The sequence below is a fragment of the Chenopodium album genome, chromosome 25, assembly GCF_948465745.1.
Source record: "Chenopodium album chromosome 25, dcCheAlbu1.1, whole genome shotgun sequence".
Classification (NCBI taxonomy): Eukaryota; Viridiplantae; Streptophyta; class Magnoliopsida; order Caryophyllales; family Amaranthaceae; genus Chenopodium; species Chenopodium album.
Window position 1 is genome coordinate 11,343,672 of NC_137858.1, and position 144,179 is coordinate 11,487,850.

Below are 144,179 nucleotides of genomic sequence, written 5' to 3' on the forward strand. Positions count from 1 at the left end.
TTTAATACTAAAAATATAATCTTTATACTAAAATCAAAACCCAAAACAATTAAAATAACATTAAGCAAAATAATGAAACAAAGGAGGATGAAAATAAGACTAACCTTTTTGTGTGGGAAATTTTGGGGATGTATGGGGTATTTATAGGAGAGAGAGTGGTGTAGGGTTAGTTTTAAGATTGGGCCTCATAAAATTAATGGGCCAATTAAGAAAAGAAAGTGGGTTTGGTTTGTTTGCTGGATATAAATTAGTGAAGAAAGGTTCATAAAAAGTTCTTTGTAATAAAATCGTTCATCAAACCCAAAAATAATTTGAAACTTTTGAAATTAAATCCGAAAAAAATACAAATAAATATTATGAATAAAATATAATTTCATTACTAATATATTTAAAAATACGGGGGATTACAATTTTACTCGAGGTTCTGTCCTTAAGCCAACGCGTGAAAGGTAGAATCGCTTGAGGGTTTGGCCCCAAAATCAACCTTATCGTATTTAATTTAATTTAGTTATTGTTTTATTATTTCCTTGAAGTTACTAACTCGTTTATTATTTTGTAGTTGCAAACAAACAGATTCAAAGTAAGGATCGTGCTCTTTTTATTATTATTATTATTTTTCTAACGATTTTTTATGTCGTTGGAATTATGATTAAAATTGGTTTTTATATTAATATCGATTCTATTATTTATTTTGATCACCATATTGCATGTTTAAAGGGAATATGTAATTGAAAATCACGCCTAATAAGATAATTTGGACAACCGGCTTAGGATCCTTTTAATCTTATTATAAATTGAAGTGATCACCAAATTTTTAGAATTATGTGTGCATTAATATTAAACCAATTTAGTTAAATAATAGTTTGGAGCGAATTGAATTATTGTTTGTATGCCTTTGAGATCGCAGGAATGCTTTTCATTATAAGAATCGAGTAGAGGCCAATACGGGCGAATGTGACTCCATGACTCACTTCGTACCATCATCCCCGATCCTCCTTTCGTGGTTCCGAACCATATGAAGTTAGTAATCTCATGGATTATGAATGGGGTGTAACCTTCACGGGTCAATCGTTGTTGCCTTCGTTGTCCCTTATTCGTGGTTGCCTTTTATGATCCGTGAACGGTTTACAAGTTCCACAAAAACTTGTTGGCGGCTCCCTACTTTTTTTGTCCCTAATCGTTGTCCCTAATCTTAATGTCAATTCCCACTTCCTATGAGTGCCGAGCATATTCACAACATGCTTTTAATGTAGGTGCACTTCGAGCGACGCCTACAGATAGTATTTTGCCCTCACACACTTTCATATCCTCCCTCCGCCTCTCGCTATCCATGTAAAGTGCCATCAATCATAGATTTCTTCGCAACATTCTCCACCTCCATCAAGCCATCATTACCTTCTCTATTTCTTTTTCCAAGTAAAATTTCACCCTCATAATCCATCTTACTCACCTCCCCACTCTCCTTCTCTTGTACCCCCTTTTAAAATTTTCTCAAACCCTTTCCCCCTAACTTTCCTGCCTTCTCTCCCTCCCCTGCCGCAAAAATCATACCCAAGCTCCCCTCCTCCTTCGAAAAAGAGGAAGCAGCCCCCACCCCTGCTAACATTTTCTCACCCTTTTCCCCCTCCACACTCACCGTCCCCACCTCCTTATCCCCCTTTTGACACCCCTTACCTCCACTCTCAAGACACAAAATTAAAGAATCAGCCCCAATCTCACCCTCTTCCCTCATACTTCCCCGCTGCACACTTCCTTCTGTCCCCTTCTTCTTCATAGCAGTAGGTTTGTTAGTGAACACAAGCTCCCTCCTGGCAGCAGGAAGAATAGTAGACCCTTCCTCAACCAGGTTTGTACGGCCTTTGCGAGGAGAAGCTCTAAGCCATAGGCCCCATTGCTTCTCCTCAGGTTCATCATCTTCTTCGACAGTGGGGCAATCACGCTCACTATGCCCAATAACCCCACACATGAAGCAAAAGGTAGATAGTCTTTCATATTTGAGTTGAATCATTGTCACATTCCCCTGTTTATTTCGAATTTTTTGCACCCTTCTCAGAGCTAGGTTTGGACGTATCCAACATAATTCGCACTCTACGAGACTTGTCCCACCCTAATTCATCCTTCTCTACCTCCATAACAACCCCCAGCTTCTCCGCAATGACACGAACATCATCATTCGACCTACTGTCCAAGGGTAAATTATAAAGTCTTACCCAAAAAGGGAAAATTTTCAATTCAATCGTCTCCGGTTGTTCGTTACCATTAATTTCTTTAAGTAATAATAATTTATTATCAAAATTCCACGGAGCCCCATCAAGGACTTTCTCCTTGTCACGCCAATGGAAGAATTGAATAATAAATAGGTTATTTTCTATCTTGCGAAATACTACATCACGTTTCAATGCCCAGATTTGTTTCAAAGTTCGTTGCATAGCATCAAATTTATACGACTTACCGTCAGAAGCTTCCCGACCACCGACAAGACGATTTTGCTTTCCTGAGAGTTCGAGTTCGAACCCCCCAAATCTGCAATATCATCCTCCTCTGCAGTGATTTTCATATTCGACCACTTCTCAACAATGTCCTCTGCCATCACACCAACGATCAGACCCTCAAATAAGGGTAGTCAAGCTTGAACGCGCAAGAGAAAACCCCCTCTGACCTCCGCAAGAAAGGAAACCCTATTCTCCAGAGCGAGACTCTTCACAATATCGGCCGTATTTCAAACACTAGTATTGTTAATATATAATTATCCCTTTTCTTCAAAAAAAAAAAAATCTAACTTGTAATTACCGCCTTTTATTACACAACAAAATCAACTTTATATTGTTCCAGCGCTCAAATATAAATACATTAAAAAAACTGCAGCTGACCTTAAACTTTCATCACTCTCTTAAGCTAGTACAAAAATTACAAGCATTCAACTCCGTAAACATGGAATTCGCCGATGAAATTCCGTTGCCGGCAGTCGGAATCGATCTCGGGACGACGTATTCACGTGTTGCAGTTTGGAAACAGGGAAGAGTCGAGATTGTTCCAAATGATCATGGGTCTCGAACGACGCCGTCTTGTGTTGCCTTTACACCTACTGGACGCCTTATTGGAGATGCTGCCAAGTATCAAGCGGATGTTAATCCTTCAAATTCTATTTTTGGTAACTTTTTTGCTCTTTTATTTCAAGATTATATTCACTAGATTATTGTTGAGTTTTGGGTTTGTTGTTCATCCAAAGATTCTAGCTATTAAATTATTTAATCTTATTATTGGATACCAGTTTTGATAATTTTATCGAATTTTGGGTTTGATTTTTTTATTTTTTATTTTTACAAAAATATGGAATTTCTTGATGTTTATTACGAGTACTTTATTGTTCATTCAATGATTATATCTGCATTTATTTAATTATCTAATCTTCTATCTTGATTATTGTTTAGTAATTTTGTCAAAATTTGGGTTTTGATGATTCCAGTTATTAACTCTGCTATCTTGAATCCCATTTTTTGTTTTTGATAATTTTGTTGAATTTGGGTTTTGATTTAATAATTTTGGGATTTATTGATAATTAGTGCTTTGTAACATGTTCTTGATTCTTGAAGACAAACTAATTATGGGTTTTAATTATGCAAAAAAAAGTGACAAAATCAATTTTCTTGATGTAACACACAAAGATTGTGAAATTGGGTGGAAATGCATTCCAAAATCATTAAGGAATTTACGAAATCACTAGGATAAGTTATGTTTGCAAAAATTAACATTTACTATCAATTTTACTATAATGAGTAGCAAATTCAGCTAAAAAAGTTATTTTACACTATAGTCAGACTCGTTTATATAGTCAGACCCGTTTATGATTGTCATGAGTTAGCCCCTTCAAGTTAAGTCAGGAGTCAGGACATGTTGAGCTATATGTTCTTAATAATCAAATTTCGTCGCACTAGCATACATTTATTGGATATGTTCAGTTATGTTCCTGATCTCTTCTGTTGTTGACATATGGTCGTTTGGACAATAATGTTACAGAACTTATGCAATAGAAAAGAAGCTAAATTGGATGGTTTGTGAGTAATCTCTCTTAATTTTCTTATGTTGTGTGAGTGATTTGAAGATTTTGTATACTATAGAAACCTTAATATGTGACCATGTATTACTATAAATTGTTTACTTGTATACTTTTGTTCAATTTGCTGTATGTTGTCGAAGTTCATTGATGTTCATATATGTAATGATCTGGACCAGAGTTTATTTTGCTGCATTATTTACTTTATTCTTTCCGCGATACAATAATTGATTGAAACTACTACATAGAATGTAAAGTCCATAAGTATTTATTGAACAGAATTTTTTAGGATGGATTCAAGGCTTTATTAATTATCATCATCATATATGGTCTTTTGGACAATAATGTTACAGAACTTATGCAATAGAATAGAAGTTAAATTGGTTAGTTTGTGAGTAATCTCTTAATTTTCTTATGTATTGTGTTTGATATGAAGATTTTGTATACTATTGAAACCTTAATATGTGACAATATAATGTATTACGTTTACTTGTATACTTTTGTTCAATTTGCTGTATGCTGTCGAAGTTCATTGATATGATGTTCATATATGTCTTGATCTGGACCCGAGTTTATTTTGCTGCATTATTTACCTTTTTATTTCCGCGATACAAGAATTGATTGAAACTACTACGTGGAATGTAAAGTCCATAAGTATTTATTGAATAGAATTTTTTAGGATGGATTCAAGGCTTTATGGTTGTCATGAGTTAGCCCCTTCAAGCTAAGTAAGGACATGTTGCCTCACTAGTTTTCATTTATTGGATTGGTTCGGTTATGTTCTCTATATATTCTGTTGTGGACGTTTGGACAATAATGTTTCAGAATTTGTACAATAGAACAGAAGCTAAATTGGTTTTTGAGTAATCTCATAACTGTAAGGAGTTTACTTGTATACTGTCCATGGAAGTAATTAACTGTTACATTTTGGTGTTGGCAGATGTAAAAAGGCTTATAGGCAGGAGCTTTGATGATGAAGCTCTACTGAACGACAAGAAGTTTTGGCCATTTAAAATCATAGGCAAAGAGAAAAAACCCAAGATTGTGGTGACATACAAGGGTGAAGAAAGGCCATTTGCACCTGAAGAGATTACTGCTATGATCCTCTGTAAAATGGTGGAATTTGCCGAGGACTATCTTGGCACTATTGTGAGGGATGTTGTTGTTACTGTTCCAGCTTGCTTCAATAATATACAGCGTCAGGCCACTAAGGATGCTGGAACAATTGCTGGAGTGAATGTGATGCACATCATCAACGAGCCAACGGCTGCTGCCATTGCTCATTGCCTTCACAGGGAGAGTAAAGGAAGAAAAAATGTGTTAGTGTTTGATCTTGGCGGAGGTACTTTTGATGCCTCTTTGATTGTTACCGTGGAAAAGACTTTACAAGTAAAATCAGTAAGTGGAAATGCCCACCTGGGAGGAAGAGACTTTGACAACAGAATGATCAAGATGTTGGTGACTGAGTTTCAGAGGAAGCAGGGAAAGAACATTAGAGAGAACTCTAGGGCTATTGAGATGCTAAGAGCTGCTTGTGAAAGGGCAAAGAGAACCCTCTCTTCAGAAATGTCTGTTGATATTGAGATTGATCACCTCCTTGAAGGCATTGATTTTTCTTCAACTATCACTCGTGCTCAGTTTGAAAAAATGAACATGGATCTGTTCGAGGAGTGTATTAACCTCACTGATAAGTGTTTAAAGGATGCAGAAATGGATAGAAATGATATCAATGAGATTGTTCTAGTTGGTGGGTCAAGCAGGATTCCTATGGTTCAGCAGCTGTTACAAGCTTTTTTCTGTGGGAAGGAGCTTTGCAATAGCATTAATCCTGATGAGGCTGTTGCCTATGGTGCTGCCACACAGGCTGCAGTCCTGAGGGATACATATTACCCCAGGAATTTGCTGGTTAAAGATATCAGCACATACTCTCTTTGGGTTAACTCTGATACATACACGAGTGCTGTAATTCCAAGACACACTCCAATCCCGGGAACCCTTTCTGCTATACCATATGAACAGCTTAACCCAAACTTATTGGCATTTCAGGTATTTGAAGGTGAAAGGCCAAAAGTTGGGAGACAACGTTAATTTAGGTGTTTTTACACTCCATGGTATTCCTCCTGAAGACGTCCTCAAACGAAATTTCTGTTTTGATATCGATGCTGATGGAATTTTAAAATGTTCTTCTTATGATTTGGAAACTGGGTATAAGAATGAAATTCCTGTTGAACATCCCAGTGGCCATTGGCAATTGTCAAGGGAAGAAGTTTGTAAGCTCATTATGGCTACTGAAATTTTCAAGCGCGAGGATGAGTGGCAAAGACAAAGTGCTAAAGCCAGGATAAGTTTGGAGAATTACCTCCAAACTATCTCTGGCATGGTTAAATACCATGGTAACAAGATACAGCATGAAGACAGGAAGGAATTGACTGATGCTATTCTCCAGTGTCAGAAGTTTATACAATCATATGGGTTATTTGCGAAGGCACGGAGGTACCAAGAGAAGCTAGATGATTTGAAGAAAGTATGTGACCCTTTCTTCACATTCAGCAACGGTGATGGTGCTGATTGAGCAAGTGCTGAGGCAGAAAAAGTTAGGAAGGTGTCAAGTTCATATTAAGGTTTGCAATCTGTGTGTTAGAAAAATTGGCTTAGAGATTTTTTGTGATCATGTTAGAATTGACTACGAATATTGAATGAACTATGTAGTTTTATGGGCGAAACAATGTAATGTTTGGATTAATGGTAAGCTTGTTTTGTATTTTATTTCTCATCTCAAAGTTTTCTCAAAACTACTTTTCAGGGTACAAAAGTATTTTATATCATAAGCCAGGTACTGAAACTAAAGGAAACAAAGCATATGTTTGAAAGTGTAGATTAAGATTATATAAGAAATTGATAGGATAGCAATCAGAAGGAGGTCCGGCGAAAGCACGTTGAGCAAGTATAGCATTCGCAGCTTCTGTGGTGTGATACTACCGAAAACCCTGCATTTACGTATTGAAATTTGGGTATTAGACTAACTGGTTAACATAAGCAATTGTATTTGGATAAAGTCAAGCAATCAACTACTACTTATCTTGTTTGTGAGAAGATATAAGTTTATCTTTTAGATAAACAAGATAGGCCTCCACAGTTTCTTTCATCTTTGCAAAGATCATAGATGAAATCTCCTCTGCAGCAAAATTTTTTTTCTTCACTTTTGTATGTCACTGCAATCAATGGCTTTTGACCTTCATTACAATTAGGACCAGCAACGACTTGAAAGGGCCATAACTTCATGTCATTCTGAACACTTTCATCATTATATCTCCTACCAAGAAGCCTCTTTGCATCTGTAATTTATTTAGAATGCACCAATACAATGTAAGAACGGCCAATTAGAACTTAGAAGTAAAAGATAAAATATTTTTGAAGTCTTTCAAAACCCAATTAGATACAAAACTGAAAGCACAGTATACAGTAGGCCTCCTCTTAACACTCGATAGTAGTACCAATGTACCAAACGAGCAAGGTATATGTTTAAAATGAATGTCCAGATCAAAACTCGACAGTGTTCAACATAAGACAACAATATAATCACCATTATGATTAAAACACCTAGCAAATATACTCCATAATTCAGGTTCAAAATGAATGTCCCAATAGCAAATAATTTGTAACAATAAACAAAAACTTTAAAAATCAGCCTACACTTGTAGTCTTGTAATGCCAAATTAGTAAATTACCAAGTACATAATTTACCAAGAGAGACTTATCAAACATTTTCCCTACGCCCCTTAATGTTTGTCTCATTTTTTTTACACGATATCTAGGTAACACATGTCGTAAGCATCTTAGGCTACATGTAATTAAGTAAAATATGCAAAGTATAAAAAAGTTTGAAATTATAAGGATGGTATGACGCATCTAGCAAGATACATTAATTTATTTTTCCATACATATTAATTGTATTATGTGGCCAAAACAAATTCAGTAAACCCTGTTAATTGTCAACTAGATTAGTCCCGTGCGATGCACGGAAATATAGAGTATATATTTTATGTATTATTACGTATCAGAAACTTATTCAGACATAACCATTTGTTGTAAATGCTAATTTTATAAAATTAATTTTGAGGAAGAACAAACCGAATATGAAAATTTAAGCATATACATAAAAGTTAGATTTTTCATATACAAATTTAATTAAACAAATAAAAAATGATTTTAAACTTGTAATATATACAGGAAAATAGAAAAAATGTATTCATCAAAGTATTTTGTTCGATGAAGCATAAGGGAAAGATGTATTAGATACCAATAGTTGGTGATAGAAGAAAAATAAATAAATTAAAGTGTATAGATGAATTGAGAGGAGGAGATATTAAATTTGAAATTTGAAACCAAAGAAAATATAATGACGTCAGATTTTTATTTAGGCGGGAAAATTTTTCTTATGGAGCTGCCACGTGGATAATATGATGTCAGCGGTTGTTCCTTTAGTTTATTTATAGAATAGAATTTGGTTAAGTCCCGTGCCATGCACGGTAATTTTTAAAACTTAATACTTATCATTAGTTTAGCATTATTATTTAATTATAAAAAATTAAACCTAATTGCAAAATAGGATAAAAGAAACTGTAATTACAAAAAAAAAATTTAAAAATTTATCACACTAAAGAAAATAGAGAGAATGCGAGTGAGGGATAGCTCAAGTGGTTAGAGCTCCCTCCCGGTTCCAGGAGATCTTGGGATCGATTCTTACTCCCGCCCTTGTGGCTCTCTTAACACACACACACACACACACCAAAAAAAAAAAAAAAAAAAAAAAAAGAGAAAGAATAATATATACATAACTAATAAAAATAACTATGAATTACATCATAAAAATATAGATAGAAAACAATTATTGCATAATATTGTATAAAAAAACATAATATCTTTGTTTGATTGTGTACAAATGGAATATACTTATTAAATAGGAAGTTAAATATTATTGAATAGTTTGTATTAAAAACTTCTCTAAGAAGCTTTGGCCAAAAAAAATAAAAAAATAAAAAATAAAACTTTTGGAGGGAAAATTTTTAACCAGGAGATGACATGTGTCATTCCTAGTTTCGCTTTTAGTATAAAGTTATAGATAGATATTTAGTAGTCAATATTCAACTTAAAAAAAATGTGAAAGAGAAAAAAAAAGTGTGTAAGCGGGAAAATTTTGAAGGAGAAGTTGACATGTGTACAATTTAGATAAATGAATGATGTCAGCGGTTGTTCATTTAGTATTAGTTATAGATTAATCAACTGAGCAAAGGTAGAATAATGAACAAATTAAGTCATGCTAATTCTTGAATACAAAAAAAATTAGAATTTTAACAAATTCAAGACCGGCAAATAAGGCAAGATAGCACAATAGATCTAATCATTCATAAGCAAAACTCAAATTGTTGCGATTATAATTAAACAACAAGGAAAAAAAAGAAGAACAAAACCAAAGATAGTGCTAGTAGGGTTTCTTGACACTTGATTTTTAGCAGCATCGCCAATAAGACATTCAGTATCGGCGAAGGCAACCCAAGACGACGTCGTTCTGTTGCCTTAATCATTGGTGATGATTTCGACACGGTTGTGATTCCAAACTCCTATCGCCGGCCATTCTACCTCAAAATATGAAGAGAGATTAAGTTCTAGATAGTTAGGTTACAGTCACTCCCAATTGTTGTTGCGAATACAGGTCCTCCCTACCAAGTGTAATCACCACTACACCAACATCCAATTGGTATATGATTAGAGATTATTGTGTAATGTGTAATCCACTAAAGAGTTATTTGGTTTATCAGATATGATTGAATTGGTTTGGAATCTCATACTAAAAGATATGGATTTTTAAATCTCATACTAGTTTAAAGCTGTTTGGTTTTTTGTTTGAAATAATTATATTTTGTATATTTCATGAATCAAATAGAATGGATTATCATCGAAGAACAAAAAGTAAAAGCAACTATAGCTCAAACAAGCAACATCCTTAATTGAAAATATATATACAAATAAACTCTACTCATATTGTAACATCATAACATGTGCACAATTATTTTTTTAAAAAAACAAATATTGTTTACAAACTGCAAGATGTTAGTTGTAGTTTACCATTGTAACACATTGTTACTAGAAAGTGTTTAGCTTAAGAAGTTGTTATGACAAAGCAAGCTACAAAGCATGTAGCTTGCCATTTAGAAACCAGATGATTCTAATGTAGTCATATTACTTAATTTGACTACCACAATTTTCTAAAATGGAAGGCTGAAATTATTTGATTTTATTTATTTTTAATTAGTAATTTTAATTCAAATATTTTTTAATTATTTTAACTATATTTATCTTCTAGAAATTATTTTTTTTAATATTTTCTGAATCAGGGAAATAAAAAATATATTTAAAAAAAAAATTAAAAATGAGTTTGTAATTAAAATCACTAATTAAGGGCTCTTCTGATTCACTAAACTAAGCTGAACTAGACTAGGGATGTCAACGGGGCGGGGTGGGGCGGATGTTGGCCTTCCCATTAGGGATGTCAGTGGGGTGGTCAAGTAGGAGACCGGCCACATCCCCGCCCCATGGGTCTCGGTTTGGCGGGTGGTAGGGCGGGGATGGGAATAAAAACCATACTCGCCATGGGTGATGGGGCGGGGGGTGGATTTTAAGTTGTACCCGCCCCATCCCCACCCCACCCCACCCGCCCCATCCCTATCTCATACCCACATCTATATATTTTTAAAATATATTATTGTAAAAAAAAAAAAAAAAAAAAAAAAAAAAAACTTTACCTTATAAATTTGTTTTTTACATCTTACAACATAAATCATGGAGATTGTCAACATCAAATTAAGAAAAGGTTTCAGGTGGTGGTGTGGTGGTAGGACCGGTGGACCTCATTTCCTTTGTTTTTAAAACAAGCAGCATAGAAAATTTAAGGTACTTTCATTCCTTCATCTTCTTTTCTTTTTTCATTCCATCATGATTACCCTGTGCGAACCAATTGGCCTCTTAAGGCATGTTGACATTTACTTAACTGAACTAAACTGAACTGATTGGAACTGAACTGATTGGAGCTTAACAGAACTGTATAGAACTGAACTGAATTGAATAATTTATGAGAGAAGGAAATTAGGAGCTGAACTGAACTGAATTGAATATTTTATGAGAGAAGGAAATTAGGAGCTGAACTGAACTGAATTGAATATTTTATGAGAGAAGGAAATTAGGAGCTGAACTGAACTGAACTGATTGGAACTGAACTGAATTGAATATTTTATGAGAGAATGAAATTAGGAGTTGAACTGAACTGATTGGAGCTGAACTGAATTAAACAGATTGGAGCTAAACTGAACTGAAATTAAGTAAATGTAAATATGCCCTTAGTCTTTCACAACTATAGACGATAAATGTATATTATGTTTAAACCCAAGGTGTCCCTTAAAAAAAAAATGAAATCCCTTTAGCTTCCAATCAATTCAATTAGACCATCTCCAATGGTTTATTAAAAGGACTTGCTTGCAAATTTAGAAAGTATAAAAACAAAAAGTTGACCATTGGAACAACATTGGCAACCCTGCTTGGATGAGCAACACTGCTTGAAAGTTTAAAGCAAATACATTTTTTTTTATTTAAAATTTAATGCAAATCAATTTTTTTTTTTTTTTTTTTTTTTTGAAACCGATTTAATGCAAATCAATTCAATTTCCACCAATTGAAATACTACTATGTGTGAATAGTTTAGCATGCAAAACGTTGTATAGATAAAAAAAAAAATTACAGTAGTACTTTTCTTTTTTTTTTTTTTTTGATTTGAAATACACCGTACTTGATATCAGGATATGTATGATGTATTTCTGTTTTTTTTAGAGGTTTATCTTTATCATGATCTTTATAGACATTTTAATTTTTCCGACTCATAAATTGTTTTTTTAGGTGGTATTATTTGTAGACTAAAATGTAAACATATTATATGTAAATTAAAAAATTAAACATATAAAAAAAATTAACAAATATTTGATGAGGCAAGCTACAAAGTATTGTAGCCAACCAATGTGGAACTTTGTAGCTTAAACCTTTGTAGTTTTAAAATCTGACGTGGCAAAACATGCTACAATGTATTGTAGCTTGCCGTTGGAGATACTCTTAAAATATTCCAATAAACGAAACAACCCTCCAAAAAAAACCTACTAAGCCTTTTCACCTGAAAAAAATAATATTAAGTAAAAATTATTTTAGTTCAGTAAAAAAAAGTTCAGTTCAGTTAAATTCAGTTTTCTTAAAGAAGAATTATATCAGTAAAAATAATTTCAGTTCAATAAAAATAATTTAATTTCAGTAAAAATAAGTTCAGTTCAGTAAAATTAAGTTCAGTTGAGTAAAAATAAGTTCATTTCAGCAAAATTAAGGTGAATCAAAAGCCTTCAATTAATTTTTGCCTCAAAAAAAAAAAAAAAAAAGCCTTCAATTAATTTGAGCATCACCTTATCAAATTTGGATTAGATTCGATAGACCTAACATTCCCTTCTTTTTTTTTTTTTTTAGGTCTAGTTAGGTCTGTTATCAAAATAGACCTAACACTCCTTATTTAAAGAGAAATTGACTAATTTCAATTTATCCAAAACAATAGAAATTTGATTTTATCCCGCTATAAAAATAAACATTGAAATGTCATTTAAATTTCCCAAACAACCTAATAATCACTCTACTACCCTGCCCATCCATCTTCCCCCTTTTCACTTTTTCTCTCCAAAAATGGAGAATTCAACAGAGGAAAATAACGAAAAATGGCCGGCAATAGGAATCGATCTCGGGACAACCTACTCTTGCGTCGGAGTTTGGCAGCACGACCGTGTTGAAATCATCACTAATGATCAAGGTAACAGAACGACGCCGTCTTGGGTCGCTTTCACTCCTACTCAACGACTTATCGGAGAAGCTGCCAAAAATCAAGTTACTGCCAACCCTTCTAATACTATCTTTGGTATCATCTTCTTTCCCTTGTTAATCTGACCAATTTGTTGATTTTTACAAATGTATTATTCTTTAATCTGTCTAATTTATTAATTTTTACAAATTTAATATTCTTTTCGAGTATTATTAAGTAGTTTGTTAATCTGACCCATTTTTTAATGTTTACAAATTTATTATTCTTTTCGAGTATATCCTATTTTAGTATTTTGTCAGGATTACAATTTGGCACTATTTAAATTGTGGGGTTTGTTTAACATTGAAAATGAAGTTGAAATAGATTAATGTGGGACTTAAGTTGGTTATTTAAGCATAAATTGAAAGAAATTGGCAAAATGTGACTATTTGTGGGATTTATAAAACTATTTACCCTTTTAAAGGATATGAAATCATATTCAGTATAATGGAGATTTTACTTTTCCTAGTTTGTGTAGATGAAGAGAAATCAAAACAATATCTTTGTTTTCAAGGTCGGGTTGTGTTGAGATCGAGTGATGATGTGAACAATTGGTATTTAGAATGGTGGGAATAGCATTTGTTGAAAAACAAATTGGTGTAATACTGGCCAAGGTAGCAGACTTACATGAGTGGTCTTTTGTGCATAAAGGGCTCAGGTATTGCTTCAAGAGCTATTCTTCGTGTGAACCTTTCTTATAAAAAGCTAACGGATAAGAGGTCTCAAGGGGTTATGTTGTAGTTATATTGAGATATAGAGAGATGTAATTATGACACTAGAAATTAGTGTAAAGCTCTACTTGTAACGAGAATAGGATTATAATGGAAAGTGCTTTCTAGCCTTAATCTGCTGAGTAAGCTGTACATACTGTGACATACAGAGTAATGTTTAAGAAGATTAATTGCTTGATAACTACTAACAGGGCAAAAATTAAAGATGATATTGTGATGGTACAAATTTAAAAATAGTTTGGAATTGTAAATTATGTGGTTTCTGTAAGACAAAGTTGCTGTGATGTATGTGAGAGTTTCAGTCCAGACATCATCAGCTCTTTTTTTTGGTCTAGTCGTGAAGTTTTTATCCTCTCCGGATGTAGTGGCTTGTACTTTGTGATGGGTAGCTGTGCAATGTGTTGAGCTTGTAATAGAAAAAAGATCATGGAAAAGGAAATCATCTTAACACAAATTCTGATTGAGTCTGCTGAGTAGCTTGAGGATCAACCAGCATGATAGCTAAAGAACTCGAAAGATCTCTAGCTAGAATATCATATTAAAAATACGTGTCTGTAAAGAACTATGTAGATGTTTTGCAGTCCTGAATCATTCATCTCATCTGTAAATGCTTCCAGTTTACACATTAATCCTTTCATATAGTTTCATCAAATTGTCCTTTGTCAGAAGTCGCTTGCTATATAGCACTAGCAATTCTGACCTTCCATTTGCCAAACTCAAATTTCTACTTCGTAAGGATCATTACTTTGCAGACCTCTAAGAGTTAATTAACCTTCACAATTATTGGCATGTACTTCACCATGGGTTACTTATTTTTCTGTGAGGAAGCCCCAGTTTCTCACCGTGAGAAACGAATTCGTTTCTCATGGGGGCATTTTTGTGAAAAAATCAAAAACTTTTTCAACTTTATTCAACTGTGGAGTGGAGCCCACAATATTGAAAAAGTTGTTGATTTATTCACGAAAATGCCATCATGAGAAACAAATTTTGTTCCTGTACTGCTGGACTTTTACTGTAGAATTCAACTTAGATATTTGGATTGTTAATCTGTTTTTAATATAAGCTAATTTTTCACTTTAAAGTCACCTGGCCTGTGGCTATTTGGAAACTTCGCAGAAATTATAACCATGTGAACTTGCTTGAAGACCAATCAAAGAGATCCTAGTAATGAGACTTGGTTAGATTGTTCAATTTTTTGTGGAATTCTTCCGGTTTGTTCTGTATCAATTATTTTCTATATTTAAAATTTTAATGCTCTGCATATTGTTAATATTCAGATGCCAAGAGACTTATTGGGAGGAGATTCAGTGATGAAACAGTGCAAAATGACATTAAGCTTTGGCCATTTAAAGTCATTGCCCCGCCTGGTTCATGTGAAGAGACCGAAGACAAGGAGCCACTTATAGTGGTGACCTACAAGGGCGAAGAGAAGCAATTTACTCCTGAAGAGATATCATCGATGGTCCTTGTAAAAATGAAAGAGATAGCAGAGGCCTATCTTGGCTCAACGGTGAAAAATGCAGTGGTCACTGTACCAGCCTACTTCAATGATGCTCAGCGTCAGGCTACAAAGGATGCTGGAGTCATTGCTGGACTTAATGTTATGCGCATAATCAATGAGCCAACTGTAGCTGCTATTGCATATGGTCTCGACAAGAAGCTTAATGAGAGTGACACATGCAAAAAACATATACTGGTTTTCGATCTTGGTGGTGGGACATTTGATGTATCTTTAGTAAGTTTGGAAAAGGGAGTATTTGAAGTTAAAGCAGTATGTGGTGACACACATCTTGGCGGTGGAGACTTCGACAATAACATGGTGAGTTTCTTTGTAGATGACTTCAAAAGGCAACACAATGTAGACATTGGTAACAACTCAAGGGCTTTGGGTAGATTGAGAGCAGCTGCTGAGAGAGCCAAAAGAACCCTTTCTTCTGCTCATGAAACTACTGTTGAGATTGATTGCCTTTATGAGGGCATTGATTTTACATCAACTATCACTCGTGCTCGATTTGAGAAGTTGAATATTGATTTGTTTAGGAAGTGTATTGATCCAGTTGATCAGTGCTTGAAAGATGCTAAGATGGAGAAGAGTGATGTTCATGATGTAGTCCTTGTCGGAGGATCAACCCGAATTCCTAAGATCCAGCAGCTTTTGCAAGAGTTTCTGAATGGGAAGGAGCTTTGTAGAAGCATTAACCCAGACGAGGCAGTTGCCTATGGAGCCGCTGTCCATGCTGCTACTTTGAGCGGTACAGGTAATAAGGATATTGTGCTTCTCGATGTTTGTCCGTTATCTCTTGGCATTGAACTTCGCAGTGGTAACTTGCTTCTTGTTGTTCCTCGTAATACTAGTATCCCAGTTAAGAAAGTTAGCAGGGTTACTACTGCTGATGAAAATCAGAGTGTTGTGTCATTCCCGGTGTATGAAGGTGAGAGACAAATTGCTAAGGCCAACAATTTTCTAGGTGAATTTAACCTCTCAGACATTCCTGCAGCACCTGCTGGTGTCCCGAACTTTGATGTATGGTTTGAGATTGACGGTGATGGGATTCTTACTGTATCTGCAGAGGATATAGGCACTGGAAACAAAAACCAAATCACCCTTACTAATCAGAGTAAGTTATCGAAGGAAGATGTTGATAGATTGTTAGAAGAGGCGGAAAAGTACAGGGCTGAGGATGAAAAATGTTTGAAGAAGGTGAAGGCTAAGAATGATTTGGAGAATTATCCTAACAAAATGTGGGAGATGTTGAGAGATTATGCAGAGAAGATTGAAATTGATGATAAGGCGAGGATGGAGAATGCCATTGAGAAGACGATGCAGTGGCTAGATTGGAATTTTCAGCTACCTGAAGCTTCCAAGTTTGAAGAAAAGATGCATGAGCTTCAAGTCATCTGTGAGCCCATTATTGCTGAAGCATCTAAACCTGAAGATGACACTGCTTGTTCCGATAAACCCGAGAGGACTGTTGCCAGAAAGAAATTTGATAGATGGACCGGAGTCTCAAGGGTTCTGAAGTTTTTTGGTTTGGGATAGATTAGATGGGAGGTGCTTGAGTATGTTTTGAAGGCTTTTCTTAGCAGAAGTTTTATTTTTAAAAAAATTGGTGGTAATTGCTGCAATGGTCTAGTTGCAATCAGCAGTATAGCTCTATTAGAATTTTGAACACTTATTTTTAGTGGTAATTATTGCAATGAAGAGGTGCTTTTGAGATATCTTCAAAATGCAAAGAATTGCTCGATAAATGGCTAATCTTTTTGTGACTCCCTTTTCTTTATATTCAAGGGTTGATGAATCAACAAGTTCCTAATCCCCATTAAATTCCTCACCACAAATACTATGCTCAAACGATATCTATTGTTGCCAATTTGCCATGTTATTATTAGATTTGTTACCTTACAAGAATTTATGTTTATGAGGTTTAAAGAATTCTACTCATTGTTTTTGATGGGGAAGAAGCGTATTTCAATATTATTTTTTATTTTTTCCTAAAGCGATCCAATTTTGATTTGACTAAATCCACCAAGTTTTTTTGGTACTTTGTTCTTTTTGGCTCATAATATACTTGATAATTTGAGTTTATTAGTACCAATTCATGAGAATAGTATTGAGTCATTTTGCAACAAATTGTACAGCTCATGTAAAAGAGGTTTTTTAAAAAATAAATTATAGAGAAAATGTATTAGGTAATTTAGGTTAATTGATATTTACACTTGTGTTTGTTTTAAAAATTATTTTCCCAATCTTTGCAATTGAAAGGAAAAAAATACAGAGCAGTAATGAAAAAAAATTACTCTGTATATGTCATAAGCAATTTTGACAAAATAAGTTTTTCATAAAAAATGACACATACATATAAAAAGATAATGTTTAGACTCTATTTTGGATGATGTGTTTTTTTCTTTGTAAAGACCTCGAATTTGTCTCGTGGTCTCATGTTAGAAGGCATGGGAACTCCGTCGTTCATCACCTTGCTAGATTAGTGTCATTTGGTGTGGAACAAGTGTGGGAAAACAGCCCGTCTTGTATGTGGCTAGTCATACTATGTGGCTACTTATATAAGTACAAAGTAATCCATGTAAAACTGATCAAGTAACCCCTGTAATACTATCTGAGTAACCCTTATAACACTAATCGAGTAACCCAATAACACTGACGAAGTAACCCCTTTAACACCGATCAAGCAACTCCTATTACACTACAAAATAACCCCTGCCACACGGTGTGGCCAGCCACATATAATACTTTGTGGTGGGCAGCAATTTTGTGGTGCAGCAGGTCACACCGTGTGGCAGGGATTACCTAAATTATTTTGTTAAGGATTAACCGAGTTACTAGTCAGGGGTTACTCAAATTGCTTAGTCAGGGTTTACTTGAGGGGTTCGAACATGAGTTACTCAAGGGGTTCACTCAGTCAAGGGTACTTGAGAGGTTACTAGAGTTACTCGGTCATGGATTACTCGAATTACTCGATCAGGGGTTTTTTTTTAAGGAGTTCGGTAAAGAGTTACTCAAGTAGTTCAGTCAAGGGTTACTTAAGGAGTTCAATTAGGGCTTACTCGAGGGTTCAGTTAGGGGTTACTTAGTCAGGGGTCAGTGGGTTACAAACCTCTAAAGGGTTACTCGGTCAGGGATTACTCGAGGGGTTCAGTCATGGATTATTCGAGGGTTTACTTGGTTTGGATTTACTTGAGGGATTACTTGGTCAGGGGTTTTTTAAGTTACTCGGTCAAGGGTTACTTATTGACCGAGTAACTCCTACCGCATGGTACAACATGTCGCATGTGTGAAAAATACATGTATGTATACAACTACAACAAAGTCTTAATTATTCCAAAATAATTTTGGATTGACTAACATAAATAATCATACTGAACCATATTATGTTAAAAAAATAATAATAATAATAATAAACAATTAATACGCCTATATTGTCAATTTGTAAATCAATACTCCGTGCTGTTGTAAATATGAAACAACATGATTATAAACCAAACTAAGGGTATATATGTTCTCTTCAGCTTAATTTCAGTTCAGCTCCAATCAATTCAATTCAGCTCTTAATTTTCTTCTCTCATGAACAATTCATTTCAACTCAATTAAGTTCATTTCAGCTCAACTCAGTTCAATTAATCAAAACAAGCCCTAAGGGCCTGTTCACTTCAGCTTAATTTAGTTTAGTTTAGTTCAGCTCTAATTAGCTCAGTGTAGTTTAGTTCAACTCCAATCAATTCAGTTTAGCTCCTAATTTCCTTCTCTCGTAAAATATTCATTTCAGCTCTATTTAGGTTCAGTTTTCTCCCTCCGCGCTTTAATAAGTGTTACACTTAGCAAATCCGATCGTGTTTTAATAAGTGTTATACTTTTTTATGGCAAAAGACTATATTAAAGTAGCATATCTTTCTCTTTTCATGATCCTCATCCAACCCCCCTAATACTTTTTTTTAATTATATTTTTTACTCACATTCATTACTTTTCAATAAACTATCAACCATACTGTTTTTCATTCTTTTACAAATTTTTAATACTCCAATTACTCTACTTACCTCTTATTTTATTTAAGTCAATTAATTGTCTAAAACTATATGCGGGTCAAACTATAAAACTTAAAAAACACAAAGGGAGTGGTTTAGTTTATTTCCAATCAGTTTACTCCCTTCGTGTTTTTTAAGTGATACACTTTCCATTTCCAGCCGTGTTTTTTTAAGTGATACACTTCTTTTTTTTGGAAAAAAAATACATTAAAATATTATATCTCTCTCCTCTCATGGTCCCCACCCAAACCCACTACTACTTTTTTATTATATTTTTCCTCTCACATTTATTACTTTTCAATAAACTATTGACCCCACTATTTTTCTTTAACAATTTTTTAATACTCACTACTTCACTTAGCTCTTATTTTATTTAAGTCAATTAAATTGTCTAAAACTATGTGCCGGTTAAAGTGTATTACTTAAAAAAATACGGAGGCAGTAATTATATTCAGTTCAATTTCAACTCATTTAAGTAAACGTGAACACAGAACTAAAAAACAGCCCATGGATTTGAATGATCATCAACAAAGCATTGGTGACGTGTAGAGAAATGAAGAGACAAGCACACAACTTAAAAAATAAAGATTTTTAAAATCAAATCAGGAAGCGTAAGAACAGAGGCATAAATATAAAAGCCAAAACCTTTTCAAATTCTGGATTCAACAACTTTGCAGAATTGCAGCTTTGCTCATCTTCACTCTTCAGGTAAATTTTTTTATCATTTCTTGTAAATTATTCATAAGTCTAAATTCTTAGCGTTTATTTCCTAGACTAGACTAATCAATTGATTATTTGCTCTTCTTTAGGTGTTGTACTTTTGATTAAACTTGAAATAAATTTCTATTTAGGGAAACATAAGCTCGAAATTTTGTATCTTTATAAATGTTCAAGTAAGATTTAGGTAAGGGAACTCAAATTACAATTCACAACTTAAATACTTCAAATTTAGGGCTAATTAGTTCATAAAATGACTAAGGATCTGTTTGTTTTTACGAAAACTTTTTACATTTTCCCGTTTTTAATAGTTTAATCAATTTGGCGTATGAAAATGAAAATCAATTTTCCCCAAAAATGGAAAAATGATTTTGCAACCCCAGCTTCTCCTAGACTTGTTTTGTTCATTTTCTTGAGATGCAATGTAGTTCGAGTCTATATTAATTAAAATAGAAAATCAGTAAAAATAATTCATGTTCAGCAAAACTCATTTCAGTTCACTATAATTAATTCCAGTTCAGTAAAACTAATTTCAATTCAGCAAAAATAAGGTGAGGTGAACGAGGCCTAAGTGTGACGGTTTTCAAATAAAAACCATAGTGACTTCAAATCAGTGTGTTGAATACTTGAATCGAATGAAGTTGAATAGATACACCCTTAATATAGTAATGGATATATCATATCATTCACATGATTTAAATTTATCCATTTTCAGCCATTTAAACCATGTTTTCTTATTAGTGTTAGTAGAGTTTTTCAAAATTTACTACTCCTTATGACACTTTGAACAAGTCTCTCTGACGTCGTCTGTCTATATCATTTAAACTTCTATGGATATTCTGTTTATCTTCAGATTAAGTTGTTAGGAGACCTATTTGAAAAAAAATGGTCAAAAATTGGGGCTGGCCAGCTATTGGAATTGATCTGGGGGCTAGATTCTCACGCGTTGCAATATGGAAGCATGGTGAAGTTGAGATTATAGTCAACAAAAAGGGCAACCGGAAAACACCATCTTTTGTTGCTTTTACTGATAAACATCAACTTATTGGTGATGCTGCCAAGAAACAAAGTACTCAAAACCCTGCAAATACTGTATTTGGTTAGTGTTCCTTTTTCTACCTCAATGTTATGGTCTTATATATTTACACTGATCGATGTTTGCTTGGTGGGAATAGTTTTTTTTTTTTTCTTGGTTTGTGTTCTATTGCCCTTCCATTACTTTCTCTTGTGCTTTTTTGAAGAACTATGTCCATTCCCATCATGCCTTTTTCTTCGTCGAATTTAAATCATTTGCAAACCTTTTGAGTGACAATAAGAATCAATGAAGCTGTACACCTTATACATATTTGGGGTTGGAAATGCATTACCATGGAGATTCATATGAATCAAAATCACTTTGTCTAAAGGGACACCACAAATTCGTTATTCCCTCAATTTCTAATCTCATATTGGCTGTAAATTACAACTTCAGTTTTGCCATAAATTGTTTGTTTATTCATTGTCTCTAAATTAAGCCCTTGGTTTATATGGTGGAATAAGACTCTCCTCCCCCCACCCCCTTCTCTGTTTTTTTTATTAAAAAAAAATAATAATTTTGAAGCTCATATGAGTAAGTCTATATCAATTTGTTCTCTCATACTTGGTGTTTGCAGATGTAAATAAGCTTATAGGAAGGACATTTAGTGATGTAACAGCTCAATATGACATCAAGAGTTGGCCATTTAAGGTCATTGCTGGTGCAAATGATAAGCCTAAAATTGTGGTTTCGTTCAAGGGCGAGGAGCAGCAGTTTGCTGCTGAGGAGATATGCTCTATGGTACTAATGAAGTTGAAGGAGACTGCTGAGGCTTATCTTGGTGTGAAAGTGAAGTATGCAGTTATTACTGTACCAGCTTACTTCAATGATTCCCAGCGGCAGGCAACAAAGGATGCTGGAATTATGGCCGGACTCAAATCTGTTCATATCATTCACAAGCCAACAGCACTCACCTTAGCTTATGATTTAAACAAGAAAATTGCTACCAGCTGTTTGGGTAACAATGTTCTAGTTTTCAACATGGGAAGTAGGACCCTAGACGTCTCTTTGCTAACTATTAATAAGAATATAGTCGAGTTTAGAGCAGTTAATTGGAACTCCCAACTTGGGGGAGATTGTTTTGATAGAAATATGGCAAACTACCTTATCAAAGTGTTTGAATATGACATCAGTGTAAATGCTGAGCAGTATGGAAGGCTGGTAGCTTATTGTGAGTGGGCAAAGAGGACACTTTCTACTCGTGCTAAGGCTGCTATTGATCTGCATTGTGATGATCAGTATCATCATTTCTCTTCAACTCTCACTCGTGCAAGATTTGAACGGCTCAATGAAGGTTTATTCAAAGAGTGTATGTGCCTTATTGAGAAGTGTTTGGGAGACGCCAAAATGGAAAGGAGAGACGTTCATTATGTTGTCCTAGTTGGCGGGTCAACCAGGATCCCAAAGGTGCAGCAGATGTTGCAAGAGTTTTTCCATGGAAAGGTTGTCTGCAATAGCATCAACACTGAAGAAGTTGTTGCTTATGGGGCTGCCATCCATGCTGCCATGTTAAGTCGTGTTATTGATAACTCTCCTATTTGTCCTCGTACTGAAAAGGAGCTTCATCTTGGTAAGATTACTAAGATAGTAAGATATATATGTATGTGCTTCATTATTATTCGTGGCTAGTTTAATTGACCAGTAGTGCCTCTTTGTTAGCTGTTCTCAAATTTGCATTGGTGAAACCATTTTGATTGCTAGCGACTTTTGCTCCCCCTCATTAGCACTAGAAAAACTTACCATGTTAGTTTTGACCATCTCTTTTAATGCTTGGTTTAGCATTTGAACAATGGTTGGAGATTTATTTAGGTTGCTCAGTATCAACCTCCTTATTGTCACTACTATTATTCTGTTAGTTTGTTATGATGATTGGTCCAATTTACTCCAGATAAAAGAGGTCGAAAACTTATTATATCAGGAATTGGAAGTTTTCTATTTGGTCAAAATATGAGGTCTCTTACATAATTTACTAATAGCTTAAAAATTGAATTGTGTAGGTGCAGCTGTTGAAGAAAGATTTTTGATTCCTTGTAAAAGAAGAAGAAGTGCATTGCAATCCAGGGGTTGACACCTTTTCTTTTATACTTCGTACATCTTTTTTTTTTTTTTTTTTTTTTTTTTATACTTCGTACATACTCTATATATATAACCCTACCCTAAAATTTCTGTTAAATTTGTTTTATATTTACTTATGTTTTCAATAATTCCTGTTTTCAGTTCAGGAATCTTCTTCGGCTGCATTCTTACAGGACATTGATTCACTGCTGGAGGACCTGTCCAAGGTATCCAAGAAAAAAACCGTATCTTTGTCCTCTGCGAAAGCTGGATTCTTTAAGCTTTTGGAGGAAATTAGGTGCAACCCAAATGACCTTCAATTAACGAAGAAAATGTCTCAATCACTCAAGGACTTTCACCCCTCCCTGCCTATGAATTCGCTGACTGTTATCAAGTCTCTTGAAGAGGATCTTTTGGCTTCACAGCATCAATTCACGGAATGGAGTAAAAAGGAAGTTGCCGCTCCTCTGAAACTTGAAGAAGCTGGCACAATTCAATCCCAACTTACTAGGATTAAGACTAAATTATCACAGAAGACATCTTTTCGAGATCAGCTCAGATTAAAAATAGCTGAAACAGATAAGGAAATAGTCAAGTTAAAGTGTCGCAAATCTCAATTTCAAAGAGATCTCAGCTTGGCAGATCAAGACCTTGATAGGCTGACTCGCTCCATAAGCCCTCAAGTCGATGTTGCTAGGCAGAAGTCTGCCCAGTTGGTTCAACTTCGAGAGGTCAGCAACTTTAAGGCTAAGGCTTGGATTTCATTAGAGGCTGCACTCGATAGCATTGCCAATTATTTAAAGAATTTGTAAGTGCTGCCTTTATTTTTAGTGTAAAAGTGATAATTCCTAGTAGTAAATTAATGAAACTAGTAAGGAAGGGAAGCAAGGAAAGGGAATGATTTTTTGTACAAGCCGAATGTTTTTAACTCCCCTCCCCTGGTTTGTTGTAGTATTATTTTGGAAGAGATACTCAAAACTCGTTCTTTTGTCTATAATGATGGTCTGAAATGCTAGAAACTCTGATGTAACTTATTTGAACCTCCCTTAATATAATCGTTCCCTTTCTACCAGAAAATTTAATGAAACTAGTACAAAACTCCCTTAATGTATGCTCTTTCTTTCTAAGTGATTTACTATTTACGGAGTACTAATACGTAACATACTAATTAACATGTTTGGTGTTACCGTGTTTACTTTTGTTCATGCCCGATGTTATGCAGGTTGGACAAATATGCACTAGTACTAAAAGTTTCAAAACCCAATTCCTTCCATCAGAAGAAACTACTAGTCGAGGGGAAATTTTTTTTTTTACTAATGAGCATAATATAGATTAGTTTACGTATGTTGACTAGATTAACATTGACTTGGAAATGGAAAAGTGTGCTACAAAACAAGGCAGCAAAGGAAAGACTAGTAACAGGGAAAGAAACTAAGAAACCAGAGCAGGTAAAAATTAGGTAGACAAAACTAGTGTTTTCTCTTATTTGTTTAGTGTTAAAAGATGACAATGAATGGCAAAAAAGTTAACAGCTCGGCAATCGAAATCGATCTTAAAATGACTTACTAGTGTGTCGGAGCTTGGCAGCACGACCGTGTTGAGATCATCACCGACGATCAAGGTAACAGAAAGACATTGTCTTAGGCTGTCTTTACTCATAATGAGCGTAGTGTTTAACAGCACGAACATTAACTTTTAACAAAGTGTGCACAATAGCATGAACTTTGACTAGTAGCTATAACAACACAGATTTCTACATCAGGTGCACAAAATAACATAAATGAAACTCAATAGTAGAGATTTTGTCGAAAACAAGGTATCTTTAATATTTTTTATTATAAAAAATCATCTTCGATTACGTGTCTCAATTTTCATGTGTGAATAATGATCAGACAAGATTTCAGGGGTTATTTTAGTTTGTAGGGGTTAATTTAGAGATCAAATTTAGTAATTTTTTTTTATTTTATTTTTTTTTTTACCAAAAACGTATCCATGGTGTTATGAAATGCTCCAGTTAAGGTCTTGGATCAATTAGGACCTTAAAGAGTAAATATGATGTCAAATTTGCAAAAAAAGTTGATAAAAATTTTAAGATTTTACGTCTTCAAAAAAATCTCCAGTGTTGGATTTCATTTATGATAATTTGTGCACCCAATGAAAAAGTTGGTGCTTTTATGGCTATTGGTCAAAGTTCATGCTGCTACACACACCTTGCTAAAAGTTCATGTTGTTGAGGCCAATTTTGCCTTTTTAAAATGTTGATATAGAAATTAAACTATGTTCTAATAAAGCAAACAGTCTCTAACATGACATGAGAAAACAACTGAAATTGACATAACACGAACATGAAATTAACACAACACTAAACCAACCTTAATACGATTTGTTGTGATAAATTATCCTGCATTTTGCATCTATACTATATATTAAAAGGCGTCCTAAAAATGTCAATGTGTCACGTAGGCTCTTTTTAGTTACACCACGTCAGCTTCCCAACATCTCATGACATCACATCACCTTTAACAATATAAAAAGACAAGGTTAAGGAGATTTGAACACCCAACCTCTTATAACAAGGATGACTATTTTACTGTCTAAGCTAATTACCAACCATGTTATCAATATGGAGTTAGCCATCTCCGTGATTGTGAATGAGGTGTAACCTTCACACCCGTGATCGGTTTACAAGTTCTTTAAACTTGTTGGCGACTCTTTTATCTGTAGCTTCCTTCTCTTTGGACACGACTATGCTTAAATATATGATCACAGTTGGGAAAAATTCTCTACAATTACACTAAGACTATTTTGTTTATCGGAACCTACCTAATTTTTTTTTTTATTTTACAACCTATCAAATTCGAAAAGTATAGTTTTTGGTACACTTAACGGATTTCGAATTTGCGTGTTAAATTTTTAAGCCGTGAAAAGTGTTCGAGAAAGATTCTGAGGGTCAATTTAGTTCTTTCGGATCTAAGGGCCTGTCCACATTTACTAAACTGAGCTGAACTGAACTGAACTAATTAGAACTGAACTGAACTGATTGGAGCTGAACTGAACTGAACTAAGCTGAAATGAATATTTTATGAGAGAAGGAAATTAGGAGCTGAACTGAACTGAACTGATTAGAGCTGAACTGAACTGAACTAAACTGAAATTAAGTAAATGTAAACAGGCCCTAAACTAACATAATTGTCGCGTCTTGCGTGTCCAAATTTACATTATTGGACACACAAATTAAAACGAGACTCGCATAAAAAAAAATAAATTGACAAGACTCAACTCTAAAATTTGACCCGACATTCGATACAAACACCGAAATTGATACCTCGTAGAATATTGTTGAGTACCTTTTCTCTTAACATGTACCTGTATTGACAACAGATGACTATTAAATAAAGTCGGCTGATAATCAACTAATTCAATAATAATATTGCAATGTATAAAGTTAGCTGTTATAAATAGTACTCCGTATAAGTAATGCCTAAAATGATTACAAATTACAATTAAAAATTACGTTTTAACAAATTACATTTCCAATTAACCAACTTACAATCCAAGATTTCCAACGGTAATAAATTGAAGTTTGGCGAAAGTTAGTTCGATCGAATTGAATTTCAAGAACATAGCATAGATTTGCCTCAATATGTTCAACGAAGAAATAAATTCTCTAATTAAATCAAGAAAGATGCAGAAGGTAATTTCATTTAAGAACATAGCATAGATTTGCCTCAATATGTTCAACGAAGAAATAAATTCTCTAATTAAATCAAGAAAGATGCAGAAGGTAATTTCATTTATTGCACATTCTTTTTAAATTCTATGAATCTAATAATGAATATTAATTGAGCCCTTAATAATTTGGTTTAGCTAGGTTTTGATACCGCAAGAATGGGTTGACGAAGAATGATTAAATAATCTTCAATGCATTATTTTTCAAGCCCTGTATAACATAAAAGTTGATATGCTCATTTGTGCATTGAAAGGTATTGTGAAAACCACTAGTTGTGAATATGCAACATGTCGTAATTTCATGCATGATGAATCTAGGAATGTTTTATATCTGACGTTCAAATATGAGATAACTCAAGAAAGGTCCATTTACTGGCAAAAAAAGTCTAGTCCAATTGGACTTATGTTCAAAAATTGGGTGAGAATATTGATTTGGGGTTTGCAACATCGGGTCAAAATATGATAATTATTACTCCGGAATTTCAAGATTTAAAAAAACTGTTAAAGACAGTTAATCTGGTGATTATCGATGATTTGCATCATATAGAGATGAAGGCGGATTACTTTTTAAGTCTGTAATACAAATCATGATTAATTTCAAAGTCAAACTTGTTTTCCGAGTAGTTGATACTTTATTATATATTGACAATTCTGATGAGGATTCTAGGTGGTTAAACGTATGTAAATAAGGTTTTTGAATTGATTTCGCGACGTGCGGCCATATTTAGTAAACCGCATTTCAAATTATAAAAAAGCTATATAGAAAATCATTGATAGTCTAATATCTCCTAATCCTGGACTTGTGTTCGTTTGATAGAATTCGGGCCCACGTGGAAGTTTATATGTATCCAAATTTCATGTAAAACTATTTAATGATTTCATAAATTTCATCACAATTTGTACAAACATGTTTGTGAGAGCTGTGAGAGCTCATGTCTCTCACTTTCTTAATAGAACCTTAGTTTCTATCAACCATGCATTAGTGGAGCTCTCTTAATTAGCACACCTTATCACTCATGCACCTACAACCTAAATAGTTGTTTTCTATTCTCTAGATTTTTCCACACTTATCTATACTATTATATACTAAGATATTTCTACCAATTGGTTGTTAGTGTAGTGATGATTGGGACTACACTTGGTAGGGAGGACTCGTGTTCGATCCCCCGCAACAACAATCGGGAGGGGACTGGAACCTAACCACCCAGAACTGATCCCCGAATCCGGATTAGCCCAAAGGGTGAACCGGGTGGAACACCAAAAAAAAAAATATACTAAGATATTTCTAGAAACAAACATGTCTTGATTTTCTACTTTATTCAAGATTAGATTAGCTAGAGAGCGTGTATATACTGGAGTATGACCAAGAAGAAAAAGAATTCAATGATTTTAACAGGGGCGGATCTATTAAGGTGCACAGTGAGTCACGTGACTCACTAGCACCAAAAAAAAAAAAAAAAAAAAAAAAAAAAAAAAAAAATCAAATAGACCTCCTGTTACAGATATGCGGTCTCTTTGTTGCTTCTACTTGAGTTTAGACCCATGTCTGTTTTATAAATATCAAAGAGATCGCCTATTAAATATCAAATAGGCGATCTCTTTGTTGCTGCTATTGTCACAACGCCATTTTTTTTAAAATGTTCTACATAACAGGTCTCTTTTTGTCAGGCATTGATAATGAATTTTTTGCGCTACTTTCATATTTCATTATGGAAACCTGTTATATTAAATAACTGGTCTCTTAAGTTATTCCACTTTTCTTTTAATAATTCTTGTTTTTATTTATACTATATTTGTGCAACTAATTTAATATTTTCCCACAAAACTAATTAAGTAAAAAAATCATAAAGTTAGTTTAATTTAATAGTTTTATAGTACTAGTATGTATTTTTTTATGTCTTATTTTTGGATTGAAATCATTTTGGTAAAATATAATTTTTTAATATATTTTTTGGATTGAAACAAGTGATTAATTATTGATGGTGACTCATAAGTTCGAAAATCCTGGATCCGCCACTGGATTTTAATATAAATACTAAGTAGACAACAAATAAGTTATTGTACAAAGAAAATACAAGTATAATTATGTTGATCAATAAGATTTGATTTTGAATCATTTAAAACACTTTATGGTAGTATAGTCAAAAGGAAGAGAAATAAACAATACAATACATAATTTACGTAAGGTTTTTAAGAAGAATTTGACAGTACACTTAAAAAATGGTCGTTTATGGGAAGTGGGGCACTTAAAAAACGTAGTATCTTAACCTGGAAAAAAAAAATAAAAAATAAAAAATAAAGCAATAGAAGGTGTTTGGTGGACTGGCCACATACAAGACTTACCCACGTGGGTTACCATAGGCCCAATATATATGACACATGCTTCACATCACATTTTCATACTACTACGTAATTTTTTACCCACGAAAAAGAAAGAAAATTCTTTAAATTAACTTCTCAGCATATATTCCCATCAATCACTCCGTAGCTCCACACCTGTATTTGGTGAGCAACAATGGAAAATAAAAAAACCATTACTTCTCCTCTTCCACCATATTCTAATTGTCTTCCATTAGAGATTGAATCCAATATCCTTTCAAGACTATCTATCAAAGATCTTCTTCGTTACCAGTGTGTTTGCAAACGTTGGCGCGATGAAATTAAAAACCCTAATTTCATCAAATCTCACACATCCCAAATCATCAAACTAAACAACACACATTCAAGAGCTTATGTCATCTTATTTTGTCGTTGGTCGGCTAAATTATATTCCCTTGATTACCAATCTCCGGAAAACGTAAAGAAGCTAACCCGATTTTCTCATCCTTTAAACTATGATGCTCAACTCTTTGGCTCGTGTAATGGCTTGCTTTGTTTCATCAAAAGGTTAAGTAGAGTGTTTTCGATTTACAACCCGGTCACCAACACGTGTAAGGATGTCGGTGTATCGCCCTTGAGACCTTATGATGTGTTTGATGTCAATGCGAAATATATAATAGGGTTTGGTTACGATTGTACGAGTAACGATTATAAGATTTTACAAGCGGAAACAGACAATATGTACTCGGAACTGGTTAAATCTCCCCTCCATGTTTACAGCTTGAAGAACGATTCATGGAAAGCCGTACAACCTTTAACGATGTATTTGTCGACTTATACAAATCGAATGGTTTACTCTAATAATGCGTTGCATTGGATAGATTTAAAGCCTAATAATTCAACGACTACTGAAATAATGTCAAAAATCATAACGTGTTTTGACCTTGGAACGGAAGAATATCATGAATTACCGCTTCCTAATGATGATGGGGTTTTTAATTTTGTGTTGGCTGATATAAAGGGTTGTTTGCATTTGGTAAAATTTTCTACAATATTTGATGGAATGGAGATATGGGTTATGAAAGAGTATGGTGTGAAACAAACATGGTCGAAATTGGTCAGCGTTGAACTCGACGACATTGCTATTTCTAATATAATTAGACGCCAACTCCTCTTTGGCCAACCTTTTGATCCATTGCCTCTAGCTTATTCAAAGGACGGACAAGAAGTCCTGGTGGGTTTAGGGCAACCTGGTATGGATTTTGTTCAATTTGATACGGGTAGTGCAGCTTTTAAGAGGCTCAAAGTACAAGCATGTGATTTGGAAACTGATTTTCGCGATACATATGTAGTGATGCCATGGGTTGGTTCCTTTGTTTCCCCTAACTTATATTGCAATTCAGCTGAAGTGAATTACTAAATTAGGTTATGGTACCTATCTCTGTCTACGTCGTAATTGGGTTATTAAGTCTTGTTTAATTTCTAGGTTGAATGGATATTTTTTTAAGTAATATTGTCCTCTCCAACATACATCGTATGTAGTTCTCTGTCTAATTTTTTATTATGACCAAGTTTAGTTTAAATTAATTGATCAAACAATTTAATGAGTGTAGTTACTGATATTGTTGCTATGGTTACTCATTGCTCTTCATTTCATTATAATGCAATAAGTGATTTTATGTTTGTTCCTTGCTCACTAATATTATGAAGTTCTGTAAAAGGGGTTTTGTATGAATTAGCAAGAATAACTGATCATAATCATGGCCAAGTTAATAGAAGAAGATGATAATGTGATTAATAATTTAAGCACAAGCTTTCGAGTAGCTTGTTTATTTCAATCCCAAGGCTAAAACAAAACTAAGATTATTATCCCTCATGCTTCTTAGCAACAATTTTCTATGTACTTTGTACATGGTACAATCAAAGATGCTTAATTAGCTGTAAAAGTACCTTGTAAGTAATTATATAAGCTAAAAATCGTCTTGATTGTTTCAAGAGGGTGCACCTTGCACCCGAGTGTATATAACAATTTCTACTCAGTGTTGGGATGATTTATGAGGTGGTGGGGTGCTAGAGCGTACTATTTTCTCGACAAAGATGCACTAAAGTTTCAAAGTCCAATTCCATCCTTCCATCATACGAAACAACTAGTTGAGAAAAAGAAAAACACTAATGAGCATAATATAGATTGGTCCACGTAAGTTGACTAGAACATTGACTTGGAAATGCAAAAGCGTACAAATTAACTTATTAAGGCAGCAAAGGAAAGACTAGTAACAGGGAAAGAAACCAAGAAACCAGAGCTCATCAAAAATAGGCAGACAAAACCAGTATTTTCTCTCATTTGTTGTTGTGTTAAAAAATGGCAATGTATGGCAAAGATGAAGTACAAAGTCCGGCAATCGGAATCGATCTTGGAACGACTTACTCGTGTGTCGGAGTTTGGCAGCACGACCGTGTTGAGATCATCACCAACGATCAAGGTAACAGAACGACACCGTCTTGGGTTGCCTTTACTCAAAATGAGCGTCTTATTGGTGATGCTGCAAAAAATCAAGTGGCTGTCAACCCCAGTAACACTATCTTTGGTTTGTTCCTTATTACTTACTCTACTCTCTTTTACTTCACTATTACTTGTATTAGTACTCGTTAAAGTCTTGACGGGTGATATTCAAGTACGGAGTATTATTTTGAATTGTTTGTGAGTTCTGTTAGTTTTCCACAATTTACCTTTCAATTAGACAAATTTCATCATATATACAACCGGTTATACATTGCAAGTTTAAATCAAGATTCATTCTCCTACTCATAGAGAGTATAAGCACATAGCCAAATTAAAGAAATACTCCATTTTGATTATACTAGTACCACACAAAGTATGATTATCTGTACATATAAATAATGCTTCAAAAATGATTGAAAAACTACATAAAATTGAACAGAGTCAGACAACAGACCAATAATTAAGGCTTTGTACTCACCTACTTACTCAAAACTTTCTTTTTTTTTTTTTTTTTTTTTTTGCTAAACTTAAATTATTTTAGGCTCTTAAATTTGTGAGTAATATTCTTGTTAATTTATTTTACTGAATTTTTGTATTTAGTGTGAAAAGAACCGAGCGTAGTTGAATAACATAGAATACACCCTCCGTGTTTTTTTAAGTGATACATATTGACCGGCACATAGTTTTAGGCAATTTAATTGACTTAAATAAAATAAGAGGTAAGTGGGGTAATGGAGTATCAAAAAATTGTTAAAGAAAGATAGTGGGGTTAATAGTTTATTGAAAAGTAATAAATGTGAGAGGAAAGATATAATAAAAAAGTAGTAGTGGGTTTGGGTGGGGACCATGAGAGGAGAGAGATATAATTTTTTAATCTATTGTTTTGCCAAAATAGGAAATGTATCACTTAAAAAAACACGGCCGAAAATGGAAAATGTATCACTTAAAAAAACACAGAGGGAATATGTTCTTTAATTTCCATGATAAATAAACTAAAACAGTGAAAGGTAAAGATTTTCATACTTTCACTTTCTGACTTTAGAGGTTCACACAACCTTTAATTGTCTTTTGTTGCCCCACTTAAACTATCCATAATGATGTGCTTGAAACTTTTTATGACACCCTCTAATTTGTCTTAATTTTCATGCATTGCCTAATGATCAATAATGAATTAATGATCATGGACAGATGCGAAGAGGCTCATAGGCAGAAGATTCAGCGATGAGACAGTGCAAAATGACATAAAGCTTTGGCCATTTAAGGTGATCGCCCACCCCGAATGTGGTGAAGACAAGGAGCCAGTGATAGTGGTGACCTACAAGGGTGAAGAGAAGCAATTTTCTCCCGAGGAGATATCTTCGATGATCCTCGTGAAGATGAAAGAGACAGCAGAGGCCTATCTTGGCTCGACAGTGAAAAATGCAGTGATCACGGTTCCAGCCTACTTCAATGATTCCCAGCGTCAGGCTACCAAAGATGCTGGAGTCATTGCTGGACTTAATGTTATGCGTATTATCAATGAGCCAACAGCGGCTGCCATTGCATATGGTCTTGAGAAGAGGGGTGATGAGTGTGACATCGCGAGAGTGAATGTGTTGGTCTTTGATCTTGGTGGTGGGACTTTTGATGTCTCTATAGTCTGTGTAGAAAAGGGTGTCTTTGAAGTGAAAGCGATTAGTGGTGACACTCACCTCGGTGGTGGAGACTTCGACAACAATATGGTGAATTATCTTGTGCAGGAGTTTAAAAGGAAGCACAATGTAGATGTTAGTGATTATCCAAGAGGTCTTGTTAGGTTGAGAGCGGCTGCTGAGAGAGCTAAAAGAATACTTTCATGTGCTCATGAAACTACTATTGAGATTGATTGCCTTTTTGAGGGTATTGATTTTACATCAACAATTACTCGTGCTCGATTTGAGAAATTGAATTTGGAATTATTCAGGAAGTGTATAGATCCTGTTGAGCAGTGCTTGAAGGATGCTGGAATTGAAAAGAGTGATATTCATGACATAGTCTTAGTAGGTGGGTCAACCCGGATTCCTAAGATCCAGCAGCTTTTGCAAGAGGCTTTCAATGGGAAAGAACTTTGTAAAGGCATCAATCCAGATGAAGCTGTTGCTTATGGTGCTGCTGTCCATGCTGCTACTTTGAGCGGTACAGGTAATAAGGATATTGTGCTTCTCGATGTTTGTCCGTTATCTCTTGGCATTGAACTTCGCAGTGGTAACTTGCTTGTTGTTGTTCCTCGTAATACTAGTATCCCAGTTAAGAAAGTTAGCAGGGTTACTACTGCTGATGAAAATCAGAGTGTTGTGTCATTCCCGGTGTATGAAGGTGAGAGACAAATTGCTAAGGCCAACAATTTTCTAGGTAAATTTAACCTCTCAGACATTCCTGCAGCACCTGCTGGTGTCCCGAACTTTGATGTATGGTTTGAGATTGACGGTGATGGGATTCTTACTGTATCTGCAGAGGATATAGGTACTGGAAACAAAAACCAGATCACCCTTACTAATCAGAGTAAGTTATCGAAGGAAGAGGTTGATAGACTGTTGGAAGAGGCGGAAAAGTACAGGGCTGAGGATGAAAAATGTTTGAAGAAGGTGAAGGCTAAGAATGATTTGGAGAACTATGCTAACAAAATGTGGGAGATGTTGAGAGATTATGCAGAGAAGATTGAAATTGATGATAAGGCGAGGATGGAGAATGCCATTGAGAAGACAATGCAATGGCTAGATTGGAATTTCCAGCTTACTGAAGCTTCCAAGTTTGAAGAAAAGATGAATGAGCTTCAAGTCATCTGTGAACCCATTATTGCTGAAGCGTGTAAGCCTGATGATAAAACCGCTTGCTCGCATCTTCAAGTGAGTCCTATAAGAGCTTTATTAAGAAAACAATTTTGTGGATGTACTGGAGTGTCTAAAATTTTCAAGGTTTTTGGAATAGATGATGGTGCTTAAGAGTGGTTGAATGGGCATGACAAAAGTCGGTTTTCAGATTTTAAGATGTTTTTGTGGTAATAACATTGTGAAGGAAAAATGATACGCTTTTCCTGTAGATTAACCTTAATGTTCCCTAATTTGCAATGATCCTGTTGTAAAAAAAAGCAGTGTAGTAACACTAGTATCTTGTGTTTTCAAGTATGTTTATTGAATGACCAAGTTTTCTTGGACATCTATATTATTAGTTTACTAATAGTTTGGTCTTCCAACTTTGAAAGGTAGGTTCCCTTCTGTAGAAGGGCGACACACAAAGCAAATGATATAAACGAGATTTGACTAATTGACTTCATATCTTGAATAGTAGAATACTTTTATGTGAAGATATATTTCAGTATTAAGACTTCCATTTATCAACTCCAAAGAAGTTATTGAGGGTTTAGGCTCGCAACAACTTTCTGCGTTCATTAACAGTTTGAATCAACTGAATAGTCTGGTAGCTCAGGTTTGATTGAACATCAAACATTTTACAGTTCAGCTTTTTCGTTTGGTCGGCTTTACGCCCACTTTGGATTTGAATCGAGCTTGTAAACATCCTTTTGATTAATTAGAAAAGATGTGTTAGCACATAGTCCCGAGTTTATTACCACTTTAAACCGAGGAGAATTTCCTTGTACAAAGTGTCATTCTTTGCAGTCTTTCACTACAACAAATCACAATCTGCTTGCTCTTTTATTAATAAAAGTAAGTTTTTTACAACTGTTGGCTACTTTTCAGATCTAAACTTCAAAATGAAATACCACAGCCCACAGGCAGCAAATTCACAGCAAGAGTGCAGGGCAATACAAGAAAGCTAAAGTACCTTGAACAGTTGAACTTTCATTATTCACATATAACAAGTACAATAATTTAAGCTTATGTACCCTTCAAAAGAACAACAAAATGGCCAAGTATGTCACTATCAACAAACGCTACCATTGATTTACGACAATGAACAAGATCTGGCCAAAAATATATTGATACGGACACACATATACATGCTAAAAGAAAAAAGCTCCTATTGGTTGTCCAAATATAAAATTCCGGGTGATTAGGTCGACACACATGATCAACAAAAGAACAGAAATGGAACATATATAATGCACTGAACTACCAAACAGGAATTACCGAAGCTCCTCCGTATTGAACTTATTCCAAGCTTCCTGCAAAAATTACACAGTAGGTAAGGTCCGACTGACAGATGAAGTCGGAAAAAGGGAAAGATAGTGTGTTTGGGGAGGGAGGGTTTTCTCCCTCCAAGAAAAAAGGAGAAGATCAAAAGGGAAGGAAATAGGGAAAACACCAGTACCAAATATATATGATTTGAATCACTAGGCACAAGATACTACAGTGATGATGCAATAAAGACTACAGAGACAGTGACTAATCAACAAGTCCTACCTCCCCTATAGAACAGCTCATAATAAAGCAGTGCGATCAATACAAAATCATTTAAGAAGTCTTAATCGAAAGATCAAAGCATCAAACTAAAACTCAAAATGATAGCCTACATGCAAGACACAACTCGCCCGCATAACAGATGCAAGCATGATTCTTGCCACACATGCACATATATACAGAGAGAAGAGGTAGGGAGAAGGGGCTATTTTCAGGTTACACATAGTGCACACTTCTGTGCCAACTATGCAATCCTGGACTGATGATTCAACAAAATTAATATGCAACTTGATATCCCATTTAAATTAAAGGGTGTCCAACACAAGCATGGAAAAAAATGTCAAAACATTTTCAATGGTCAAGTCTGTTAATAGATGGAAGAAAATATACATCCCCAAGGTTATAAATATGGAGCTAAAAAAAGGAAATATTAAACATAATCAAGCTTGATTAACAAATCAACATGAGATTAGTAACATTCCAAAGGGTTGTATAAACTATATATCATTACCTTTTAAAAGATTAAAGAAATCAATTTTACAACACAACTTCATTTAACTAACAGAATTCACTAGAAAGTAGTAAATCGAAATTGTACCTCAGATTGACAAGAAAGCCACAACACGGAAAGCAAGGCATAGAACTATAGAAGTCCTAGGCCACATAGGCCCTTGATAGAAATAATTAATGGAGTAAGTTAAAAATATAAATATACCTTCAGTAGATCAAAGGCTTTCTCCGCAACATACTTTTGCTCAAGACTAGCACCTTTCTGCTGCACTTTATCAGGATGGACACACAGTGCAGCCTTTTTGTATGCAATTTTAACTTGGGACGAAGTGATTAAGTCTGTTAAAGTAACTGGCCGCCAACCAAGTTCAGGGGCAAGCACCTGCTCATCCAAAAACATATGGAGAGAAGAGAGGTTATACAATCTCACCGAAAAATATTATCCAATTCAGAGAATATATATAAAGTACTATAAAGGAATAACTGAATAACATAATCCCAATAAAACATTGTCTACACTGTACATAGAAGCACAAATAAAGCAAAGAAGTTTAAACCCAATGACAAATACAGATCCAGAGTTAAAGATTGTGGCTCAAAAGAGATTTTCTTATACATTCACCATTTCACCTTGTACAAAAGCAGCATGCCATATTCTCCAATTTAGTTAAATACAAATACAATATGTTACATTTAACAAACTTACAAAAAGTTTATTTCGAAGTATTAACAGAAGAAATATACATGCAACTTATTATCCAAACCTGATATCTAACCTAATCCACTTCTCAACACAACTTTTAAAATCGGAACAATCATGTGAAAAGCGAAGGAAAGATAGAAGGAAGACATCACAAAGCAATCAGAGTCCCTAATGGCTTTTGTTACGACAAAATATACCTGTTGCAAAGATGACAGAAGTGCTCGCAAATTTCCCTCTTTCCCGGCAGCCCATCGTTTCATTTCCATTTCCATAGCTTCAGCAATCCTCTAAAACATAATCAGACATAAATGCAATAAATCAACAATATCAGGTGAGACTTACTCACACAATCAGTTCCCATTCCCCTTCCTACCTAGCCCTATCTCAAAGAAGATTGTGTGTGTGTGTGTGTGTGTGTGTGTGTGTTGGGGGGGGGGGGGGGGGAGAGAGAGAAGGGAAAAGTAGAATTACTTTTTTTTTTTTAAAAAAAAACAAAAAGATAGGAATCAAAATATAAGGCACAGCACCAAACTATAACCAAAATGCAAAGAAATACTCACATGTCTCTCTTCTTTCTCCTGCTGAGCATTATACTCCCGTTGATTCAAATCATTCAATGCTTGTTTCTAAAAGATAAACAGAATAGCAGCTTAGTGATATGTCTAATTATGTGAAGTTGTGAACAGAGCAAGTTATTTCAGCAGCATAAGTAACACCATGGTGATAAGTTAGTTAAGTCCGTTCAACTCAACCATGTAAGATCCAAAATGAAACATTAAACTAATGCATCGACAAAGCATGTAATATCGTACCAAGAACATCAACAATCTAGATACTCTTAACTACATAGTAAAGATCCAACAACTTCAATATCTGTTCCTTGATGATTAATGATACTTCCTTCATAAGGATGTTTCAAATTATTTTCCACATTTCTCTTTCAGGAAAGATACACAGACATCATTCCCCAAAATACCCTTATGGACACACATCTCAGATAATGTTTTTCATACCCTTATGGACTAGTGGACACACATCTCAGATAATTTCTTTATTTTATTTCTATTACTAAGATGGCACATACCCCATATTGTGAATATCAATAAAAAGGCAGGAGTATATTGCATAATTACAGTCAATGCTAATAGCAATGTGGTTCATAGAGGTTAATAGTTAATATAGAACAGAAGCCAGCATATAGGTCCACCAAATTGCCTTTAAAAAGCTGAATAGTTCCAACTACTTATCTATAATAATATAAGGCATGAGAGAACATAATAATGGATTAGGCTATAGCCGAGATAGGATGCGTTTTGGCTAGAGCGAGATAGGATGCGTTTTGGCTAGAGCTCCAAATTCTGCTACATCTTTGACATGCGTTTGCCATAATGCTGAAACTATAGCAAATGAACCTATCGACCTATCGTCATTGATGCATAAATAAAGAAACATTAAATTCTGCAATAAAGCCATGTTCCATTAACTTGATGTTTGTCAGCTATGAAGTCCACAAAATAGATTTAGGAGGACTAATGACAGAGGCTTCCTGTAATTGAAGAAGTTGCTAAAACGAGAAGCTATGTCTACCCTGTCTGAGTCTGAGATCATCAGCCTCCATTTGTGTGGGTTTTGGAGTAATTGTAATGAACTAACTTAGGGGAGGGTATTATGGGTAGTTTAAGTATGTTAGTAGTCATCAAATGTAGTATGGGTATTTTAGTAATGTTAGTTTGCTAGGTTAATTGCCTTTAGTATAAATAGGTAGAGAGGAGTAGAAGAAAGTTAGGCAGAATTTTGGAGTAGTTTCTTAGGAGAGTTGTGACCTAAAGTCACTATTGGAGCTTTGTAGGCTAAACCTACTACTATCGTTGTAGAACCATTAATTTGTTTAATCAAATTTCTGAGTTTTCCCCTTCGTTGTACTGTTATTACACCGAGTAATATCAGTTTATTACAGAAATCCTATTGGGGCCCTATTCCCTATTTCAGTAAGGCTGTAAGCATCAGCACACACAAAAGCAGAAGAAATCCAGACAACAGCCAGAAAGATACGAAGTGGAAGAATCCGTGCATGGAAACATATAGGAAAAGTTGAAATCGGATCAAGAACCCACCAGCTTTTTTTAGTTTAGTTAAGAACTTGAGCTGCTATTTTAGATACAAGAGTGGAAGAATTGACGAAGAATGACAAACATATAATTGTGTATATGAAAAGCATTAGGATAATGATCTTTTATGTTAGATGGTGAAAACCCAATGGGGTGCAGAGCTGCCTCCAATTGCTCGGAAATTCATATTTATATGGTGGGCTTAGATAGTGAGTAAAAACAATTGACAAAGAAACTGATCAACTAGTTTCCTACGATCTGTCTCCAGCTACTGATACCTCTAAATTCCCAGAGACATTAATGAAAGACTAAACAAGAGACAGTCAACTTTTATTGGGTCGTTTTGGGATAAGGCTGCAAAGCCTGCAATGTCTACTATCCCAGCCCTTGCTATCTCCATCACAGAAGAAATGATCAAATTTCTTTTGTGAAAAAAAAGGTTCGAAAGCGCCAATAATTGCTAACCCTTCATGTGGAAAAATGGGAATTCTCTTGCCTCTCCTTCCCCTGATTTTGCCTCAGGTTATCAATATCAGAATAAAGCATTGAAGATAGAATAAAAACCAGTAAAAGACAATTCAGATTTCAGAGTGAATCAATAAAGAAGTTCCTTGGCCTACACTAATACACAACCTTAATTCTTCCCCTCTCTCCTTGTTATTACTTAGTGAAGGAAGTGGACAGACAGCTTTATAACTTACTATTAATCATTTAAAAATAAAAAAATTTACTCAGGAAGTTATAAATTCTTTATGCACAGATTAGACATAATACAGGGAAGCAAAGCCAATCAACATTTACAACATAAAAATAACATCACATGAAACCAAAGACAAACACCAGCCACTGCAAATAAAACCAAAAGTGAAGGGCCAGTCCACATACCATACGCGCCTCATGTTTAAGGTGACGCTCATATCTTAATTTTCGCCTTTCATCACTTTCTCCTTCGCACTCCTCAAACACTCCTGACGATGGGGCACCTATCAACAGGTTTCAAATCATCAAAAATAATTAGCAAATGTTATCAAGAAAGCTACAAAGAAATAACTTTACCAACTGCTAATACCTCCAAATATTGATGAAAAGTCATCAGGAAAACCACTTTGTGGCACTATTTTCTCTTTTCCAAATGTGGTTTCAGAAAACAGATCCGGTACTTCATTGGTTTTTCTATTCTGTGATGTGTCAACTGTTAGCATCTCAAAATAATTGCCAAAGAGCAATATTTTAAAGTAATTAACCAAAAAAAAAAAGACAGCATGAGTTCCTTTTCTTTTGAGAGGGCAGTCTTACCGTAGATGTCTCTTCAGTTACAGGTACACTCTTCTTAGTGTGTGCACGAAAAAAAGAGTCCAAATCCTGCGCTTCCTCTTGAAACATCAGATCACTTGCCTTCTCCGCCTTATAGTTATGTGCACTTTCATCATGTAAGCTTCCCTCTATATCGATAAAGTTAGCTTCCTCTGGTTTTTTGCTAACTGACTTCTTCTCTACCTTTTTAACTGAAGTTCCATTTGCATGCCGCTTAACAGTCTTTTTGGTCTCACCAGTAACACGAAAAAAGGAATCCAAATCCTGTGCTTCCTCTTGAAACATTAGATCACTTGCCTTCTCCGCCTTATAGTTATGTGCACTTTCACCATGTAAGCTTCCCTCTATATCAATAAAGTTTGCCTCCTCTGGTGTTTTGCTAACTGACTTCTTCTCTACCTTCTTAACTGAAGTTCCATTTCCATGCCTCTTCACAGTCTTTTTGGTCCTGACGGTAACAAATTCCTCGAGTTCCTCAAGAGAAGAAGAACCTGAACTCTTCTCTGTTGAAGCAGCCTGAGCTCTTTCAACAGTTTTAAAGAACCACCAAGTGCATATTCAGCAAAATATTCAATGAAATATCTATCATACAAAAGCACATTGCATATATTCACCCAAATATTCATCAGACTATAACCCATTGTATGGCTTCATCTCTTAACACATGAACTCATTAAATTAGAACCCATCAAATAATCTCACAACACAGCTCAAAGTTCAACCAATCCAATAAGCAGGGAAGGCCATTAACACTACTGCATGCAGCTCATATATCTTTAAGTCATCAAATATCAATCATCCCAGTAAAACATGCACATAAAAATAAAAAAATAAAAAAATCAGCAAACTATAGCTCATTAAAAATGCAATAACATGGAAATTTCCAACAGACAATAAAAAAGACAAGTTAAACAAGCAGCTGCATACCTATCATTGGCAGCATTGCTCCTCCCAAACCCCGGTATCAAATCGTCTGATCCCGTCTTTACAGAACCGCTTTGAACTGGACCAGAACTTCCCAATTTTCCAAAGAAATCATCAACAGGATCAGATGACAACAAATCATCAGTTTCAAGCACTACATTAGAGGCTTTAGAGCTCCCATTCCCAGAAAACCCCCAAATTAAATCATCACCAACATCCAAAGGCTTCGAATTCGAGCTCGAATTCAAATTCAATGAGCCTTTGAGCATGGATTCGACATCGAAACCAAACCCTCCAACCCCACCTCCACTGGAAGAAGCAGAATTAGTTGTAGGAATTTGAAAAACATCATCAAAAACATCCGAACTTGCATAATTATTGGGTTTATTAACAGAATTAAGACCAAAAATATCATCATTTTGATCATTGAAAAAAGACCCACTTCCTAAACTTGAACTGTGTGTAGAATTTGAAAAGGGTTTGGTCCCAAAAGTCGGATCTAGATTTACAGAGGTATAATTATTGGGTTTTTTAGCTGCAGTTTTAGATGCAGCCATTGGAGCTGATTTTCCTTGGGATTTAATCCCATACCCTTCAACTAAAACACCAAAATCATCCATTTTTGTAAAATTTCAACTGGGTTTTTCCCAAATATCATTCAGATTGAACTCAAAGTACAATAATTTCGAATGGAATTTGTGTCGGTGCAAAAATTGATGAAAAAAAAAAAATTGGATATGAAATTAAAGTTGTGAATTGGAATTTGGAAGATAAATTAGCGCAAATTGGATGATTAATGGATTATACTTCGTATGATCTAACCCAGAAAGCCACGAAATTGAGAAGAGAGAAATTTCTGGGTAAAGGCTTTCTGGGTTGCTCGTCCGAAAGATAGATGTCTCTTTGTCGATCATTTACGTGTTTTTGTTGTTCTTTTTGTTTTTAACGGGTACTTTGTTTTTTTGTTTTTTAAATTACTTTTTTTAAATATCTTCGTTACGTGTTTGATGTTGTGGAAGATGATTTTGTCGTACTTCAAAATTTTTTTACAGAAAATAAAATTAAGAAAGTGATGTAAAGTATTGTCAACAAAAAAAAAAAAAAATGATGTAAATTAGAGTAGAGATAATCGCAAATCCTGGTTAATCTTGTCAATTGGGCAATCTAATGAGATTTTTACAATATTGAAAGAATTTAGCTAGCTGTGACAACTACCATTGAGGGCTAAGACCCATGCCACTAATATAGGTGCTACTTCGAATGCCCCTAGTTCGGTACATGGGGATTAGGGAGGCCACAGTCAGGCCACGGTCAACCTTGAGTACGGACATCTTCCTATCGTGTTAGGATTGTCTAACAAAGCATCGTGTCTGGTCCCGCAAGGATGGGACACACTAAAAGGTCAAAGGAATCCCCTAACCACAGATATATTAAAGCTTTATAAGAAAAGGTGCTCGCTCATGAGTTGCGTGACCAACCATGGGTGGCTTCATGGCCCTTTGGCCATGGGCGTAACCATGGACATGGGAGGCATGAAGGGCAATGTCTAGGATGAACTTCGACTCAAGCTTAGGCTCATGCAGATCCGGTGCACCATGGCTAATGACTTAGTACATCGATCGAGAGATGCCAAACTCGTGGGGTCTAGCGAGGACTTGAATGTGGTTGATGGCTACCATGGATCATGGGAGGTGGTTGCCCAGTATGACCTAGTAACTGCTTTGTGGCTCCCTAGAGGGCTAAGTTAGTGGGGCTGATTAGGCAATATCTCCTTAGTGGGGATCGTGGGTGGTGATTATCAAGAAAGATAACTATCCATCGGTTACCTTGATCAAGGTTAACTCTTTAACAAAAGTTGGCGTTTAATTACAACTATCGATGTTAGCAACGTCAGGACAAGCGTTGTTTGTTGCCCCCATTTATACTACACGCTGACATGACAATTGCTCTAAGGGCCTGTTCTAATTTACTGAACTAAATCGAACCGAACTAAACTGAATTGTTTATGAGAGAATGAAGGAAATTAGGAACTGAAGTGAACATAATTGAACTGAGCTGAATTGAACTGATATTGAGCTGAAGAGAACAGACCCTAACTCATATATCCTTGGTAAATGTACCATGACACCCTTACTATATGAGGCAAAAGTCAATTTACCCCGTTGATATATGTAAAAAGGATATCTATAAAGCCAACTTATAACTTTTCTTAAATGACGCACCAAAGGATTGTTAATATATTTTAATATGTGACAAGAAGAGAAAAAAAATACATATCTCTAATAATAAGTCATATGATATCTACAAAGATAACCAAAACCCGTAAGCTTAAAAGTTTAGACAATTAACTCTATTCTCAACTTTCATTTGTTCATTTAAGTACTTTATTTTGACTTTTTGTACCATTTACATAATCCACTCGGACTAATATTAGTGATTTATACGATTATACATAGGCAAAAGTATAGTCAGTATTTGTTGAAATCGTTTTAATGTATACTATTTGAATTTCTGCTACTTTTTACAATTTATGTTAACTAATAATAATTAAATATAGAGTAAATCCAATTACTCAATATGAGTAACAAAATATGTTACTCAAGGGGTAATATTGTCTCTTCATATCTACCATTCAACTTTCTCTCCTCACTCCTCTTCTGCCTTAACCATCACAACCACCACCATCTTCAGAGCCACCACCATCATTACTGCGTTGCTGCTGAACTTGACCCATCATCACTTTGTTGCCATTGAGCTTGACCCATCATCAATTGAAGAAGCTCGCTTAAATAAGGACATGGTCATCCCTTCCCTTTACAGTGTGTTTGGATAAAGAAAGAGGAGGGAAAAGAAAGGGAGGGAGGAGAAGAGGAGGGGAAGGAAGAATGGTGAGTTTTCTTTTCAAATCTCTCAATTGTTGGAAGGATTAATTTCCTACAATTTAATCCCTCCATTTCTCTCCCCTCCAATTCCCTTCCTTTCTCATTTGCTATCCAAATGAAAGATACTACATCTCTCCATTTACCTTCCCTTCTTTTCCCTCCATTTCCTTCAATCCAAACACTCCGTTAGGGTTGTGTTTTGTTCCGCCCTGATGTTGTTGTGGGCTTAAGAAAGGACGAAGAAGAGGAGGTCGACGGGGAAAGAAGATCGAGGTCGATGGCGGAAAGAAGATCGGAGTGAGAGATGGTGGTTGTGATGATGGTGGCGTGATGATGGTGGTGGTTGTAAGAAGGAGGAAGGAGGAAGGCGGAAGGAGGATGAAGGAGCAATTATTTACAATTATGCCATTTGAGTTACACCATTTGTTACTCAAATTGAGTAACTGGGGCTAGCTCATTAAATATTAAATACTATGTATATTACTTTGTATGGATCGAAATTCTACATTAAAATACAAATGCACTAAAATTGGGATACTATTAACAAAAAAACCGTACAAGTATAAATAATACAATAATCTTATTTTAATACTCATTTTAGTCTGATTTCCCTATCTTATAATAATAATAATTTATAAAAAGTATGAGACTACTCTTATGAATAGTGTAATGCCAATTATATTCTTCAAAATGTGCATTTACATGTTTACCCTCATTAATATGTACAAGTTTTTATTTTGCCTCCATTAATGTTAATTGTTTTTTTTTTTTATTTATATATTTTTCAAAATGTGCATTTACATGTTTACCCTTATTAACATGTACATGTTTTTATTTTGCCTCCATTAATGTTAATTGTTTTATTTATTTATTTATTTATTTAATTTGGCTTTTTTTAATGTTAATTGTTTTTTATATAATAAAAAAAAGTATTTAGAAAACTATGCAAACATTTTTGCCTCTAAAAAAATTTGTTTCCATATATTATGTTATCAACTAGATTAGTGCCCGTGCAATGCACGGATTTACCAGTAGTATATCTTGTGATTTTTGTAATTTTTTTAGAGTTTACAATATTCATATGTTCAATTTAATTGACCTTTTAATTATGCTAACAACTCCTATAAAGACTCTAACAACCTAATATGAACATAAATTACCAAAATAATATGTGCTTATTTTAAATTAATTACCTAAATAATAGCTACTATATATTTGTTTAAAATTAAATTGCATTTTTTTTTCAAAAAAAAATAAATAAATAGCATTTGAGCGGGAAATCTTTTGATGAAATAGCGCCACTTGTACAACTTTGAAAAAAAATGACATCAGCGGTTGTTACTTTAGTATTAATTATTATTATATTATAGATAGATTATAGATAGATTATAGAAGATTATAGATTGGGATTTTTTGTAATTTTTTTTTGAGTTTACAATATTCATAAGTTCAATTGAATTGACCTTTTAATTATGATAACAACTCCTATAAAGACTCTAACAACCTAATATCAACATAAATTACCAAAATAATATGTACTTATACCTAAATAATAGCTACTATGTATTTGTTTAAAATTAAATAGCATTTAAATAGCATTTGAGCGGGAAATCTTTTAATGAAATAGCGCCACGTGTACAACTTTGAAAAAAGATGACATAAGTGGTTGTGACCTTAGTATTAATTAATTAATTAATTAATTATTATAGAATTATAGATTAGAGATGTACTCATAACCAAAAACAAAAAAGCTTCATGAACAAAATTAGCTATGGCCCACATCGCGCGCGTTAGCCACCTAAAGTAAAAAGACTGAAATGCATAATGAACACATAAAACTACTTAGCAACAATTGGAAGATCATGTGATACGGAGTAGGGAGGATTGCGTGTTTGATTTCTTGTAAGAATTAATGAGAGGGGTTTGAAACTTAAGCACTCAAGCTCTGAATGCGTATTAGCCTAAACGGTGAATTAGGTGAAATACAACTCAAAACCGGGCTAGGCGCCATAATTGAGGCGCAGGAGACCAGGAGTTGTAATACTTGCACTTGCAGGATACTTAGTTTCAAGCAGCACCACCACCACCACCACGCCACCGGAAGAGGGGCCAAAACTCGCAGCATCTCTCATGGCCGCCGTGCCATCCGCCTTTCTCACCTCCCCTTATTCCAGTAAACCGCCTCTCCCCCTTTGGCACTCCACCAAGTTCACAACTACATCACCCATTTCTGCATTTCCTCGTCTTTCATCAAATTCACGCTTTCTTCGTCATTCTCGGCGCTTTACTTATCGTTCTAGACAAGTTCCACTTGCATTTCTCAAGGTTTGTTTTGAATTGTTTGGTGTTGTTGTGTTTGCCCACCAACTGTTTGTTGAAATGGCTCAATGAATTGGTTGTTCTGATATTATGTTTATTGGGTTGTTTTCTTGTAGGAGGGTTTTGGTAAAGTTAAGAAGAAATTGGATGATGTTACTAGTTTAAATTACTGGGTTGTTAGGGATTATTATCGTCTTGTGGATTCTGTTAATGTTTTGGAACCTCGGATTCAAAGTCTTTCTGATGACCAGGTTTGTGGGTTATTCATGTTTGTTCATAAAGTTGTGTTCTTTTATGTGGGGGTGTTTGAAATGCGGATTCTGTTGTTGGTTATTTCTAGTTGAAGGCTAAGACTGAGGAGTTTCGTCGTCGGTTGGCACTAGGGGAGAGCTTAGCTGATATTCAAGCTGGTCAGTAAATTATTTGATTAAGGACATTATCTTGTGTAATTTAATTGATTGTTTAGTTATGGCTTATGACGTTAACTGATATTGGATGTTGTAGAGGCATTTGCTGTTATTCGTGAAGCAGCAAAAAGGACTCTTGGAATGCGTCATTTTGATGTCCAGGTAGCCTATCTCTTTCAATGCTTAGGCACCTTTTCAAACCGCACTCATTTGACTTTGTGCACTCGCTCTTGGATAAAATCTTAATATTATGTTATGTTGCTTACTCGTATAGATCATTGGTGGAGCAGTGCTTCATGATGGTTCAATTGCTGAAATGAAAACCGGTGAAGGGAAGACATTGGTTTCTACATTAGCTGCATATCTCAATGCCTTGACAGGAGAAGGCGTACATGGTATGTCAGTGTCTTTTATGTATACATTGAGTGAAACTAATGCCATAAACCATCAATTTTGGCTCTTAATTCTATGGATGTCGATTTTATATTGTCAAAAAGGACAAAAACTGATTTTTGCAAATCCAACTCGTCTGGATGTCTTAAGTTTTTACTGTCCCTTTTTCCTTTGGCTTAGATACACATAAAACTTGATTATCTTACCTGTTACCTATATTTGACTGTCCATGATCGCCATACTTATTTCCTTTTCTTGGTGTTATTGTTGTTAAGGCTATGGTATAGCCAGTAACTCACTAACTCAGTGGCGGATCCAAAAATTTTCTTTGGAGTTAGTATAATCCAAAATGCAAATTACAGCTAATAATTTAAGTGTACACAGTAAAAAAAAAATTACAACTCAAAAAAAAAAAAGTAAAATTGACCGCGATGGATCATCAAGTTCTGACAGCAAACTATCATTTCTTCATACTTAACTTGAAATAAAAAAAAGATTTTGCTGAACTTTCAGTTTAGGTTCTGTTGGTATTTTGGCATCGAGTAAGTAAAAGACAATCAATGAATAAATACGAAAAATGGATCTGGGCATAATAAAACCACGACTTTTGACATTAAAGGTAGTGCCTACCGCTGAGCTGCAGAAAATATTGCTACATATATGTGCATTGAATTCTATTTAACTAATTTGTAGAAATCAGATCTAGTACGGATTCAACGGAACTTACTGAACCTATATTGGATCTGCCAGTGGGTGTAGTCAATCGTATTTTAGAAAAATCACCTAATTGCTCTATGTTCCTGAGCTCTTATAATATCTAGGTGTATTGTGTAGTGTGTCATTGAAATAATGAGACGTATAGGATCTGTATTTTCTGCTATTAAATGGTTGTCGGTGATTATTTTCTGGCTACATTGCTTATGGAAACTGCTGAGGCTGTTGGCATATGCGTTGTGAGAAAAGTGTCCAGAATAATTTTCAAACTTTCAGTGGCTAAGGCTTATGGATCTATTAAGGCAAAGATACAATATTCCTGACACTTTCTTTCTTTTGAGGAACACCGATCTGTATTTTCTGCTAGTAAATGGTTGTCGGTGATTATTTTCTGGCTACATTGCTTATGGAAACTGCTGAGGCTGTTGGCATATGCGTTGTGAGAAAAGTATCCAGAATAATTTTCAAACTTTCAGTGGTTAAGGCTTATGGATCTATTAAGGCAAAGATACACTATTCCTGACACTTTCTTTCTTGTGAGGAACACCTCCTGTTTAAGCATACATTTACACTCCAAGCGCAGGATTTTTTGAGTCTATCGCAATTGCATTCTTCAAGCTATTTCAAGAACGTCATTGCTTATTCTGTCAGTTTTTCTGCCACAGTGGTAACTGTCAACGATTATCTTGCTCGTCGTGATGCTGAGTGGATGGGCAGAGTTCATCATTTCCTTGGTCTATCAGTTGGTCTCATTCAGGTATAAATAAGCTTTTCAATGTGAACTTGAGTTATGTGTGTAATTTATATACATTCACATAGACAAGGACATTGCGTCATGCATGCTGCCTTGATATAATTTTGGGATTTTATGTGCTTGTAAACTGCATCTTGATTTTACTATCTCTCTCTCTCTCTCTCTCTCTCTGACAAGTGTAGAAGGGAATGAAGGCTAAGGAGAGGAGATTCAACTATAGCTGTGATATAACTTACACCAACAATGCAGTATGTATCCTTATGCTCATTTCTTTTTAATAGTTTAAGTATTTGAACATAATTCATCAGCTAGAACCTCGGAATTTGTCACCTGCTCTTGTGGCAATTCTTGATGTGCCTGGTACAGATGTCTTATAATTGTATTTCAATTATTGCATTCGTATTTCTATATTTTGAATGGAATCATTCGTCTCATTATGTGTACACTTCAGGAGCTTGGTTTTGATTATCTACGGGATAATCTCGCCGGAACTAGTGGAGAGCTTGTAATGAGATGGTAATTATCCTAATAATTTATGGATCTCTGTTAAATTTATCTTGTTTTCTCTAAGCAAGTTTAATCAGGATATTGTAAACAGGCCCAAGCCATTTCATTTTGCAATAGTTGATGAGGTCGATTCTGTTCTAATTGATGAAGGAAGAAACCCTTTACTGATAAGTGGGCAGGTAGTTTACTTTCCTTTATATAGTGTGCTTATAGTATATGATCCATAACGATATGTGAATACTTTGGAGGTCTAACAGCATCCTTCTAAAAGTGTGTTTTATCATACCTTTTTAGGCTAATGAAGATGCTGCCCGCTACCCTGTTGCTGCCAAAGTTGCAGATTTACTTGTGCGGGGTATTGTAAGTCCTATGCTTATCTTTTCAGCAATTGATAGATTTCTTTGTGAGGTCCTTTATTTTTATTGTCACATTTAATCATTTATATATCTAAGCTTGTGGGTTTTGTGACAGCATTATAATGTAGAGCTCAAGGATAACTCGGTGGAACTGACAGAAGAAGGTATTTCTTTGGCTGAGCTGGCTCTTGAAACCAACGATCTGTGGGATGAAGATGATCCTTGGGCCAGGTGAAAGTGGAATTCATATTACCATGCTTATGCATGAGATGATTTTTTCTGTTTTATGTATATCTCCTAACTTGTTATGGTCCGTACGTTTATTGAATATATTATAATTACAGCCTGGTAAGCGATAATTTATTGAGGAAAGAGTAATGAATGTGTTTACATCTTTGCTAAGGAAAGCTCATGTTCATTACCATGATCATAAAACTCTATCCCAAACATATTTTGTTTGTTTGTTTTGTTTTGTTTTTGTTTTTGTTTTTATTTAAAATATATTTCCATTACCACTCAATTTTTAAAGTGGTAATGGATGGTTGTGAAAATTAGTGGCAGTGAAAATTACTGAAGGAAAACGAGGTATTCGGGATTGGACTGACCATGGATATTGGCATAAGCCTTCTTCATAACGTATAAAACCATTTTCACTACCATTGTTTTTTGCCATTTACCAAACGAGCCGTTAGTTATTTTTTCAATTGTTAAATTGCTCTTTGATGTTGCTATTGAAGTCATTGACTTGTATTTACATTTTACCATATGCTGAGTTTGTTAACTGGCTACTTCCTTTGATAGTATTCATAACCTATCCTATTGAAATCCTAATTTTGCTGGTAGATGCTTTGTTTTATTGTTTAGGATTCCCCAATTTTTCTTTGTTGTTCACTTGAAACTGGATAACAAGCTGCATTCAGAATCATCCTTGGGGTTTTTTTTTTCTTTTTTTTTAACAAAAATAATAAGTGTGCAGTAATGATGATCTTGCAGATTTGTTATAAATGCTTTGAAGGCCAAAGAATTTTATCGACGAGACGTTCAGTACATAGTCAGGAGTGGGAAGGCTCTTATAATCAATGAGGTAAACTATAGGACATTGTTAATCAACTCCTGGGTCTTTTCACTTGTTTCTTTGTCTTCTGATTTATTGTGGGTCGAAGTCACTTATTTGGTGTCATTATGGCTTAAGTTGGAGGGGACTTCAAAGATTACATGGTTGGAAGAGGTTCAAAGTAACTGTGCTAATTTGTAGTTTACTTTTTTCTATTTTAGAGGGCAGCTTGTCCTCTTTTGCTTTTACACCTATTTCTGAGCTGTTGATACAATCCTTTTTTCTTATTAAAAAAATTAGGCATCATTAGTCTTAATGTTAACTTGCTTATTCATTGTTTGCTTATGTTTCAAAATATACTTGTACCATTGGTTTTTTCATTCTTATATGGTGAACAATGAATATAGGGTATTATTGGGTAATATCTTGAAACGAAGGATGGTTCTATACAGGGTTGGATTTGATGATATTTTGAAATGAAAGAGTGCAGGATTCTATGTGGAAATAGACCTTGCATTATATGACAATACCATGTTGTGGATTGATTGTGCTACTGTTACAACTTTATAATGTGTTATATGTTTAAGATCAAAATCCTGCCAGTTAAGTCAGCACTCAGAAAAGTTTTGTACTGGAGTTCTTCACTTTCAGCAACATCAAAAAGTATGGATAGGAAAAGGCTACTTATTTCATGCATTGTGGTCACATGGGCTTTAAATGTTGTATGCTATATCTGTTTTGCTAGTTGCAACAGAATAAAGATTTGTTGCTAATCTGCTATAATCTTGATTTAGCTAATGAAATTAAGCTTATTAGAATTTGGTTTAGTTTCTTGCAAAATAGTACTCCATTTCATAATGTCTACTTTCTAATTAATTGTTTAGATATATATTAACACAAGCTCAACTGAATATTGCTACTATCTCTAAAATGTCAATAAACTATTGCTTAGTTACACTGTTTGGCACACTGGATACAAACATACAGCTCATAACATTCTTATAAAGTCCAATAATATTTTAAGTTATTGCTAGGAACTTAGCTAAAACAGAGTATTAGAGTAAGAAAAATGCAGAAGAAATGACCAAGTAACTGATATTTGTATTGAAGATCAGTATAATCTAGCAATACAATCACTCTTCATTCGAGAGGAAGAGTATCTCTCCATGTTTGCTCACTCAATAATAATTTGCATACCCTCCTCCTCAAGCAAACTACTACTTAAAATACAATTAGCCATAACAAACTAACTGATTTAGGGAATAACAAACTAGGAAAATGAATTACAAAACTGCCCTCAAGGCTAACAAACTTCTAACAGAAAGTTCCAGCTCATTCTTCCAGCTCATTCACCAATTTGATGCTGAAGCTGAATTAGTTCTCCTTCGAGCATAAGTGAACTGTATAGCAGGCCTGGGCTTAGTATTGGGCTGATTCCTTGCAGTTATGTCATTGGAAAAGAGTGAAGACAAGAGCTGCTATGTAAGGTGGAAGCTGCAAAATGTCTTATAAAAACAAGCTTATCATAAATTTTATGTTTCATTACCTTGCCTTAGTCAAATTTGAATGACGCCCATAACTCATGATAATGTTAATGCTCCTTAAAGTACAACTGTATCTATTGTATGATTGTTATGCAATGATCTCTATATTGTTTCAGTTGACAGGCAGAGTTGAAGAAAAAAGGAGATGGTCTGACGGCATTCATCAAGCCGTGGAAGCGAAGGAAGGTTTAAAGATTCAGGTATATAATTATTTGTTTTGGGGGTGAATTTATTTGTTTCTTCCTAAACTTTACTGGCAATCTTTTCCATAACTTGATCTACCCTTATCAACTATTTTGCAGGCTGATTCCATTGTTGTGGCACAAATAACATATCAGTCATTGTTTAAATTGTACCCAAAATTGTCTGGGATGACTGGAACTGCAAAAACAGAAGTAATTCACCACTGTAAATTATATCTGAAACTGATTTTTTTATCTTTTTTTTTTCTTCCGAAAAATACTTGTTTAAAGCAATTGCTCTTTTCTGGTGTAAATGTTCTTGTCTTTCACAGGAAAAGGAGTTCCTCAAAATGTTCCATGTGCCTGTGATCGAAATCCCTACAAATCTTCCTAATATTCGACAGGACTTACCCATCCAGGCTTTCGCTGTAGGCTTTGAAGTTATTTCAAGTTTTAAAAATGATCTTTATGGTTCTTGGAAAAACAAAATAATAGTGAGTTTTTTTTGTATAACAGTCATTCCTATTGTACATAATTTCAGACCGCGCGTGGAAAATGGGAGCATGTCAGTGGAGAGGTAGAGTCTATGTTCAAATTGGGTCGACCGGTCCTTGTTGGCACAACTAGGTACCTGGGATTTTAAGCTGCTGCTGTGTGATTTCTTTTCTTACGTCATCTTTATGATATGATAGTATCTTTTTCATTAGTTAATTAAATTCTTTTGGTAGTGTTAATAGATTCTACTTAACTGTAATATATTTCTATGCCAAGTCTCATATTACAGTACTACACTAGTGGTCTCTGACTTTGAGATCTAGATTACAAATAGTGCATTTGGATGCTTAAAATTAAACCAAAAAGAAAACGGAAATACATAAAGAGAATTGTGAAAGTAGCCCAATTTGACCTTTGGAGTCTTTGTACCAGAATGCACAAGCATCCTGCTGACCCAAAATACTTAATTTATATTTTGTTTTTTTTAGTTGGCTTATTTTACCAATAATTGTCTAATGTGAATATATATGGGTTTGAAATACTCTGTAATCAGAAATAAGTAGCAATATGTTTAATTGCTATATCATGAGAAACAAGAAGCAAAATTTCAAATTTCATCTAAGTTCTTGTTTGATGCTCCAAACGTGTGCCTGTTTATTCGTATGGGCCACCTTAGTTTATTTATGGGCTGACCTCTATATTGTTGGGTGACAATTGTGATTAAACTTCTATATTTGACATAAATGGAGTAGCATGGAATTTTTAAGTGGGCTGCATATATATGAGCCTTGATTTGATTATGTGATTTATATCTTGGATAGCAGTTATGTTAGAAAAAGATAAGGCAAGAAGCAATTGTTTTGTGCACTGTCGTATTGTTTAATTAGGAAAATTAGATCCATTTGTTAGATAATATATGGTTGCTTGGTAAAGATTGGCTTTTAGGAGAACTATTTTTAAGAAGTTGTTTAGTTGGCTTTGGAGTCACAAGGGGCTGGTCAAATTCTTAAACTTTCCAAATAAACAGGAATCCTTGTCTCTGTAAATAGAAGGAAAAGCAATAGAAATGTCAAAATCCCAAATTTGAAGATTTTCAACCATATAATCTTTACAGTTTATGTCTGACTATGGGATAAAACTAATGCTTCTGAATTTCTGATCCAGTAGATCTCTACCTTAGTGGTGCAAAATGGAGGTGGAAGAAACGTTGAACACGACTATTTGTAAAACTTATTGAACTATGTTTCTTTGTGTTATTGGAGATTCTATTTTCCTTATGTGAAAAAGTTGGCACTTGGTGACAAGTGAAGTAATGGATCTGAATGATGATGTGAAACACAAGCTAGTGATGACTGCAGATATTTTGATTTCTTTGCTAGAAAGGAGATCTTGTTCATAAATTGTGGAGATATAAAATGATTTCCATAATCCTAGCTGTCTGTATGCATTGCATAACTTGATAATGCATTCGAGCTTTTATGTTGTGGATGGCTCATTGTTTCTTATTTGGTTAAATTTTATCCCGTTTGAAGAGTTCTATTCTTATTTATTTGCTGTACAATCTGTGTATGCTATGTTTTACTCTGGTTTGTAAAATTATATGCCAAAAGTGGTTAGTTATCATTATTTATGCTCTATCTGACCCTCTCTGCATTACTGAAAAACTACTCTTATATTCGTATTGCAGTGTTGAGAACTCTGAACATTTGTCTGATCTTCTAAAAGGACGGAATGTTCCACACAATGTTCTTAATGCAAGACCCAAGGTAATATGATCTGATTTATCTTTCACACACACACAAATCTGTTTCCTGGCTCAATGTTTTTCTCAAATTTGTTTTCTTCTTTTTGATTTATCTTCCAGTATGCTGCTAGGGAAGCTGAAATAGTTGCCCAGGCAGGGAGGAAACATGCTATTACCATTTCTACAAATATGGCTGGTAGAGGCACAGACATTATTTTAGGGGGAAACCCAAAAGTAAGTGCTAATTTGTGTACAGAGGTATTTAATGCTTTCTTCAAGGGAAATCTCGGTACTGGACAATGGCCAGGTATTGCACATAGTAATGAAGCAGAATATGGTAATCTTTCACAGATCAGACTCTTCATCTTATAAGGAGTATTTTTAGAGGACTAGAATCAAATCCAAAATAATTCATTATGGCCTTATGCTCTTGCTTGACGCTGAATACTTGAAAAACTACTTGGAATATAAAATTTAAAGAAACCTTTGTTAAAGTTGCAAAAATCCAGAACTGGAGCTACATATAATATTAATTACCAGTATTTATCCTTATTAACGATTTGAAATTGTTCTGGGGAAGATCTCCAAATTCTGTGAATTTGGTATGTCCATCTTGATGGTAAATCAAAAGCATAGCTATGTTGCCCTCCTTAAACTGAACTTAAAACAGTTAGACTAAAAAAAGGGGAAGATTAAGATGCTTATGATATGGTATTCGATCTTTTAGTGTCAAGATGCTTGCAAAAGGACTAGGCTAACCATAATTCATTCTTACTAATGTCAAGATGCTTGCGAAAGGATTAATAGAGAAGAAATTGCTACCATTGTTATCACGAGAAGTTCCTGAATTTGAGGTAATGTCTGATCTGGTGACTGCTTGTAAATGTGAAAATCCTTTTCTTTATCTAAATTGCACTTTCCACTTTTCAAGGCAATGTCAAAAATGGATATCAGTCCGTCAACATCAGCGTTGCTTGAGAGGGCGTCCTTAATTGGTTGGTTGGAATCTTATTCTTTTGTCATTGGTGCAAATATTGTTACGCATTTGTTATTCTGATTATAGTTCAAAATTTCCATCTATAACATATTGCAAAACTATGCAGCCAAATATGTGGGAAAAAGTGAGGGTAAGGGTTGGACATATCAGCAGGTGAAGTCTACGATTTCTGAGTCTGTTCAATTGAGTGAGTCAGTCAACTCTAAGGAGCTACAGAGGCTTGCTGAAGAAGAGTCTGAAACGTACCCCCTTGGTCCTACACTAGCTCTTGCTTATCAAGCGGTTCTGAATGATTGTGAATTACACTGCTTGAATGAAGGGAATGAGGTCAAAAGGCTTGGTGGGCTTCATGTGATTGGAACATCTTTGCACGAATCTCGTAGAATTGATAATCAGGTGAGTGATCGATTTTAAAGCTTTCCTGCTATCTTTAACTTATCCAAAAAAAAAAAAAAAAAAAAGAAAATAAAAGAGAAATATGATTTTGGGAGTGTCTGGCAGTTAGGTTAGGTCTTTGGCGACAACCTCCATCTTGCTAACTGCTTTTACATCTCTTAATGCAACCATGTCTTTGAATTTCCCTTCAATTGATTTTTATTTTGCTTGGTTAGTGATTGATCCCTTTTCTCCCACCTGCCAATGTAAAGTGGAAAGCCCTTCTGTTTTACCTTTGGTTTTTTGGGTCATGGTGGATGTCAATATCTGCTTGACTTTCAATTCTATGGGTTGTGACCTAATTGGCAATTGTACTTTTCCAGTGAAGGGTCTAAACTAAAAAGGTGATATCTCCTATGTTACATTGACACGGGTACGGGTATCCGATATTGGTACGTATCCGAGTGTCGGATACGCCATTCTCAAAAATTTAGGACACGGGGACACCGTCTTAACATTGGACTCGGGTACGGATACGGCAATAATTTTGTCCATAATATATCAAAAATTATATAGGTGGTTTTTATTGATAGATTTTTATATCTAGGTGAGTGGATTGCTAAAAAAAAGTAAACAAAATAAAAAGCCCAAGTTGTTTATTTAAAAAAAGCCCAAGTTGTTGATAGAGAAACATAGGTTTAAGGCCTTTTAAGCTTTTTACCAATTAAAACAAAACCCTAGCCGCCACCCTTAAGCACATATATTAAAAAAAAAAATGTTACTGCTAGGTAAATCAGGAGAGAGGAGGGAGAAAAAAAGTCAAAAACTTCAGAAATTAAATAAGTAAATACACGTGAAAGAAGAAAGAGAGAAAACTGCATTGAGAAAACTCGTAATCGTGTTCATCTTCGAAATTGTTTGAGAACCGTCTTCATCTTCTTCAAAGCTTCAACTCCTTCAATGGCCGCCGTACCCGAGAACAAAATGGAGTATCCGGAACGGATTTCATACCCGGATCGGTGTCGCGTCGTATCGACCCGGGTATGCCGGCCAAAATGCCGTGTCCAGGTAACATAGGATATCTCTATAAGATCAGATCATGTAGATTCAGTCTCTTCCTTAAGTTTATGTGACCTGGGGGCTGGGTAAGTGTCAAATATAAGGGAATTGATATGAGAATCTTCTCTCTATTTTTTTCCCTGTTTTATCCTTAGTGTAAAAGAGCATAGTAAACTTTATTCAAAAGTAGGCTAGAAAGCCAAAAAGCTACAACAGTGTCGTACAGCTCACCTCTAAACATATAACAAAGTCAGAAACTGTCATAAGACAACTCCTGCCTAAAACACACTTCTAGCAATCTGGCTTCTGACTTAAACCTTAAGGAGGCCTTGCCATAGTTGGGTACTCTTTTGTTTTTCTCCCAGATAGAGTCTTGCACTCTTGCATCTTATCAACTACCATCTGATTGAAAGTTCTATCAATAATAATCACTGCTTTCCCTCAGTGAGAGAGATTACACACACACATACACACACACAGACACACACACACACACACACACACACACACAAACACACAAACTGGAACACTCAGAAGCACAAAAACAAGCATAACAAAGTCTGTGTTGAAAGATACTCCTTACTATTAGGGAAAACTTAATTGGGTCAATTCTTCACATCAAGTTGATTAAATATCAGGTGCAACCTCCGCTGAACATGTATCTTTATAATTATTTTATTTATTTTTTTTTTTAAAAAAATATCTTTACATTTAATAAGATATGCTAATTTATGGTTTTACTGAATGACTTTGCCTTGCTTGCGCCTTCCAAGTTGGACCCTCACCTACATGACAGAGCTTTAAATGCAGATCAGCGAATGACATTGCATTACTAAATGTATTCTTGTTCACCCTGATATGCATTGCATGACACTATTCTGGTGATGAAACATGGATCAACTTAGTTAGCACTTAGCACGACATTGCGTTTATGATTGACTTAATGGTGTGGGTATCAAAATAATTTTAATTATCTGTTTCAGTCTTTACCATATCTTTCATTCTTAGTTGTAGTTACTTTTTAACAGCTTCGAGGTAGAGCAGGCAGGCAAGGAGATCCAGGATCAACAAGGTTTATGATTAGGTACCTATATGACCTAATTTTTGGTCTTCTTCCTTTTGTCATTTTCTCACTCTTCTCTATTTTTGCTGGGAGAGATTGCTATTGATGAATGTGACTGGATAATTTCTTGACAGTACAGAGAAGGTAAAGTATGTCAATGAGAGAATTTCCAATGCCTTTTCTTTTAGGCATGGTAATATATCCTATGTAATAGAATTATACATCTGTTTTGTAACAATTTATCTGAGAGGTCTGATATACCCTGTCATATGGTTATACCTTTAGATTACATGACTTAGACTCTATAACTATTGGTCGTAGTCACTTTTTAAGTTAGCAAGAACTGATACTGTAACGAAAAAAAATATGGCCTGACATTTCATATTGAGTTACAGAATCTCGAGCACTGTCTTATGTCTAAATTTAACTTTAGAAGAGCCAAAATAAAGTATTTGGTGTTCTATGGAGGATTTTATTTAAAAAAAGTTCCTAAGTTAGTTGTAGCCTTGTAGGCAAATGAGAGTTTAAAGTTGCTTAATTGTTATACTGGAGATTATGTTATACTTTTTTGACAAAAGTTGGCCATACAATTTTCTGAGCATTGACACTATGATGTGATGTGCGGCCTCATTTTTTGCTACATATCATGCATCGTCGCAGCTTTCTGCTACTGTAGTCATATGAAGGTTACATATATATGTAGACTCTAATACTACCTAGATCCTAGCAATCACTATGACTTTTGGTCCTTGGATTAATTATATAGTATGCAATTAGGATTGTATACCAAATGAAAGGTGTACTCAATAATAGTGCTTGTATTGATGGAGCTTAATTGCGGATAATATTTAACACCTTAAGTTAGACTTGTGAATTTGGTTTTTCATAGATTCTGCAATAGCAGCTGATTCTGTTCAAATTTTACAGCTTGCAGGATGAAATATTTCAAAAGTTTAATTTTGACACTCAGTGGGCCGTCACACTGATATCAAAAATCACAAATGACGAGGATGTGCCCATTGAAGGTGATACCATATATAAACAGGTTATTACAGACTAATTTATTATCTTCTTTTCTTTCTACACAAGTTGTACAATTCTGACTGTCATACTTTTCTGTCATGGATGAAGCTTATGTCCCTGCAAATAAGTGCAGAGAAGTATTTCTTTAACATCCGGAAGAGCCTGGTTGAGTTTGATGAAATCTTAGAGGTATACTTAATTACAGTTTCGAAATTGTTATAATGATTGCATGAGTCCACTGCTTGTAATGCTCTCATATGTGTAATTTGAAAAGGGTTTTGCAACCAAATTTTGATGACTAAGGCATTATTATTCAACACCCCCCCCCCCCCCCCCCCACCCACTACAAGCTCCCTGTTAATTATGTAGCTTTTTTTCCCATTGAACTTAGTTTCATTGTTAACGCAAGAGTCCATATGCCTCTCATCTACAATTTATTAGGTAAATCTTGAAAAGAGTTTCTATACAAGGCCAATTTTATGGAAAAATTGAATGCCGAAACTATTGGAAACCAAAGTGGTCTTTGATAATTAAAGATTACATGCATGATAATAATGTATTTTTTCCCATTGTGTTGTCTTCATATTGGTCCTTGGATCCTTCATTCCATGGCACCTTTAAATGCAGAGAAGTTGAGAAAAATATGAGTCGTTTTTTATAGCAAATATGTTCTTAATCAAAATATAAGAGTAACCTTTGAATTAGTAGCCCTTACTGCAATTTCTTCATGTAATCTCAGGTCCAAAGGAAGCATGTCTATGACCTTAGGCAATTGATTTTGGCGGGTGGTGCTGAAAGTTGCTCACAGCATATATTCCAGTGAGTCCATCTAATGTCAGCATTATAAATTTTCTTTCTGTATGTGTATTATTTCTTTGGCTTCTCCTTCTTGTGTCAGATTTTGTTTCTCTCTGCAGTCTGTCTTAATTATTTTTTGTTTCTCTTTAACATTCAATTGAGTTATATCACTAAAATGAAAAAATTCTGCTTAATTTTTTACGCTATTTTTAATATGTTTGAAAAGTCAAATAGAACAAACTCTTTAAAGTTTAAACTGGAAGGAGTACACTGTACACTTGTTAATGAGATGATTATATGGTGCGATGCTTTCATATCAGTGACTAGACTGCTATATGTTTGGATAGCAAGATAGAAGGGAAAGGAATAGGAGGAGAAGAGGAGGAAGGAGAGGGGGAAGATGAAGCACTATTTTCTCTCCAAATTTTTCAATTTTGGAGGGAAGCTGTTTATTAAAGAGGAGGAAAAATAAATCCTTTTTATTTCCTTTCCTTTCTTCCCCAACCTAGGAAATCCTCCCTTTCCTCCTGCCTCCATTCCTCTCTCCTTTTTCTCTTATCCAAAAAATAGTGAAAGGATTAAGGTCCTGTTTTATTCACCTTATTTTTCTAATTTTTATTACTACCTCGTTTTTTTTTTTTTTTTTTTTTTTTCCAACTTTAGGATATTTATTTGTGAGGTATAAAATATTCCAAAGTTGCAAAAAATATGAAACGGAGGTTGTAAATTATTTTCTACTGATTAAAAGTGATTTTACTTGCTAGAACTTCTACATATTGAAATTGACTTTTATTATAATTTATTTATATAAGTCTTTGGTTGCAATAGCTTTGATGTTCTTATAGTATTACTTTTGTACATTGTATTTGATAATATCTGTTGGTGATTGCAATTCTGTTGAGTTGCTTTCGTGTCTGTTATATTTATGATTTTGCACCCTTGATCCCTGTGGTGGCAATGTTGATTACAGGTACATGCAAGCTGTTGTGGACGAAATAGTACTAGGCAGTGCTGATTCTCAAAAGGTAATTTGTATGTGTATGTTTACAGTTTTTCCCAATCCTCTCCAAATTTTTGGACTCACTTCCTAATCTGGTCAATTTAGTTTTTAATGCTTCTAACTAATCTGATATTTCCCTCAATTCGGGTGTATGCAACTTGTGACCTAATAATCATTAGTGTTTAAGGTTCACCAATGGAATGAAGAGTTTGACCGAGTTTAACCTTCTTTTCTTTCTTGATTTATGTTTAAATAGCATCCTCGTGACTGGAAGTTGAGAAAGATCTTAAAGGAGTTGGCCAATGTGGGGGGAGAGCTGTTGGATGGTGATCTTTTCTTAAATTTACTATTGTTTTATTTTTGCCCATGGTTCACAATTGTTTCCATTTTTCCCATGATGCTTAAGTTGCTATCTGCTGGGCCTTTTTTAGAGTCATTTGCAGGAATCACAGAGGATGTACTTTTGGAGTCCCTCTCCCAACTAGATGCATCAGCTCCTACAGATTTCAATGGTTTTTTGCGTGAAAACTTGCCAAGACCTCCAAATGCTTTCAAAGGAATTCGAAAGAAAACTTCTTCCTTCAAGCGATGGCTTACCATATGTGCTGATGACTCAATTGCGTGAGTGCATCTACTTGTTTATGATATCAGTGTATACTTTTATTTTATTTTATTTATAATTTTGGTCTTAGTATGATACTTTGTTCTGATTTGTCATTTTTGCAGGGATGGAAAATACCGAGTGAGCATCAATTTCTTGCGTCATTACCTAGGAGATTTCCTGATCGCTTCATATCTTGATGCCATTGAAGATTCTGGTTTCGATGATACATATGTGAAGGAAATTGAGGTAATTTACTCGTATTCTGCATGGGCTTTACCATTTCAGTTTCTGTGGTAGTTGAATCATCCATTATTTATATTATGCATCAGTTTTTTTCTTTTTTTTTTTTAAATTTTTTTTTCCCGGGTTAATGGGCCAATTCGTTTTTGCAACTAGTTTTTGAGGTTCAGTCAATTGCGGTAATATCTTTTTTTTTTTTTTTTTTTTTTTTTTTTTTTTTTTTTTTGGGTGACAATTGCGGTAGTATCTTTAACATCTTTATTTTTTTATTTTTATTTCTTTTATCAATCTTTATATGTTTCCAACAATCCAACCGTGTTCCTTTTATTTATTTTTTTTGAAACCATGCATAACTGTATTACTACTATATCATTTGGCCAATTGGGATTTCATACGCTCATACGTGATGAAAATATCGAAGAAAGATATCTTCTTTTGTGATCTTTTGCCTTTTTTTTTAAAAAAATTATTTATTTTAAAAAAATTTATTCTCTTCAAATAGGTTTACTATTAACTACTGTAAGACTCTTGATGTTTTCTTCTGTGTCGGAGAATATTAAAAACTGATTATCTTGATCTGACTGCCTGAACTAGCGGATAACTATTATATTCAATATTCTAAGTATAAAGTTGACTTGTTACAGTTTTGTTTTGTTTTGTTTGTATCTCCTCATTTCTGAGGATCAAGATGTGCATTCACAAAACACAAATTTGGATGCTTTTTCTTCATGCAGTCACTATATTGCGAGTATTACCACTGGCTTGTTACAAGTCATATTGGAGTTTCTTTTACATCTGTTTGTTTCTAAAATGCAGAGGGCAGTACTAATCAAGACTCTCGATTGTTTATGGAGGGATCATCTTGTCAATATGAACAGGCTTAGCTCAGCGGTACCCATATTAGCTTTTTCTGGTCATTAACGATATTTTGTTACTACTAGAGCAAGGCTCATTCATACAACATGCAGGTGAATGTGAGAAGTTTTGGGCACAGAAATCCACTGGAGGAATACAAAATTGATGGTTGTAGATTTTTCATCTCTATGCTCAGCGCATCTAGGAGGCTGACTATAGAATCACTGTTGCGGTATTGGGCCTCTCCAATGGACTCTCAAGAAGTACTCATGTCATAACAGGACCTGTAAATATCGGATATCCGCGGTACATGTCCTCTTCTTTTCTTTTAATTAAAGAGCTATGTTTAAAACACTATCGTGATAGTTTGTGAATTTAATCGTAAGTGGTAACCATGACATTTCTTTCCAGCTATACTGATCCTACAATCATGCAGTGGCTTCTGATTACATTCTTTTGGCTGAGCAGAACATGATGTCGATGTTGTGGAGTAAGGAGTGCTACTGTCAGCCGCTTTTCAGGTAGTCTGATGCTTGATGATGTCTGGGGTAGCCCTCATTATGGGCAGGATTAACCCTTTGAGTATTCGGGCAATTGTAAATTTCTCAATGCTCCAGTTTCTATTGAGTTGGAAGGATGTCTAATGTAAATACCTCAATCACAGCTCTCTTCTTTAGTTCTTTCCTCTTCTTTTTTTCTGTAAGAAGGGGATGGTGAATTGGTGATTGGCTTGGTTTTGCACAGTAATTATAATCGTCCAAGCAAGTTTTGAAGCGAGAGACGGAGAGTAAACACTTGTACCATATATATTAAGTATCAATTTAGACTACCATGGATTATTCAATGAATAACTTTAATTAATTTAGAATGTTATTCTAGAGTAGAAGAAAAATAACGTTTTTTGAAAGTTGAAGGTGTTAAAGGGTCTGGAAGTGGAGGAAGTGAGGTGTTTCTTGTTTCCTAATCAATACTATATATCTATCTATCTATACTTAGTATTTAAAAACACAAACCAAAATTGACACTTGTCATCATTCTTTCTCACCTTTCTTTATTCATTCTCCCTCCTTATGTTTTCAAAGAAATTCTCTCTTCATCTCCCCTTTTATTTCTCAATAACTTTTATATTTTGTAATCTTTATTTTAATTCAATAACAAATTAAATTTCCTAAACCTTCTCATCTTCTCATTATTCCATCTATCAATACAATTTATTCACATTCATAATTCATTTCTTTAATTTGACCCCTTATCTTCCCCCTCTTCTTATATAAATACAAATTTTCAATAAAGATTTTTTCACACTCATTAAGTTTCAAAAACTAAAAAATTAGTTTATCTCTCAAAATTCTATGTGAAATTTCTACAACAATGTGGATGATGATTGAAAAGGGAAATATTGAGGTGGCAAGAATACTATGGAAATTCCATAGGATGACATTGTTTGCGTGTCATGGGGCTTTAATTTTGAAGATATTAAGCGCAATATAAGAGACATATATTGGTAAAGACTAAAGAAGAATATCATGTCTTCACATTTAATGTAAAAATTGTAAATTATAATAAGTGTTTGGTATTTACAAAGTAGTTTTTTATACAAATTGTTGATTAATATATCATGCGATAGAGATATGATTTTATGATTTTAAGCCATTTTTTCTACAACTATTAGTCTATTACCACAAATTCATAAAATATTATAATATGTCAAAAGACGATAAAATAAATTCTTTCAAATAATTTGTAAAGGGTTTTTTTTTGTGACAAGATAATTTGTAAAGTTTCAAATAAATATATAACTTAAGCATAACCCGTGCGTAGAACGGGTCCAAAAGCTAGTTAAATTAAAAGACACACCAGCAATGACACGTGTAATTTCCTGGTGTGTCCATTATCTTTTTATTTTATTTATTTATTTTTTTTTTGAAAAAAAGTTGTATCAGGAAAAAATCTTTCTACATATAAGTAATAATTACATATGAAATATACTATAGTAGAAGATTTGATTTAGTTTTCCAAAAAAAAAAAAATATTGACAACTAATAAGTTAAGCAAAAAAATTGAAATTAATATTCTTAATGTACAAGTAATTTGTGACATGTGGCTGTGGCCAATTTTTTAATGAAAGACATATTATAAATTATATGAAGTATATGTTTATTACAAACAAAAAAAAAAATAATAATAATAATAAAATTATATATTAAGTTCTTGATTTTTGAACCATGTAATAGAAGCTACGGGCTTAAATAATAAAATGTGAATATTAAATCAACAAAAATAATTTTATCATTTTTTGATTTTGTCATGTTTTTAAAATCAGTGCATGGCACGGGAACTAACCTAATACTATCAAAGGAATTGGATAACCTAAAATCATTTTGTCCACCAGATGCTAAACTTGTTTATGTTTTAGATAGATGTTACATCTCTTTCCAAAAAAAAAAAAAAAAAAAAGAAAAGAAAAAAAAGAAAAAAAAAAGTAAAAAAAAAAAAAGATGTTACATCTAAATTTACAGTCTCTATTAGACATGAATTTCAAAGGCCTAAATTTTAACCCCGGAGAGCATTTTGATATTGATTTTCAAAGGCCTTTTGATGTTGTCTGGTACTGTCTTGCTGCATAGAGTGAATGACTGATAGATTGTATCGACGATCTTAGGCTTGTTCCGTTGAATGGACTAGGCAACTGTTTTAACTATATAAAAAAGTACTTTCTTCGTTTATTTGTAGTTGCAACACACACTTTGTCACTGTATTTAAGAAAAGTGGATCTCATATGATATAGTATACTTTAAATGGGGTTAATAGGTTGTTAAGAGTATAATCAAGTGGGTCAGTGGCGTATCCAGGGATTCCGAACTGTGGGTTCGAAATCTTAAAAAAAACGATGATCATATATTGATTAAAAATTCAATACATAAGTTCAAATTTTTATTACAAATGGATGGATTACACAATAGAAAAAAAATAAATAAAAAAACAAATTTAAAAAAAAAACTACAAAAGCATTCATCGAGTTTTCATACTTTGAAAGCGTGCTAATACATCAATACACAAAATACACAATTATTTATCAATTAAAATCACAAGTCCCCAATAAACACCAATTTGACAATATAAACTTCTTCTAATTATCAAATTTCAATTAACAGAACTGCAGAACAAGTAAAAATTTATAATTCTATCTTCTAAGTTTCTACTACTCAATTTCTCAATAATTCAATAATTCAAAAATATATCAAAACCATAAACCAATTTAAAAAATTAAACAAGCAAACCAAGATTAAGAATTAATAGGAGTAGAGGAATAAGAGATTAAGAGGACTCACAATTTTAGAAGAACTCTGAAGTTTGAACTCAGAACAGTCGTCCGGTCGTCCCTCGTCCGTGTTTCCGTCACTCTGTGAGGATGTGAGGTCGTCAGTGCTCCCGGTCGCCGGTTGGTGTCTTGGTGTACGGTGCCGCGGTGGCTAGGGTCATAGGGTGTCAAGGACTCAAGGTTAGGGTTTTGGTGTTTTGGAATTTGGGGAAAATTAGAGCATTACCAATGCACCAAACTTACCCATGTGACTATTATCCTTACAGAAATTTCTTTTAAACCTTTTTTTTTTTAAAAAAAAAAATTTAAAACTTATAATTTTTTTCCAAATAATCTGTGGGTTCAATGAACCCCCTTGAACCCCCCTTAGATCCGCCCCTGAAGTGGGTCATATGCTTCAAATAAAGGTAATAGTACAATCTTCACCATATAACCCTTTTATGGTGTTTTATGGTGTGTTGTAACTATTGTGACATTTTCATTTTAGACAAGTGTTGTAACTATAAAGAAATAGAGGAAGTATACACTAAACTTGAATTACAATTGTGTTCACCATGTAGCTGATAAAAACAAATACGAGTAGTATGATTCAAGGTTTTTTTTTTTTTTTTTTTTTTTATTTATGACCAAAATCATAAAACTTATATCGTTTAATATTGCAAGAACAAATGATGAACTAGCAGACACCATACCTGTAATGACTATTGTTTGTAAGTTCGTTACCTAATCATCCTTGGTTAACTCTATTCCTTTTCTCTTGCATTAACCCCTAATCAAATCACAATTATTAATTTTACTTGTGTTAGCAAGCTAATTAGGGATTAAGGGGAAGAAACTTAGGAAATGCTACCTCCGTTACACATTGTTATTTGCAACGATTAGACATTTTTCCTCTCTACGTACTTTATGTTAAATCGTTGCAAATAATGTGTAATTGAGGTAGAATTTAGACCTAATCAGAGATTAAAAAATAGCTAATAAAGATTTGAGAGGCTCATGTTAAAGACTAGTATACGTACGTAAACATAGAGCATAAATAACCGAGGAAGCCCCAGTTTCTCACCGTGAGAAACGAATTTGTTTCTCATGGGGGCATTTTTGTGAATAAATCAACAATTTTTTCAACTTTATTCAACTGCGGAGCCCACAATATTGAAAAAGTTGTTGCTTTATTCACGAAAATGCCATCATGAGAAACAAATTTTGTTTCTCACCATGAGAAACAGGGAATTTCCCTAAATAACCACCATCAAAAGAAAAAGGACTAAAGAAACAAAGATTAGATTTTAGTAAGTCTAAATCTATAACTTTATTGCAACAAAAGCAAAGTGTGGCCGTATGGTGACCAAAAGTTGAAACTAGTTTGAAAGAAGTTGACTAGCCAAATCCTCACGAAAAACACGTAACAAAGTTGCATGGGAGTGTGCATGGACTGTTGCTAGCACATGTGGTTCGTGCATAACAGGCTCCTAACATAAGCTCACCAATGCCACTGGCCCACGTGCCACTTGACACTAAAGTTATTGGCACGTATGCTTTTATGTGCCCTAATTTTTCCACCTTGTTGCATTTTGCATCACATACTCAAATCTTACTAAAGTTAAATCAATATCTCAACTTACAACGACTTCACTAAAACGACACTTGCAACCAACCTCCTAGATTTTCCAATAACTTATATTCTTTCTTGTATTATAAATATAAGATGCATGAAAAAAAATATTATTCAATTCATCATCAACTACATTTATTATTAATTATTTCTCAATATCAATATTATTTTAGTACTCATATTTTATTTTATCTTAACATATGTCTACCTTCGGTACAATCTATGGTGATGATCAGCCTAAGCTCAGCATCCTTGCCATGATGAGGCTGCGTGAGAGTGACGATGATGATGATGATGATGGCGATGATGTAGCGCCAGCAGCTTAATCACACTTTCACGTGAGAGTGTTGATCTTTAGGCAAAATCCAAACTCATCAATTTTATACATATGATGAGTTAAGAAAGATTTACCTAGAATTAGTTTCATGTAAGCTAATATTTATGTTATAATCGATACAATATAATGTATATTTATGTTTTGATGTTGCCCTAGCCTTGTACTCCGTACTAATTAAGCTAGCTAGTATTTGATAGAGCTACTATGAGGCATTTTGGCTATGTTTTAATGCTCAACTTAAGAATTAAAACTATATAATATATACTTTTTAATTTTTGCCTAAACTGTGCATTAATTCATTCTTTGAAAACTTTATTTAGTATTTCAGAGTTCTGGATGTTGTTGTTGATGTTGTTGTTGTCTTGTTGATGTTGTTGTTGTTGTTGTTGTTGTTGATGCTGTTTTGTTTCTAAGACGTTTCAGATCGATTGAACGACAAAATACATCTAGGCAAAGAGAAGGATTTTATTTGCTTCATAGCTTATCTTGGAAAGCACCCCCAAATCCATTACTAAGGTAAATTAAATACTACAATCCCTTAATTAAATTGAAGAGTAATGGAGTTATTATAACATACCAATGATATTATGGTATATTAGGCCCTTGCATCAGATAATTAGTTCTCATTTGTTACTTAATAAGAATATGTAATTTTCGTTAAAAAAAGTAAATAAATAAAATTGATGTTTAAAGATTAGGTTTTTCCAAAAAAAATTTATTTTTTGGCTCTCTTCTAAATTCTAAAGATAGTCCCTACTGAACTTCTTCAATCTAACAATAATCAATAAGCAATTAATTAAATAAAAGAAGGGTGCTCAATTGATTAATTAGTAAAAAAACAATTTTGTACAAGTCGATCAAAACCCTAAATAGCAACATAATCCAACCAATTAAATGAATCCTTTATGCTTGAGAGAATATCAAGTATTTTGAAACTGAGTAAGTATATAGATCAATGTATTATTGTATTATCTATAAAAAAAAAAGTAGATTAATACGACCGGATCATCACTAAGATTAACCATTGAGATACACTTTAACGATTGCAAAGAATGACATTGTGTATAATTTCTTAACATAATATCTTAATCCACAAAGATAGTTTAGCATGCAATGATATGCTATTAACAATTATAACAAGAGATTTATACCAAAAAAAAAAAAAAAAGTTGATTCCCTAGCTATATTTTCAAGTATTACACTTCAATCCAACATTGCTTTTTTTTTAAAAAAAAAAAAAAAAAATTTATTTTTTAATTTTTTAATTTTTTAATTTTTTTATGTTACTCACTTTAGTGAATGAGAATTTTAAAATTATTAGGCAAATAATAATAAAGGATAAAGTGTAACACTTAAAAAAATGTAAAGAGTAAATATACTCCGTAAAATAGTTTATTTTTTAGAGGAAATGATATTTGGATCAAGTATTGCATCATAGCTAACACCATGGCATTGTGGCCACCAAACCATAAACTTAACATAACAGGAAAAAAAAATTTATAAGGAAAGATCAGACAATAATGTATTTGGATCAAGTATTCCATGAATAAGTATGCCCCTCAAAAAAAAAAAAAAAAATCAAAGTCAACCCTAAGCAGATAATGTAGAAATAATATTTTTCTATGTTTCAACTTGCAATTTGCAAACACAACCAACATTTTTTTTATATATATGTTATGTTTTGAGGGAAAGAGGAGAAACATTTAAATCACTCATATCGATCAAATAATTCCATCTTCTTTAATTGACAATCAAAAATTAAAATCAATAATTTATAAATTAAAAAAAAAAAAAAAAAGGGGATTCGATAAATCATGTCAACTCATGATGTGGAGCAGCCTTTGATACCAAGCACCCAACTTCAGCAAACTCCAAATTCACAACAAGTAATCTCTTAATTTTCTCTTGTTTATTGTATTTATTGATCAAAATGTCTTGTTTATTTTTGATCCGCGCGTTTTAATATATAACACGTACTTAATTCTACTTTATATATTAGTTACATTTACGTTTTCTTCTAAACAACTAAAATCAAATCTTGTCTATGTTAATGTAATGTACACGAGTTTGTCGTGTTTAAAAAATTCTGATTTGGGGCTTTAATAAGTCACAACTTGATTGAAACTTTTTGAACCCGCGAAATAATACAGGAACATACAATACAAGAAGAAGATGTGAAGTTGGAGAAAAGCTATTTTGAGATAATGGGATTGTGTTGTTCATCAGAAGTTCCATTGATTGAGTCAATTGTTAAGCCATTAAATGGTGTCAAGGACATTTCTGTTGTTGTACCTACCAAGACTTTGACGGTTGTCCATGATATTCGCATCATTTCTCCTTCTCAAATCGGTATGTATTTTTTATTTTCATTTGCAAGGATATATAAAGATTGCTAATTTTAATTATTAATCATCTACATTATGATGATGATAATAATATTAAGTTTTTTTTTTTTTTTTTTAACAATTGTTTTGTTATTTCTATGATGTGCTACGAGTAAATAGGGAAATTGAGATTTTCGTGAATTTATCAACAACTTTTTCATCATTGTGGGCTTCATAATTAAACAAATTTGATTTATTTATGAAAATGTCATGTGAGAAAACAAAATTTGAAGAGAAGAGGGCCGAAGTAATGAAGTGGTCTTGATTCTTCCTATATTTTTCTTTTAGAAAATAAATTTATTACTAATTGGAAGGAGTAAAAGTCCACGTTTCACTATATTTGGATTTAATTTATATGACATGAACTCCAATTAGTAGCTCTTGTATCAAACGGTCTGACTAAATGGTTTTTTTTTTTTTTTTTTGGTCATATAAGTTCAATTTAAGTGTTGATTTTTGTAGCACTAGTGAACATTTTTTAAAACTCTTAACTAGACACGGCCTCAGACAATGCCTCGCTACATACACTTCATATTTCATTTCTCCTCAATCGTTGTCATACGTATTAGATTTATACATGCACTTCATATTGGATAACTAGATTTATCCAATATTTTCAGTATTTGATTCGATACAAAAATATTGACTAAAAAAAATTACTAGATAGAGTGACACTTTGGATTTATTTGTATACTATATAGTCTATATTATGGTCAGCTTCTTTTAGGTAAATAACAATTGAGCTTGTTTGTATTTTATAATTAATGTTGTTGTCAATTTGTCATAGGTCGTTACCATTATAAATTTAATACGTAGTATATACTTTAATTTGTACTTCTTAATTTCTTATATATGTACTTAATATTTTAAAACACAAATCTTTAGGTGCAGCCTTCCCCTTATATCATTATGATTTTCATTCTTCCTTTTCATGGTCGTTTTCAATTCCTTGGTGTAAATGGTACGGTGTCTTAGACCAAGTATGTGAAAATTTGTTCTCTTTCTCCTTAGTTTTAATCTTATAAGGTTTAGACACGCATATTAAGTGTAACTGTGTAAATAGTCTAAAAATATACATTATGTCACAAACTATTTTGTTAAACTTAATGTATCATAAATAAGTAGAATAGAACATAATCTTACTCTCTTTGTCCCTATTTACAACGTAACATATGTAGTGAGCTAGTATATCATCATCACCTAACACTCCTCCTCCCTTATATCGGTGTTGGGTGTTTCAGTACAAGCATTGAATCAAGCACGACTAGAAGCAAGTGTTCGACCTCGAGGAGAAGCCAACTATACCAAGAAATGGCCAGGGAAGTGGAATATAACATGTGGTGTATTGCTTCTGTTGTCATTATTGAAATATGTGTACCAACCTATGCAATGGTTAGCCATTGTTGCTGTCCTTATTGGAGTTCCAAACATTATTTGGAGAAGCATTGCATCTATCAGAAATCTTACTCTCAATATTAATGTCATAGTTCTTATTGCAGGTAATTAGTTTATCTTTTACCTCTTGCTTCTTGTATCATGTAGCTCTAGAATGGCTCGCATTTGGTTGAGGCCTAGGAATATGTTTTATACTCTATCAAAGAAAACTCAAGATCCATTTCTGAGGTTATATTGTTTGGTAATGTGCAGTTGGAGGAACAATAGCTCTGCAAGATTACACTGATGCAGCTATAATCGTCTTCCTGTACAATATAGCTCAGTGGCTCGAGTCAAGAGCTAGTTACAAGGTATGGTTTCTCTCCTATATGAACTTTCATCCGTACCTTTTGATTTATATAAGTTGTTGATTTGAGTTGTATACATCGTGTTGTAATTTTGTAGGCTATGTCTGTTATGTCATCTCTGACAAGCATGACACCCCTGAAAGCAACACTGGCTGATTCTGGTAAACAAGTTGATGTCACAAGTGTGAATCTAGGAACCATTATTGCAGTTAAAGCAGGCGAAGTTATTCCTATTGATGGAGTTGTTGTGGAGGGGAAATCTGAAGTGGATGAAAAGGCATTGACCGGTGAATCTTTTCCTGTAATTAAAGAAATTGGCTCTACTGCTTTGGCTGGCACTATCAATTTAAACGGTCTGTTATAAGGGTGAAAATTTGAGACGTTTAGGTGGTTTGTTTTAGACTATTTTCGTTACTTCTTAACTTTGTTTGTTGCCTGTTGAAATCTCTCTAGGCTATATCGGTGTAAGAACTACAATGTTAGCCGAAAATTGTTTGGTGGCAAGGATGGTGAATCTTGTAGAAGAGGCTCAGAGTAGGAAAGCAAGAATCCAGACATTTATCGAGAATTGTACAAAATGGTACATTCCTGGTAAGTAACAGATCAAATCTAACACATCAACAATGTTTTGTGTCTGTTAGTTTGAGAATTTCCAATTTTCTTACTAATATTGCTGCTTAGTTGTTTTGCAGTTGTTGTTCTGATATCAGCTGGTGTTGCTGTAACTCCTATTGTCTTACAAAGCAGTGATAAAACGCGCTGGTTTCATCTAGCCTTAGTTGTATTGGTGAGTGCATGTCCTTGTGCACTAGTAATCTCTACACCAGTCACAATTTTCTGTGCTCTTTCAAAAGCCGCGACAGCAGGGCTTCTCTTCAAAGGTGGAGATTACCTTGAGCTTCTTGCTAAAGTTAAGACTGTCGCCTTTGATAAAACCGGGACAATCACAACAGGAGAATTTTCTGTCACACACTTTCAGTCCCTGCACGAAACAGTCAGCATCGAGAAATTACTCTTCTGGTTAGTCTCTAGCCCAACACATTCAACTAGTACTCACTTTCTTCAATTCATTTCTGATTGCTTTATACATTGTCAGGATTTCGAGCATTGAGAGTAAATCGAGCCATCCAATGGCAGCAGCACTTGTCAACTATGCTGCATCACATTCTATCAAACCAATTCCTGAAATGGTGGAGGAATTTCAGAACTATCCAGGAGAAGGGATATATGGAAAAATTGAGGGAGAACATATCTACATTGGGAATTATAGAATATCTCTAAGAGCAGGATGTACAGAAAGTGAGCGCGATTTTTTTTTTTTATTGAACTCGAAACAGCTTAGATTAAACTATAATCTACAGAGCTGTTGTTTAATCACTGATTTTCTGCTGCTTATATTCAGAATATGACAATGAGCTACATAAGATGGAAGGAAAAGCGAGTGGATTTATATACATGGGAGCAACTCTGGTTGGAACCTTTGCTCTATCCGACAATTGTCGGTCTGGAGCCATGGAAGCAATCAAAGAGCTAAAGGAATGCGGTATCAGAACAGTTATGCTAACTGGTGATAATCATGCTGCAGCGCAACAGGTGCAATATCAAGTATGTACAAGAACACCCCATTTTATCTCCTTGATAAACAAAATTCGTTTATCAAATGACAAAACTGTAAATAAGTCAACAATTTTGCCTTATCATCACGGCATATTTGTAAATAAATCAATGATAAAGATTAATTGTATGCAGCTAGAGGACGCGCTTGACATAGTTCACGCGCAGCTACTACCAGAAGACAAGGCTAGAATCATTGAGGAACTGAAGAAGGATGGAGTAGTTGCAATGGTAGGAGATGGAATAAACGATGCACTTGCTTTAGCAACAACTGATATCGGAATATCAATGGGGATATCAGGTTCTGCACTCGCAATGGAGACAGGACATGTAATTCTGATGTCAAACGACATCAGAAAGATACCAGAAGCAATTAGAATATCAAAGAAAGCATCTACAAAAATCGTTGAGAATGTGATCATATCATTTTCGACAAAGGGATTAGTCCTTGCATTAGCCATTGCTGGCTACTCAATGCTGTTAGTTGCTGTTGTGACTGATGTTGGGACATGCCTGCTTGTGATACTCAACAGTATGCTGATTCTACGAGGGGCTGACGAGTACAAGAAGCCGAGTATTAAAGTTGTTCAGAATAAGTCTTGCTGTGATAAAACTGCTAAGGGTGAAGTTAAGTGCCAAAGTTCAGTTAGCAAGAAGGCGATTCAACCGAGTATTGAGAAGGCAAAGGAGGTGAAAAAAGGGTGCTGTGCTAAGAAAACTTGTGCTGCTAAGATGGAAGGGAAATTGGAGAAAAAGGATAGCGCGAATAAGGTTGGATATTGTAAGAGATCAGCTTCAAATTGTAGTAATGGGAAGTGCAAATCTTCTAGTGGGTGTAGTCAGTTTGGTGCAAGTAGTTCACTTGATGTTGTGATTGTATAGATAGATGTTAATCCTTGGGTTGGGAAACTTGTAAGCTGATCTGAAAACTTGAGAACAGAGAGGTGTAATGATACATGAATTTTATCGGTTTGTTAAGGGAAATTCACTGTTTCTCATATTGAAACGAAATTTGTTTCTCAGGGGGGCATTTCGTGAATAAATCCAACTATTTTTTTTTTAAAATTAATTTTTTTTTTGGCTCCAAAATTGAATAAAGTTGAATAAAACTGTTGGTTTATTTATGAAAATATCATGTGAGTTTGGAGTTAGATCTTTCTCATGAGTCATGATGATTGTAACTGAAACTTTAATTTTTTTTCAAGTCTATTTTATGGAAGAAACCATAATCCAGTTTCTACTTACTAATATTTAGATATATAACAATTGAATTTATGTATAAAAATATGTGATTAATTAACCACGTGTCAAGTAATTTGAAACGGAAGAAATAGATTACATGGTGCATACATAGGATGTGGTTGATCCAAGGCGTGCGGTGGTCGGTGAGTATGACACGAACGCGTATATAGGAAATGATAGCTTTGTGGAAATGTGCATATGCCCAACTTTATCCAAATAAGCTAAGATCGATGTCAGATGACTATCTTAGCGGTGGAACTCAAGCATACTTGGGACGCCCTAGGTTATCCTACACCTTTTTTTTTTTTTTTTTTTTTTTTTTTTTTTTGGGTACAATCGGATTACAACACTAAGTTTCATGAGAATCAAACTCTTTCTACTAAAAAAGACACCAAGCATGTATGTCATTTTGAACTAGAGCATTATTATTATGAATTGAAGTATAAAAACCGAAGAATAGAGCTTAAATTTTAGTTATTTATTATTTTTTTTGTTTGATGACTCATGATACTTGATCATCGTCTATAAATGGTTTTTTTTTTTTTTATTTTATTTTTTTTATGTTTTAAACGATTCACCCTTTGGGCTAATTCGGATTCGGGATTAGTTTTGGGTGGTTAGGTTCTAGTTCCCTCCCAATTGTTATTGCCGGAGATCGTACACGAGTCTTCCCTACCAAGTGTAGTCCTTATTACCATTACATCAACAACCAATTGGTATCGTCTATATATGTAAAATTAAACTTAGAAAAAGAAGTTTGAAACAAGAAATTACGTTGAACGCAAGTGTTAAAATGTTGATTTTACTTTTTTTTTTTTTTTTTTTTGAATAGAAAATGTTGATTTTACTTCATAAGTTTATTCTTAGTGTATTCTTTTTTTGACAAATTATTCTTAGTGTATTCAATAATTAAGGAGGTTTATAATAAAAATAAAATTAGAAATAAAACTTTTTATTGAGCTGAGGGTGAAATTAAAAGGAAGTATAACTTGGAAAAACAGCCTTTATTCAGCATTCGATTATGAGATGCATGCATTGATGGAGATGTATAAGCTCCATTGTACTATGCGTTTAGCAATATAATGCTACAAGAGAAATCTATGTAGCCATTTAAGACTAGCCATATCTATCAGACACGCAAATATCTTAATCGATCCAACGTTGCCGATCGGAAAATCATGATTTAATTTGATCAAGTTAAAGGCTGTAGAAGAGAAGTTTAAGACGCACGCAGCTTGGCACTACCTTTCATATATATATACATGTCTATGAACGACATGTATGTGTGTATGTCGTCAACAATGAAATATGAAAGGTGGTGCCAAGCTTCGTGTGCCCTAAACTCTTCTCTTCCTACGTATTCTCTCTCTTTTTGTTTCTTAGTAAGATTTCATGCATAAAGAATATGAAAAGGAAGACCCAAATAACCATTTATATAGCCAACTAGCTAGCACAAGTATACTTATGCATTTCTTTTGGAAATAAAAACAATAGCCCAATAGGTGTCATCGTATATGCATTACTAGTGTTATTAGCATTGGCATATATTCACCAACAAATCCATTGATTTAACAATAATTTTTTTTTTTTTTTTTTTTTTTTTTTTTTTTTTTTTTTTTGTCGGTGACATTATCAAAATCTTGATGAGCATAAGCACGCACGCACTCTTATGAGGGAACACGAGTTCGCGATAGAGAAAAGTGTGACTAAGCTATATGATTATTTACAAGTTTAGTAAGGTTTTACTCTAAATAAGAAGTGATAAGTAATCATGTTAATATATATGTTGCTTATTGCGCATTGATTTTATTGCTATGTAGAACAGTACAATTCACATATTCGACTTATAACTGACAAAATAGTTGTTTTGGCCAAAATCTGCTCGCTAGATTCGACCAGGTTCTATAGGACAACAACTAGATTAAAAAATATGCAAATGATAGCGTAGGTTCAATTAATGAGGGTAGATAACCTACGAAAGATGAACAAAGGGGAAAGAGGAAAAGAGACACAAGATGATGACGCATAAAACCCCAGGAATAAGGGTAAAAACTGCGGGTGGCGTTGAGTCCACCAATCTACTAGTTTGAGAATGAATTACAGGTACAATACAGGTTGTTTTGTGACTAAGAATGAACCTGTAATTTAGTGCTAATTATTAACTGCTATAGAATATAATGCCTAAGGCTCGTATCTTTCCTTTTTACAATGGTCTTCCATCCTATTTATAATAGGGGAGTCTTTTGAAGTCTTGTAACAACTTCCTTGATGGTTCAGCTACGAGATTCATGCCATGTTCTCTTTGTGTTTATCCTTTGTCTTTTGACTTGTTCTTTGTTGCTGGTTAGTTGGAGGATAGTGGGAGTGTCTTCCATGAAAATAGGAGAAGTTATTTGATTCCTTGATTTGGTCTTCAATGAATGTGGACTGATTTGCGGTGTAGATACATTTAACATTTCCGATTGACTTATTCCTGGTGGGAAATATCTCCTCCTTGATTGTAGGAAAGCTTATAACAACTTTGACTTCATTCAAACTTGGATTCTCTTAGAATATTCCTTGAAAATATCTTTGTTTGATTTTATTTAAGACCTAGAACCAAGTAGCTGATCACGTAGCAATCTGTAACCTGCGACCTAGCAACCTGTGACCTGGCGACCTAGCAACCTGTGACCTGCGATTTAGCAACCTGCAGTCATCTAAACCTGTAGTAAAATTTTAGGCACAACAATAGTGAACATATTTATCCATTTCAGACAAATTTTCCAAATATTAAATGCCCTTCTTTTGGGCCACGACTTATTTAGTTATTTCATTTTGCCAACATCGATAGAGAGTAGGCCTACAGTCAAGCATGATAGTATTTCATCCTATATTGACATTGTAATATAGAAATACACACTATATATTACTTAGTACTCCCTCCCTTTTTAAATACTTGTTTCATTTCTCCATGCGCGGAGTTTTAGGAGAAATTGGAGAAAGTATTAAAATATGGAGGTAGTGGGGTGGTTGAGAAAATAAAAAATTGTAAAAAGTAAAAATAGTGGAAGAATAGGAGGAAAGATAATACAGTATTATGTTGGGTCTACAACGTGTGATAAATAAATTAAATACTCTAAAAGCTTTCCATAAAAGAAATGGAACAAGTATTTAAAATCGGCCGAAGAAAAGGAAAATGGAGCAAGAATTAAAAAATGGATGGAGTAACACACAAAGTGCGCCTTAAAGCTCTAAATAGGGTGTCAATTCGGATGATCGGATCGGGACTGATATGGTCGGGTCGAGTCGGGTAAATTTTTAAAGTTAAGTCATATTAAATTATTATGTCCACACGAGTGCAAATCTGAATCGGATATTTTTTAAATCGGGTCGGATGTGCTTTTGACACCTCTGGCTCTAAACTTGCAGTATTGCACATATGTCCTTTTTGTCAATATCTAAAAAGGGAAGTTTGACAACTAATAAAATCTAAAATATAATGGAGTATAGGTCTAAAGGAGTAAAGCAGTTGGGCCATTTGTATTGCATAACAATGGCGTAATGTGCATGCAGATGCGAATTACGTGCGGCCCTCAGAGCTGCAGACTGCATCACAGATTTCTGTGGACAGGCCTTGCAGCTCAATTCTGTGGGCGTGGGCCTTGTGGCACGTATAGGAAAACATGGACCGGTGTCATTGCCAATTTCTCCCAAATAAGCTATCAATAGTTTCTAGCGGTATACATATTCCTTCTGGTTTTCTTATTCTACTAGATAGAGTATATAAATTAATTATGCGCTTCAATCAACAACTTATGATTAGTTTGTACTTGTATACTCTTTTACGTTCCCTCGTATTAAATTCTTTTAAGCTTAAAATGTGATTGCACCATGAACAATACATTTGATAAATTGTAAATGGTTAATTATTATGAGAAAAAGAAGAAAAAAAAAACAAAAACTCAATTTTATAGAAAAACACTACACTTTATAGTGAGAAAAAAAACTTTTCCTAAGAACTCCCTTGAAAAAGGTTAATTATCATGTTCAAGTAGGGTCCCTAGCTATACACCACTACTTGTATGTGCATCCGCCATTGCCCCTTCGTTCCTGAAAGAAGGTCACATTTGTGTTTTTAGGCATTTTCTTTTAATCATTACATTTCAACTATTTTTAGTTTTTGTAACGATTAGATATTTTTTCTTTACTTTTTATATCCCATTAAATCATTGCAAATAATATGAAACGGAGTTAATATTTTCAATACATATTTATACCTTAATTTTCCTAAAAACTCTCTCAAATACATTATTATATTCATTGTTTTCTCCTAGCCATAGGATTAGTTTGAACAGCTACCAAAAAATTATATTTTGAACATTAAAAATAAATAATTATATTAAATATTACTATAGTAAAAAAAAAAAACAAAAAAGTTGATATTATAAAATTATATTACTCGTAATACTTATTCAATATTTTTTACATAATATTATTTGTTTTTTAATGTATTAATAAAAAATAATAATCAAAATTAGTAGTTCATATATAAATGGTGTAAAAACTTTATTCACTCGGCCATTTTGGAATGGAGAAGAATTGAATATATCTTGACTATAATAGTGGGCAGGGGACACCGATCGTTTCGACATATAGGCACTATCTAGACAGTTGGAGTAGTGTAAGCAATTACCCGCAAACAGGGGCGGACCCACGAAGGAACAAGGGGGGACCATTGTCCCCCCACTTTCGGAAAAAAAAAACAGAGGAAAAAAAAATTTAGGAAAAAAAAATAAAACTGGGAAAATAGTTATATAAAATTGAGTGTAAGAATTATCAAGAAGTTTGCCTTAGCTAAGTTGGTAGTGGGCTAGAAACAATATATAAGGGGCCCAATTTCAGGTTTACCTAGATCAAGGTTCGAATCCCCCTTGTAACATTAATTTTTTTTTTTAGGGGTGTTAAAGGGGTTTTCACTTCCATCATGTTTCATCCTGATCCTGATTGCCTTCTTGTAAGTGCTAACAATTTTGACTTTGTGAATTAATTACTTGAGTTTGGTATTTGGGGTGATTTTATTTTTTTTTGCTATCTAGGATATTTGTTGTGTGCATTGGTCCATTTTGTAGAGTGTGCTGATATATATGTTCATTGTTTTATTATTTATTGGGTTTGTTTTTTTATTTGTTAATTTTTTTTTTTTTACCCAATAATATGGTGACACGTGGATATGATAGGCCCCACTAACGAATTTATGGACAGAATCAAGGTTCGAATCCCCCTTGTAACATTAAGTTTTTTTTTTTTAGGGGTGTTAAAGGGGTTTTCACTTCCATCATGTTTCATCCTGATCCTGATTGCCTTCTTGTAAGTGCTAACAATTTTGACTTTGTGAATTAATTACTTGAGTTTGGTATTTGGGGTGATTTTTTTTTTTTTTTGCTATCTAGGATATTTGTTGTGTGCATTGGTCCATTTTGTAGAGTGTGCTGATATATATGTTCATTGTTTTATTATTTATTGGGTTTGTTTTTTTATTTGTTAATTTATTTTTTTTACCCAATAATATGGTGACACGTGGATATGATAGGCCCCACTAACGAATTTATGGACAGAATCCGTTAGTTGGCGGTGATGGTGGTAAAAGTCAATTTTCATTTTTTTATGTGGTGATAAAATAAAACTTTTTTTTTATGGAGGTGGTAAAAGCAATTAAGTTGTTTTTTAGAGGTGGTAAAAATAAAAAAAATTCCTTTATTTTAACCAAACCACTCGACTACTCCCTTATTCCTATTTCCCAACCACGAGGCACGAACCACCACCCACGCGGCCACGAGTCACGGACTGCAACGAGCATCTTCGGCAAATGTTTGCTAAGAAATTAACATCACAAGATAATATGGCATTCGAATCCCCCTTGTAACATCATTCCTTTTTTTTTTGGGTATTTTATTTCAACCATACCACTCGACTACTCCCTTATTCCTATTTCCCAACCAAACCCAAATTACTTGTATTGTATACCCATTTTTTTTAAAATAGGTTGATGTTAGTTGAATTATCGAAATTGTCCCCCCATTGTCAAATTTCTAGGTCCGCCACTGCCCGCAAAGTTGACACAAGAGAATTTAATGCCGGTTCATGGCTCATATAAGACTCTTCCATGGTGACTTGAAACTCCCTATAGTGTTTTGTTCTTTACCCCATCAACCAACCAAGGTTACTCCATGTGGTTTTTTCATTAACAATCGAATTGATCGTATATTTTATTCACCTGATTTTTACTCATTTATTCTTAACGGTTGAAATAATTTAAAATTACTGAACTTATCAAAAAATTTGTATTCTAGTTATAAATTGAATTTGGATAACCCTTATTAGCTCTTATAAAATAATTTGGAACTAACTTACCTTTATCAGACTATTTGAACTTTTTTTTTTTTTTTGATAATTTAAAATGTAGATGAACAGACGATAAACTAAATTAAAATTTGGATATTAAGACGATTCAATGATGGTGGCAATTCGGATAGATCTGATATACAGGTGTTCAATAATAGAAAGTACAAACGACATAAATCTAGTACATGCCAAGTATAATCTTTACGTACATGCACCCTAGACTGATTTATGAACCTCATCTACTAAAGATAATGCCTATATGAGAGACACAATTGGTCAGCTAACATGTGATACACATACAGAAAAATGAAAAACACTAAATTAAAGGTGCCTTTAAAATGAAAGGGTAACTTAAAATTAATCAATCATATATTATATGCATGTACATGAACAAGACATAAAATTTAAGATGCATATATTTCTCCTAGATGCCTTATATCTAGGGTTCAGACATTGTATGTCTTAGGGGGATGAACCGCTGCAACTTGCATCTTCATGTATGTTTTTCAGTTCTCATGATTGCACAAATTAATAAAAATTGATCTTAGATGGTGTACAAAATCTAGACAATCTTTCTGTTGGGTACTTGGGTGGCCACTTCTACAATTCATGTACTTCTACTAAGTACTTCAATCAGAACAGGCCCGTAAAATAATGTTATTTTCTGTAGATGTTAATGGTTGACAACTGATGATCATTCTTATTTAAATCCACGGCAATATGTAGAATTCTTATGGGGGGAAATCATTCTAATTGAATATTCATGCACATGATTCATGTGTTTAGCAAAATTGTTTCACCAAGCTCCCTCAGTCTCTTCTAATTGACAATAGGGACCAAGTCCATGATTAGTTTCTTGAGCAGACCCACAACCCCTTCCGATGGTCCTCTAGAAGTATGGTGGTGAGGCGGCCGATATAATCAAGATTAAGCTAGACCTATACCGGGTTAAGCTGAAAAAGAGAAGAGATGATCATAAGCTGTTTAAAGTAGTTGACTGAATGATTGACTAGGCAAGTAATTAGAAGAGACTGAGGGAGCTTGAACTAGACCAGCACTATTTCTACATCCTAACATCTTAATAGTCATATTTGTTAAATTAAATAAAGGTGAATCAAACAAAGTCTTAGTTGCATGTACATGCATACTAATTAATTAGTTACGTGGTTGATGGCTAAAAAAAAAAAAATAACTTCAAGAAACATTATAATTAAAGAAGTTGATAAAAAAAAATTAAAAAAAAAAATATTACATTGTTTTCACAACAATATAATTCCTTAATGTGACGGACTTAAAATAGCTATGTGGTGATGAATACCTTTATTTTTAAACATAAGAAACGAGTATTCTGCAAGGTTAAATTAGTGCTAATATATTGATGAGATTATGATTACCAGCTAGTGAAGCTCTAGATTGATACTACATACTCAATTACTCATACTAGTAAAAATGATATGATTGAATTATGTCTCACTATCAATTGAATATGAAGTCTTGAGAGAAGACTCCCTTAATCTTCTTTGTGTATTTTTCTTAGAAAAAACAATTAATTTAAGTATTGTTTCACCATATTCTTTTTTCCCGTCAAAAAAAAAAAAAAAAAAAAGAATATGATGAAACGATACTTAAAATTAATTGTTGCATTATGGGGTGATTAACATAACTTAATAGAAGCTTCTTGCGTGAGAGCCACTATAATTACAACCTATGTAGGACTTGAACCTACATCTCTGTGCAACAGCACATTGCTCTACCATTTGAGCTAATAGGCTTTTAAAAACTTCTATGGTAAAACTTCTATAAAACTAACATTAGAAGAATCAACATAAACGTAGATATCCTAGAATAACAAAGACAAGTGACAATAAGCTTTGACCATCATGCACCAACAATTGCAGAGAATTGTACCCATTATACCTTTAATGATAAGACTTCATTACTGTTAAACGAATTGATTGTAATTTCAAGATACTACAATATTTTCAAAAACCATCACCAATCTACAAACAAATTGAATGACATTATACTAACAAATTAAAGAAGGGAGTACACATATATGGTTAGATCTACCTTACATGCATTTCCATCATAAGATCTACAAATTAAAGGTCACTTTATGGTAAATAATTCATATAATGTTGCACATTAGACATGACAATAATAAAGCTACCTAGGAACAGAATTGAACTTTCGTTCTAGCAAGGTAACTCCATCTACATAGCACAATTAAGAGACAAAAAACACCAAATCAAACCCTAGCTTCATCAAATAAACTTCAACTTATAAGCAGAACACTTAAATTGATATTCATATTCACCTTACCAAAAAGCTACAAGAAAAAATGAGTTATTAAGTATGCAGCAATAACAAAGAGTAGTGTTATTTTGATTAAGCATAAAATGTTTTCATTATTCAATTTCAATGTATTCTAATCCTGAGATATCAAGATAGTATCTTTCCATCCTTTATATCTTATGTTTCCTAGCATATTACGAAAATAGAATTTGAAAAGGTATAAAATTTGGACTACTCTTGAGGTGAGTCTTCAAAAACCAAACTCTACTCAAAACTCTATTTTTGTGGGTCCATTTGTATATTCTCCCACTTGGCATATATTTGTTGGCCACCAAAACTATAGAGCATTTTATTTTTTAATGAATAAGTAAGTCACGAGTTGAGTCTTGGGATAAAGTAAAAAAGTATACAAAGTCAGAATTAGTGGAAAGCTGACGTAGCAGAGTTTGAAGTGTACTGAGTCTTAGGGATACTTACCCTCGGTTCGAGGATTGATTTTTTTATATACTCCCGGTAGTACTACCTAGAGTTATGTACTCCCTCTCACATTAATTGCTCATTTAACATTGCTCATTTGATGAAACGAGTAATGCAAAATGAGCAATTTTTATTCTTGAAGTAAACCGCAATTACTCTCTCAATTTGGATTAGTTGTGTTTTTGTTAGTCAATGTTCCATGTAATATATTGTTTGTTCTATTGCATAAAGGTACAAACCCTTTTTTATTTGTGTTACTCTTGTCATGTAAGAGCAATTGTGAATTCCAAAATATATGCAACAATTGAATATGAAGTCTTGAGAGAAGACTCCCTTAATCTTCTTTGTGTATTTTTCTTTTAAAAAAAAAAATGATGAAACGATAATTAATCAACATTAACTGTTGGATTATAGGGTGATTAACATAACTAAATAATATAGAAGCTTCTTGCGTGAAAGTCAATCCCTCCTTTTATCTCCCAATAGCCAAGGATGCCTTACATTGAACACATGAATAAAAATTAGGTACGTACTTGATGAAATTCAAAACAACGGCCATTAATCTTTGCAAGGGGTGGCCAAATAAACTTGAGTGAACATGGGAATAACTCAATCCCCAAATCTTGGTCTTCACATAAATAACTTCCATCTCATTATCTTCTTCTTATGGGAGAAGTAATCCAACGACTTTTTAAGTTGGTTATTTATATAATACTCATTTTTTTAGTTGTGAAACGGTCAATGTTTATCATAAAGTGGGCCCCATACCAGTGATTCTAGCCGAAATAATAAAAGTGACCGTGTTATTTAAACTTTTTACATGTTTGTGGTTTATTTTTCAAAATAAAAGTTAAATTGATAGTTATTTGCAAAACAGGTGTTTTAAGTGGCTGTTGTTGACAAAATTTCCTACTTTCAATAAAAAAATAAAAATAAAAAAAGTCATTTTGAGTTAGAGAAGAGACAATGTGGTAAACTAATGTATTTATGTTGTAATATCAAATCTGTGTCAAAATTTGAACGAACTAATAGAGATTGGATTATGTCGATCTTAATTTGATGTATTCTTGCATTATTTCTAAGAATATATGCATCAAAATCGTTTTCGAGATACTTGTTAATAAGTTAGTTCATGAAATGATTAATCGGTTACACCCCTACAAAGATTTTAGATACTAATTTGATCTGACTAGGTGAGAGTTGGAGCTAGAAATTTCCAATATCTTCATAAACGATACTCCTAATCCACTAATTAAGGCCTAATAATTTCTCAAATAATATAAGTATAACATCTTGAAATATGAAAGTATCCCTCGAAAAACTTAATTGTAGCTAAACAATATGATACGCATCGCCTTTTTCTTGATTACATTATATAATAATGGACCTCCTGCCAGATTATAAACCAACCTTCATAATAGCTTGTTATAGGCCCACAAGCCCAACACCCCTTCTAGCGTGTCTATATGTGCATTTTTTTTTTTAGAGGTTAGAAGTGTCTATATGCATTTTGGGCAATCTTTCATACAAGATATAAGTTTATCAATTATGTAATGCAAGTAATTATTAAGAATTTCTTGTGGCCTGATCTATTTTATTTTGGTCATTTTATGTGCATTTAATAATGATAATAATAATTTTGTCAAAAAAAAAAATAATGATAATAATCTCGCCAAAAAATAATAATAATGTAGGAAACAATTATTTTGAGTTCGATTGGTTAAAGTCTATTTATTATCATTTTTTTATTAGTGTTTTAAAATGATCACTTTGATTTATTAGTTCTTATTCTTCAACTATGCGATTGATTTTCTTATTTTAATAGATGAATAAATTAATAGTAATTCACAATAATATTGTAGTTGGGTCATAATTTTGTCATTATTAAATTTCGAGTTGTGATAAATTAATTTATAAAATGAGTCAAATTTTCCAAGTATATCTCTAGATACACATACTTTAGTCAATTACAATCATACAGATGCATTTGTCTCTAGAAGTCTAGATCCACTCAACTCTCAAATGAGAAATAACACATTAACACCGCTAGTTTAATTGCTCTTAGAACAAAATATACATAAACTTTATGTTAGATGTAACATTTTGTTGTACACGTACACCCATATCCGCTTGTATGTAAGAATTTGTACACATTTAATCTTTTCAAATTGCAATATTCACTACTTTTTTTTTGTAGTGAATTCTGTGTAATAACACAACCTAATGCTTGTCCAAAAACACATCATTATATTGTCAAGAAATGCTAAAATTAGCCAGCTAATAACCACTCATATTTTAGACAATTTCTGTAACACTTTCGTGGGAAAATTAGTTAATCATTTGCAACTTGAAAATTTTGACTCATCACCTTATTATTATTAATAATATTATTGATCTTTCAACATTATTAATGGCCATTTCATTACCTTACAATATCACTTTGTTTTCACTCTTTCTTTTCTCGAAACATGAAGCATGCCACTTTGATTATTTTATTACTGTTAATCACCTTTCTAATTAAATCTCTAATCTAGCTTAACCATAATCACTTTTTTTTAAACCTTATACGTGTATAAGCAACGGTTGACAGTTGGGAACGTTTCTCGAGGCAAATAATGGATTAGTTTAATCTAAGGTTAATTAGTTTCCTTAATTTGACTCTGCAATGTGTCTATCTTATAACTCCTATGTCGTACAAATCACATGCACTTTTGATTCAAAGTACTATTGTAGGACAATAATCAGTTAATCACTCCTATTATATTCATGTTTTATGTACTTTGGTTGTAGCTAGCTAGTTTTATTTTATAAATAATTGTTTTTACATAGGCTTGATGTGCATTACAAACTAAAACACGCGTTAATAGTAAAACTAATACCAATACAAACACGCGTTTATAGTAAAGCAAAAAAGAGATTGTAATGTTAATTACAAATTAGCTATTTAACAATTTGATTGATGGAAATTTATTGCATTGATGGTTTTGATTAACTGGTTGTATTAGGCGTTTGTACACAAAGGGTTTAGTAAATCTTGTAGTTGTTTTTGTTATTTGAACAAATAATATAATATGATGCATAAGTACTAGAATAGGGTTATAAATTGTGATATAAATTTGATTTTCAAAAAAAAAAAAATTGTGATATAAATTTTAGTATGTAACTACTTCGTATAACACAAATTAATTAAAGTTGTTATTTGGCTAAAATAATTTCACAACTATATAGCATAAAAATCTCATATTTTCCAGCAATATATTTAAGGGTTCAACACAACCAGCTCATAACCTTTTATGTAGGTCAAATCAGCTCTCTTTGATCAAAATTCTCTTTACCAAACAAAACCTTAGCCGATTTTAATTATAAGCCAATGATGAGCATTAACGTAAAATTTCAATGACCTATTTAAATCAACTATAGTGCATTCCGGTGTTGAAAATAAAGCTCGACTTACTAACTTATAATATGAATTCTAACTAGTATTTTACCTGGTTAAATTCTTAAGGATAACACAAAACCTAAAATCAAATCTTGTATACATTATTATCTTACGACTCTATTAATACAAAAACAAATACAGTAAATTAAGAAGGCAAAACCACATATCCAATACATGCAAATCTAAGAGTTAAATATACAGCAGAGTTTTAGTATAAATGTCTTAAAAGGACAAGGCAAGTGCTTACAGTACAACTGTATAAGTACAACTAGTATCAGGCAACCACACCGTGAATTATTATTCTTCCACTATATTTATTTTTTAAACAAAATTAAATCCCAAATAAAACAAATTTCAACCGATGGATTTTCTATTTCCTAAATATAGTAATTATCTGGCGGTGATAATACTGCCACGTCTCCAATAATGTTTCTACTTATTTGGGCAAATCATAGTTAACAGCATCAGAAGGTTACAATAGTGCCAACTGTGCCAATTATCTTACATTTAAGAATATTATTCACATTTTGTCGGACGGCTAATGTATTATTATTGGTTCATAATATAATATAGAGCTATAACTCTAATTTTGGATTTTGAAATGATTATAGTATGTATTAACTTTCACCGATTAAAATTGAGGCGGTCTATTTATCTCTATTATATAAGTCAACTCTTGAGAAGTTTGGTGTCTGCCTAAAATATCTAAGATGTTACTTAAAATATCTAATATGCTTGTCATCAATTGAGATGCTCTTAGACGCATTTTATTTTGATTATAAAAGAGATAACTTTCATTTTGTTTCTAATATGTGTGACAATTAAATGTTGGAGAATTTAGAGTATTTAGTTGATTATTATTCATGTTATGTTAAGTTTAAGTCATTTGGTTAAGGTGTCATGACTTAGACAACATATGATTAAGGTAGTAGTATACAACTAATCAAGACAAATGAACAAAGTGGCTAATTCGTCACTATTATTGCAACCGTTACTACTTACGGTTTCAATTTTGATTTCTATTGATCTAGTTGGACGTTTACATACGTAATGCATTATAACTTAGTTTATTAATGCATTGCTTAATGCATCTTTTAACATTTGGTGTTTGATGCGTTGATTTTGTATGTCTTAATACATTATTCAATGCTTAACTTAAAGCATTGTTTAATGTATGGGTTAATGCATTGTTACGTTTATTACGTTTGAAAATGCAATGACATACTAAGCTACTATCTTATATATATATGAGAAACTCCTCATAGGATGAATGAAGGTTGAGAGATAAAAATATAATTTCTATCTTATCACTTTGGCATAGAGAGTTATTATCAGTTGTTCATTTTCACAAAATCACAAACACTTTTATACATTGAATTGCTATTATCCTACAAGTGATGGTAATTGTTCTTCGTTGTATTTCCTAAGTAATTTCCGTGATACCCGGTTGTAGTATAGGGTCGGAATTATACTTTTGGGAAAGTGATCCCGTTCACGCCTCGAAGGTTTTTCCAATAATTTCATTTCCATTCTTTGTGACCCTTGTTTACTAGAAAATCCCCAACATTAAATCCGAACCAGAGTAGTAGTAGGCGTGTTCAATTCTTATGGATAATTAACAAACTAATTGTAGGAAGATAATGGGTTGACAAAGTAGACAAAGATTGATGATGACTTTTTATGTTACTAACTGTTGGTTTTATGGCTCAAAAGTGTTCTAATTACTTGGCCCTCCTACTATGCCGACAATTAAGTTATCTTAATTAATTAGTTAATAAGTGTTGATATTCAAAAAGCAAACCTCCCATGTGTTAAAAGTCAATTAGGAGGCGTGGAGTTTATCTTAATTTAGAATATTTTTTAATTTGGTGGTCAACATGAATTAGGGCTATATTAGAGTATTAGTCGGTAGAATTTTGATTTCTAAGCAAACACAAATCATATGAGCAAAAGCTAAAGGCTTTGAAAGTAAGAAACTTTTGTGCAATCTTTAGATGGTACAACTTTGGTTTGGTAAAATCACATATTAAACAAAACCAAAAAAAAAAAAAAAAAAAAAAAAGAAAAAAAAGAAAAAAAGTGCTATTATTGTTACATCAAATCTTCATTTTAAACCATGGCTACAAAAATAAATTAAACAACTAAACGTAGTGTCATTGCATCTACAATATGGGCGATATTCTCATAAAGAAAGGGTAGCTATTTTCATAAACGATGTGGTAAAATTCCATATATTATACTATTGTGTTCAAAAAGTTCCATATTAGTGTTATCATTACTAAAACTTTTTTTTTTTTTTAATTTTGAAACATCATTACTAAAACTAATGCATCATTAAATACATTATACAAGTAATATATTATGAGTACTATGAACTAGTAGATGACTGTTTGTACCATTTAATAATATTATATTGAAAAGTCAAAACTTCAAATTGCATCAACTTCCCGTCAAAATAGATTGCATATTCCTATTGCAAGTATGAAACCATAACAATAACAAATGAAATCTTCGACGTTTTTACTAATTATATGTTCATTGATGAAGATTTTAAAGTAGTACTCTAATCTAGATTATTGTGCAAACTAAAACAAGGATAGTAATTGTTTCAAAGTTTTCACCATTCATTAGCTTGATTAGTAAGCTTACACGTCTTTTATTCTCTAAACACGCTTATACAAAGTATTCCGTACTACGAAATATTTTGCAATACATTTAATAAAGTAAAATCTTTTTCCTTATCTAAATATTAGACATATGCTATTACTCAAAAGTTCTAATAAACAAAATATTTTCTTTTATAGTCTTATACGAGTATATATTTGTTTTCTTGACTCACTTTTCAATCAACATTTTTCATCTTATACTTTAATGGACAACTTTTAAAAGGTTTGGAAATTGGGACTATACTAGCTACGGAGTAATACATACTGATATACCATATAGTTTGACAATCAAGTTTTTATATTCTTTTAAACAAATAACATTGCCTCATCAATGACACTAAATTGACTATGCTTTAGTTATAACTAACCAAGTAAGCGTGTACTAGTAGCATTGACCTAACTATAATTTGCTTTATGTAATTAATATAACTAATAATTACTGTAACTCCTAATTAAGGCCTCACAGTTCATATCACTTCAAAAAAGAAATAATTTTTTTTTTTATAATGAAAAGAGCTATGATTGACTAATAATCCCACTTTTTGGGAAGAAATTTAGCATTATAAATAGCCTCTACCTCCACCCATATTCTAACACACAGCATAGCAAGCTTAAGAAAAACATAATATCATACACAGCTTTTTCTCTTGCTCTATTTCTTTCTCTTAACATATCTTCTACATTCACAATGGGGGTTCCCGTGTACGATTTTTCGAAGCTTGATGGCGAAGAGAGGGCTGCTACCATGGCTCAGATCCATAATGGATGTGAAGAATGGGGTTTCTTCCAGGTACTTTATTGCACAAATATTTGTTTTACAGTATATTTTTGATGATTTTGTTATGTTGTTTAGGCCTTAAAAAGAGTTTGCTGAAAAATATGGAGCTGATTTTTCTTGCAGTTGGTGAACCATGGGATTCCAGAGGAGCTTCTGGAGAGAGTTAAGAAAATCAGCTCTGACTGTTACAAGTTCGAACGAGAAGAAGAGTTCAAGAAGTCGAAGCCTGTGACAATGCTGAATGAGATCGTCGAGAGCAAAAGTGAAAAGAAATTGGATGATGTTGATTGGGAAGATGTCTTCCTTCTTACTGATGACAATGAATGGCCATCAAAACTTCCTGGATTCAAGTAAGTAGATTTCTTTATTCCTCTGCAAAAAATAATTCTTGGGTTTTCAGAAACATAATTCTAGCAGTCTATACTGGTCCAATTTAATAGCATAAAAATGCATCTAAGCTTGACAAAGATCTTCAAATCTCGGAAATTTTTAATCATCCCTTAAATGGATATAATTATTGTGTGTTACATTATTAATTATGTAGCTATGATATTTAATAATATCAACAATCATGTGTATGACAGGGAGACAATGACAGAGTACAGAGCAGAACTGAAGAAACTTGCAGAAAAATTGATGGATATAATGGATGAGAATCTTGGTCTGCCAAAAGGCTACATCAAGGCGGCCTTCAATGGTGGAGAATCTAGTGAAGGAGTGGATGAGGCCGCCTTCTTTGGCACCAAGGTGAGCCACTACCCACCCTGCCCCCACCCTGAGCTTGTGACAGGCCTGCGAGCCCACACAGATGCCGGTGGGGTGATCCTGCTCTTCCAAGACGACATAGTTGGTGGTCTACAGATGCTTAAAGATGGAGAATGGATTGAAGTTCAGCCTGTCCCAAATGCCATAGTCATCAATACAGGAGATCAGATTGAGGTCCTAAGCAATGGAAGGTACAAGAGTGCCTGGCATCGGGTTTTGCCTAATCTTGAAGGGACTAGGCGGTCCATTGCCTCGTTCTACAACCCATCCTACAAGGCATCAATTGCACCAGCCCCACAGCTCGTCAAGGAGGTCAAGGAAGAGGAAGAGGTGGAGAAATCTCCCAAGGAAAGTGTCAAGTATCCAAGGTTTCTGTTTGGAGACTACATGTCTGTTTACACAGAACAGAAGTTCCTGCCTAAAGAGCCCAGGTTCCTAGCTGTTAAGGCTGTGTAAATTTTCTCTATTTTAACTTCAAGCACATAATATAACTGTTGGAACACAAAGTTCCATCAGTAATTTTTTAATTTTTATTTCTTTTTTTGTGTTTTTTCAAAGCATTCTACCCTCTAATTGTGGGTTGGTGGATGTCTTTGAAGTAGTATGGTGTTAAGAAGTTGGATTAATGTAATCCTTATTGTGTAATCTAGACTTCTTTTTTAATTTTTTGCGGTATCAGTAATCCTGACTTATTATCGCTGCTTATTAGTTATTACGTGCAGAGTAATTATGTTCATGTTTGGTTTGTTTCTGATACTTCTCCAAGCAATACATCACAGTTGATTCCTTTTTCGGTTTAAATCATTTTAAAAGTTTTAACTATATCTTTCAGAAAATTATAATTCAGATTCATTAAGAAATGCAAAAGTTTCTCTCAGTTGCACGCATTATATGTTCACCCTCATGAAAGCAGAAATTATTAAATGCATCAAAATCATAAAGTCAAACAGCAAGAAGAGATTTGTGGATATTACATGATTGCAAACTAATGCAGAAAAAAGGCATGCAACTGAAGGCCTGAAGCAAAGTATACAAGCAGATATATATCAGCTCATTCAGCAGCAACAATACTTCTAATATAGAGCTATAGATTATAGACTTATAGTACGGCATCCCTTCGGTTTTCTCCTTAGCTTTTCTCACAAAGATCTTCATCGTCGTAGGGAAACATACTCATCAATTGGTGTAACAGTTCTTATATACTACCAACTTTTGTATTTAACCATCTAGAAGTTAAATTTTTACTGTTTGATAAATTGTACTTTGTATATTACAGGATTCTTCATCTTGCTATGTTTATATCAATTAATAAGGCCTTCAAATTACTGCAAAATCAGGGAGCAATATTGTTCAGCCTATACAGAATCCTAGTTTTACCTCTGCTTTCTGGTATTCCACTGCCAAAGCATAGGTCAGACTGCCAGACACACTACTGATCTAAGGACCCTACTAACTTGCATCATTCAAAGATCCCCTCAACTTTTGAATATCTCATCAAAAAAGTTTTGGACCTCCACTAAACATTTGGTTGCGCTTTCAATCACCTCACAGAGCAGTAGCAATCGGTACAAAAACTGACTCGTAAAGGATAAAATTAGTAATATCCATCTCATTGTCCAGTGTCCACAGGCCACGGTAGGGCTAAAGCCTCCAAATTGAATGCACTACTAGAAGGTTGAATAAGTGTTTGTAAGACCATCTAGAGCACTGGCCTTCACCCTGCTCCTGCTCATGATAGATTCACTTGTACGATAGATTCTATTTCAAAGCTGCAAGGTTAGCCACCCTTTACTGAAGAAAAAAGGAAATGTCCTTATTACTCTGGTTAACTACCTCCTGACTCTGTTCCAATAAGATTTCTACTCCCACTCTCTTCTATTTCTGCTCTTCTCATAAAAAGCACAATATATCTTAGAGGAGCGATAGATTGATCTAGCTTTTAATGTCAAGTATAACCAAAGTCATTTTAATTACCCCCACAACATGTAGGCACACACTCACACAGCCATCCCCTTTTTACTCGCTACGTTAAGCAAGTCTATCATACCTTCTTCCCATTTCAATATAACTAGGCTTCATGTAACTTATACAAAGTACAGTATAAAATTTTGTCAACTTTTAGCAGTTTTAACACGATATCTAACAAATAGATTTTCATTTCAAAATTATTATCCATATTATAACTCATTTACAACTTTTTGATACATGCTATTCTTTTTAAAATCACTAAATTTTTATTACATTAATCAAATGAGGGCAGTACTACACAGAATAATGCAGTTCAACATGACAAAAGAAGCAGGAAGCCTCAGTTGGGAGAAAACAAAGTGCTAGTTAAGCAAGTGAGGCAAGATGCATGTTGCAGTAGTTTGATTACTGAACCACAACCTAGTGGTATGTTCTAGATCCAATCAAATTATGTTTTGGGTTTATTTTAATAATTAATGATTTGATTCCAGGTTAATTCTTAGGGAGTACACCCATTCAATTAGATTGGAACTGCATTGTCAGACAACCAATTCTAAAACAAATAAGATTCAAGTAGAGGCTAAATTATTATAAGAAAACAAAATGCGTCATATAATGACGGTGTTAATCAGCTTCAACATACCTCTTGATGAGAAAAAAATTTCGAGTTCGAAGTTTTAATGGTTTATCCTCTTCTGAGATCTGGGAAATTCCTGTGTTTTTACAACTGAAGCAAATTGCACATAACAGAAGAAATATCTCTATTATGCTAGAGAAAAATAAGTGAATTTGTTATTATATATGTACGGACTGAAACAGTATACAGTGTGACTTCAAAAAAATTTGTGTAGAAAAAAAATGACGTGGCAACCGGTAACTTTACGTTGGAAGCCAAAGTAGGAAATAAATGGTATTGTTAAACCCTATAATTATGATATTTGCAGACTATAATTACCAAAAAGTATGTACAACAATTTACATGAACCTGTCAAGTCACCACAAAACCATGGAGCCTGCTTCAAAGGGCTTTCTGATCAAGCCTCTCATTCCAGTTTAGGCAACGAATTAAACTGTGGAACCAATCGCCGGTCTGATCTGCTTTGTTAACTGTCGGGATTGGATGCTGGCTCATCGATATCCGCACCGAGTCTCCTCGAGAGAGTTGTTGCCTTCTTTTGCCATCAAAGGATACCCATGCATTGCTTCTTGCATCGTCAGGAACCTGATTTTCAATTCACCAGTGATTAAATTCCAGAATGAATACTACCCCAAAGAAAAAACTAAAAAAAATAAATAAATAATTAAGTACACTGCATCAATCTAATATTAAAACTTTTCCAGTGTAACTTTATAAATCAATTGTAGATGTTATCTAGAACTGCTGCATCACAAGACCAAACAAATCTAACATGTCCAACAGGACATTGGATTGTTCTCAAATTTGATAACCCAATCCCAAGGTATAAAATCATGGATATGATAGTGGTAACACTGTAACAGGTTGCACTGTCACAGGGTTTAGCATCATTACAATTTTTTTATTATAGTTGCAGTATAACTTATAACATATAGTTAGGACTAAGAAGTACCTATTTGGTAAATCAATCAATCAAAGCCTATACTTTTTTTTTTAGATGGTGAATGTATACTTAATGTTTACTAATTATATAAGTAATTAGTAGAATGCTTTAGGCCAATTTGACAAAAGAATGATGCAATGAGATGGACATGACTTTTCCCAGCATTACATATCAAGGTTCAGCGGAACCACCGGAACAGCAACTTCAATACATGTTACAAAATGACCAAGTGTTAACTCAATGACCCAATTTTGAACCAAACCAAAATAAACTAATACTGATTGCTTTTTTCAATACAACAATTTTTCAATAGACTTGAGACTCTCCCAGCTTGAATTAAACTGAAATGAATCTTCATCCAAACATGACCTGAACTGAATTGACCCACTCCAAACGACCCATTTGCCCCCTCTACATTATCTCTTAATTCTATATATTCCTATGCAACTGAACAAATATGGGAAAAAGGTTGATTGTAATGCTAAAAGCAGATCAATTACTCATCTTCTATATTCTTCACTGAATTGGAGCTAGAGATTTCATAATAGCACAGAGATATATGCATTAGTAAACTTTGAACTTCACCCGTTTGAGAGCTGACTAGCATGCAAATGTAGATGGAGCAAGTGCAGTGGGCTAGACCATGACAAGGGCACCATGCAGCAAGGCCACAGGAATTGACAATCAGTGAATTTTAGAGTGTAGAGGAGAGTAATTTAACAAATACTATCTCTGTTATTTTATTGATATATACCCTCTCTCCATATTGATGAATATTTGATGTACCCATTTCTACTTTGTTCTATTTTTGGCAAAAACATTTTATCAATATTACACCCTAACACACAATGTCTACCCCTTATCACTTACTCTTTCTTACTTTATCCACCCTTGTGTTTTACATTTATTTGATCCCGGCATGCCTTATAGATTGAATGGCAAATTCTATCGAACGGCAATAAGACCTGCTTTTTTATATGGTACAAAATGTTAGACTATAAAGCATTGCCACGTGCATAAGATGAATGTGACAGAGGTGCGTATGTTGCAATGGATGTGTGACCATACGAGAAAGGATCGGTTGAGGAATGAGATGATTAGAAAGGAAGTAAGGGTTACATAGATTTGAGTACAAGATGAGGGAGAGTCGGTTAGGGTTGTTTTGTCATATAAAAAGGAGACCAAGTCAGTCTCCGGCAGGGATGCTTGAACTGTTGCAAAATGTTGGGATCGCGAGAGGTAAGGAAAGACCTAAGAAAACTTGGAAGAGGGTGATAGAGAGTAATTTGAGTGCTTTTGGGAATGAGGATAATGGTGTTTGATAGGGTATTGTTGAGGCAGAAAAATCACGTCAATGTGTCATGATTATATATATAATTTGCTTATTATATCTTAGCATGTACTTTTATTATTTTACTTAATTCGTGTTTTATAAACTTTATTCATTTCCTTTGCTAAATTTTTCTCAAACAATATTTTTTACTCGCTTGTTTTTACCACTCCTTTAACGCTTTCATATATTTATTTTCATTATTCTTTTAAAACTCTCTCAAATTTTACTTGGATGCTCCTTTTTTCTCACTTTACACACCTCTTTTCAAAAAATTTCAACTGGTTATCTTGTTATATTCTTTTTTCTTTGTCTAATATTTTCTTATGACGATTCATGTTAGCTGACCCCAAATCACTTTGGGACTAGAATTTTGTTGTTGTTGTCATGTTAGCCAAACCCAAATCATAGTGGGACTAAGGCTTTGTTATTGTTGTTGTTGTTTTTGTTTTACACCAACCCATTTTTTAACAGCCTCTTTCTTGTTAAACCCACCTTTCATACACCCACTCACTTCTCTTATGAACAAGAGTCTATGGTAGTTGGGTAAATCCAAAGAAAATGGAGTAAATCATTCTGTTAAAAGGGTCCCATAATGTTTCATATTCTCGTAGCTTAGCCAACGTACTAAAGCCACAACTACCACAACTCCACAAGTATATTGTATGAAAGTATGTCTATATGTTATAATTAGTTTATAGTGTGGGTGGAAAATTGATGTCGAAACTTCAGGAAGCAACATAATCTATTATATAAATTTATGCAAAAAATATCTAACTTTACCTTCAATTCCAGTCGTGCAGAATCTGGGAGTATCACTGGCCTAAATGAAAGCGAGTGTGGACAGATAGGGGTAAACAGCATGCAGGGAACATTTGGATGAACCTGTATCAATAAATTACAAATAAATGTAAATCGTTATGACATACACATGCAAATTAGTTGTACAGTTTTGCTGCAAATAGAAGATTATATTGAGAAAGGAAAGCAAGAATAACAAAATGAACACTATCTAACAATACTATTCCTCATTACTACTATAATTTAGCTCTCAAGGAAAAATGTAGAACAGAATCAGAAGACGAGCCAAGACAACAAAAGGTGCAAGGTACCTCTAAACCCACCAGACAACTCCATCTGAGCTTCTCAATTTTTAGGGCAGATGAGCCTGGGAGGCTGTGATTTTGGTTGTTAGTTGGCTAGCAACCCACCCAGTTTTTTTTTTTTTTTTTTTTTTTTTTCGTAATATAGAGTATAAAGGAAAGAAGGGGTTAAACCTCTTAAAAGATGTCTAGCTGAAATAGAGAATTTCATAATTTGCTGAAATTCACAACAGCAAGAATTAAATGTTGCCTTAGGACAGCTTGATGGATGAGATAGATATATTGCAAGTTTGAAGAAAAAGATCAACATATATTGATAAATATACATATGACCTGTATGGTAGAAGGTAATAAATGGCGGAAATGGCAAAGAATTTATATGTAGTTTTGTAAGGAAGATTCCATTGTCATGTGCATGGTAATTTATTTTATGCTCATCCATCACATATATCTCCTTTCTTCATAGTTTATCATTAACATACCACTACCACTTATGAAGTGGCAGAGGGATAATGAATATGTATTTAGAAAAACACATGTTTGGAGATGGAGTTACCAGTGTTTGAAAAAGCGCGCGTAGGCGCTGAGACGCAAGGCGTTAGAGGTCATGCACATTTTATGGTCTAGGCGAGGCGACTTCGATGAGGCGCAGCTTAAGGCGCACAACGAATTTTTTTTATTGTTTATTATATGCGCCTCACTTCAATGAGACGCACTGAGGCACGCCTTAGCGCAAGGTACTCCGAAACGCCTTGAGCCTTTTTATACATAGGGAGTTACATTATCAAATTTTTGAACATTAGGATGTTTTTATAATAGACTAACTTAAGGGGGGTAACATGGGTATTTTAATAATATTAGTTTGCTAGGTTAATAGTCCCTTAGTATAAATAGAGAGGGAAGAGTAAGAACAAGGCAGACATGAATTGGGTTATTAGAAATAGAGTTGCAACCTCAAGTTGCTAATAGGAGAGTTATAAGCTAAACCTACTACCTTTGTAAGTTTTTAGCCATTATCTATCAAATTATCAAGCTTATCTCTTAATTAGTCTTTACATCAGCAAATACTAAGTCAGTCCATTACAGTTTTTTCTGCAGAACATCTACTTAAAACAGAGGGAGTAGCTCACAGCCATGTCTTAGATCAAGGGTCTAATGGAAATAGCTACTCTGTTACCATAAGGGTAACTATGAACATCCCCCCCACCCCCCCCCCCCCCCACCCACTAACACAAGAAACACACACTAGGTGGGGCCTCTGTATAAGCCTTGGCAAAAAGTCGATATTGCGTCGACATATATCATTGTAATGCTTTCATGAGTATCATCTATTTAGACATGAAAGATAATTCATAAAGCAGAATCCACAGATAGATGACAGTAGAATGGATTATAAAGTTGTTGAAACCAATTTCAGAAAAGTAAGCTCACCATGGAACCTCCTGCAGCTGTTGAATACGCTGTGCTTCCAGTAGGTGTTGCCACAATGATTCCATCACCTTGGACCTGCAGCACAATATATCAATTTTAAAAAAATTTGCAAGAAGAGTTAAAGGAGAAACACAATCTTTTTCCTTAATCATGTCAAAGACATGGAAAAAAAATGTTCATGGCATACAAGTTTAAGTTAAACTCACTGCAAGAACTTTCATTATTTTTCCTACAGGCAAGTATCCTAAACACTTGTTATGGATGATTGACATTTATCTAGGAGGAATTTTTAACAGAAAGAAATCACCCAAATGATGTTAGGTCATAATGAAGCTAGTAAACTTTGGAATTCCAAGCACTGTACCTTGGTTATAAGTCGGTCATGCTCATAACACTCAATTTTCGACAGGTAAGGATTTGAACCACGATCAACCACGACCTCATTTAACACATCAAAAATTTTACCAGGCATTGCCTTGCCATTCCGAAAAACCTCACACCGAAGTCGCATTCTCAGTGTTATATACACACCATCTGTAGTATTATTTCCATGAATAACTTGTCTAAGGTCTTGTTTATAGTCATCAAACTGCACAAATTACACTGAAGAAATTAGTTGATTACCAATAAGTTAAATGGAGACAAGCAACCATTTAATAAAGCACTTGGTCGGAACCGCACACTATGGGAGGTGAGAAAGCCAAGAGATCCAAGGTTAAATGACACCACTGGAGGCACGGCATCTCTAAATAAATTTGATGCATGAAGAATCACCCCATCTCCTCCGAGACATGCAACAAAATCAACCTTCTCATGAAGATCGCTGCAATAGAAGAACAAACTAGCTCAGAGAGCTTGCAACTAGAATTTTCCCACATGAACATAAGGACTCATCATGCAAATAAAATAAAAAAAATTCTACGTTGCTCGGATTTGGGTACTTGTGTCTAACAGGGGTGGGTGTCCAAGCGTTCTGACTTGATAACTATGAAAAAGACTCAAAATGAAGGGTTAAAGTGTTCGGAGAACTCCTAGCAGCATACTGTGTAAGATCAATACAATTTGGTACCAAAATATGTGGATTTTGTACAAAGTTTATTTGGTACCAAAATCACATATTTTGGTACCTGTGTAGGATTTGGTAAATACCTCACTGTGAGGCCTGTGACTTACTCTAAAGTGTCCTACCCTGCTAACCATGTCCGAGTCAAGACTCCGACATGAATACTTGAGGTAAATGAAGAGTTCGAGTGGACTTCGGAAAAATTATTACCTTGTATCTTGACCATAAAATGTTTGAACAAAACCAAATCCAGGTATTCTTGCAAATATGTCATGCACATCTGGCTCAACAAGAACATTCATTTTTTCTTGATAATACAAGAAATAAGCAACCTACACAGCCAGAAGAGAAAAGATTGCCCTGAGAGGTCGGCATGACATATAGTTGCTTACAGATCAAAACAAAACATGACACATTGTTTGTCATAATTCACTGCTGCATGTCTGTTACTAAACAATATATAGTAATGTGTCAATGAAAGAGAATAAAATGCATCTACCTTGAATATATTAACACACCAAAACCAATTACAAGCAAAATATTTGTGACAGGTAAGCAAGCAAACTCAGCGGGTGCATTTCTTGGCCTCTACAATTGAATATTACATGATATTTATCAAGTAAAAGGAGAATACATAGATGGATGGGTTTGGCTGCGGAACCTTATTAATGGGTGCAATTGTTTATCATTAAAGCTTAAATGACAGGTTTCATCATAAAGGAAATGCCAACATTGATGAACAAGCCCAGTATATCTAATGCAACTTTTGTAAACCTAACAATGGAACACTACTACAGCCAAATAAATCTTCGCCACAAATAATTTATGAAAACATTTTCCTTTTTCCACTATTACAATCCCTTCCCCCTGTTTTAAGCAGTTGTGAGAAGGTTGCACCAATAATGCAATGCACCATTGAATAAGTAGATTTATAACATATGTATGAACTATGATTCCTTCATTATCATGTAAATTTTTGGGTTAGCATTTGCATAAGAAACCATGTAAACAAAATTTATCCCACCTTCAGCAGAGTCTAAGAATGTTAAGATGTAGACAGCATTACCCCTGGCCAGTTGAGACTAGTAATGGCAGCTGTCTCAGGGAGGTGGGGGGGCAGAAAGATGGGGAGTAAAATGGGTGTCACAAAAATTGTTTGAACATGGAGAGGAAAAAGTAAAGAGAGAAATTTTTACATCTTTAGCCTCTTCCATAAGTTCTGGTCCAAGCTTCTTCAGTAATAAAACAGTCTTGGGTGTAGATTTCCACATAAGCATCTGCTGCTGTGTACTTGGGTGAGTAAATGCAAGTGATGATTCTGTCACCTTTTCTCTTGTACAAGAGAATCCATCAGTACGTACAAGGAACATTTCAGCTTTCTTTCTTGACTGTATCCTAACAACACCAGTTGCCGAAGCACACATGTTCTCGTCAACACCCTTTTCTCCTGGAACAACAGACGAATGACCATTATTCATCTGATCAGACTTGCTAGCATCAGATGTGTCCCTGGCCAAATTTTTATTTGTCACACTAGTTAGAACATCATTTCTTAAGACATGAGGCCTGTCTCCATTAACAATTGTGCCACTAGAGGCATCTCTGTAAGCTAGAGTCCTACCATTGCCAGTGGCTTTATTTAAGTCACGCAAAGAGGTTTCTGTGCTGCCAGTTGACCCATTTGAATTCTCAGGTTCTGTCAGCACCGACTCAGACTCCATTCTAACTTGCTCCATTTTCTCAATGCTACTAGTGTATGTATCTCTGGGAGAAGGAAGCAACACTGACCTCCTCTGTTGTGTTTTGACAAAGGTGGAAGGGGAGATCTTTCTGCTACCAAAAAATCTGGACATTTCTTTTCTAGACAAGACGTTGTTGGGAGGAAGCTGTGACTTGAATGGGTTAATATTTGCACCTGCACCAGACTCTAACATACTAGAATTTACTTCAGTCAATGACAAATCACCACTGTGAATGATGTGACCTCCCTTGGTTTGCTGAACATTTTTTCCAATAACTACAGAATCTTGACCATGCAACACCCCATTGAAGCCACTTGTATAGTCTGCATTATTTGGAAGCAGAGGAATTCCATCCTTCAGCTGTTTCTCCTTACTTACACTTGAAGGTGCATCAGTTGAAGACATTCCATCTCTTCCTTGCGCTAATGTTCCATCGACTGGAATGGGACTATTGGAAATGTGCTGTGACTCATAGCGAGCCACATATTGCCTCCATCTTGAAACCACAGCTGATGTTCTCCACACACCCTCTTTACTATGCAGATAGAGAGGTCTCCGGCTGGGATCAGATACCAAAGATGAAATTTTCTCAACCTGCTCCATTGAAGGTGATGTTCCAATCTCAACCGGCAACTTAATTAGTTCAATCTTCCCAGAGCCAATAGCCTCATCTATTGCAACTTGATAGAAATTGTCTTTCACAGTCTCAGCTCTAAGATCAACAATGGTCCGAAAACCTTTGTCTAATAACCACTGTAAACCTTCTTCAGTCACCTGACCACCTCTCCAGAAAGCCACATCAGAATCAGTAGGCGTTATGTCTTCTTTACTAGTGGAAATAGATACTGGAACCCAATTGGCAAACAACATATGACTGGGTGACTCTTCCCCACGTTGGAAACCCAAATCATAGCACACGTTTTTAAGGCGCTGGAGTTTCCTCCATACATCAAGGTTTTTATCATCTCCAGGTGTCAAATAATTCTCCAGAGCAACATGCAAGCTTTCACAACACCTCTTGATTTCACTCCTAAAAGTTGCAAGTGGCGGAAGTTTATCCTCCATAGTGTTTATTTCTTCAACTCGAAAGGATGTCATAAGTGATGACCTGCCAGAAAGAACATCTTGTCTTCCTTTATTTAAAAGAGATATCATCCATCCAAGAACCGTTACTATCTTATCTTCCAACACCTCTGAGGAGAAATCATACGACACTGTACAAACACCAGTGAGAGGGTCACATAACATGTTCATCAGAGTAGTATGTAGAACTTCTGCAGCCCTAAATATCCTGCAGTAAGCCTCCACCTCTGCAATATCTCCAGGAACAGGACCAATCCAACGCAGTTGATTAACATCATGAGGTTGATATGTCTGCCAAGCACAATAAAGCATCTTCTAAACTTTTTATAAAAAAAAATGATGGAAAAGAGCTTCAAACAAATTGTAACTTCAGCATCCAATATGACAAAATATTTCATATTGGTCCAGCTGAAAGAAGACCTAATACATTTAAAAGACATCACACAGAAATACATTTAAGATGATGTGGAACCCAAAAATGAACAGCTGTCTGCCTTCAGTTAGTCAATTTGATACCAAAATAAGAAATGAGAGTATGCTACTAAAACCAACCACAAACTCTTGTCAACAAGCATTAACTGTGAGAAAACAATAAATTTGGGAAAGCTTAGTTCAGCATCACAATATCTCTAGATTTTAAACAAATTCTACTATATTGAATAAAAATTGATGATTGTGAGAAAGCCCATGTCAGAAATCAATCTCATCATAGACTTATAAAACAAACATCGAATTACGAGGAAGACACAGGCAAGTCGAAATGATGCCAATTCGCAAAATCAATATTGCAGTATTGACCATAAATGATGGATCTTGGTGAGCAAGGAGACTAGAAGATTCACAGAAATTGAGCCTTGAGATACTGTTTCATTGCCATCAAATTTTCCAATAGAAACAGAAAATAAAAATGAATAAACAAATGACTAAAATTAAAAGAGTTCACCACAACTACAAGTAACCCAACATGCAAAGATTCAAGCATCCAACTCTTTGAGAAAATAACAGCAAAAAATTTGGAATGCCAACTAGCTCAGATCATATCCCATCTACATCACTGCCCTTCGTAACTCTCAATACCCCCATAAAAAAACAACAAAAGAAACCCTATTCATGGCAATTAATTATCAAATTCAGTGGCATCAACAAAAGAAAACAAACATCAAATTACTAGTACAATCAAAACCTGTGAATCCAAACCAAAATTGAGAGTAATAGGCCTTGGAAGCTCAGCAGAAACCACAAATTTGAGGCGATGAAGCTCCTTCCTCTGCAACACTAACCCATACGAACCAACAAACAGCTTCTGGGCATGCCTAAAATCGGAAAATTTGAAGTACCCATGAGGGCAAAATTGGAAAGAAGACGCAGTACTTGTTGCTGCTGGAGAGTGGTTCATTTCAAATTACCAGTGACCAAAGAAACCCCACAAAAAAAAGCATCAAAAAAATTTTGATTTTTTCTTAATTTTCAGATTCTTACAGCCTGATCATCAGCTCAAATAATCAGGGAAGAATCAAATTTTTGTGGGTATTTTGCAAATTTCAGAAATTCATATTTTGTGAAGCTGAAAATAGTGAAAAAACTGGTAAGATTGTGGTGGGAGTAAGAGGAGAGAGAAGGATAGTGTGGATGAAAATGGTGTGGGTAAGGTTTAGGACGAATTGGGTGTTGGAATTTTGAAAAGGGTGTCATTTTCAACCTCAAAATTATCATCTTATAATCAAAACAAATCAAGCTCAAGTATTCTTTTTTATCCAAATTCCAGATTTTTCTTGGGTGTGGATTTATCAGTGTATGTTTGGCACAGAGGTTGAAGGTGACAATGTGATTTGGCAGCATAGGAGTAAAGGAGGGTAGCCATAAGCTTGGTGAGTCCTACATTGATTGGGATTGTACCCAATTAAAATGGGTTTGGACTTTCGAACTACACCCTAATTTAAGAATTGTACTTTAAACTTGAGCTCGATACGATTCTTAAACTTGAAGGCTTGAAGCATTCCAAACACAAACGGTGAGCTGCAAAATGTACGTCTTATAGGGGTAAAAACGTCATTCACTCTATAAATATTAAGACGTATTATTGAGCTGTCAAATAATACCACAGAAGATTTAGTGATATTGTATAAAATACACTCTCAGTGGTATAAAAATACACTTTTAAAGGTACTCAGAATAATTCCAAATGTATTTTATATGCTTCAAATTATTGGTAGTAATTCTCGTGATTTTTTTTCTCTTTTTACACGTGAATGCAAATTTGACAAAAAGATGTGACACCCACACCACTTGTCTCTCTCTTCCTTATACATTAATTATATCTTAATTCGAAATACTTAGGCAGAGCTGTAATTTAAATCGGTTATGAAGGCTTGGTCATTGAATAAAATATTAGTGTCAACTTGCTTTAGATGCTCTCCTCATTTATTGTTGGTGATATGGTAACTGCATTAGTTATCTATATCGGATTTAAGAGCGATATTGTGTAGTGAGTTGGGTAAAGGTAGGAGAGTGAAAGTGTAAAACCAGAATTTGTGGTTAGTCGCAATTTGGTTATATCTAGGAAGCAACATTTCCTAGGAAACATTTCCTACGAAGTTTGTTAGCTACTGGATAATTATCAGAGGAGGCATGTGTACATGCATACATTGAACATCAAGCTTAACTTCAAAAGAACATGAAAACTAACTCCAAAGAATATATACTATAATGAACATAAAAGCTATAATTAAGATAATGTTATGTTCGTTAAAGTATGTTCATTGAAGTTAGTTTTCGGGCCTATTCACATTTATTCAACTGGGCTGAACTGAATTGAACAAAACTGATTGGAGCTGAACTGAACTGATTGGAGCTTAATTGAACTGAATTGAGCTTAAATGAACATTTTATGAGAGAAGGAAATTAGCAGTTGAACGGAACTGAACTGATTGGAGTTGAACTGAACTAAACTAATTGGAGCTGAGCTGAATTGAACTGAACTAAAATTAAGTACTTGAACAGGCCCTTCATGTTCTTTGAAATTAGACTTGATGTTCAAATACAAAATAAACACCATCAAAATTGGCAAATCATACTTTGTATTTTCTACATATAGATAAATTACCTTGTAAATAGGAGTCATCCTTGATATGTGTCCATCAAAATAATAAATAAATAATTGTAAATTTGTATAAACCAAATAGGAGTCACGGGTGTCATTTGTCCATCAAAATAAGTACTACTCCGTACTTTGCAATATGGAAAATCCAATTTTTAATATGCTTGGATGAACAATAAAATGTTTAAGATCAAGTCATAGCTAGGCATGAACAAGGCTAGCTTGTGCAGTTGTGCCTAGCTCTTAATAAAGTGATCAAATAATCATTCTTATGGTGGCTCAGATGAACTATTTTTTGTGTAATTTGCACAAAGATTACCAAGCAAACATAATATTTAAAGGAAACGAAGGTTCAGGAACAAAACGCCACACAAAGCTCATGCAATCGTCTGGCACAACTCCAAAATGCAACTTCCTTCATACAGCAAAAAGGCTACACATTACACTAATTTACAGTTATTATATGTACAAACACCCCTAGCCACAGCATATACAGAATCCCATGTACAAATAAGCAATACAGCAAAGATTGGAATTTCCGTGCAACAAGCAAATGCATTTCAGAAACCGAATCACAATGCATATTTATAGCAGCCTGTATCAGTAATTACCATTCACTAATATGTGAATCAGCAGCTTTTGATTCCAGCTTCCAAGAATGGAAGTCATATCTGGGAGAAACAAAATGATTTCCAGCTGCTGTTATCTGCTGCACTTATCTGTAACTCATCAGACCCTTGAAAAGGCTTAACCAACTGTCAAAAATGATGAGCACTGGACACAAATGCTCCATTCCGGTGTAATGATTTTATCAAGTCAGAGTGTCCGACAATCTGATTTTCAATTCTGCAGAGGGGAAACCTATTTAAGTTCCCCCCAGCAAGGCCATGATTTCAGTGACATCTTAAGCATTCCATACCGGAACATAGCCCTGCTCCATTCCTTCTCATTGAGTCAGTAGAGAAATTCAAGTCATGCTACTACTTATGGTTCTAGCTTTGTCCAACAACAATTGTCTGCCACTTAGATCTTCTTCATAACCAACCAACTGCAATTGTGACCTTAAGTTAGCAACATCTCAGATAATTAAAAAGGATTTCTATTGATCCTCTACAAGAAGTCATAGAATGTAAATCTTCCCATGGATTGGATTGTTGAAGAAATAAAGAACAGTGAAAAAGGAGTTTTTATCAGAACAAAGACCTGAGAATCTTGTGGTTCAGTAAATCCATCATTATTGTCTGTGTTAAGATCTCGAGAAGCATCATGAAGGTCCTTCCCTAGACTAAAAGATTACAACCAATATAAATCAGGTAAGCCAAAACATGATGCAGGATGTGAATCACAAACTAAAACAAAACAAATTATGGAATAATTTCAATCAAATCACATCCCAACCCAATGACCCATATGCACAGTTGGGTAGAGAAGGTTACCCATCACATCTACCCATAGAAACAAAGATACCCTTAACATCTACGAACTTTTTAGGTAGAGATATGGACAAAGGTAGAGAAGGCTACCTGCTTAACCAATGTCTTGAAGGCCCAAACGCAGAGTGAGAACCTGAATGATCTCTAACGAGAATTGAACAGTCAGAAGAATAAATCTATTTCATCATTCAGGAAGAACAAAAATGACACAGAGACTAGGTAAGAATAGAAAATGAAATAGCAAAAAACAAGGATACATTTGTTTCACACTCTCTACTAACTGGTGACTTTAGATCCTGAATCTGACATCCAAAAGAAAAGGTTTAGCCAGCAATTGATTACATAATAAAAATTAACAAAATGTAAATTAAATGGCCAGAAAAGAAGAATACAGTTCATCATTCATACACTAGGTGTAGAATAACCGATTTCAAAAACATGCATGCACTTGAACTGACTAATTAAGATTTCTCCACACCCACAACCATGATTCAACGAAACGCTATAGATGATCATAGCAACTTAACAGAGCAGATTGTACCTTGCTTGTTTGCTCCAATAAGTCCTCTATAGCAGCAGCAACATCAGGAACGCCTTGACCATTTTCTTTAGCATTGCTATGAATATCCACAGCTGCAGAATTTATATGCGTTTTATCATCCTGATCAGAAATGCGCTTTGATTCCGATAACCTTAGCCTTTTACTAGAATGTATGGTATTTATCTTTCTCAAATCCTGGGACTGACTTGAGAACTGTGACGAATTATCCATAGAGATAAAGGCAGCAGCTTGAGTAGGATACTGTGTCACAGTGCAAACCCCTGCCTCAGGATGTAGAGGAACTTCTTCTGGATGGAAATTATCTAGCGAAACAATGTCATTCTGCATAAATAGCATGGCCAAATTGTTTACAAGAAGGATACAGAAATAAGATGGATTATTAGCATAAAAAAATTTGGATGTACCTGGAAGTCTTACCTTCCTGACACACTCATAAAGCCACTCGCATCTAACTGGACGTACTCCCCATTTGCCGGCAGCTTCATATTTGGGGCCATTGGCAAATTTACATAACAGATGAGTTACCTTCCTTGTAAGCTTTTCCGCGAACTTAGCACCAAGGACAAAACACAAATTGCGCAAAAGCATTCGCTCTTTCTCCGGATATTGCGATACACAGAAGCGTAAGCCCTCAAAACCAGGCAAAGGAACCCGACAGGGAAGTGGAGAAAAAAGTATGTGACTATCAGCATCTAGCAAACGTCCATCCTATTACGAAAAATTACTCGCTTTGTTAATTCTTTCAATAGGGTGACATACTGACTGAGAGAAAAGGTCATTAAATTCTTCAGTATTCTCTAATCAATAATGACGGAAGTCTAATGAACATGGTGTCTACCCATGTTCAAGCTAGCTAGAGCAAAATAGAAGTCGAAAGCAGCAAAGTGTCTTCCAGATAAAGCAGCAAAATGCAGTCACAAAAAGCACAGCAAGTGCTGTGGTTTCTTCTTGTAATGACAACTTCATAACCTATAATACATATAAACAACTGTGCTATTACCACTACCCCCTCCTCTTTTTTAAGAAGGGACATACAAAAACAATATTTTCTTTTGAGAAGAGAATCAATTGGAAAATATTGTAAAACACTTGGAGTAACAAGTAAGATACCAAGTGCAGCTAAGTGTGGGACATCGGTTTAGTCCATTATAATTCACACCTGAAAAGATTGTCACCTTTGGGCCAGAATGAATCTTTCAAGACGTGACAAAACAGTTTTGGGTACATTGAAATAGAAGCAAAAAGATGCTGGGCCAACTGTTTGTACAAGTAAAGCATCATTCCCTCCAGAACAAAGTCAAATTTAATTACAGTTCAATAGTATTTTCAGCAGCATTGATGAGAATCAGGAAATGACCAGATCATGAAGAAATCATTCACATCAAAAGCTTCATTTCATAATTTCATGCATCAACATAAAAATTACTAGAAGCAACCCAATGGAGTAGTATTCAATATGACCAGTTGAATAAACTTCAAAAGGATACATACCTTTAGGCAAGACCGAATCCAGTGACTTGACACATAAGTAGTTTGCAAAGTGTTGGTTGGTCTGTCAAGCGCACCATGGCATTCAATGGTGAAGTCCACATCAATTATGGTCTGATCATCTACTACCTCACCTCCACCTTCATTTATCCATTGAACAACTTCACCTCTCTAAACCATTCCCCATATATAAGCACCCACAAAACAAATTCAAGTAAATACTCAACAAAATTTGAAGAACAGAGCTATTTGAAAAGGTAGATACTAAGAAAATGTACAAATAAAGTACATAAAGCAACAACAAAACCAAGTGCATCGTCATGGAAAAAGCATCGCACGAGTTGCACCTGTATACATCATTGACCAAACTTTAAAAATCCTGGATCTCTATCAAACTTTAAGCCACTACTGTTACTGAAATATCATGTACTCATAATTATATCATTTTGGGAGATAGCTGACAGCTATTATACATGCATGGAGTTTAAAATCATAATCTAATTGCCAGTTTGCCACCACAGTGTCCATATGCACACATTCTAAGACACAAACATTCTCATATTCCTTGTCTTGAAAATTGTGCCCCCCCCCCCCAACTCTCCTTATACATGCCCAACTTGCATTCATGAAAAGAAAGGGAAAGGTGAGGGACATGACTAGGGACGGACAGACACTGGTGTTGTTTAAAAATTCAGCATTGGTTCATATTAAAAAAAAAAAAAAAGGATCCGGCTCAATTTGCTTGTTAGCAAATTGAATTCTAGCTCAAAATTAGAGTTTCAATATGTAACAAGCCAAACTCAAATTAGGTTGTATATGGTTCATAGTCTTGCGAGCGTGGCAAACATAATTATGTGATAAATAATTTTTAATAAATCCTCCATTTAAAGTAGGCACAACATAAACCCTTAGTTTTATTTCTCTTCTTTATCAAGTATCAACTACCTCTAATTAGCAGAATTTCATTTTATCAAATTATAATTGAAGATTGTGATTCCCCATTTTCAAAATCAGAAAACCAATCCTATGCAAGGGATCACCAAAAGCCTGGTATCCATTTCACTTAGGCAAGAAGGCCCAAGAATACTAACAATTGATGAGAGGGAAGTTGTTAAGAAATCAGTTTTGGGGAGAGGGTAAAGTAGTAATTCATGAATAAGTTAGTTATTGAGTTTGTTATTTTGATGCCCTTTGCTAGCAGCTTCTAGAGTTTGTTTGCTGGTTATTTTTGGGTATTATTAGGAGATGGGGGTCAGGGGGGGAAATGTATGCAGAAAATTGTTAAGGAAATTTGTTTTGGAGAGTACCTTCCTCTCGAAAGAAGGCCCTGTATTATTGAATACTCTGTTTGATAATACAATCTATCCCTTGGCTGCCATTTCTATCTCTTTCTAGCTGTAATCTTACTGTTTTCATATTAATCTCTAGCATCCTACAGACTATGCTCAAAGTTTCACCCTGGCTCAAATTGTTCTTAAGTCAAGCTTCAAACTCAAACCAGAATCTAAAATGTAGCAGTGAAGCCAAAATCAAACTGACTTTTGTAGATCAAGTTGAACTTGAACCCTAGCCTGGTTAAATAAGGTTGAATTGAGCCAAGCCTTATGGATGTTTGACTTGTCTCTATATACAGTTGAAAACACCAGTCAATATGAATCCCTTGATATACATAGGAAAAGTGTTAGCCTATTTAAAGGTTAGGTGACAGAAACTCTTCCCACTTAAGCTATTCCAGATATCTGACACAGCCTGCAATAGCTTTTTCAGAGAAACAAAAGCTAGCTTGCTAAAGGGTTAAATTGAAATTTTTTTTAAAAAATTAAAAAATAGAAAAAACATATGTTAGTACGCATAAATCAACGTATATACATAAATCACAAAGCCTGTGGCACAAGTACTATGGGAAAAAATTTATGGCATCAATTTTAGTACATTTGGCTAAATCACTGACAGTTTGACCACAAAATTTTGGAAGGTCAAGTGAGGCAAATGTGCTGACAAAGGGATAGCATTGTGGCAAAAGAACAATAGATGATCCATTACGTAAGTTACAACATGGATAAAAATATACTCAAATATTTAAAAATAAAATGAAATAAAATAAGAGAGAGAGAGAGAGAGAGAGGGGGGGGAAACTGCAAGAAAAGCTCCCTCACAATATTTTTAGACTCCTTAAAACCAAATTATCTACTATTTTATTCATTTATCCCATTAATAGACAAAATAGTGTCTTAATATTACTTACACATAGGGTTAATTATATCCAAATAAAAGCCAACTGAACATTTAGTGACAACTGACAAGAAATTGGACCTTTCATGTAACACATGAAATCATAATCTACTGCCCTATCCTAAACTGAAAACCTATCCACAATAGGTTGACATTGTTGTTTGTTATTAAGAAGCATGAAAAATTAGCTTAGTCATACAAGTATACAGCATGGATGCCAAAGATGACGGAAATGAGACATTAAAAAATTATGATGATATTTGGTCAGAGAAAAGAAAATGACGCATAAGACGCATGCACCAGAAAAGTAAGATGGGAAAATTCAGTTGTCGCAAACAGCATAACCATATGTGTCCTGCAGTTCATATTTTGCTAAAAGAACAAAAAGTCAAATGCTTCACAAACACCAAACTGATTGCCTAGCAGAAAAAAAGAATCAGAAAAAACTAACCTGATCATCAGGAAAAGAAAGTGAAAAACCAAACCGCTTCCCGATGAATACATGTATAGACTTTCCATTGTGAAATTTTTTTATTTGACTTGTGTCTTTGTCATTTGAAGCAGAAGCCTTTGCACTCTGTATAGAAGTCTTTGTTCTCTGACTTCTCTCAGTAGAGCGGCTATTGTTCAGGTTGATATCAAAGATGTCTTCTCCACTTTTCTCGAGTGAGATATCAGTAATTGAGCCTACAGCTCCCGAACTTGGAGCAGATGGTGAGCTAAAAAGCATGCTTAAGCTTTCCCCTTGTTTATCACTGCTCACAGCAGGAACTGGTGCTTTACTTGACAAGCTCATTGAATCTGCATAGCACAAGTGTGGAAGACAGAAAAAAGTTTAATACCATTCACCAAGTTATTCCCAACCATTTGGAAACAGAATACACAGAAGCAAAGCAAAGTCTAGCAACTAGAACAAATAGATAAAATTCAACAAACAAAAGAAGAGTCATTGATAGACAATGAAAGAGACCTTTGCAAAGAAGTAAATCATAAGCAATGTGCTTCTGAATTACAGGAACCTCTTTCTTTTCACGATCGCAATCTTCAAGCCAGTTCCGTTTAACAACACGTATAACACCATGAGCCGCCAAGCCTCTTAAATCCCGCTTTTCGCTGGTAAACAATGCAAGATGTAAAAGATAATATCCATCTTAGATTTTATAGAGATAAAACATGAGTGCAACATATCAAAAAAGAAGTTAATTTAGCAAATCATAAATAGAAGAGAAGCAAAAAGCATTAGATTAACCAGAAGCTGTTCTACTCTGGGGGTGAAACTTGAACCTTCAACTTGCTAGCAAGTATGGGACTCATGAAAGATGATATGACCAATTTTTACACTTGGAAAAGCAAAGGGACTATTTCCAGCATAACAAAAAAAATATTGGGAAACATAGCATTTTCTTCAGCACAAAAAGGAAGTGAAAGGGGACTTACGCATCTGATGGCTCTCCAACAACTATATGTGTCAATCTCTCACTGCATGACATGTATCGAGAGCCCCCACCTTTACGTACAATACTAACTAGTTTTCTCACATCAGAAGCACTAAAACCAACTAGACAAATTCTGCAATCCGATAGGTATAAGCCATCATCAGGTTCTGAATCATCAGCAATACAGCAATCCAGATCCTTGGCATCACCAGGAAGATCATGTCGTTCAGTTTCCTCATCCTTGGAAATGAAAGTGACATTCTGACAACCAGAAGAAAGATTTTGAGATTGAGCAACATCCAAATCAGAATCTGTGGTCCACACAGATGGAGCAGCTTGCAAAGATGAATCTGTGGCTGCTGATGACAAAATAGATTGTGACTTGGTTGTACACTTGTCCTGATAGGACTTAGATATTAGTTTTTTCCTCAAGGCAGAAGCTGAAGAGATGGAAGGACTCTGAACTGAATAAGCTTCCTCATCGAGACATACTGATACAACAAAGAATAGTGCCAAAGTAAGCATTCATAGTTGGGCATTACCTATGTCCTAGAATAAACAATACAAGTACATAATAAACCCAGAACAGTGAAGCATACTTCTTCTAGCAATCGACTGATCAAACCATTTTCGAACAACAATACAGACACTCCCCCACCTCTTTGCAACTTTGAATTTGTCACCTTCGGGAACTTGAGCATGGTTAAGGAAAATAAATAACAAAATCCGCAAAGTCTGTGGACAAAGGCTAGGCGCAATATTTCTAATTGACAAAATACACAAGTGAGATCTACAAGAAGCATCTTATGAGCAGAAGGTAAGCCAAGGAACAGAAGCATGAGAAATTCCCATACAAAGAACAAAAGGGGTTGATAGACATTTGCTTAACAACAAGTAACAAATTGTAGAAATTATAATTCAATATCTGTAACAGCAATATTGTGAAAGAGATAAGATAAAATAATAAATAGGAATACAAGCATACTTGTAACTACCACCAAAAAAAAAAAAAAAAAAAAACACACACCTAAAAGTGAAGAAAACTGTGTCAACTACTTTAATATGAAATTAAGCAGAAGAAACCATTTTCCAAGGAAAACAGTGTGAAACTAACATTGGTGGCGATGTGACAATATAAGTTTCACGTAACAGATTCACCAGTATACTTGCTAAAGAGAAGGATAAAGGAATTTTTCTAGCATAGTGAAAGACAATTTATACAAATATATGAAAATGATTTAGAATGAGCTGTCTAGTAAAATTAAGGATATTTCACAAATTAGATGTGTGCAGAGCTTGGTCAGTTCAGCAGAATACTTTCCCCCATTTTGTATGATAAGCTTCTCCATCTCCTTCCGCTCATCTGGAAAGATTGTTGATAAATTGCCAGCAAATTTAGTTAATAAAAATAGAGACAACAACAGCAAATTCATACAAAACTAACCTCCAGGAATTCTAGTGACACAGATGATCAATCCTGAAAAGGGTGGGACTCTGTATGGTTCTAGGGGAACGACACGGTGTTCAACCCAGCATTGGTTCAACCAATTAATAGTGACTATATTCTTCTCTTTACTCGCAGCCCACTGCCAAAACATGAAGTCATGCAAAATGAGTCATATAAAGAGAATTGAACAGCAATAATAAAGACAGAAAGCACATCTGAGGTCGCTGACAAAGACAAAACTACATCTGAGTTTTTCAAATAACAAGGTAGACAGTTCATATGAGAAGACAATTAGAATAATTAACAAATATGCATCTTGAAGAACCAAAACTTTCAAAAAAAAAAAAAAAAACGGGGGTGGGGGACTTGGGGGGTAAAATCATAAAAATAAATAAAAAATAAAAAATAAAACAAAAAATTTAAAAATAAACCTTGTACTTTCCAGCCATCACATTCTTCACGATAATAAAGTTAACATCCAAGGAAGTCTTAGTCGTAAAGCTCCCACTCATAGCAGTCACTAGCTTTCCTATTCTTTCCTGCAAAATGTTAACTAAATTGAGGAATCCTACCCAAAAGAACATATACACAGCCAAAGGCACATGAATAATTATTATCAAGATAAGCCAAAGCATCTCAGGAAGAGATCAAAATGTAAATTCCCAAGCAAAGTCAAAAATAATGAAGCCAGCTCCTTCAAATTAGTAGTCAACATAACAAAAAGTTAAAACTAACACAATTGCATAGCTGTTACTAAAAAAAAGGGTATAGAAATACATAAGACAAAATTCAATTCAAGAATAGAAGACAAACATCTAACAATATAAATATGGAATGTCACATATAGAGCAAATCATGATGCAAGCCAATATCCCTCCCCTGCCAATGCATGATAGTGAGACAATTGTTATGAATCCACTTATTCACTCGGTCCAACACTCAAGAAAAGCCCAAACACCTATTCGGGTCTACCAACGCAGGCCCAAGGGCAGCAACAATCTCAACAGTAAAGGAGGAGTGACTAAAGTCAACCAACAAGATCAGAAAGGGGAGGGACATGAGAAGCAGTAGCTTTTGGGTAGCAAGCCAAAAAGGGAAAGAAGACAAAGCTGTTGACTGATATACTTAGATGTCATAGCCATGTTATGCTTTTTGCTAGAAGACAACTTTAATTAATATTAGGGCATTGTAATTGCTTGAGAGTAGCTAGAGCATATAAGGCATTTTGTCAAGTAGTAGCAACCATCCAGAAATTGAGTGACTTGATGTGAGATTGGTAGCCTCAAGCTACCATGAGAGTTATAGCCTAAAACTTTAATTATCTTCCTAAAATTTGAAATTCAAACTCTAATTAATCAATACTCAAGCTTTTGCCTTAAATTCGTGTGATTGTGATTGTGGGAAATCTGGTCCATACCAACGAGCAACTGAATATAATATTAATGAGTAGACATGTTGATTATAGCTGAAAAGGACTACCTTAATCTTGAGGCTTTAAAGTTTCTTCATTAGCAAAAGAATGTTTCTTGAATAACCACTTAAAGGCATAGGATATTACCATTTTCAATTAATGAACAGTAAGAACTGTTTTAGCATCTGATGATGCAACATGTCATACAAGGCTAGTGAAGTATTAGTTACTCACTCTGTTTCTTTTTTATGTTCCTGGGCCTCCTGGCATCCTGCTTTGACAGTACTTGTTTGGCATTGCACATCTTTGACCAATAGTATCTCTAATTACATATTGGTAGAAATTATTAAATATTTGATGTATATACCGCACACATTGAGACGAATCAAACAAAACCTCACATGACTATGTTTTTTCTTATATATTGGGAATGATTTAGAAGATTCTCCAAATTGAATAGTTGCAAGATTACAAACAAGAACACAAAAAGGAAACATAAGGAGTATTAGGTTGTTTAAAAGCTTTAGAAAGCATTCCCAAAATTCAAAATTTCAACTGCACCCAAGATTCTTGGCCCCTAGCACTTCTTATAGTTAAAATTAAAGATCTTGATCAAATTTTGATAACCACACAAGACTTGCTTCAACAACCTTATTTATAGCTGTGAGATAAGCATGGTAGGCTAGTAGCCTTTGTCAAAAACTTACTGGCAAGGTATATGAACCTATACAGAATCATCTATATTTAATTCCCTTATCTAAGCTAATTTTCTAATTGAATCATAAATGAAGTTTTTCGCAAGAAAGTCGGTGTTGCAGGCACTGCAGACAAACTAAGGAAAAATCGCCAATCGTAAGGAATGGAGGAATATTTTTGTGCATGACTGTACGGAATAATTACTTTTGGTTCATTTAGCCAACCCCACTTATGAGATTAAGGCTTTGATGATTGATTGATAAGAAGCTAATTTTCTGAGTACAAAAAAAAATACTAAACAAAATCCCATATAACTACCTTTTCCTCTTGCCCAAAGCCGGATGCAAGGACTTTAACACCATCCATAGCAAGACAACAGCAATAACCTAGCCTAGGCAGCCCTCGCCTCTCTTTTGCACAGGAAAGAACACATTGTGGACCTGCCAATAAAATAGTAATCATTTTACAATCTATGATCTAGTATAAACTCTAATTTTATACACACTATTGTAAATATCAGTTGCAAGAATCCAATCAAAAAGTAAGTGTTGCACAAGTCATACAATCTTCAGCAATTTACCAATTGAAACAACAACATCAAAATCCAAACAAAAATACAAAAAAAATCCCAAAATAAAAGCACGCAAATTACCTAGTAAATTGCATCCCTTCGCCCTCAAATCCTCAAATTTTTCCTGCAAAAATTGAAAACCCCAGAAACAAAAATCAATTCAAAAAATTCAAAAAACAGCAATAAATCAAGCACAAATTAGAGAGAAAAGGAGTAATTCAAACATGGTGAGAAGAAGCGATGACATGAAAATCGTTGGGAGAATTGCGAGAAGGATCACAACAAAGGAAGACAGTAGCACCGTTGAGTTTTAGGGCATCGTGAAGAGAATCGAACACTTCAGGAGGTACTAAATTTCTGGACATGAACACATTTGAACCCTTAAATGGCTTCGAATCCATTGATTTCTGGGAAACCCAGAAAATTGGAAGAAGAAAAAGTGTGTTGAGTTTGAGTTGAGTAGCTGACAGGAAGAGAGAGAAAGTGAGTGTGGGAAGAAGATGACGGAATAAGGGCGAAATGGTAACGCGGGAAAATGGGAGAGATGAATTTCTAATCAAAGTAAGAGAAAATGAGAAATACGAGTACTTCATATGAAACACTAATTTAGCAATTTCCATGTGATCAAAGAAATCTTTTATCATCATAAGCCAAAAGTGAGTCTAATGGGGTTAGAGCTGGCAAACGGGTCGTTTGGGTCGGGTCGCTTTCGGGTCAGCAAATATTCAGGTCGGGTCACTTCGAGTTTCGTGTCAGCACTTTGGGTAAAGTACGGGTCTGGTTAGTCCGGGTCAGGTCAATTTTTAGGACCAATTTTCGAGTCAATTTCGGGTCAGGTTAGTTCGGGTCAGGTCAAGATTGCCAAAAAGGAAGGGTATATAGTGTCACGTAGGATAGCTTATGATGATCAAAATAACTTTAATCACCTTTAGATTTTTCATCTAATTACTTGTACAAACTTTTTCTTCATATGGATTGATATGAAAAAATTTCCCATTATACGCATACTGTTTATGTAGAATTGGTTAAGATTCAGTTTAACTCAATTGAATTATTTGAAGGAAAATTGAAAATAAATTAAATTATAAGCATTAATTTTTTTGTTTATAAGATAGAATTGGAAGAGATGGAGTGAATTCTAAGAGGCTAGCAAATTTTTTAAGGGGAATTTTCATCGTGTATACATAAGAGTATAACCCTACAAGATTGTCGTATACCTTTACTTCAACTTATTATAACCAAATCCAAATTTGTGCAATTGGCCGGACTCAATTATGTATGAAGAAAGAGAGAGCAAGAGGGGTGCAAGTGAAAAAATTTTGATAAACAATGTAATAATGTATGCAACAATCTTTTAGAGATAGAGAAAATATTGTGGACTACATAACATTAACTACTATTACTTTATGGTGAAATAAGTCACGTGGGTAATAATTCCTAATCACTACACCCCCCTTTAGCCATTATTACCTACTCCCCCCCCCCCAGAAATTACAATAAAACCCTTACCCACACTAACCACACCCCACTAACCACTTGCAGTTACCACCCACTAACCATGGTAAACCCCACCCGCATCGCACTAGTTAGAATTTGCAGTTTATTCTCCATTTCTCTTCAACACCATATTCTCTCTCTTCAAATACTCAAAATCGCTACAATTCAAGAAAAAAAATCTTCAAAATTACTGCAAATTGCATCAAAACATGTAAAAATGTCTAACATTCGAGATGAAGTTCGTCAATCGCAACTAAATTCCGAAAAAGAAGAGTAAGAATTTGTTCATTTAAGTAGAATTTTGAATGTAAACCCTAGATTTTATATTTTTTGCGTTTTGATATTCTAAAACAAACTCTACTATAGTTAATTACACTTATTTTTGTGCAAAATAGACTAAAATCTACTATATTTGGTGGTATTTTTAATTAGTAGAAATGAAACAGAGAAGAACACTTCGAAGGTTCCGTCGGAGAAGACGATGCTGAACAAATGTCCATTTTCAGCAAATGTTCATTTTCAATTTGATAAATGTTCATTATGATACTAGTATATGATCATTTACATTCTTACCTTACATCTACTAGCCAGGGTTTATTCTTGAGAGAAGATTACCCTAATTTTGTTTATAATCTTTACATATTAATGAATGTTTACTGGTATTTAAACATATGTCTATTTGAATGTAAATACGTACATGTTTATTCTCATATTGAAAATATCCACATAGATTATAATAATACATGTTTAACTTCATATTAAATTATATGCTCATGAGCGTCATTTGAATATTATACTACATACATTTTCGCTCTAATATTGATAGATGCTTATTCGAATTTTATACATAGATGTTCATTTGGTTCTGTGTATATTATTCACACATATGTTAATGTATGTTCATTCACATGTCTAAAAATGTTCAAAAATAAATCACATATTGCTCATTCATCATAAACCTTTGATGATTCTATTTTAAAATATGATTCTATTTTTAAAAATGTTCAAAAATAAATCACATATTGTCACTTACATTATCTGTGATATATATATGCTCATGTTATTTGTGATAATTTGTTCATTTATATAAAACAGAATGTACATTTTGTTTTGCCAATTGAACATTTATTAAATTTGTAATATCAATATATATAATGTTTATGCATATATATTGATTTACAAACACAATATATATTGTAGTGATGTTCTATATAAAGTGAAACACGCATTGCAATAATTTACAGATGGAAACTCTAAGCCTATATTTAAAAGGAGATAATGCCATCAATCATATATATTAAAAGATAAAAATGAATAACATAGTAATTGGTGGGAATCATATTTTGATAGAAACATGTTGAACCACAAGTAAGTTAATTTGACATATAGCATAATGTTCATTTTCATAACAATGAATACACACATTGACATTGTAATTTGTTTGAATTATAGATAAACCAAATCAAGAAGCTGAGAATACAATACATTGCTCAATTGATGCTATTTGGATTAAACAGAAGCTAGAGGCAATAGGAAAAGGAGCAAGAAGATTTATTGAAGCTTATATTACTACAAATATTATTCTTTCGGTTATTTGATCATTTATGGATCTCTAAATGATCAAGTACATTAATATTCATATTTTTTTTTTTAATTCATTAGTGCTTGTTATATACATATACATAACAGTTACAACGAAATACAATAAAATGTTCAGTATCAAGAAGTCATATGTTCAATTACATAACAGCTATAACGAAATACAATAAAATGTTCATAACCAAAAAAGGCAAATGTTCAGTGTCAAAACAAAACATGTTCAGTTACATATCACTTATTAGAAAAAAATTAAGCTGGAACAAATATATGATGTTTCAATCCAAATTCTTACTTATTATTATTATTTGCCAACCTATTCGCTACATTAGTGTAAAAAAAAGCTAACAACCTATCACATTTAGAAGAAACATGTTGATTAGCTACCACGTTGAACACTTTGAACATCTCTTGGAACACTTGGAGGAACTTGATAATTTCTTGGAACACTTGGACGAAATTGAATCTTTTTTCTTGGCACACTTAAAGAAACTTGGACATCAATTGCAGCACTTGAAGGAACTTGGCCTTTTCTTGGAGCACACACTTGGACAATACTAAATTCTTTCTTAAAAGCATATTCATTGTATCTTCCATAAGCTTCTTGTTCAGAATTAAAATCTTTAAAAGTAACTCTTTTAGTTGCTTCTTCATACAAAATTTCATCACTAGCACCCACTACATAAGTTTTTAAAAATGAACACAATCAATAACAGATATGTACAAATACAAAACTGTACATGTATAAATGATCATTTAGCATTATCAATTTGATCAAAATAATAAAATAAAATAAATTACTAGAAAAAGTTTAAGCTCCAACAATATACGTAGTATATTATTACAATCCAAATTCTTAATTATTATTGTTTGGCAACCTATTCGCTACCTTAGTATCAAAAAAAGCTAACAACCTATCATACTTAAAAGAAATATGTTAACTACCACATTAATTAAACACTTGAATTGAACATCTCTTGGAACACTTGGAGGCCGGAACTTGAAAGCACACTTAAAGGAACTTGATTATTTCTTGAATCACTTGAAAGAACTTGGCACAAACATTTCTTGAATCACTTGAAAAAACTTGGCCTTTTTTGGAGCTGTTGGAGGATGTTGATTAATCTGATTCAAAATTATCATTGTACCTTTCATAAACTTCTTTTTCCTTACCAAGTAAAACAGATTTAGTTACTTCAATTCTTTACAAAGAATTTCATCATTATTACCTACTAACAAAAATGAACATAATTAGTAAAATATATGTACAAATACAAAACAATAAACAATAAAAATCTTAATGATCATTTGTATTATCATTTGTCAAATTTATCAAAATAAAAAACAGCAGATTATAATAATTACAATAAATATAAATTACTGATTATCAAAATATTTCATGTAAATAATAATACCACAACATGTACATTAGTATAAATGAACATGATCATTTAGCATTATCAAATTGATCAAAATGATAAAAACTCTATAAAAACACAAAAACGTATCTACAAAATTTATAGAACATTTTGACAGCATAATTATTGTTCATAGCAATAATATATAATCAACCACATAAAACACCTACTTATTAACAATTAAGAAATAAAAACTACAAAATAATTATAGATTAGTATAATAACAATCAATATAAGAAATCGAATAAATATAGAAATATTACTTTTTAATATTTATTTCCTCTCACATTCATTACTTTGAACGTGATATATAGTGAAGTTATTTTTCCTTAATGTTATTTGATTGCTTGATTCGTTTGTCGATCAATGTGAGTTGTTATGATCAATTTTGTCTCTATTTTGGTTCGATTTGTGTTTGCTGTTATAATTTAAGTTAATTTAAGTTCGATTTTGATGAATTTTATCTCTGATTTTGATCTATGTGAGTTAGTTAGCTGTGTTTTGTTTATTGATTGCTGATTTTGATTACTAAAAATATTATTCTTTCGGATATTTGATCATTTATAGAATTCTAATTGATCAAGTACATTAATATTCATATTTTTTTTAATCCACTAGTGCTTGTTATATACATATACATACATATTTTTTTTTTTACTGGAATGAAAATGTTCATTATCAAGAAGCCATATGTTCATTATCAGAATAAAATATGTTCAATCACGTAACAGTTATAACGAAATACAATAAAATGTTCATAACCAAAAAGGCAAATGTTCAGTGTCAAAACAAATTATGTTCAGTTACATACCATTTATCAGAAAAAAAAAAAAAATTAAGCTCGAACAAATATATATTGTTTCAATCCAAATTCTTACTTATTATTATTTGCCAACCTATTCGCTATATTAGTGTCAAAAAAAACTAACAACCTATCATACTTAGAAGAAATATGTTGACTAGCTACCACGTTGAACACTTTGAACATCTCTTGGAACACTTGGAGGAACTTGAAAATTTCTTGGAACACTTGGACGAAATTGAACCTTTTTTCTTGGCACACTTAAAGAAACTTGGACATTACTTGGAGCACTTGAAGGAACTTGGCTTTTTCTTGGAGCACGCACTTGGACAATACTATACTCTTTCTTAAATGCATATTCATTGTACCTTTCATAAGCTTCTGCTTCTTTACCAATTAAGTAACTCAAATTTACTTGCTTCTTCAACAACAATTTCATCCTTTTTCCCACTGCATTTTAAAAACAAATGAACACAAACATTGGCATACATGTTCAATATTTAAACATAATCATTATAAATGATCATTTATCATTACCTATTTGATCATAATTATTAAAATTAATTTGTTGACATTATGAATGAACATTTAGCATTATTAAAGTGTTCATTTATCATTATCATTTTGCATTATAAATATTCATTTAGCATTAATAAAATTGAACATTTATCGACTATGAACTTTCATTTAACAGTAATAAAATTGATATATAAGCTTTATGAATGATCATTTAGCATTATAAGATTGATCACAACACAACTGTTAAAATAGTTGATTATTTAGGATTATAAATTAAAATAATGTTATAGATTAAATAAAACAGTAAACAAATTGCAATTAAGAAATCAAAACTACTGCAAAACAATGAAACACAATAGCTATGTATTATCACTCAAATTGATCAACAAATTGAACTAAAACTATAATTATAAAAATCATAGTATTAGAATTGAAATTAAAATCGACAACAACAATATTGATGAATGATTCATGACAACAAAATAAATCAACAAATTTTACTCACATTGATAAACAAAAGCAATATTAATTAAAATCAAAGTATTACAAATTCAATTAAAAGAACGAGAAAAACAAAATACTAACAACAAAATTAATGAAAAATTGAATGAAAGCTTACATTGATCAACAAACGAATTAAGCAATTCGATCCAACATCAGATGGAAACACAATCTCAAAATCACGATCAAAATCTGAAATCGAAGAATACACAACTGCAGATTCAGCAACAAAACCTTCGAATCTCCGATCGAAGAAACCTCCATGAAAACAACGAAGAGTAAGGTTTTTCAATCGAGCGAAGATATTAGATCGAAAAACAATTATGATAAGAGAGAAAATGTTCTCAAACAACTGAGAAGAGAGAGAAAATTAAGGTTATATATATATAGCTTGAAAAATAAGAAAGGAATGTAATAACAAAAAAAATAAAAAAATAAAAAATAAATAAAAGAAGAAATGTAGCAGAAGAAGAAACCAGGTAGTTTGGGAGGGGGGAGTAGGGAACTTTCCCTAGAGGGGGTTGTAGGTAAAAATTTTCACGTGGGTAATGAAATTTTAATACCACACTTGGACCCATGATGCTCATCATAATCTCAATTGAACAAGAAGTTCAAACGGGACTATGAACAACTAGTTTAAAGAGTATGAAGTTTTATTTTTTGAACAATATATGAACATACAAAGCATAGATTACCATGAAATAGTAAATATGTCTAGAAACATTGAAATTTAAAATCTACTTGTTCGGAAATCATGTAGAAAGTGTTATATACACCCAAGTGCACAACGCCCCCAAGTGTATTATTTGCTTATATTGGTGATTATTACTTATTTTGTCATCAAATGAGCAAACATATACCCTAGGGTACACCGTGCACCCGAGAGTATATAACCATCTTTCGGAATCAAGATCCACACCATAATTCAAAGCACATGATATGATAATTGTAATCTCCATCCCAAAATTTTCCAATCTAATTTTTATGGAATCTTACTAAATTGGGGTTTTACAATTAGTAATAAATTCAGGGCTATGTTTACCTTATTAGACTTGTTGATGTTAAATATTGAACTTCAAAGTGTAAATTTCTATGAATTGTTTATAAGAGTGGAAGAGGGTGTTATTTGGGGAGAAAAAAAAAATAAAGAATACTTCACAAACCTGTTATGTGATCATGAAAATCATGATAACTTTCCATCAAGGTTTGTCTCATCTTTCAATCATAACAACGATAAGAAACTCAAATTTCAACAACTCTTCACAAATCTGTGATATGATCATGAATATCATGATAACTTTCCATCAAGGTTTGTCTCATCTTTCAATCATAACAACGATAAGAAACTCAAATTTCAACAACTCCAGCAAATTGATGGATGTGTTGCAAAAGAGTGATAAGAATGGTTAAACTCGCCCTTTCAGGCTGTCTGAAGCTGGGAAAGAGAGACAATTCAGAATGGGTATGGGTGTATGAACGATTATCACCTACCGCCTACCAGTGACATACAGCACTACTTTACCTCTATTCAATAGTAAAAATGAGCTTCTAAAAGAAGAAAAAGGAAATTTAATTACAAAACTGGCTATGCTAAACTCACCTGCTGAAGACAAATGGAGCCAGGGGCGAGATGAGAATTAAAGATTTAAAAAATAAATAAAAAAAATCAACTTTGTTACACAAGCAGGTTCACGATGATGATGATGATGCTGTTGTATAGATCACGTCAGAGGTTCAAACCGGAACTCGTCATAACTTGACTTAAGAGAAGAATTCTGGAGTTGGCCAGCAGTTGCAGCATGTTTGGGCTGTTTTTGTCTATCATCACCTTGATGAGAAGATAGCTTCTCAGAACGCAAGGGTATCTCTCCCAACAGGTTTTCCGTCCTCTTCTTTACCTTTTTCTTTACACCCATATCACCAATCCTACCATCTATCAGAGAATTGTTCAGTGTAACCTTCACTTTCTCTTGCTTCAAACGTTCAAAATTGGGCAAATTTGTCGGGGGGATTGACACAGAAGTGGTAATAGTGGTGGTAACTGCAGTCGTAGTTGCAGGTGCAGCACTTCTCACAGTGGAAAATCTATTTTGGTGAGTTGCAACAACTATACTGGGATCTGAGACCATTTTCGTGTCCACAAACTGCGATTGAACAGCTGAACTAGACTCAACACGAACAGTTTCTTCTGTGTTTGCAGCTAGCACTTTCTTCCTCCTGATTTTCTCCTGATCCTGCAGAGTACAGGAGCAGAATATTTTATTAATTCACAGTTAAAGGTCATCATGATGGCATATGGCTTCAGATTTTAACTGCTCACGACAATGCAAGGTTAAACTGCGAAAATTTACTTTCTACATTCCCAGACAGCAGCAGATCAGATGAATTGAAACAAGTTCAAAGCAAATAGCAAACCCACTCAATGTAAATGCTCAATCTCACAATCCAAACAATGATGATCATCTCACAATCTCAGGTATGAATTCCATGTTCAAGTAGAAACAAATACTGGCTAAATAGGAGCTATTCACCAAAAACAACACGAGAACTCAAGTAAAAGCAAAAACAAAAACACAAGGGAAACTAAATTAAGCTATCATGGAGCAGAATAAATCAGTAAGGGAATGAGAGGATCACCTCGATTAATCAAAATTGAATCTAGCCTATTTCTTGGCAAAATATGAGCTATTCACCAAAAACAACAAGAGAACTGAAGTAAAAGCAAAAACAAGAATGCAAGGATAACTAAATTAAGCTGACGGAGCAGAATGAATCATTAAGAGGATAAGAGGATCACCTTGACTAATCAAAATGGAGCCTAACCTATTTCTTTTTGGACCAAAGCTAAAAGAGACTATGTGACAAAGAGCTAGTGTAAGAATGGAGCATTACAAACAACAAAGATTTACAAAACAACATCAACAAAATGTTTCTCATACTTCAAGAAATACAATCATTCAACTTGGATCAGTTAAACCTCATTAGAACAATGTAAACCAATTTAAATTAAGCCATGTTTAATCAAATGGATCACAATCAATTCAATAAGATCAAGTTTTAATCAGTTGCATTAATTACAAGCAAATAGGGTCAAAGTAATTTAAAACATATCAAATTAACACAATGAAAAAACAGCCTGATTGGATTGAAGTAAACTGACTCGGATCAATCAGGCAGACATTATAATTGAAAACAATTTTTTTAAACACCACCGCCCCCCACCAAAAAAAAAAAAAAAAAAAAAAAAAAGAGAGTGGATCAAAATCAACCATATAAGCTAAATCGGTAAACCAGATTCAAACAGCAATTTACAGAAGAAGTCAAGTACAAATGGTGAAAGGAGAGACAATGTGGAACCAGCTCAGATGATCAATACCTTTCAATGGCAATGGAGTATCTTAAAAGATAAATATCACAAGCCCTAAGAAACTACTATCATAAGGAAGTTAGCACTTAAACTTTAAATATTTAACACTTAGTTAAGAATACATGACCAGGCTAGGCTGATGCTTTAGAAACAAAAACAATAAAATTAAAAAAGGGCATCCACCACTGATTAAGAGATCCCAAAAGACAAACTAACAAGCCTACATAGAATTAAAGAAGGGGTGGGATAAAGGGAGGAGTGACACAGAAAGAAAAACCAAGGAAGAGCCCAATGCCACAATTACAAGCAGCTTCACATAGTAACTGAAATGGAATTACTATAAATAGAAATAGCAGTCCATATTATAACAAATTGCTACTTTTTTGATGATTTCACAACATTACCCACCCAAAGGTCAATCGATACCCAAGGAAACTGGCAGATCAAAACAGTAGCTAATTACACATTATCAGGACATTTCGCAAGATTATACTTGTTGGCTGGAATTGTAATTCAGGATATCAAATAAAGATTTTTATCCGATCATCATTTATGTTTTCTTTTTGTATCTACCTCAGATATCCATAACAATTCACAATCAGAATGCTTGAATTCAGACTACAAATGCAGCCCAGCATGAGAAATAAGTAAACTGGTTCACCACACATACGCAACCATATATCCCTAGTACCATGGCACAGGAATGTACATGTAGTAAAAATAAAAATACGTAAACAAACATTTATATAGACAGGAAAATACAATAGCCTCTTACAGCTGGCACTTATACAAGTGTAAAACCTGATTTTTGTGAAGAAATGAAAACTTGAGACAACTAAGTCTCCCTTTACCGATGATTCACTAACTAAAATCAATATAAATAAATAAATAAATAAATTACCAAAACAAAGATTATAACATTAACAACACATCAGATAGGTGATCATAAAGTCATAATTAGCAGAAAGAATGATATTAAGGTAAAATTTTACGAAGATTGTATTGTCCTAACGTATGATTTCCATATAAATGCAAACCCATCCCCAAACTAGTGTTTTCCTTAAAAATTATCCCCATTACCATATTACAACCTCCTTGACGGGTATTGGATGGTAACGGAAAAATTTATGGAAAAAAAAAAATTGGAATAAACTAGAATTACCATGGACATAGATATAGGACATACAAATATGCAAACAAATTCATTAACATTCTCAAAATTTATTGCCACATACCAAACAAGGTATACGGACTAAAGGGAGATTCTCAGAAGTCCAAATAAAAAAGGAAAAGAATATTTCTACTTAAGATTATTTTTGAGCAATGTACTAATGCTCCACATCAATCCAAGCACCTGAAAACAACCCTTGTACTCCAGATATGAAATGGCACACATTAATTTAAGAGGACATAAGTTCCAGAAAATACACATGTCTAATCATCAAATGAACCCCTGAACCTGATTCTGGCCCCCATTATATAGAAAAAATTGCAAGACCTCTGGTCCTAGCAATAATGCATGTATGTTATTAGTTAACATACTAGAGAGCATCAGAACACTAATAATTTACTAGAATGCACACCAATGTTTACTAGAATGCATTCCAATATTTTACTTATTTATGCGAGTTTGAAAAAACTAACAGATCAAGGAAAATCATATATAAAAGCAAATTAACCTATAGACTTGGCAAATTCAGCAATAAATATATCAGTCATGTAATAATTAAACATAAGACGCAAGAATGACCCTATATATTCCTTACACTTCCAAAAAAATATTTTAGTAACAAATTTGGTATATTATCTTTTCATTTAGGGGCAACTTTCTATATAAGAAAATTCCTTAAAAAAACATCCTTAATCAACTTAACGGTCATTTCTCACATTAGTTAACAGTAAGCAGCACATACACCTTTTGTGGCAGTTCTCCAAATGGAAACTCTCCTAGATCAGCTAATAATAGCCGAGCACCATGGACAGCGGTGAAAAAAAAAAGGAACCATTCCTAAATGTAGCCTCAATAAAAGAACTAAAAGTGCAGAAACTACCACATCAAAAACATAATAAAGGGATCACTAAGTATTTTGTGTCCATGCTACTTAAAAGTTTGAACCACTTAAACTTCTTGCCATCACTCATTTTGTTAAGCCTTGTTGTTTTTTCCTTTCCTGTACACGGAATGGGAAGAGGCAAGCTTAGCACATCAATTATGAATTTTATCTTCGGAGCACTTCATTGAGATAATCTAGTAATTGAAGTTGAATAATATCTAAAGACAGCAATTGCTAGATATAAAAAGGCCAAACTACCATAGCTGCATCACTGAAGCGGCAGTCTTCGAAACAGCTTCCAAACCAATGTTAGATAAGGTAAATACGAATGTGATCGGTTGGAGAAAAATACACATATAATTTTGGTAGTAGGGACTAAGAAGTAAGAACTAATCAGATCAAGACCATGGTCCTTACCCATTAGGATCACAGCCATCTACGAGATCTACCACCAATCATGTGGTGAGAAGGGTTTGAACCTAAAAGATCAAGCCAATTCCAAGAAAGTGTAGATCTTAAATTCATACTCTTGCCATATCAGATAAATCACAGCATTTACCTTTATCAATCGTTTCTGAGTGACTGCAACACTTCATCATTGGGAACGGGCCCAGTAATATTAAATAGCTCCTAGCTTCACTATACATTATAAAATCCTACTCTCGCATTTTCACACAATATAAAGGCAGGTATTGGCCAGGAAAGGACGGGTAGCTCCAGGACACTACCTGGTAGCGAGTCAGTCTGACGAGTGGATGGCCGACCAAAGGAGTCACATTCGAGCAAAAGAACGGGACTTTCACATGCTGTAAGAAGAGGGTGACTCCATACCATTAAAAAATACCTTTATAGAGCAGAAAGGCAAGGGAAAAGCAAGCTTATACTCTAACATGAGTCAGAGTCAGCCTGCCCCAGGCTAACTCACTTGAAGGAAAGCGATAGATACACAGCTTTGGGAGGGGAAACTGATCCCATTTTTCGGCGCGCCGTGCTGATAATCGAACCATTACCCACCTAGCCCTCTAAAATTGCTCCACCAACTCAAATTTATATTATCAAGTCCCAATATCCCTTTTCACACAATATAAATGCTCCAATAATCCCACTTTATTTTATAGTCACAACTCATTCCCACAACCTATATTGTCTTAAAGTCTTAACTATGTACAACACTTAGTGCCATGAGCTAATGACTGACCCAAAGCAAAGGAGTACAAGATTCGTTTACACTCTCACGGTTTTCATATTCTTCATCAGTAGGCCGCACAAAAGGGATCTTCCCAAACGATCCTAGAAAGAACAGCATTACAGATGAAGAGTGGGAGCAATATAGTTCAGGAAGTAATAATTGATAAACTGATATAAAAATAACCTAATGAAAAGGAGTAATTGACTGTCATACAAGTAGAACTCCTCCTTTCACCAACCCCATAGAATCAAACTCATAAAAAAGTAAAATTACGACAAATAATAACAGTAGATAAAGAAAAATGATTCCACATGCACTTTGTTAAAGCTACTATGATATTAAAAAAAAAAAAAAAATCAAAGAAAAGATTACTACTTAGATCAAACTTTAAATAATATAATCACAAACGGCCACCATAGGAAAACAAAAGCAAGCAGAACAAAAAAGAAGAGAGGAAGACCTAGTCACATAAAAAATAAACACAGCAAACCCTGATAGTAGCATGAAGACAAATTATGTCTAAGTAAAAGTTCAGGCAATAAGAGCTTCAAATGGGAAATCTTTCAAAAAAGACGCCTAGGACAATCTTCTAGGCAAGCCAAAAAAAGAACAAAGAAAAAAAATGTATCTAAACTACAGAGGTCAAGAACCTTGTTTCAAATAGCACAACCATGCTGCGATTGCTATCAATTAAAATTCCACACATGAACTGACGAACATGTACCATGTAGTCTCTAACCCCACATCACCACTAAACTGAAAATAATATGCCCTGTGTAAGTGAAAAAAAACAATAGACACTACTGTCCACACCAGAAAACAAGCAAATAGAAGACCATAAGAAACAACGAATTGTAGTAAGCAACCCTTGCTGACATCCAAAGCTCAGTAGATGTACATATACTCAGAGATCATCCCCACCTTATTCTTCTCATTCAGTGCCCTCTTCCGTTCTTTTGCTCGACAAATAGCACGCTTAATCCCATGATTGTCCATGACTCCTTTAGGCCATAGTTCAGCAAGCTAAATAATGAAAATAATGAATATCAATTAATCGTTAATAAAACAAAAAGATGCAATGCAAGTAATGCCACTGAAACAAATAACAGAATAAAGTAAAGAGTAACAAAAGTCATGACTATGAAACGTCTCTGCGGAAAACAGGTAGATGCCACAAATGACTAGCAATTAAAAACCGAAATTCAAAAAGCAATGAGCAACTAAGAACTAAGTCAACAAACGCCTGAAACATTGAAATAAGCTAATCTCTCAAATCCCAGATTGCCAAGAGCAGCACTATGTAAAATTTGGAAAAGGTGCCATAGCACTATTACTTTATAAATATCTCCAAGACAAATCTCCAATGGATAACAAAAAAGAACATTTATATTGTGAGCAAGCACTCTTTATAAATGACCCAGCTACATCAGATTGTGAATCAAAATAGAAAAAAAGTTTGGTTCCTTCATGCCTATCAGCTAACTCAGGGATCACCTAAGGTCCTAAGTTGGTAAAGCTCATGCATATTGCAATACAAAACATTAAACAGTACTCCCTCCATTTTAAGCGCCTCCAAGGCCTATAAATAGAAGCTTTATTGCATCACTTTCCAATATTGGCTGTTTTTTTTAGTGCATTACTTCCTTTATTGGACATCCTTATTTTTTATTATATCTTTCTCCTCACATAGTCCCCACTCTTAACTTTTTTTTATTAGTTCCCTCCTCTCACAATCCTGGAGTAGAACTTTTAATTCCCCAAAAACCCCCACATAACAATATTTTACTCCATTCAACTTACTTTCCTAAAACTATATGCCGGTCGAACCGATGCATTTTAGAGAAAAAAAAAAGGAAGTAATATGTAATTGTCCAAGAATGAGTAGTTATAAAATATATTAGTGATAGTACCTAATAAATTAGACAAGTGACCCACTTTCTAGATCAGGGAAGGGGGAAAAAGACTAGAAAAAAAATACACAGAGATAGGCAAGCTATTGGTCATATCAGCATTGCCTTTACTAATGCTGCAACATTCCTAGAATACTGTGATCCTCAACCGAGAATTTATCACATAAGATTTGCAAAAGCTTGATGGACTATATCACTTCAACAACTCAATAAGTTTAGCAAGAACAGCCAATGAAAAAAAGATCAATAGACTTTTGGAAGCATCTCAAGTTAATATAAATTACATGCATATTTAAATCTCAGTTCATTTTCTAATTTTTCTCTAGAGTGATGATGTTAGCATGTTATTTAATATTTCAATTCACACAAATACAGCTCCTTTGTATACAAGAATCACCAGGTAAGAACATATTGCACCATGAAGAAATAATAATAACTTATACATGACATGACCAAGAATGCTCAATAGAAAAAAACAAATAAAAAAAGGAAAGCAGAGCCATAGAGGCGAGCAATAGCATGCTACAAACGGAAAGCAATAAAAGAGTAGCATACCTCAGCATATAATTTTCTGACTTGAGGAGTTGCATCTTCATCAAGTCCCTGATTAAGGAAAAAAAAAATTGCCTTATCCTAGATTAAAAACTATAAAAGAAAATCATTCATGTTTATAATTCATAATTTTTTTTTGGTATATATTTGCTTAAACGAAATACAGTATTGATGGTCATACATCAACGAAAATATCATAGAGATCACAAATCTTATCCTCCAATGTAGCATCCATACAAGTCTGCCCTTTTCCTGTTTTTTCTAAAAGACCACCCTCTTGAAATTCACCCGATCCTCCACCTTGTTGCTCGGCTGCCTGCAAAGAGGTGCAACATTGGTAAGTTCAGATCATGCCCTCTTTTTTTGAGCTGAGAGCTAGATTTTCTCTAGTAGAGAATAATAATTACTTCATGCATGTAGGCCAACCAAATAACAAACTGCCTGTGCTATTGCCATATATACAGATATAAGTAACAAATCAAACCACAATATACATGCTACATGTTTTTCCTCTTATCCAGTAGCTGATGAATCATATAAGATAATCTCTCCCAATACAAGATTCCTTTACTTTCTATTTTTGGTCTATTTCAATTCAACTGTCCTAGAAGTGGCGATCACTCTGCAAAGAGCGTAGCTACTAATCTCTAACTATTGGTCCTCTTAAATTCTTCTGAACGTTTTTTCTAAACAACACAAATGTAATGAGCTACAGGAAGTAATCATGTTCTTTCAAAGTATTAGACCAAGATCATTGCAAGTATTTTAGAAACAGATCTATTCCTACAGGAATCTTCCCCTACCCAGGACCCTGCCCTCAGCGGGATCTTCAATACAGCACTTTGTTGTATCAGTTAACATTTTTTTTCTTCGTTGTATCAGTTAACATAAAGCAGCTAAACATACACTATAATGGATCTTAACGTTGACTTACCTCCAAAAATCATTACATCAGCAACATGAATACTTATTGGTATCAGACATGTATATCACAGCTCCAAACCCAGAATATGACAGTAGCATATGGAATCTGAGCTCTTAACTCATCTGAATCCAAAATTCTTTACCAAATTTTTAAATAACTATCCTTTTTAAAGAATAAAAGTGGATCTCTTTCTCAGGTTTTGAAAACACCGACACATTAATCTATTAAAGCTACTAATCCACCAGGTAGTAAAGCCTATAATCTTACACACCCGAAGCATAAGAGGGAGATTACAGGAGAAAAGCTTATGCATTACCACAGATTTAATAGAATATGTTTATTCTAAAAGCAACAGCCTTCCACAAAAGCCTTAGATAGTTATCCTTTTTAATGATAAGAAACAAGCCCCATTTTTAGGTTTAACAAACACCAATGCAATAATCAATTACAGTTACCAGTACACCTGGTCATAGAACCTATAGTCCTACACACCAAACAGAATAGGAAGATTACAGAAGACACGTACCATTTATATCTTACAAATTTATTAGATGTCTGCACCAAAACAACATGTTTATTAGATGTTTTCAAAAGGAGCAACAACTTTCCATAAAAATCTTAGATAGTTATCCTTAGATAAGAAAAGGAACAAATCCCTATCTTAGGTTTGGCAAACAGCCAAACACCAACACTTTAATCTATTTAACTACTAGTCCACTAGGTGGTCCAGGTCATAAAGCTTATAGTCCTATAAACCCAGAACAGAAGAGGAAGCTTACAGAAGAACGTATTATTTAAATCTTACAAAGAAAATACTTTAAGGTACAACGGCCTTCAAACCTATATAAGAAATAATATAAAAGTGCATGTTGTGCATACCTTAGACATCACGGACGGAATACGAGTTTTAATCATTTCAACAACCTCCTTCTTTGTTTGTTGGAACTTGTCATCTTTCTCTTGTTTCGCAGACAAGCTCATGGTCATCATTAGTTTTAGATGCCTCTGTCAATTAATACAAAAAAGATGTTTTAAAATGATATAAAACCACTGCACATTAAACTCAAACTCAATCAACTATAACTAAGAAGTAATCAATCAGATACATCCATCAGCAGCAAGAAGACCAATAACTAAGAAATAACCAACCAGTTTTCTTTCTTATCCAAGATGACATATCATAATATCAGCTGTAAGCAGATAGTTATAATATGTCACAATTGTTCACAAATAGTGAAACCATCACAGTTCTATTATCATGAAACAAAACAGCAATAAGAATCACACGTTTGGTAAAATTTTCATCACATAAGAAGATGACGACTAGAAGAGGAAGCATCTTGAAAATGTCAAATGGAGATTGCAGCTTAATAGCTTATAACGTCTCATCAACATAAAACTTGTCAAAGCACAGATCAGTAACTACTATTAAACAGTTACCTTTAAGGTTCTGAGCTGAATCAAATGCCCCAAACTATCCATAAGACGGTTTAGGAGTTCCTTTGACACCTTACCATTGTTTGCATGCTGCATGAGGAGATTACTTTTATTTTTATATACAAAGATGTAAGAAAAATAAAGATCAAAACCAGAAGATACACAAAAAGAGGTTCCAATCCAGATTATGTTTACATACAGCTAGTCTAGAGACTTTGGCCAGCCGCTGCTTAATTTCTCGAGGCAATCTTCTTTTGACAGACTGCCCTGATGAGTCAGCATCTTGAGCATCTGGAGCTGGTGGTCTCGCTGCAAGGTTGGAGAAACAAAATTACAATCAGGCCTAGAAAAAAGATATAGCAATTGTTATCAGATATCAGTATCGATGAACCAAAGCCAAGAAAGCATGCTCCTCACATTCTGCAACCGCCTTCTCCAGTTCTCTAACAGCCTTCTCCAACACATTAGCTTTGGGCTTAACACTAGAACCTTCCTTTTTATGCAAAACAGAATTTTTCTGCAAATGAAAAATCAAGTCAAAATACAGATTACTGCTAAACATACATAGCCATCCAAAGAACCTGCAGTTTTGTGCAATGCATAAACCACCTAAGGAGAAAAGGAAGAAAGCTTATATGTAATAATAGAAAAGAACTTTAAACCAAAAGGCAAGAATTGGATGAAGTGACAGGAGGAATCTAGCCATCAGAAAGAGTAATTCAATGCACTCACATGTAAGCCCTTAATTGATGTGGTCATAACTATAATCTTTTCATCAAGGATAGATCAACCAGATATCCAACTCCAGAACCAGGATTACGGAATGAATTTAACAGGAATAACAACTACAATTTATATATATAGTTAATGTAAATGTGCTGAAACAGAATAAAAAAAAAAGATATACACCATCTATAAGACATAACTGAAAACAGAGCATCATTAAGAAAATAAAATAAAGTATAATAAAAACCAATTAACCAGTGTTTGATAAGGCATGAAGTGCACAGAGGCGACAAGGTTCCAAAATCCAAGCATAAGGTGAGAGGCATATGTATGCGACTAGACAAAGCGAGGCAAATGGTTCCTATGTAAAAATGTATAGTTACAATGATCCTACACAGAATTTTTTACACATTTTAGAACTAATAAGGTATTAAATCACTGGATACTAACACAGCTGTGTCATAACATCATAACAATTAATAAAATAAACTACAGAATTTGCAAGCCTTTTCACACTGCTGTTAGCAATCACACATTGCAAAGAACTCCAAGCAGATGGACATTAATGACGGTTATGCATCATTTAAAGCTACCAAAGAAGGCAGCGAAACAAAATACAGAAAACAGTACACTCAGGTAAAATGATTAACATTAACAGTGTTCGAAAACTTTACTAATGAGTAAATCTATGGAAAAGTAAAATTACAGAAATATGCAGAAAAGCAAGCATTTTAGATAACAAGTTTTTAATTGTTTGACAACTGAAATTTAAGAAAATGTTTACTTAGCTTTCTTTGTGTGGTTTGTTTGATGAGGAAAAATATTGAAATTGCAAGTAAAATCACAAGTATTATAAGTTTCCACAGTTTTCAATAATTATTCCATCGATTTTGAAAAGAAAACTGTATTACCCATATCTAACAATAAGATTTCCACAGTTCTGCAATTATACTTTTTATTGTTTTCTCAACCCATAAACAAACAAGAAAAAATTGAAGAATCCACATATTTATACACCTTTACACTTGTGTTTGGATAAAAAAGGAGGAAGGAAAAGAAGGGGAGGGAGGAGAAGAGGAGGGGAGGGAAAGGGAGGGGAGGGAAGAATGTTGAATTTTCCTTCCAAATCTCTCCATTGTTGGAGGGATCAATTTCCAACAATTTAATCCCTCCATTTCTCTCCCCTCTAATTCCCTTCCTTCCTCATTTGTTATCCAAATGAAAGATATTCCATCTCTCCATTTCCCTTCCCTTCTTTTCCCTCCATTTCCTTCAATCCTAACACACCCTTAATTAGTCTTAATTATTAATGCCAAGTTCACAATCATAGCATGATTGCATCTCCCAAATTTTACGGCCAAAGCAGACCAATTACAACCCCTCTTAGAGGAAGGAGAATTCATCAAGAAAGCAGACGAAAAACTCTACAGTCAAGTCACATAGGACAAGATAATTTACTCATAGATACACAGACAAAAGGATTGGAATTGGAATTAATTAATTATGGCATACTTTTGAGCTTACAAAGAAAACTCATTAATAAGTTTCCGAAACACGCTGTTAATGTTTATCGCATTCATCCTTGATTTATGACATACTATAAGTACTACATCCATCCTACAATAGTTATAGGTGAAAAACCATAAAATTAATAGAAATCTTAAACATCGTTCTTTAAAAAAAAAACAAGAAACCCACACACTTACACACACACACACAAACATAAGCATGACCCTATAACTAGAACAGAGGGAGTAAATAGATACAACCAGGAAAAATTTTATGTTATAAAAAAAGGTTGTAACGATATCATTACAAAGCCAACAACAATACATATTGCTGTTATGTGCACACAAAATGTATGACTCTTGAGTTTTGACTTTTACTTGTCCCCTTAGACAAAGATAATAACCTTATTTGTGTTCTTAACAAATTTAATAGAGAATATGACAAGGAAATGCAATACAAAACTTCCGATAGAAAATAATGCCAAATTCTGCAAATTAGATGTCATTATGACATACTTTCAAGCTTACAAAATAAACTCAGTAAGGCAACAAAATGTAAGCAACATCTTAAATCACAAGAGTAGAGCCCATCAAAGAAAAGGGCATCTGCTTACCATAGGCTGCATAGTCTGCTTATTGTCAGGAAGATTAAGGTCTATCCTTTCACGCATGCCACTCTTATCCTTTGGCTGTGCAGCTAAATCAGATTCCTCAATATGGTGTGGCTTAAGGGATTGATTTTTATGCATAAATTCGGATTTATCGCCATTTTCGCTAGCCTCTCTCAGCTTGCCACTAGAACTTTTTGCCATTATACCAGTCTTTTGCTTGTCACTGTTCTCTGCTAAAGCTGAGGATGTATCACCATGTGAAGTCCTCAAAGATGAAGAAGGATCCAAAGAAGATTTACTGTCAGCATTGTTTTTCAGAATGTTCTGAAATTTCATGTCTTCAGAGCTCTTCAATGAAGGGCCTTGCAATGTAGGCAAAACGCCCTTGTCAGCTGATAAGGCGGACTTGCCAGCACCCTTTTTGCCCACTTTCATAGGCTTAATGGCACCCTGACCATCATGATTATCCCCAGGAGCCTTTGCTACTTCCTTCCTCCTCCTCTTCTTTGGCTGCTGATTTATTGATTCCACTGGCTCATTTCTAGGTTAAAGGAAGAAACATCAAACAAAAATATGAAATATTAGGCCATACTTAGAAGTTGAGTCGGTGCAATTTCAGGTAAGAAAATAAAATAGATAGAGATTTCCAATTTAAAAAAAAAAAAAAAAAAAGAACTTCAAATCTTAAACAAGGGAAGAGTTACTACTTTTCTTTTGTAGATGATAAAATCCAAATAAATTAATAATTAAAAATTAAAACAGAGACTTTTTTTTGGACAAAGAGAGGGGGGAGGGAGATTGGCTAAGAGAAACATTTAACAAGGGCACAGCCACACAAAAGCTATAACAAAAGGGCTCCAAATGTCCAACGAAATTCTTTCAACTTAACAATAATGATGAAAAAATTCTTTTTTTCTGTTATACTCAGCAGAAGCAGAGTCAGAGCATAAAGACAATACAATGCCTGGTAAACAATTTAAGTACTTACACTTTCTCCAGTGTACCCCGATTAACAAAGTAGCCATCATGCTTAGTCTTTGACTTGTCAACTTCGAAGTACTCATCCTGAACAATAATATAGACGAGCAGATTTAATTCCTATAAAGATATAACCACTGCCAACAGTGATCGTCAAAATTTTGATCTCAAATTAAGTCATAGCAGAGGCAAACAACTCCAAAGTTCAAAGGCAAACAAACAAAAAGGACAGGAACAAAGCCAAATGTCTCCACACAATTCAGTACAGATACAAGTACCAACCAGTTCAGCATCATCAATAAATGAATCTTCGGTATCATATTGATCGTCATCTGGGATGTCATCAAGATCTTCATCATCACTATCCTTGCCCTGAGAAAAAGATAAGTTCGACCGTAAATTAAAAAAACAGAAACAACCTTCAAGACAAAGGACCAACTTGTCCTTTGTAAGTTTTTGATGAAGAGGAGGTAATTTCCAAGCAAACACTTAACATGAAAGCCTATCACTCCATTAATCAATAAATAGTTCTCACCGTATACAGACGCTCAATCTTCTCAATAACGGCACTGAAACGATTAGGAGCAGGTGCATCATTCAGATCATTTGCAGCAGGTTGTCCCTACAATTGTGAGAAGCAAACAGCATCTTAACATATGTTACTATTTAAATCTCTCATAAAATTGCTAATTTTAACAAAGAAGATAAACTCCCAGAATCTATTTACTCTTGGCCAAATAAAAAATAGGAACTAAGACAAATCAGCATGGAGAGAAGAAATCTTTCCAAAGTATATTAACCAAGTAATTGAGCCAAAATTACAGTGCAATGTTTCAACATGAAGGGTCAATATCCTCACATCCAAAAGCTGTTTTTAATTTTTATCAAAGATCAAGGAGAATACTTTTTCAATCAAAACCTCAACACATCATTCGCACACAATCAAATACAAATGATTGACTATATAATGTCTCCACGAGGAATATGTAGAAGAACATGAACACAATGAACTAAAACAAGTCTAGCTACGGTTACTGTGATCACTGATAAGGGCAAAACAAAAATGAATATCCCAAAAACTCTTTGATCTATCTAAACAAAAAGGGGAAAGAATCATTAATCTATTTCAGTCAGATGATAAATGACCCTGTTTTGTAAGAATGGAAGCTTCTACCCCCCCCCCCCCCCCCCGGTTTTGGTGGTATAAGTATGCCACACTTGTCAACTGAAAATTTAACTCAAAAATAGCTAATTGAATGAATTGAAGATCAACAATAAACAATGTACTATGTAATTAACACACATCCAACAACAGATCACAACTAGATATACTTGCACTATAATTTCAAGTGATTTCAAATAAATACAAGCGGAAATCCTAATACTAAACCCAACACTGGCTACTCAACTAATACAAACAGCTCAAGAATAATGGACTAAAAAATGCCTATTTCAAAATTCGATCACAATCCGGTATCACTGTATCTCTAATCGTTTATGAATGCAATTGACATTCATCTACAATAACAACCAACAGAAACAACAATCTGAAATTCATTGCTCGAAACCTTTGAAAACAACAATCAACAAAAACATACCAAATTAACCGAAAAACACGAAATTCAACTTACACAAATACCTTCAATTAATCAACATTACACAGCATTCTAATTTCCAATCCAAATATAATAAAATAAAACGAGTTTAAACTCCAACATTGGAAATTCATATTCATAAGACTAATAACATAACAATACATATTATACCGGAGCAAGGCGAGACTCGAGCGCGGTAAGCGAATTATTCGGACCCGTAGGAGCCGCAACAGCAGCCGCGGTAGCAACACCGGCACCACTGGCAGCAGCCGCAGCGACAGGAACGGTAGCAGCAGCAGCAGGAGCAGCAGCGGCGGAAGAAGAAGCGGCACCATCAGACTTAGCAGCATCTTTCATAAGCTTCTTCCATGAAACAATGGTAGTTTCACCAGGTCTCAGCTCCACCGTAAACCTAGTCCGGTCACCGATTTTCGCACACGCCGACGGCCCTTTCGACGCCGAATTCGACGATTCTCCGGCAATTCCGCCTCCTTCCACCATTTATAAACCCTAGAATTCACCACTCCGAATCAAACCGAAGAATCAAAACCACAGAAATCGAAACCGAAGATGAAGAAGAAGAAGAAGATCCAATTGGATGAAGAATGGAGAACAAAGGAAGAAGAGAGAGGAGAGAGAAAATGGAAGAAAGTAACAATGGCGGGATATACGAAACGTTTCGAAGAAGAAAAAAAGAGGTTTTTTTATTTGTTTTTTAACCGGGAAGAAACGTTGTTGTTGTCATCTTCATCCTTCTTCCGTTCGATGGCTGCGCTTTACCATACTGTGTGTGAGTTTTTTCTTTCCTCTCTCTAATCTTCTTCTCAAATCTAAATTTTGTGTTTTTTTTTTTATTTTTACCCAAAAAAATTGTTTGATGCAAATTTGAGATTTGAAAGAAGAAGAAAGAAAGAAAGAAAAATAATGGTATTTTTTGGGGTGATTTGGGATTTGATTAATGGGTTAATGAAAGAAGATTAGGGGAGAATTTGGATAATGGAACATGGTTTTTGGTTTAAGGGGTTTTAGGGTAAAAGTTATGGGTCAATGTGATGATAGCAAAAGGGAGAGGAGTGATGAAAGGCTAATTTTGTGGCAATGCATAAGAATAGAATATAGCGTATCTTACCACTTCATTTTGGTTTTGGACCATTTGGTGTCCATTAATATCTAATCTAATCTCAAATTTTATTACTTGTATTGTATGTAAATGTCTTTTTCGATTTGTTTTCTTTAATACTTCATATCAATATTCTATGTTTTTGGGCTTTGCTATTTTGGGTTATTAAGCTTCTTTTTATTAAACAGTTTTATTGGTCGATTTTGTATGACGGTTTTATTAGTCGGGTTTATTTATAAATTAATCTAATATATATATATATATAGGGGAGTTTTTTCCCGAGTTTTTAGAGAGCCACGTAGGATCTAATTTTCTTAGTGCGCCACGTAGGATTATAAATCTTAGTATTAGCCAATTAAATAAGAGATTATTATAATCTTTTATAATTAAATAATTTAAATGTCACGTAAGCAAAATTGGCAAATGAGATTTTTAAATTTAAATTAATTAAATATAAAATATAATCTTTAGATATTAGGAATTTTATCTAAATATATAACCAATTTTAGCACATAAATTTTTTTTAAAAAAAAAAAAAAAAAAAAAAAAAATTCAAACAAACTGTGCATTGCACGGGCTTCATCTAGTTTTCTTATAATTTTAACTTTTTTAGTGTATTTTGGAGTACTATTTAGCTATTTACGTTTTTTATGTAACTCTTTCACAATTCATGATAATTAATAACTTTTTTTAAAAAATGATTAATAACTTTATTAATTCTTTTTTTTAGAAACTTTATCATTTCTTGTTTATTTAATACATATTATGATAAGAAAATGAAACCTATATCTCCAAATTTTGCCATAATTTTTCTTAAAAAATTGCACTATGAGTTTTTCAAATTCAAATCCACCACAAATATTGTAAAGAGGATTAAAAATCAACAACAAAAGGAAACTAGAGATATAATTTCACATTGGATTTTTTTAAGATTTATACCATTTTAAAGGTAACGAAATATAGCCAAAAATCAACCATAGAAAGAAACTATCAATTTTATACATTGGATCCTTTAAAATATATTATTACCCTAAATAAAGATTATTATCTCATTACATGAGATATTTATATTGAGAATAGTAGTTATAAGTTTGAGTGAAGTCCCAAATTTATTTTTGCAAAATTGATTTTTTTTTTTTTTTGGTTACCGAACTTTAATTATTTTTACGGATAAAATTTATATAAAAAAAATTTAATAAACTTAGATTATTTTTCTTGTTTGAAACTGATTTGTAGGACTTGTTTGGCATCATTTTTGGTTTTTAGTTTCCTATTTATTTAAAAAAAAAACTAAAAACCAAAAACAGGAAACAAGAAAAAGGTGTTTTCACTTTTCTGTTGTCAGTTTTCAAAATTATCATGATTTTAATAAGTTTAAATAACTTTTAATTTATTATGTGACATATATCATATACTTTTAAGAAACAAAAAAAAAAAACCAAAAAACAGATTACACAACAATGCCAAACGACCCCTTAGCAATTCGTTGTTATATTGTTTTTTGAATTTATTGATTAAAACTTATTTTTATTTAATTGACTTATTTTACTAGCATATGGGTTTGTTCATGGGCTCAACACTCCCTCTCATATGTGAGTTTTTCATAATAATCGGACCAAAATCACAAGTCTAAGGAGGTTCCATCACAAAATAATGTGGCAAGAAAAAAAAAACAAAAACAAAAAAGAAGAAGAAGAAGTAGTCTCCTTAACCTTATAAAGTACTCCGTATTTAACTTTCTACATGTGTTGTTCGCATTCGAAAAGTTTACACTTCAACATATGTATTGCTACTATTAAAAATTTTAAACATATTATTTTATTTAATTTATTATAAAGTTAATATTAATAAACAAAAAATTAGACAAATTTTAGGTAGCTTTATGATATACATGTCAAAACACACCAAATGAAAGAGATGAAATTATCTCACGTTTTCATTTGTTTTACAAAACAAATTAATACAAAGTGTGTAGTAACTAGAAACAACCAATAAGACATTGGCCTTGTGGTTAAGATTGAAGGTCTTTTAGGTTGCAAGTTCAAATTTCCTAACTCTATTTGTAATTTGTATTGATCATGTATTGTAACTCTTTTCACTTACTAAACAATTAATTTACCAAACACCCCCAAATTAAGGAGGCATTTGTATCACCAACGAACCCAACCTTCAACCGTACTTTAC

General features: G+C 33.9%; 10 protein-coding genes across 11 annotated transcripts; 6 read left to right on the plus strand and 4 right to left on the minus strand.

Annotated features, from left to right (window-relative positions):
* Window positions 1–2,840: 2,840 nt before the first annotated feature.
* On the plus strand, window positions 2,841–16,763 carry LOC145613675 (uncharacterized). Its single transcript, XM_081668758.1, has 5 exons — window positions 2,841–3,151; window positions 4,995–6,016; window positions 6,111–6,615; window positions 12,837–13,049; window positions 15,001–16,763. Exons 1-5 carry the CDS (start codon window positions 2,932–2,934, stop codon window positions 16,761–16,763), a joined length of 3,723 nt encoding a protein of 1,240 aa, XP_081524884.1. The 5' UTR covers window positions 2,841–2,931.
* Window positions 16,764–29,896: 13,133 nt separating this feature from the next.
* Window positions 29,897–30,577, plus strand: LOC145613676 (F-box/kelch-repeat protein At3g06240-like). Its single transcript, XM_081668759.1, has one exon. It carries the CDS (start codon window positions 29,897–29,899, stop codon window positions 30,575–30,577), a length of 681 nt encoding a protein of 226 aa, XP_081524885.1.
* An 884-nt stretch (window positions 30,578–31,461) lies between these two features.
* Window positions 31,462–34,759, plus strand: LOC145614677 (heat shock 70 kDa protein 18-like). Of its 2 annotated transcripts, XM_081669748.1 has the most exons (3): window positions 31,462–31,745; window positions 32,849–34,030; window positions 34,133–34,759. In XM_081669748.1, the coding sequence occupies exons 1-3, from the start codon at window positions 31,520–31,522 to the stop codon at window positions 34,618–34,620; spliced, it is 1,896 nt and encodes a 631-aa protein (XP_081525874.1). In that variant the 5' UTR covers window positions 31,462–31,519; the 3' UTR covers window positions 34,621–34,759. The 2 variants fall into 2 exon arrangements, with proteins under 2 accessions (XP_081525874.1, XP_081525873.1); XM_081669747.1 differs by having other exon boundaries at window positions 32,849–34,759.
* Window positions 34,760–35,458: 699 nt separating this feature from the next.
* LOC145615321 (uncharacterized) lies at window positions 35,459–42,287 on the minus strand. Its single transcript, XM_081670386.1, has 8 exons — window positions 41,599–42,287; window positions 40,654–41,194; window positions 40,427–40,535; window positions 40,243–40,340; window positions 37,810–37,875; window positions 37,447–37,536; window positions 36,752–36,928; window positions 35,459–35,801 (listed from the first exon to the last, which is right to left on the minus strand). The coding sequence occupies exons 1-8, from the start codon at window positions 42,213–42,215 to the stop codon at window positions 35,763–35,765; spliced, it is 1,737 nt and encodes a 578-aa protein (XP_081526512.1). The 5' UTR covers window positions 42,216–42,287; the 3' UTR covers window positions 35,459–35,762.
* Window positions 42,288–46,460: 4,173 nt separating this feature from the next.
* Window positions 46,461–63,874, plus strand: LOC145613012 (protein translocase subunit SECA2, chloroplastic-like). Its single transcript, XM_081668088.1, has 32 exons — window positions 46,461–46,802; window positions 46,913–47,047; window positions 47,137–47,206; window positions 47,301–47,365; window positions 47,478–47,598; window positions 48,976–49,067; window positions 49,247–49,312; window positions 49,516–49,580; window positions 49,663–49,750; window positions 49,866–49,931; window positions 50,043–50,158; window positions 50,921–51,011; window positions 52,642–52,725; window positions 52,828–52,920; window positions 53,040–53,135; window positions 53,249–53,334; window positions 54,890–54,968; window positions 55,067–55,180; window positions 55,732–55,800; window positions 55,878–55,941; window positions 56,050–56,339; window positions 58,406–58,461; window positions 59,368–59,485; window positions 59,572–59,652; window positions 60,203–60,282; window positions 61,232–61,286; window positions 61,518–61,587; window positions 61,693–61,882; window positions 61,988–62,111; window positions 62,922–62,996; window positions 63,074–63,266; window positions 63,372–63,874. Exons 1-31 carry the CDS (start codon window positions 46,608–46,610, stop codon window positions 63,236–63,238), a joined length of 3,159 nt encoding a protein of 1,052 aa, XP_081524214.1. The 5' UTR covers window positions 46,461–46,607; the 3' UTR covers window positions 63,239–63,266; window positions 63,372–63,874.
* A 5,908-nt stretch (window positions 63,875–69,782) lies between these two features.
* LOC145613525 (putative inactive cadmium/zinc-transporting ATPase HMA3) lies at window positions 69,783–74,987 on the plus strand. The gene is made up of 10 exons (XM_081668641.1): window positions 69,783–70,117; window positions 70,382–70,580; window positions 71,857–72,114; window positions 72,263–72,360; window positions 72,455–72,710; window positions 72,811–72,948; window positions 73,050–73,377; window positions 73,454–73,656; window positions 73,760–73,962; window positions 74,107–74,987. The coding sequence occupies exons 1-10, from the start codon at window positions 70,046–70,048 to the stop codon at window positions 74,851–74,853; spliced, it is 2,502 nt and encodes an 833-aa protein (XP_081524767.1). The 5' UTR covers window positions 69,783–70,045; the 3' UTR covers window positions 74,854–74,987.
* A 16,137-nt stretch (window positions 74,988–91,124) lies between these two features.
* LOC145614275 (1-aminocyclopropane-1-carboxylate oxidase 5-like) lies at window positions 91,125–92,692 on the plus strand. Its single transcript, XM_081669301.1, has 3 exons — window positions 91,125–91,264; window positions 91,376–91,602; window positions 91,837–92,692. The coding sequence occupies exons 1-3, from the start codon at window positions 91,163–91,165 to the stop codon at window positions 92,471–92,473; spliced, it is 966 nt and encodes a 321-aa protein (XP_081525427.1). The 5' UTR covers window positions 91,125–91,162; the 3' UTR covers window positions 92,474–92,692.
* A 2,063-nt stretch (window positions 92,693–94,755) lies between these two features.
* Window positions 94,756–105,076, minus strand: LOC145613128 (NAD kinase 2, chloroplastic-like). Its single transcript, XM_081668193.1, has 8 exons — window positions 104,501–105,076; window positions 101,689–103,608; window positions 100,703–100,824; window positions 100,111–100,252; window positions 99,794–100,018; window positions 99,430–99,504; window positions 97,679–97,780; window positions 94,756–95,207 (listed from the first exon to the last, which is right to left on the minus strand). The coding sequence occupies exons 1-8, from the start codon at window positions 104,711–104,713 to the stop codon at window positions 95,004–95,006; spliced, it is 3,003 nt and encodes a 1,000-aa protein (XP_081524319.1). The 5' UTR covers window positions 104,714–105,076; the 3' UTR covers window positions 94,756–95,003.
* A 1,755-nt stretch (window positions 105,077–106,831) lies between these two features.
* LOC145613677 (uncharacterized) lies at window positions 106,832–118,228 on the minus strand. The gene is made up of 17 exons (XM_081668760.1): window positions 117,915–118,228; window positions 117,772–117,814; window positions 117,438–117,559; window positions 115,444–115,551; window positions 115,010–115,151; window positions 114,815–114,928; window positions 114,165–114,371; window positions 113,567–114,056; window positions 113,100–113,242; window positions 112,581–112,930; window positions 109,901–110,068; window positions 108,827–109,117; window positions 108,389–108,730; window positions 108,105–108,149; window positions 107,938–108,023; window positions 107,618–107,699; window positions 106,832–107,462 (listed from the first exon to the last, which is right to left on the minus strand). Exons 1-17 carry the CDS (start codon window positions 118,089–118,091, stop codon window positions 107,382–107,384), a joined length of 2,991 nt encoding a protein of 996 aa, XP_081524886.1. The 5' UTR covers window positions 118,092–118,228; the 3' UTR covers window positions 106,832–107,381.
* A 7,142-nt stretch (window positions 118,229–125,370) lies between these two features.
* On the minus strand, window positions 125,371–141,753 carry LOC145614998 (ubinuclein-1-like). Its single transcript, XM_081670084.1, has 13 exons — window positions 141,047–141,753; window positions 139,816–139,902; window positions 139,563–139,652; window positions 139,291–139,367; window positions 138,306–138,843; window positions 135,875–135,974; window positions 135,657–135,766; window positions 135,461–135,547; window positions 134,900–135,025; window positions 133,277–133,411; window positions 133,099–133,146; window positions 131,555–131,656; window positions 125,371–126,257 (listed from the first exon to the last, which is right to left on the minus strand). The coding sequence occupies exons 1-13, from the start codon at window positions 141,374–141,376 to the stop codon at window positions 125,745–125,747; spliced, it is 2,343 nt and encodes a 780-aa protein (XP_081526210.1). The 5' UTR covers window positions 141,377–141,753; the 3' UTR covers window positions 125,371–125,744.
* Between the last annotated feature and the right edge of the window lie 2,426 nt (window positions 141,754–144,179).

Excerpts from the sequence above, each read along its gene's own strand:
- LOC145613677 (XM_081668760.1), bottom strand. The coding sequence starts at position 118,091 with ATGGATTCGAAGCCATTTAAGGGTTCAAATGTGTTCATGTCCAGAAAT. Across the intron at positions 108,024-108,104 it reads GTAGAGAGTGTGAAACAAAT|ATTTATTCTTCTGACTGTTC; the intron begins GTATCCTTGTTT and ends ATGATGAAATAG. Across the intron at positions 107,700-107,937 it reads TCAAGACATTGGTTAAGCAG|TCTAGGGAAGGACCTTCATG; the intron begins GTAGCCTTCTCT and ends GTAATCTTTTAG.
- LOC145613525 (XM_081668641.1), top strand. The coding sequence starts at position 70,046 with ATGTCAACTCATGATGTGGAGCAGCCTTTGATACCAAGCACCCAACTT. Across the intron at positions 70,581-71,856 it reads CATTTCTCCTTCTCAAATCG|TACAAGCATTGAATCAAGCA; the intron begins GTATGTATTTTT and ends TGGGTGTTTCAG. Across the intron at positions 73,963-74,106 it reads CGCAACAGGTGCAATATCAA|CTAGAGGACGCGCTTGACAT; the intron begins GTATGTACAAGA and ends AATTGTATGCAG.
- LOC145614677 (XM_081669747.1), top strand. The coding sequence starts at position 31,520 with ATGGCAATGTATGGCAAAGATGAAGTACAAAGTCCGGCAATCGGAATC. Across the intron at positions 31,746-32,848 it reads CCCCAGTAACACTATCTTTG|ATGCGAAGAGGCTCATAGGC; the intron begins GTTTGTTCCTTA and ends GATCATGGACAG.
- LOC145613675 (XM_081668758.1), top strand. The coding sequence starts at position 2,932 with ATGGAATTCGCCGATGAAATTCCGTTGCCGGCAGTCGGAATCGATCTC. Across the intron at positions 6,017-6,110 it reads CTGATACATACACGAGTGCT|GTGAAAGGCCAAAAGTTGGG; the intron begins GTAATTCCAAGA and ends AGGTATTTGAAG. Across the intron at positions 13,050-15,000 it reads CCCTTCTAATACTATCTTTG|ATGCCAAGAGACTTATTGGG; the intron begins GTATCATCTTCT and ends GTTAATATTCAG.
- LOC145613676 (XM_081668759.1), top strand. The coding sequence starts at position 29,897 with ATGTACTCGGAACTGGTTAAATCTCCCCTCCATGTTTACAGCTTGAAG.
- LOC145614275 (XM_081669301.1), top strand. The coding sequence starts at position 91,163 with ATGGGGGTTCCCGTGTACGATTTTTCGAAGCTTGATGGCGAAGAGAGG. Across the intron at positions 91,265-91,375 it reads AAGAATGGGGTTTCTTCCAG|TTGGTGAACCATGGGATTCC; the intron begins GTACTTTATTGC and ends TTTTTCTTGCAG. Across the intron at positions 91,603-91,836 it reads TCAAAACTTCCTGGATTCAA|GGAGACAATGACAGAGTACA; the intron begins GTAAGTAGATTT and ends TGTGTATGACAG.
- LOC145613128 (XM_081668193.1), bottom strand. The coding sequence starts at position 104,713 with ATGAACCACTCTCCAGCAGCAACAAGTACTGCGTCTTCTTTCCAATTT. Across the intron at positions 100,019-100,110 it reads GCTTTCTCACCTCCCATAGT|TTTGATGACTATAAACAAGA; the intron begins GTGCGGTTCCGA and ends TAATTTGTGCAG. Across the intron at positions 99,505-99,793 it reads ATGACCGACTTATAACCAAG|GTCCAAGGTGATGGAATCAT; the intron begins GTACAGTGCTTG and ends ATTGTGCTGCAG.
- LOC145613012 (XM_081668088.1), top strand. The coding sequence starts at position 46,608 with ATGGCCGCCGTGCCATCCGCCTTTCTCACCTCCCCTTATTCCAGTAAA. Across the intron at positions 51,012-52,641 it reads AGGCTCTTATAATCAATGAG|TTGACAGGCAGAGTTGAAGA; the intron begins GTAAACTATAGG and ends ATATTGTTTCAG. Across the intron at positions 55,942-56,049 it reads TGAGAGGGCGTCCTTAATTG|CCAAATATGTGGGAAAAAGT; the intron begins GTTGGTTGGAAT and ends AAAACTATGCAG.
- LOC145614998 (XM_081670084.1), bottom strand. The coding sequence starts at position 141,376 with ATGGTGGAAGGAGGCGGAATTGCCGGAGAATCGTCGAATTCGGCGTCG. Across the intron at positions 139,653-139,815 it reads AGATTGAGCGTCTGTATACG|GGCAAGGATAGTGATGATGA; the intron begins GTGAGAACTATT and ends TCTTTTTCTCAG. Across the intron at positions 131,657-133,098 it reads TCAGAAAATTATATGCTGAG|CTTGCTGAACTATGGCCTAA; the intron begins GTATGCTACTCT and ends TTCATTATTTAG.
- LOC145615321 (XM_081670386.1), bottom strand. The coding sequence starts at position 42,215 with ATGGATGATTTTGGTGTTTTAGTTGAAGGGTATGGGATTAAATCCCAA. Across the intron at positions 37,876-40,242 it reads TTAAACATGAGGCGCGTATG|AAACAAGCATTGAATGATTT; the intron begins GTATGTGGACTG and ends TTTATCTTTTAG. Across the intron at positions 36,929-37,446 it reads TTCTGTCATCTTTGCAACAG|GTGCTTGCCCCTGAACTTGG; the intron begins GTATATTTTGTC and ends TTGGATGAGCAG.